Below are 121896 nucleotides of genomic sequence, written 5' to 3' on the forward strand. Positions count from 1 at the left end.
TATACTGTCCATGGGGTTTTCGTGGAAAAGATACTGGAGTGGTTTGTCATTCCTTCTTCAGTGGATTAAGGCAAATAGAGGTTAAGTGACTTGCCCAGGGTCACATAGCTAGTAAGTGTCTGACGCTGGATTTGAACTCAGTTCTTGAACTTTTGAACTCTATCCACTGAGCCCCCAGCTGCCTCCTCAGCAAACGGCACACAGTAGACATTTTTATAATAAATGCTGGTTGACTTCTCTGGTCCCAGTTTATCTTTCCACGCCGATTACACATTATTCTCCCTCATATACTCTTGTCAAGCTCACCTACTTGCTGTCCCCCTACACAGCATCCAGGGGCAGCTAGGTGGCGCCATAGTGCACAGAGTGCCAGGCCTGGAGTCAGGAAGACTCATCTTCCTGAGTTCAAATCCAGCCTCAGAGACTTTCTAGTTGTGTGACCCTAGACAAGTCACTTCACCCTGTTTGCCTCAATTTCCTCATCTGTAAAATGAGCTGGAGAAGGAAATGGCAAACCATTCCAGTATCTTTGCCAAGAAAACCCCAAATGGGGTCACAAAGAGTAGGACTAAAACAATGGCAACTCAAGGAGCTTACCTTCAGGAAAACATTCTGCACACCTAAATATGTACAAATTAAGTTAAGGGTGTGCTGAAGAAGAAGCATGGCACACTTTAAAACGTCATCTGCATTATTAACATAGTCTCCATCACTTTCTGAAGTAAAAAATGAACAAGAAAGAAATCAAGGCCTATTTTGTGGTTTAATGACTTTCAAGGTATAAATATTCGCTCTGAAAATTTAACACTCAGCACCCCACTGAATGAAGTACAGGTAGGAGGGGGCAACAGCCACTCTTGGAAGCCCTGAAGCTCCCTCCAGGCTCAGCTCAAGTACCATGTCCTTCCAGAGGCCTTTCCCAATCCTCCATTTTTAATGATGCCTCTCCCCCACCTCCCATCACTGTGTATTTATTTGCTAATCTGTGAAGACAGGATTATAGATCTACAGCTGGAAGGGAACGGAGAGCCCATCTAATCCAACCCCTCATTTTGCAGATGATAACACTGAGGACCAGGGTGTGTCATTGCTTTTTCTTCATTTTTGAAGAGAACCCCTATTTCGTTTCAGGGTGATGGCTTGACTTGTGTGGGAATTGGATTTAAGTGAGGCAGAGCTTCAAAAAGTCATTCACCTCAGAGACCAGTGGCAAGACAGAAATCAGAGCGACTGGTGATGGCCGGGAACACAGTGGGTCGCCTTGATGTCTTTGATGTCTGACCAAGCTATAAGTGCTCCAGCCCCTGCTTCAACAATGAATGCACAGTTAGGGCAGCTAGGTGGCGCAGTGGATACAGCACGAGCCCTGGAGTCAGGAGGACCTGAATTCAAAATCCGGCCTCAGACATTTGACACTTACTAGCTGTGTGACCTTAGGAAAGTCACTTAACGCCATTGCCTAGCAAAAAATAATAAATAAATATATAAACAATGTACAGTACATAACATTTCTATCTACATGTGCATACAAAATGATACCATATGTAAATGAGGGGTTTATATAATTACCATATGTGTTTTGTATGGCATTAAATTATATGGTTTTTTTTTTCTTCAAGAGCAAAGGAGAAACAATTTGGGAGTAGTAGTAGCTGTCCCCTTGGTGACCCAGCTGGCCTGTTCTGGTTGGGCAGTGCTGCTATTTCCTCCCTCTTCCTTCTCTTTCCTTTCCTGCTTCCTCTCCTCCTTCATCCTTCCCCCTCTGTCAAAGTGGAGAGTTGTATCCTCACATGGGGTTTGGATTGCTTATACTTCGAGAGATATCTTGCGGTTTGGGGGCTAGGTTTTTTTTTCTTCTGTATTTATTTAATCTTTTTTTTAAATTGGGACAATTAATTCTTTTGTCTCATGTAGTTTTCATTCATGATTTCTTAAAATATAGCTCTGCTAAAACAGAGCTTTGATGCAGCCATTGGACCCTGATTGGCTTAGAATGAGTGTAAATAGTAATTGTTTCTGTTTTGGCCAGAAACCCTGAGGGTCTTTCCCTCCCAGATTGATGGGCTGGGTTTTTTTGGACTAAGTAATAGAGACCATTCTCTGTCTCATTTCTTTTTTTCTTTTTTCTTTTTTTTGGCTAGGTGATAGGGGTTAAGTGACTTGCACCGGGTCACACAGCTAGGAAGGCTTACGTGTCTGAGGCCAACTTTGAACTCAGGTCCTCCTGAATCCAGGGCCGGTGCTCTATCCACTGCGCCACCTAACTGCCCCTCTCATTTCCTACCTAGCCTTAATCACTAAATAGGTGTTGCCTCAGTCAAACTAAGAACTGGGAAAGACTTCGGCTTAAAAAGGCCAAGGTCTCCCACTGCCTCCAGGGCCATCTCCAGTTGTCCTGATCTGTGTCTTGCCACTGGACCCAGATTGCTCCAAGGACAGAGTGAGGCTGGTGGCTTTGCATAGCCCTGCCTCACTTATATTCAATTCACATGCAAGTCAAGACATCACACCCCTGATGTCATTGGTCCTCTTTGAGAATGAAGGATGAACAATGGTAAATCATGTGAGATTAGAAGAGATGACATATAAAATGCTTTGCAAACCTTAACGTTCTATATAAATACTAGTTATTCTTATAGTTAATAATTATTAATAATCCTTCTTCATAGAAACACTTGAAGTATAGGAGTCTTAAAAAAATAAATGTTCATGAGTTGTCAGTTCTGAAGAAAATATCACTGGACCGGGAGGTACCTAAGTGTCAAGTGCCCAAGTGTGCGTAGTGGAATTTGAACCCAGATCCTCTGACTCCAGAAAAAGCCAGTGTTCTTTCCATGTGTTGTCTCTCCCTCCTAGAATGTAAACTTTTTGAAGGCAAGGACTATTTCACTTTTGCATTTGTATTCCCAGCATCTAACACGAAACTTAGCACATTACTGGTTTGCTAACCGAACACAGCTCAGAATATTGGGCTCTGTACACATCAGGCCCTTTACGATGTTAGCTGAATAAAGTGGAAAGGCAGGAATGAGGTATATCTTAGGGCTACAGTCGGAGACCCACCCAGTGCCTTCATTTTTTCCCTTCCTTCCAAAGGCCAAGCCACAGAAAAGGTGGCATGGGCGACACCGTGAGGCCTTCCTTGGTATATTCCCTTGTTCTGGGTGATTTGAGGGACAGGCTGCTAGGGTCGGGGGGAGGGGGGGAACAGAGTCCTGGATTTAGATCTGGTGGTAGTGGCGACACCTTGTGGCCCTCCCTGGAATATGCCCATGTCTCTGCGTCTCTGGTCTTGGGGGACAGGCTAGTATGGTGGGAGGATCAGTGTTCTGAATTTAGAGTTGGTGGTAGTAGCGACACCATGTGGCCCTCTCTTGCATATGCCCACATTCTCTGTGTTTCCTTTGGGGGACAGCCTGCAAGGGTGGAAGGATCACAATGCTGGATTTAGAGCTGGTGGTAGGGGCGACACCTTGTGGCCCTCCTTGGAATATGACCATGTTGTCTGACCACAGGGTCATGGATTTAGAAATGAAAGGGGGCCTTGCAGGTCTTTTAGGCAAAATGAAAAAACGGAGGCCCAGTGAGGTTAAGTGACTTTCCCAAAGTTGCACAAGAAATAAGAGACAGACTCAGGCATTAAACCCAGGTCCTCTGACTCCAAATGCTGCACTATTTATGCTAAAGCAAGGTACCTCTTAATAACTCCTGAAACATTACATACATCAAAGATTTTTTTTTAATCTCCACTTGTGGTTTCATCAGTGCGGAGAACTCCCAGTATGGAAATTCCATCCATTGATTCATATCAACAACTCATCTATGACTTACACTCTTAAAAAGAGTAGCTTTGAGGCAGTGAGTCGTGACTTAGAGTAACACAGCTATTAAGTATGAGAGGCAGGACTCCAGTGCTGGTCTTCTTGACTTCAAAGCTGGCTCTCTAATCTCTGTTAGGCTTTACTGCCTTTCAAAGTTGATAGAAGATGGAAATAGTCAATGTAGGAGGGCTTATTGGAAGTCAGGCACATTAATACACCATCAGTGGGGTTGTGGATTTGTTTAAACATTTTGAAACATAAGTCAGTAAACTTCATACTCTTTGTTCTCAAGATCCCATTAGGTTCATAGAGGAGAGAGAGAGAGAGAGAGAGAATGAGAGAGAGAATGAGAGAGAGAGAGAGAGAGAGAGAGAGAGAGAGAGAGAGGAGAGAATGAGAGAGAGAGAATGAGAGAGAGAGAGAATGAGAGAGAGAGAGAGAGAGAGAGACAGAGACAGAGACAGAGAGAGACAGAGACAGAGACAGAGAGACAGAGAGATACAGTAAGTGCTGGGTATACAAATACAAGGAAAAGATTGTTCTTGCCCTCAGGAACTTACATTCTAATAGGGGAAGACAACAGCAAAAGACAGCTGAAAACAGGGGAAGAGGGGAAAGGTGGAAAAGTCTGAAGCATCAGAGGGAGAGGGAGAGAAGTGAGTGACTGATCCAGGAGCTTCCTTAACTGCCTTATGGTTCTGGGGAGAAACATAACAATGCAAAAGGCCACATGGGTCTCTCTAGGGTGAGAAGGTTGATGGGGTAGAGGTAGGAAAGGTTTAAAGCTAGAAGAGACCTTAGAAGTTATTGTGGCAACCAGGTATAGAGTTGGATAAGAGCACTAGTACTGAAGTCAGGAGGACCTGAATTCAAATCTACCCTCAGACACTGGGTAAGTCACTTAACTCCAACTGCCTCCAAAAAAAGAAAGAAATTTTGTGCACAGCCCTCCTCCACTTGCAGATGAGGAAATAATCTCTCATAGAGATTAAATGACTTACTTAAGATCACATAGCTAGTAAATGCCAGAAGTAGGATTCAAACCCCAGGAACTCCTGATTTATGACTTGATTTATGGTCTAAGGAGGTCAATGCTGAAAAGAAAGGTCCCATATATATTGATATATTCATAGCAACATTTTCTATGGTGGTAGCAAAAAGCTGGAGACAAATGGGAGCATTGTTGTTTCTCTCCTTACGTTTTCAGTGCTTAACATAGTACCTGGCACATAGCAGTCATTTAATAAATAAATGTTTGTTGAATTAAATTGAATGTTTGCATCAACATGGGAATGGCTGAATAAACTGTCTCTAGAGGTAATGGAACATTACTGCATTGTAAGGAGCCATGAGTGAAGCATTCAAAGGTACCTGGGAAGACTTGAGGCCGCCAACCCCCCAGCAGGCTGTTGTGATAGCCCAGAGGTGAGGTGGTGATGATTTGCACCAGAGGGATGGCAGTGTCAGAGGAGAGAAGGGGGTGTATTCAAGAGACGTTACAAAAGGTGAAATTGATAGGCCTTGGCAACAGCTGGAATATGGTGGGTAAGAGACAGTGAGAAGTCTAGGATGACTCCTAGGTTGGAAGCCCGAGGGACCAGGGGGGTTGGTATTACCCTCAACAGTAATAAGGAAGTTAGGAAGATGGGAGGGTTTGGTGGAAAAAGGTAATGAGTTTATCCCCACTACCCCCACTGGGGGTAACCTTCTAAGATTTTTAAAAAATTATTTTATATCTATATACATAGATAATTGTTTATTATAAACATAGCTACACATACATATATCTCTCTGGCATTTACCTCTGTTTTATTTTTCTTTATATTCATATTCTTTTCCCACCTCTTACCCTCCATGTCAGGTCCTTAAGGACAGTCAAGGTCAGGTCTGTCTTTGTATCCCCAGTGCTTCGTACAGGGCCTGGTATCCAGTAGGTGCTTAATATATACTTGTTGATTGCTTGATTGAAGGTTATTGGCAGAGAACAGACTATCAAGGTTCTAGATTTTGAATGTGGGGCCATTGCCAGAGAGGGTGAAGTCTAAGAAGGGTAGACCAGAGTCAGCCCCAAGAGGACTGCTAAATTTTTAGTATGAGCTTTTCACTTCAGAAATTGGGATAGACACCACAAATCAGGGCTTGCTTTATCATTCTTCTGATTGTCTGGACTTCAGAAAGTGATGCGGAAAATGTTAACAGTCCAGATTAAACGTCAAAGTGTGCCCTAAATACATTTTTTGTTTCCCCACAGAACTGGTTGTTAAACACTTACTAGCACATCTCTGTACGATGTTGGTGGATGGCTGAGGTAGAGTGGAGAAGTATGTTGGAAGTGAGGAGTTTGCTGAGCTGAGAGATTGGGTTATTTGGCAGATCATCCCTGGCAATATTGAAGTTCCAGAGAGAAAGATAAAGAGCTAAAGTCACTGAGAAATTGAAGAGAATGACCAGGAGGTCACGGGATGGCAATTAATCAACAAATATTTATCAAGTGCTTACTTTGTCTACCAGGCTGGGAGTAGCGAGAAAAAGAAAAAAGAAAAAAAGATGATCCCTGCCCTCAAGGAGCTTACATTCTAGCAGGGGAGACAACATACAGAAATTGGAACATACAAAATGAGTACAGAGTAGAGGAAGGTAGCCTTAGAAGGGATGATGTCATCAAATGGGAGGACCAGGGAGGTCCTCTTGGGGGGAGATATCATTGCACCTGAGTCTTAAAGGGAGCCTGAGGTTGGGAGGGAACAGGCAATTCAAAGGCATGAAGTTTGGAGATGAATATCATGGGGGAAGATTGTGGAGGGCAATAGAACGTAAAATTAGAAAGGTAGGAGGGGGCAGGTTGTGAAAAGCTGTAAATGCCCAACAGACAGCTTTAATAGCTGATCTTGGAGGTTCTAGAGTATGTTGAGTGTGGGGGGAGAACAGGGGGTGGGGGTGATGCGGTCACTTTGGTGGCTCAGTAAAAATAGATTGGATGGGGGGAGGCTTGAGGCCCGGTGACACATTAGGAGGCCATTGCAATAATCCAGGTGCAAGCTGATGAGGGCCTGGGTTAGGGCGATTGCCAGGGCATGGAGGGAGGGGGGCATTGGGAGACACGTAGAGAAGAGCAGAGGATAAAACCAAAGTTTTGAACCTGAGTTACTTCGAAGTAACAAGGATGGGGAGAGGGTTGGATTGTTTGCAGCTTGAAAGAGACAAGGTGTAGTGACGGGGAAAGGTCTGGAGGGGAAGGAAGCAGGACTTTGCTCTCACTCTACCTTCTCAAAGAAGCCAGCCTCCCGGGAGCCTCCCCATCCCGGCTGGGAAGGGCACCACAATATAGATGAGAGGGTTATTTAACCTGGTTACAGGGACCTGGGGAAGATTAAGTCTAATCTGGATAGGGCTGGATGAATGAATGAATGGACGAATTAAAAAAAAGCAACAACAAACATTTATTGAGGGCTTGCTCTGTGCAAAGCACACGGGGCATATAAATAAAAAGAGAGAGGGGGGACCTACTTTCAAGAACCTTACATTCTAATAGGGGATGTCAGGACACATTGGGGAGTGGTGGTTGGGAAAGGGTGCTTTGTTTGGGGGAGTCACTGGGGTGACATCTGGGTTCAAAGCCTGCCTAAAATGCTAACTGTGCAACCCTGGGGAAATAAGTCATTTAATGTCTCTGTGCTGTACCTCAGGGCAGCTAGGTGGCGCAGTGGATAGAACATCAGGCCTGGAGCCAGGAAGACCAGCCTCAGACACTTCCTAGCTGTGTGACCCTGGGCAAGTCACTTCACCTTGTCTGCCTCAGTTTCCTCATCTGCAAAATGAGCTGGAGAGGGAAATGGCCAACCACACCAGTACCTCTGCCAAGAAAACCCCAAATGGGATCACGAAAAGTCAGACATGACTGAACAACAACAATACTGTATCTCAGTTTATCATCTGTAAAATAAAGGGGTTAGACTCAATGGCCTTCAAGGTCTATTCTAGCTCTAACCTTATAATCCTATGAAAAAGGGGGCCAGTTTGCACAGTCACTCATGGACGGTAGGAGCTTAATAAATATTTACTGAATGGAGCAGGGATCTCCAGCACAGAGCAAAATGAAGGAATTCTTTTGAGCCAATCCCAAGGAGATTGCTGTGTGACCTTGGGCAAATGCCTTCCCCTCTCTGGGCCTTGGTTTCCTCATCTGTTAAAATAAGGTTATTGCACTGGATTGCCTTTAAGGTGCCTTCCAGCTCTGAGTTTATCACGGAAGAGTGGTGGTGGTGGGGGAGGGGAAGGGACTTTACTGTGCCCATTTTGCAGAGAAGGCTATTGAGGGCCAGCTGACACTAGAAGTCTGGTGTCCTGGCTTCCAGCCCACAGATTCCTCGGAATCTGCAGGTCCCAAAGTTCATACTCTCTCGTGGCCCCTCTTCTGCCACGAAGCAGTGCCCCCTCTAACCGCACTCCGAGGGCCTGGCAGCTTTACATCTAGGGACTGCGATTGCCGCCCCGCCCCCGCAGCCTCTGAATTGCCCGGGGCCCATTACTGCCACAAGCCAGAGGGGGGCGTTCGGGGGACACTTAAATAAATACTAATTGTGCAACGGAGAGAGAGGGATCCTGGGGAGAGGGCGCGCGGCGTGTTCCGCGGAAGAAACCCCGCCCCGCCCCCTGGAGCGGCGGGTGCCAGACTTTTTGCTCAGGCGCGCCTCAGGGCAGCCCCACCGCGTCCTGCGTCCTCTAGGGGCCCTTCGCAGAGGGCGGGGACGGGGGGGGGGACGGGCCTCGCGCGGCAAGATGGCAGCCGCGGCTGAGGAGGCTGAGGCGGCGGCGCGGCCTGCGGGGCCCCGGAGCCCCGAGAGGGACCTGTAAGAAGGGCCGGCGGCTCCGGCAGCTCCGGGCCCCGGCCCGGGCTGTGAGGACGGCGGTGGCGGTTGCGGCGGGGCCCCGGGACGATGCTGCGCTCCACCGGCTTTTTCCGGGCCATCGACTGTCCCTACTGGGCCGGGGCCGGCTCCGGGGCGTCCTGCTGCCGGAGGCCCTACTGCCACTTCCGGCACCGCGGCTCTGAGCGCGGCCCGGCCCGGGGCGAGGCGTCCGCAGCAGCCGCTAACGGCCCCGGCCCCGGCGGGGGGGGCGCGGCCCGGAGTGCGGGAGGTAAGGCCCGGGCCGGTCCGACCCCTTCCCTCTGCTCTCTCCCGGTGTCAAAGACTTCCCCTCTCCCTTCCGCGACCCTCTGTGTTTTGTCTCTCCTCCCCCATCTCTGTAACAGGTTCTCCCCTTTTTTATTCCATTCCCGTGTCAGGTCCCCTCCCTCTTTGCCCTCTTTCAGCCCCCCGCCCCATCCCTATGTCGGGTGCTCTCTCTCCGTCCCTGTGACAGCTCCTCTCATCCCCGGATCAGGTCCTTTCCATGTGACAGCCCTCCCATCCCTGTATCGGGTCCCCTCCCTCCATCCCTGTGACAATCCCCCCCATCCCTTTGCAGGACTTTTCCCTCTGTCCCCCTTGTGACAGCACCCTGCCGCCGCTCCCCGTATCACGCTCCCTCCCTCTTCTCCCTCCGTCCCTGTGACAGCCACCCTGTCCATCTCAGTATCAGGTCCTCTCCTCTTCGTCCCTGTGTCAGGCCCCTCCCCCTCTTTCCTCTCTTCGTAATCCATGTTTCAGGCCTCTTCCACCGATATGCCACATTTCATTTTCTTTTTCCTGTTAGCTCCTTGTCTCTTCTCCATCTTTTTGCAGGCTTTCCTCTTCTGCCTCTCTCTAGTCAGGTTTCTTTTTCTTCACTACCATCCCTGGGAGAAGGCCCGGTATCCTTAACATATTTATTGGCAATTATTTATTGTTGTACCCAACCCAGTGCTAGGGGTATGTGGGGCTTAGGAAGGGTCTTTGCTTTCAGGTAGCTTACAGTTTGAAGAAAGGCAGTTAACATCTGTTAATTAATTTAGCATTTTATTGTGCTCCACTAACAGAAGGATAGACTTCGGAGAAGGGGAGAGCCATGTACCTAGAGTAATCAGGGGAAGTTTCATAGAGGATGTAGGATTTGAACTAGGTCTTGGGGTGGATTTGTTTTGCTAGAGGAAAAGGACTGAGGGGGTTGGAATATTTGGGGAAGATGAGGACCTCCCAGAATGGGAAAGAATATGAACAAAGTCCCAGATATGGTGGGATCATAAAAATCTTAGATTCAGAGCCAGAAGGAACCTTAGAAGTCACTTATACCAAAAAACTTATTTATAGATGGGGAAACTGAGACTTGGAGGGGTTAAATAACTTGGGCAGGGTCACACAGCTAAGTAAATAGCAGAGTTAAGATTTGAACCTAGGTCCTTTGATTCTAAATCCAGCATGCCTTCCATGGACCACAAGGGACAAACATTACTTTTAAGGGACTGTTTCATCATCTCATGAGTGACAGATTCACCCTTCTCCTACCCCCTCAGTACCAGCTGCATCTAATCATTCTGGGCCCTCATTTACAAGAGACCAGGTCCATCACTTTCACCTTTTCCCATTTTAGCCTCTTATTTATCTTTACTTTTCATGAATCCTCACATCCATAGAAAAGAAATATCTTTTGACCTATATTGAAAATTGCATTGAGCTTCACTTTTACTTTTAAAGACTACATAATTCCGTTTCCTCCCCATCACACCTTTGCATGACAGTTCTTGGTTCTTTGGTGAGATAGCTCTTACTACTTTGGTACCACTTCCATCTGTTTTAATTCTTGGTCTTCCTCCTCACCATGACAAAGGACCACCTTTCTTTGTTAATAGTTCTCCAAGGGAATGAGTTGTTACCTCTCCACCAGAGGGCCTCCTGTCTTATATAAGGCAAGGCAAACTACTCCTCCCTATCTTTCCCCCTTTTCATCTAGTAGTCATCATGCTTGTGACTTTTTTTTTTTACAGTAGCTCTGGCGTGAGTTGGAGATGGAAATGGAAAATGATCCCTCTTTTTGTCCTTGACTATTAATTCTGTAACTTGTACAGTAGCACTTAAAGGCAAACTCATTTATTTGTCTAAGTCTATTTTGGGAAAGGTGGGGTCTTATACAGAGAGAGAATAGACCCTATGGACAGAACTAGGAGCGATGGAGGAAAGTTTATAGGGAGGCAGATTCCAGCCTAATTTAAGGGAACACAACAGTGAGAGCCTTCTAACAGTGAAATGGGTTACCTGGGGTAGTAAATTTCTCCTTCCTGGAAGAATTTGAGCTGAAGCTGAATGGTCACTTATTAAAGATTATGTAGAAAGGATTCATATTTTAGGTAGGGATTGGGCTAGATGCTCTCAAGTCCCTTTCAGTGCTATAAATAAATCCTAGAAGCATGTAATTTTAAACTATGCAGAACCTACTGATAGTGAATACTGTGTTTAGGTGCCACTGTATGGTTTGCTGTATGAATGTTTAACCCCCTGGCATGTAGTCAGTTAATTCTGTTGTTGACAAAGATAATTTGGTATCAGAGCAACTGGAAATAGATGTATTTGTACCAGTGAGTTCAATTTGAGCTCAATTTGATACCAGTCACTTAGGTGGGAACATTCTGAGAAGTGGATTGTAACCCTTCATTGATGGTAGGGGTCAGGATGACTGTCAAAAGTGATATTCCCATGGTTTTTTGCATCTTTTTTTCTCTAGGTGCAGGCTGCACAGACAGGAGAAAACATGCTATTTGATCAAAAAGAACATGGGCTTAGTAGTTGAATTAGTAACATTTCAGAATTAAGTGTGAAGATTTGGTTTGGCCATGTATATGCAACTGAGACTAGCACTAATTGAGATTAAGTAATACTTTGTTCTTTTAGGTTATAGTTATTTGAATATGTGCCCTTCCCTTCTCAAGCTATAGGCTCCCTAAGGGTGGATAGGAAGTCTTAAATATCTATCCTGGCCCTGCCTCTTCCCCTCCCTCCCACCCAACATACTAGGTACTTAATATAAGTTCAATTAAATCAGCTGTCATTGTTGAAATTATCTCTGGTATAGGCCTTGTGCTGTGGGCATGATTGATCCTGATTTCTGAAAGGCTTTGCCAGTAGAACACAACTTTGGGCTGCTTTTTAACCAAGCTGGAAGTTTAGAATATGGTCCAGTATTAGATAGTGTGTCTGTTGCCTACATTTAGGGAAGCTGATCACTAGAGTGGGACCGAGCCACCCTGGGATGGCGGGGAGGAGAGTTCAGGGTAGACCAGGTGCCTTTGATAGCCTGTGCCATGTGGCTAGGATGACTGCACGTTCTGCTCTGAGAAGTAACGTATGGCATGCCCAGTGTTGTAAGGATTCATATGCTTTCCTCACTACAGCCCTGTGAAGGTAGGACTACAAATAGTGTTTTCTTCATTTTGTAGAAGGAATATAAGACTCAATTAAATTGACCTGTTCAGGGTCACACATCAGATAAATGTTTAATAAATGTTTGTAATAACCACCTCACAAGAGTCTACGGGTACTAAATATCATTGCATGGGGTTTGTGACCTAAACTCTGATAGTAAATGTGGGTAAACAATTAACAGTTCTAGGCACTGTGCTCAGCTTTGGGATTACTAAGACAAGTGTGAAGCAGCTCCTGCTCTTGAGGAACTTATGATCTAGCCACAGAATACATTTGCATCTATGGGTAAATATACAAAATTTACACAAGGCCATTTTTTTTTGAAGAATAGTACTGGGTGGAATCAGGAAAGCTTTCACGTAAAAAGGTGGTGCTTGAGTGAGCTACGCCTTGAAAGAAGCTAAGGATTTTCAGGTGAGGAGGGAGTACCTTCCAGGCATGAGGGGACAGCTTGGGTGAAGGCATGGAGGGGGGAGACAGAAGCTGTGGGTGAAGAAAGGCAAGAAGACCAGGGTGTGTAAAGGGGAGTAACTTAGAATGCCACCTCTAGAAAAAAGTAGTCTGGGACTGGGAAAGGTTTTAAATACCAAATAGAACAGTTTGTATTTGATCGAAGAATCAGTAAGGGAGCCTTTGGAGTTTGTGGAGGGAAAACGACAATCATATCTGTACTTTAGGAAAATCACTTTGGTAGTTGTATAAAGGTTGGCTTAGAGTGAGGAAAGACTTAAGGCTGGAAAACTAATTAGGAGATTGGTAGTACAGGTGAGAAGTGATGAGGGCCTCACCTGGGGTCTTGGTTGTGTAAGAGGAAAGAGGCTAAGGTAAGCAGATGGTACAATTAAGACTAGCTGGATCACAAAGGTATCTCAAGTCTTCCTTGGTGAAATATGGCTGACAGCGAATGTGGATATGTAGAATATGCAATATGTAGGTTCAATCATAAGCAAATATCTGCTGTTTTCTCTTGGCCTTCCAGCTGCATGATAAGGATCATTGTAGGGCAGCACAGTGCCTTTGGAGTCAGAGAACCTGGGTTGGAATTTTGCATCTACTGCCTGTGCCCTTGGGCAACTCACTTAATCTCTTAGGCCTCAGTTTCCTCATGTCACTCCTCTAGGTCTCTGTTTAAAATGACAGCATTGAACAACAGGCACTTAAAGGACCTCTAACTCCTTTAAATAGCTTCTGAGGGTCTGAAAGGAGTACTGCTACTTCTAATGTGTTACATTTTATTCTTTAACAATAAAGAAATATTAAAGTATTACAAAATCTGAAGCTGCATGTTCATGTTTCTTTGGAAATTAGATGTCTAATTTCAGGGCAGAGGTTAGTGACCAAGGATTCTATGACATTTGACCTGTATTTAAAATAATAAATCCTGAAAAATACATATGTACATATATGTGGGCTGTTGAGCAGGCAGTTTATGGATAAACTACTTTTGTTGTAGATTAGAAGGATCTTAGAAGACAGATGTTTTTATATTTAAATACATTTAAAAATTGAGCCTATGAAGAAGGGAAAGGGAATGAATGTCTTAGTCACCGTTATAAATATTTATGTACTTCGTGCAAGGCCCTTTACTCAGTGGTGGGGGAGGTCTGAATAAGTTTCACACGTGACTCGGGTTTGCTCTTAAGAACCTTATTCTTTGGTTGGGGAGACAACAGGGAAGAAGATTTCAGTTTAACAAAAGGAAGAACTTGATAACAATTAGCACTGTGTAGTAGTGGAGTGAGATGCCTCCATAAAACCAGATGCGTTCAAGGTGTGAGGCTCTGTGACTATTTGAGGGCTAATTGTTGAGGGTCAGTCTTCAGGTAAGGATTTGGCTAGACACCTCTCTGGGTCTCAGGTACTTCTGCTTAAAACAATAGGGATTGGACTAGATAATTTTTAAGGTCTAGCTGTGACATTCTATAGAATCCATTGTCTTCTTTTTGGCATCACTACCTTGCAATCCTTCTGTCCAGCAAAGTGAAGGAGGGTGAGTATCCAATCAGTGGAAAATAGCTTTTTTCTCATAAGAAACTTTTCTGCACTGCTTTAAGACTAGGGGCAGGGTTTGGGGAGCATTTAGCAGCAATAGCTGGGCTGCCCATTAGTGATGTGAATAGTTTAAGAACACATTGCTTTACTGAAATTGTGGCATGTAGTTGTGAGGTTTTCACTTTTCTTCATAGACCAACAAAAACATAGTTTCCTGAGATTTAGTACTTTCTAATTGAAGATGAATTGTGAGTCTTCTCAAAGTAATTAGACTAGTATCATTAAAGGGTAAAAGCCTCAAAGGAAACATGCCACAGACTGGAACTTAGGACATTTGAGGATTTTAGAAATGGGTTACTGATTATACCTTGAGTAATAGTTTAAGTTGGGAATCTTTATCTGATTCCTGGTGCTACCTGTATTCCCTTTGTTCTCTTTCCTAGTGTGCTGGGCTGGGGGTGGGGTCCTGGAAGTCAGGAAGAGCTAAGAGAGCAGCCTGGGATTAGGCTGTGGTGGCTTCTAGTAGCAATAAGTGATTGAGGGGACTCTCTAGGAAATAGAGGAGCCTTTACCATAGCTTGTAAACTTACTTCCCCCAAATCTGCATAGCTAAATTAATCCTTTGTAGAAACTGACATATTATTTGTCCTTCTCCAGCACATGCAGGATGCCCTTGGCTGCTTCAACCATGCCATTCGGAAAGGCTTGGGAATTCTTACACTGAAGATCAGTAAAATAAAAAAAAAATCAATTTCACATGTAATGCTGCTGAAAGATGACCTTCAGGTGAACGGTTCTTCACTCTCTGATGTGTCTTCTGGTCACCACAGATTTGTTTGCTAATAGGAGTTGAAATTCTCAAGAGCTGAATCTCTAAGAGGCCCTGACTCTGCATCAGTATGTACAACCATCATTCACCTTACAACTCACAGAAACAATATCTCATTCAGTTTAATTGTCACACATCTTGAATTTTTCCAGAAAGTCTAGAAATACATATATTTCAGTTGAATTGGCTGTTAAAATGTCCTTCAGTTAGGGGCAGAGAAAACTGGACTACAAATCAGGAAACCTGGTCTCTACTCCTGGCTTTGCCATATAATAGCTGTATGTCAGGGGACAAGTAGCTTTTCCTACTCTGGGCTTCAGTTCTTGATCCTGTCATGTGGGAGTGGGGGCTAGATTATCTTCTAAGATACATTCCAGCTCTAATATTCCATGGTTCATGATAGCCATTTATCTTGGATGGTTTTAGTTTAGGCCATTATGGAGATAAGGAGCTGGACTTGAGAGATTTAAAAATAGTGAGAGTTCTACAAGTGGAAAGAATAGCCTGGTTAAAAAACAAACAGACAATTTGGAGTCAGTTGATCTATGTTTGAATCAGTTTCATACACGCTACCTGTATAATGTAGAGGAAATTATTTCTCTTTAGGCTTCAGTTTCCTCATCTCCAAAATGAGGGGGTTGGACTAGATGAATTCTAAGGTCCCTTCTAGATATGATGCTATAAGCATAGATACAGTCTAATCCAGTCATCACTCAGAACATGAATCATTTCTACAAAGCCTCCCTGACAGGTGGCTGTCTAACTTCTGTGTTAGCACCTCTCAGCCTACTCCACTGTTGGATAGCTCTGAGGATTAGACATTTCCTAAATTGAACTGAAATCTGGCTTGCTATAATTGCCCCCAGTGGTTTTAGTTATACCCTCTGGTGCCAGGCAAAAGAAAAATACATTTAATCCCTTTTCTGTGTGATAATGCTTCAGATTTTTTACATGGACTCTAGCAATCATGTTCCCATTAGCTCTTTTCTAACAGAAATTGTTTATATCTTCATAGTGTTTCACATATTTCACAATGCTTTTCCACACATTGAATTATTTGAAAATCATTAAATACTTGAAACTAAAAACTGCTGGGGTTAGTATATATTTCATTCAGTAAACATATACTGAGCAATACTTTTGTGCTAGGGAAGATCCTAACCCAGAGGATATCAGAGCTGGAACGGACCTTAGAGATTATTCTAACCCCCTCATTTTTTGAAAAGTAATGTTCAATGAGGGGGAGTGATCTTGTCCCAGGTCATATGATGACTAGTGGCAGAGCTGGAACTGTGCCTAGGCCACCGGACTCTCAGTCAAGTGTCCTTTCCACTTCCACTGCACTGCCTTCTTGATGTTCTTCTAGGGAGAAGAGATTGTGTGAAGTCATATTGAGCCATTGTTTTATCTGCTTACTCTTACTCCTGAGAAGTGACATTTTATTTAGCTTATCAACATTGAACCTGAAAACTATTTCCTTAAGAAGCCTAATTTGCTTAGTCCCAAGTACTCTCTTTCCATAGATAGGAAGCTTTTAGAATCATAGACTCACAGAACTGGAGGGTCCTTAGAAGTCATCTAGTCCAACCCCTTGCCTGATGGATGAATCCCCTCTACAACATCTCTGCTCTGCTTATGGTCATCCATTTCTACTTGAACACTTCTACCAGTGAGAGGCTTTTGTCACAGCACCCAGCACACAATGTTAAGTAATAAAAATCAATGATTTCGATCTTGGCTTCTGGGCTTTTTTTTAGGGGAGTGGGGAAGCATTAACAAACCAGAACTGTTCATCTGAACATGGTGCTGCCTGTTCTTTTTAAACTATTGGCTTGCTAGGTTTAAGACAGGACCACCTAAGGTCCTGGGGAGGGGTAGAAAAGGGGGTGCCAGAGTTGGCTGCAAAAAGATCTGGCCCTGAACTTGGCTGAGTGATCGTGGGCAAGTGCTTCCCTTCTCTAAGCCTCAGTGTCTTCTGTGAAAATGAGGATAACCTAGATGACTGTGTGGTGCATTGAAAAGGGTATTGAACTGAAGAGTCAGGAGAGAGCTAGGTTGGAATCTCATTCATGGCCCTGAGCAAGTCTCTCATCTCACTTTTCTGAGCCTCAATTCCTTCATCTGTAAAATAGGGACACTGCTGGCACTGAGCAGTAGCTGTCTCAAAGGGTTGTGAGGAAAGCACTTTGCAAACTTTGAAATGCCTTCTAAGTGCCTGATACTTAGGTAGAAGGATGTGCACCTTGAGAGCAGCACAGAGCACAGGACTTGTCTTCGGTGTTCTGAGTTCCTGTCCCATTTTGGTACTGGAGTGGCAGGAGTGGAGGGGCAACTTATTTTTATCTTTTGAGCCTTGTCCTTTTTGGTAATATGGAGCTAATAGTATTTGCCATGTGCATCTCTCAGAGAAGAAAGAAAAGAGCTTTAAAAGGTGCTAGGCCTCCCTCCGGTCCAAATCATGGACTCAGAAGAACACCTGTGAAAAAAGACTTTTTCCTGTGATTTCTCTGGAAAAGCTGCTTCTCTTAGTATTTTGTAAATGTGAAGTCATAACCATGCAGGCATTGGCAACTAGAGAGAGAAAACGGACCCTTGTTTACCAAGAGGTTTACTGCATACTCACCTGGAAAAGTAGAAGAGAGTAGGGTTAATACTATAAATTTTTACAGTGCTTTATAGTTTTTGAAGCCTTTTTACCCAGGATAATTGGATCGTATGATTGACAGCCCAAAGAGACCTTAGAAATGTCTAATCCAGTTCTCTGATTTTATTCCAGGGTAACTCCAGGCTTTTTACCCTTAGGTCAAGTCACTTGCTAGTAGTCACATGGCGAATAAGTGGCAGAGCAAGCCAAATGTGATGTTCTGGGCATTCTTTTCACCTTTCCAGAGTGCCTCATGAATTCTCATTTGAGGCTCCTAACTCCTCTGAAAGGGTCTTACAAAGTGCTTAACTAGTATCTCATTTGATCCTCACAACAACCCAGTGAGGCAGATCCTATTATCATCCCTATTTTACGGTTGGAACTGAGGCCAGTGAAGGTTAGGTGACTTGCTCAAGGTCAAGGCTAGAAAGTGAAGCCAGATCTGAAGTGCAGTCTTCCTGATTCCAGGCCCAGAGCTCTTATCTACTGCACAACCATAGCTGCCTCTGTGTCACAGTACCTGGTACTCTGTTTAAAGCAAAGACTAAAGTGTTCTTCTGTTTTCCATCTTTTGTCAGAAAAGATAGGAATAGGAGTTGAGAATAGAGCAGGTGACCCAAGAAGCTGATTTTTACATTTGAGATTGCAAAGCAAAGTTCCATTTAATCCTAAAACCTTGAATTCCCTTGAGCTTTTGAAGCCTTTGAACACTGTTGAACTTGTGCAGTTGTCTCCCTAACTAGACTGTAAGCTCAGTGGGGGTCTGGGGAGGAGGAATGGGGGTGAGTGGGCCCCATGCTTGATGTCTCTTTGTATCTTTCTAAGTAGTCCCAGTAGAGTTTTGCACATGATGGGTAACTAAGTGTATTTGTCTAGTATCTCATCAGACTAAAGTCTGTGAAGGTAGAGACTTATCTAAACTTATTTTATTTCCCCCTTACAGTGCTAGTTGATTAGTTGAAATACTCCTGTGAAACTAGCAGAGCAGGGATGATTATTTCATAGGCCCATTGAGGAAAGCGATTGACTTAAGATTACACAATAAATGGTAGAGATGATGATGGTAGATCACAGCTTTTCTCACTACAACTTTAGTTATCTTCTCACTGAACCATATGTTATGTGTGGTATCCTTCACTTAGGAGCCTGTGGACATGAGTTCTAGCCCCACTAAATCTGTGTGTTTGTGAACACAGCCCTTCTGGCCTTCAGTTTCCTCATCTGAAGATGGTGCTAATAATAGCTATTTCCATTGTAAAGGATGTTAAGGTGATAAAATATGGTGGTAATTTTATAAATGGAATACATTGTCACATGGCACTGTCCTTGCTCAACAGGGTTAGCCATTTAATAGGTACTTACTAAATATTTGTTAAATTAGTATTTAAAGATGCTGGAGTGTTGCTTTTTTTTTTTTAAACTCTAGGAGGTAATGATGTTACCTCTAAATAAAACTACAGAATGTTAGAACCTAGAATATTGACTATCAGGCCAGAAGGGTCATTTGAAAGATGAGGACACTGCCCAGAGAGGGAGAGGAGGCCCAAAGTTACTTGTTTATTTATTGGCAGATTTAGGACTAAGAGTCTTTTAACTCACAAACACCAGTCACCTTTGTACTATAAACCACACTTCCAACTCCATGACCAGTTCCTTATTACTAACAACACATGTTTAATAATACCTAAAAACTGGTAACCATTATTAAGCATGACACATGCATTCTGCTGCATATGACACAAATGAGATCTTGAGAATTATTAACATTGGTCCAGTAGCACATCTGAAAATAGGCTTATGGCTCTAAAAACAAGGTGCCAATCTGTTGACTTCCTCTTTCCTGGTATCTGCCTTGCCTCCTTTTGTTTATAAGTGGTTGTAGTATTACCAGTGGCTAACTTGTGGAGTACTAATGTGTTCTATGACAATTTTAGCATATGGATGATTTTGCTTTATCATGGAGAGCTGAACTAGGACCACTGGATAGAAGTTACAGGAAACAGATTTCAGCTAATTATAAGGAAAACCTTAACAATTAGCATCGTCAGTGTAATCAGCTGTCATTGGAGACCTTTAAACAGGGGCCAGATGAACATTTCTCAGAAATATTGTAGAATGGATTAATGAGTTGGACGAGATGCCCCCGAGGTACCTTTTAGCTCCAGGTTTTTTTGTTTTGTACCAAGAAGGTAATAAGCATCTTCAAGATTGAGACTGATTTTCCCATTTGTATATCTCTATTAACAGTGCCCTTACAGACTGATTATGTTTGCTGAGTGGGGTTCATACTGCATTTTGAATTCAATGGGCTTTTGTGGGCTGACCTGACAACTGAACTGCCATTTACAAAACTTTATTCTGTGGGAAAATGTGTTCCGTTATAAAACTGCTAATTTAAAGCTGGACTTACTGTTGGGACCTAGCCTGTTGCTAAGCTGAGGACCGCCTGTAATAGTGATGGATTTACAGTGACGGCCAGTTTCCCTGGTGCCCAGGTCTGGAGTCAGGGTGCAGTATCTGGGACTGATTTGTGGGAAGCAAAGCAGCTCACTGTTAAGGTGTCTTACTTTTGAGTCAGTTAGCCCAGGTACAAGTGCTGTTTGGCATTAATCTATCTGTTAAAGACTGAAAAAAGGAAAAGTCTATTTTTTGTTCATAATCTGCGAGTGTCGGCTGGAAGGGATCTTAGTGATCATCTAGTCTACTCTCATTTTATAGCCAGTGCAGCTGAGTTCCATAGTCGATCCCTGACTCACTTAAGGTCACACAGTGGCAAACCCAGGTCTCCTGATTCCTTGGCTTGACTCCTTTCCATTGTGCTGATTTAGAGCAGTATGAGGTAGCTGCATAAAATACTGATTTCTGAGGTCCCTTCTGTCAATGAAATTCTGATTCTATCGCAGTACAATGCCAGTGACTGGTTTTGACATTTCTTAACAATAGTGAAAAGAGCTCTGGACTTGAAGGAAGGAGACCTGGCTTTTAATTTTGGGTTTGATGCTTTCTAGTGGTGTGACACTGGGCAAATTAGTTCACCTCTCTTAGCTGGAATTTACATATTTGTAACTAGGTAATTTTGAGGAAAGCATTTTGTAAACTTTAAAACACTGCAGACATAAATGTGTTATCTGCAAGTGGCTGCTTCGGGTTAATAAATTAAGCACCTACTGTGCTTAAGGCACTGGGGATAACCACAAAGAAGACAGTTCTTGCCGTCGGTGATATAAATTAATATTATAGAGCATTTTAATGTTTACAGTGGTTTATATATACTATCTGACTTCCTCATGGTCACAAAGCTAGTAGACGTTGGAGGCAGGATTCGAACCGAGGTCTTCCAAGTGTAAGTCTAGCATTCTATCCATTGTGCCCCATTGCCACGCCAAAAGGAGTTTCAGTTCTGCTGGGGAGAATACAGCATGTACAAGATTGGAAGTGAAAGGAGGTCAAGAACACTAACACCTGGGAGGGTCACAGAGGAATCAGCATCAGAGCTGAGCTTTCAAATACTGGCAAGGGGAAATTCAAGGTCAAGTATCCAGACATGTGGGATGGTTTGTGTGCGGAAGCGTTCGGAGAACAGCTAGCAAGTAGTCTGAATTGGTGGAATCGTAAAACAATATGAAATAAAGCTGGAAAAGTAGTTTGGAGTCAGATTTGGGAGAGCCTTAGACTTCAAGCTGAGGATTTTGCATCTTAGCATAAAAGTAATGGGAACCATTGTAAAGAAGCGACATATATGGTCAGAACTATGCTTTAAAAGATTATTTGGTGTTGTGAAAATTAGTCTGGAGTGGGGAAAAAAAGAGAAAGATAAACCAGGAGGCTATTATATTAGTCCACATGAAAGCAAATGAGAGTCTAAACTAGGTGATAGTTGTGAATGGAGGGGAAAAGACAGATTTGAACTATGGGGATGAATCTATAGGATATAGCCACTGGTAGGATGTTGGGGCAGAGGAAAGAGCCAAAAGTGACACTAAGCTTATGGATTTGGGTAACTGGGAATGTGGTGGTATCCTAAACAGAAATGGGAGAAGGGCAGTTTTAAGGAAGTCATGATTTCTATTTGGGAATGTTGAGTTTGAGGCTATGGGACATTATTATTGTCCGCTAGGCAATTGAATATGTGGTGTTGGAATTCAGGAGAGAATAGGGATGAATATATAGTTTGGGGAGTCATCTGCTTGGAGGTGATAATTGAACAACAACAAAGAAGCTGTAGGAAATCATTAAAACATGCTGATAACTACAAATTTGTTATCCATTTTCTATTGGACCTTTCCTGGGCAAGGCAATCCTTTTACAGATCCCTAATTGAATCATTGTCCCACTCTCCATAGTGGCTTTTCCAAACCTTTTTTTCATGCTCAAATTTTGAAAGAGAGCCCCTTCCCTTTCCCTTTTATCTGAGATCCTTGACTTATATTTCACTGAAAATATTGAGGCCATTCATTGAGAGCTCCCTCTTCTGTATATCTCATTTTACATCACTTGGCTCTGCCTCTGTCTCCTCCTTTACCCATCTCACATGAAGAGGTGCCCCTTCTCCTTGCCAAGGCTCACCTCTATGTGCACAAATGATCCCATCCCATCCTATTTTCCCCAGCAGATTTTCCCCTCTATCCTTCCCCTTCCTAATCTTCAATCTCTCTATGTCTAGTGGCTCCTTACCTGCTGCCTACAGACATACCCATGTCTCCCCCAGTCCTCAAGAAATTCTCCCTTGATCCAGCCATCCCCATTAGCTATCTTCCCATATCTTTTCTCCCTTTTTTGGCTAAACTCAAGAAGACTGACTACTACAATTGGTACCTCCACTTCTCCTCCTACTCTCTTTCAGCATTCTGTCTTCCAACCTCATCATTCCATTGAAACTGCTCTCTCCAAAGATACCAATGATCTCTTAATTGCCCATTCTGATGGCCTTTTCTCAATCTTCATCCTTCTAGAGCAGTCTGTAGCCTTTGATAGTATTGATCACCTTCTTTTCCTTGATATTGGCTTCCCTCTACGTTTTCATGACCCTGCTCTCTCCTGGTTCTCCTCCTGCCAGTCTGACCATTCCTCAGTTTCCTTTGCTGAATTTTCATCCAGGCCACTGTTATTAACAGTGAGTTTTTCCCAGCTTTCTTCTCTGATTTCCTGCTTTCCATCTTCTGCTGCACATGTCACCTGAAGTAAGACTGCAAGGGTCTGGCCCAGTCTTCCATCTGCCCCAGAGCAACTTCCCCATTAACCGAGAGCTTTAAGACTTCCTACTGTATCTCCTGATTTCCAGCTTCAGGTGAGAAAAAGAACCAGACATTCCTCCAATTGAGCACCTTCTATTTCTTATCTCTGTTGGGAAGGTGGCAGGAGGACTTCTTTCTGTGCCAGCACAAGGTAACTCCCACCTCCTACTGTCAGCCTGATCTCCCAACCAGGATGTGGAGAACCTTCAGTGCATAGAGGAGCAACCTTCCTTTTGATTTCAGACCTTCAGTCTCCTGCTGTGCCTGTCTTTTGAGGGAAGAAGAGGAAAAGGAAAGTCAGTGGGGAATGGAGCTTCCTGCTCCTGCTGGGCAGGTTCAACTTTCATCTCCCATACAGGGGTGGGGAACCTGCAGCCTTGAGGCCATGTGTGGCCCTCTAGGTCCTCAAGTGCAGCCCTTTGACTGAATTCCAAACTTCATAGAACAAATCTGCAAAACTTGGACTCAGTCATAGGGCTGCAGTTGAGGACCTAGAGGGGCACATATGGCCTCAAGGCTGCAGGTTCCCCACCCCTGTACTGTTTCCTGCCTAATCTCCAACCTTTAGAGAGAAGAGTAGTGAAATGGGGCCTCCTATCTAAACTATTTGACTCCATTTCCTCCACCACTTGATTCTTTACTTTCAAACCTCTCCACCTTCCTTCTCCACAGTCCACAAGTCCCAATCAAACACTACCCTCTCCTTCCATTGTACCCTCTGGAATGCTTGTTCATAGGCAACGAACTTCCTTTCATCCTAAATCTTTTCCTCTCCCACTCCTTTCATCTTCTGGCTGCTACTGAAACCTGGCTCTACCCAATGACACAGCCTCCCTGGCCACTCTTTCTGGTACTGGCTGCACCTTCCCTCATTCCCCTCAGGTCACTAGTTGAGGTGGAATACTTCTTCTTTCCTTTTCTTTTCCAGCTTCTCTGTCTACCTCCATTACTCAGTAACCTCTCTTCCTTTGAGGTTCTTGCTGCTTATCTCTATCACCCAATCAAAATCCTGGTAGCTATGGTCTACAGACTTCCAGATCATTTCCCTTCCTTCCTTATTGAGTTAGCTCACAGTTTTTTTTCTTTTCTTGCCAATTCTTGACCACATATTAGGGGACTTCAACACACACATTTACTGTCTCAGAAACCCTAACCATTCATTTCCTCAACCTCCTCATTTTCCATGATTTTCTCCTCCATTCCACCTCAGCCATGCGTAAAGATGGTCATACCCTTGATCTTGCCATCAGCCACAAATGTACCACTTCTTGTGTTCAAGAATTCCAGAATCCTCATATCTAACTGTAATTTGTTGACTTTCCACCTCTCCCTTTCCATTCCAAACCTTATTTGTCTACACTATGACCTCTAATCCCTTGACATTTCAGTTCTCTCCTAGGCCATGTGCCCTACACTTGTCACTCTTTCCCCCATCTTGACCACTTGGTGAAGCAGTTCAACTCTACACTGTCCTTTTCTCTTGAGTCCCTAGCCCCCAGATCATTTTATTGATTGTGCCCTGATAAGCTTCAGTCTTGAATTGTTACCATCAGCCTTGGATCACTCCTGTCATCCGTCCTGCCTTTGCTCCTATACACATACCACTGAACAAAGGTGGAGAAAATCAAGGCACCATTGTGACTGGGTGCACTACAAATTTTTGTTGCACAACTTCAACTGGGCCGTTGCTGCTAGACAATCCTACTATACCTCCTTCATCAAATCACTATCTCACTCTCCATAGTAGCGCTTCCAAACTTTTTCATCCCTCTTCAAACCTCTCATGGCTCCCTGCCTTCTCATCTGAGAACCTTGCCTCATATTTTACAGAAAAAATGCAGGTCATTAGCTGTGAACTCCTCTTCCTCTCCTATCACTCAGGTACCTTCTGCCACTCTCTCCTCCACCGCTGTCTCATATAAGGTGGCCTTACTCCTTTCCAAGGTTAATAACCCTTTTACCTGCTGAAGGGATCCCATTATGTCTTGTCTCCTTTAACAGACTGCCCCCATTACCATTCCCACTTTATTCCTCTTTCAATTTCTTCATGTCTACTGGCTACTTCTCTGCTGTTTACAGACATGTTCATGTCTGCCCCCATCCTCAAGAAACTCTCACTTAATCCTTCTATCCTTGATGACTGTCTTCCTTTATTTCTTTTCTTCGTGGCTAAATTCCTTGAAAAGGCTATATGGAATAGGTGTCTCCGCTTTTTCTCCTCTCACTCTTCTTAACTCCTTGTAATTTTGTTTCTGACCTCATAATGTCACTAAAACTGCTCTCCAAAGTTACTAAGATCTCTTAATTGCCAAACCCAGTGGCTTTTTCTCAATCCTCATCCTCCTTGACCTCTCTGTAGCCTTTGACATTGTTGATGACCATCTCCTCCTTGATATTCTTTTCTCTGGGTTTTTAGGACACCTCTTTCTCCTGCTTCTCCTATCAGAATGCTCCTTCTCAGTCTCTTTTGTGGAATCCTAATCTAGACCTCACCCCCTGACTATAGGTGTCCCACAAAGTTCTGTCCTGGGCTCCCTTCTTTAAACTACTTCACTTGTTGATCTCTTCAGCACCCAATAAATTTAAGTACAGACTCTATGCTGATAATTCTCAAACCCACCTCTCTGTTTACTGTCCAGTCTTGAGTCTCCAGTTGCCTTTCAGACATCTCATACTGGATGTCAGTAGACATCTTAAAACTCCCCCCCACCCCCCAATCATTCAGCCACCAAAGTGCTTTTCCTAAAGTGCAGATCTGATCACGTCACACCCTCCCTACTCAGTAAGGATCAAGTACGGAATCGTCAGGGGTTTAAATTTCTTCATAACCTAGCCTGCCTCCTACCTTTCCAGCCTTCTTACACCTTGTACTCATCCAGGTATTTTTTGATTTAGTGACACTGGCCTCCTTATTATTCCATGAACAAAAGACTTAGGGTCTCAGCTTTGGGCATTCTCTTTCTCTCTGTCTCCCATTCCAGGAACATTCTCCTTTCCCCACTCTAATTACTCACCTCCCTGGATTTCTTTAAGTCTCAACTAAAATCCTACCTTTTACAGGAAGCCTTTCCCAACCCTTTTTAATTCTAATGCTTTCCCTCTTATTTATTCCCTATTTATCCTGTATGTAGCTTATTTGTATGTATTTATTTGTCTACCCCACTGGATCATGAGCTCCTTGACAGCAGTGATGGTCTTTTATCTTTTTTTGTATTATCAGTGATTAACATATTACCTGACACATAGTAGGAGCTTAATAAATGTTTATTGGCTGCTTGATCTCCGTTCAGAGTTCTGTTTTCTCTCTATACTACTTTTCTTGGTGATCTCATCAGCTTCTGTGGATTCAATTTTCCCTATGCTGATGATTATCAGATTTACTTACCCAACACTGATCTCCAGTCTCAAATTTCCAACTGCCTGTTGGAAATCTTGAACTGGATGTACTCTAGACATTTAAGGTGAATATGTCCCAAACTAAACTCATTATTTCTTTCTCCCATCCCCAAGTCCTCCCGGATTCCTAATTTTCCTTTTACTGTCAAGAGTACTGCTTCGTCTTGATTTACAAAGTGATTTCCTCATAAAAACCCTGAGAAGTTAGAGAATCACAGATGTAGATCTTCAAGGGACCCCAGAGGCCAGATGGGAAGAAGTCCAGCATCCTCATTTTATAGTTGAGGAAATTTCAGCCCCAGAGAGACTATGACTTGTCCAAGGTAGCAGATACAATGTAGAAAGAACTGATTTAGAGATTTCAGGCTTGTCAAGTGCTTTCTGTTCATTATCTCTAATGATCTTCACAAGCCAGGCTTGGATTGATTCTTTTCTTGGTTACTTACTGCCTGAAAGATCTTGGGCAGGTCACTTATTTTCTTGGACCTTAGCTTTAAAATGAGAGTTGGACTGGTGGATCTCTAGGGCCCTACTAGATCTCTCCCCCAAACAGACCCAGAAAGGGAAGTGACTTTGCCAGAGCTGCTATTAAACCTTGCTGCAGATCCAGGGACCTCTGACTCCAAGAACAATGTGCTCTTCCCCCGCCCCTTCACCCTACCCTTGCTCTTCTGTCCAGAGAATTGGTCCAATTAAACTTGTTTTCCTAAAGTGCTACTTGGCAAAAATCCCCAGATGAATCTCTTTACTTACCCCAGTAGTTCGTCCTCCCAACTACAGTAACTCTCAGATGATTAGGAGAATCTCTTCAGTTTCTAATTTTTAAAAGCTTAAAGCACTTTCCTGTCTCCATTCACTTAAAGCTCCCCCCCGTGAAGCAGATGTGCTTCTGAAGGCCACTCCTTCCCAATCAGAACTAAACTGTATGCAAAGCATTTCTTTTTCTGAAGGGTCTTCTTTCTGAATTCAGCCCCGCACTTCCTCAGAGCCAGCATACTGGCCGATACTTGCTCTCTAGGTACTGAATGTGTTTAAAGAGTTAATGAGGGTAGGTGGAGGGGAGCCAGTGACTGACTGTACCCTCCTCTTCCTTGTAATTATTTTAACTGCTCTGGAACAGCTGAATGAATACTGGAGACCCATAGGTCAGCTGCTAGTGTGGTGTGTGGTTCTCTGGGGCGAGGCAGAACCCAAGTTACTAATCTGGAAGCCGTCCATGAACAAATACCTTCATCATTTGTTGACCGAAGAAGTGTCAGGTAATTCTTTAAATAAAGATTCGTGTCTATGCTTTCAAATTGTAGGGTTGGCTCCAGGAGCTCTAGCGCTCTTGGTGAATATTGACAGTGTTGTTTTAATATCCTCTGGCTTTATTCTTTGAGGCTCCAAGCCCCCCTCCCCACCCCCACCTTTTCCAGAGACCCAGCCCTAGACGCTATCTTGGTTGTGGGTTTGTTCCTCAGAAGCCTTGAGAGCTGTAAGACTTTGCTAATTACTACCTCCTTCCACATCAGCTGTGGCTGGGACTTGAAGTGTTGTTGTTGGGTTTTTTTTTTAATGTAGCTATTGCTTGACTATGCTAAATAAGCTCATTTCCAGCTCCTTAACTTGTTTATTGCCTTTTATACATCATAGGATCTTAGAATGGAAGGACCTTAGAGATCACCTATAACAATTCCCTTGCTTTATCATGAGCTGAAGTGACTTGCCCCAGAGGTAGCTGCTGCAGTTGTTGCAGAGCTGGGTCTCAAATCCAAGTCTTCAGATGAAATCTCTCTAGAGGCTTCCTTCCTTGGAGGCAGCCCAGTGTATGCTACATAACACTGAACTTGGCCCTGGAAGATCTGGCTCTGAATGCTGGCTGCAACTCTTAGGTCACTTAATTTCTCCAAGCTTCATTTTCCTCTTTAATATGAGGATCATAATTTTTGCACTTTACACCTTCTGGCCTAAAAATATTTTTTGAGTTAGAAAAATGCTGCGTGAATATTTGCTTCCTCTCTGCAAAACTGCCCGGGATTCCTGGTATTTTAGACAAATTTCTGCATTTTAGGCAAATTTTCCAATTTTTGTAGTTGCTGATTAGGTGAGAATGACTCCTGGGTTTAACTCTGTTGACGTATTTGTATTTCAAAAGAGTTGCTAGATACTTTTGTACTTTTATTTCTGGCTGGGCTTAAACCCATTTGGCTATTTGCACTTCAAAAGAGATGTGCTTAAATTTTTTCTGTGTTCTTTTTGAGGCCAACTCAGTTGCACATAATTTCTCTGACCATATTTTCTGTACTAAAAGTTGGGATAAAGGGTCTGTCAGTTGCAAAATCTTATTAAAGGACAACTTTTTTAAAAAATGGGATTGCTCAGAAAGTACTTCATTTCCTTTGGTAAACGGTTCTAAAGAGCTTTTTTAATAATTATGAATAGCAATAGTAACTCACATTTACATAGGGCTCTTAAAGTTTGCAAAATGCTTTCTTTTGAAAAGAAAACTAGTAACTATTAGAACTTTTCTGTTTCCTTAGGACTCCCCTAACCTTAAGAAGTTCTGAGTTTCTCAGAGCATAGAACTGGATTGGGATTTGGTTTCTGTAATTTGTGTTAGACAATAGGCAAGTCACACCCCCTCTCTGGGCCTCATTTCCCCATCTGTAAAGTGAAGGATTTGGGTTGGATGATCTAAGATTTCTTTTGGCTCTAATACTCTCCATATTGTTTTTTGTTTTTTTTAATAATACAATTTTTATTTTATTTTCAATTCCAAATTCTTTCCCTCACTCTATCCTTCCCCCAACCATTGAGAAGGCAAAAAATGCAAGACCCATTATATCTATAGTCATGCAAAACATTTGTTAGCCATTTTCTGTGTTCTAAAGTCCCTCCCAACTCTGATATTCTGTGACTGACTATTCTTTGAGCCAATTCTAAGTTGCTTCTAGACTAGATAGGATAACTGGGAGGACCAAACTGAAGGAAAAGTGTTTTTCTGTCTTTCTGCAGTAGGAACTTTAAACTGTACTTCCATCTCTTTCTTTCTAACAATAGATAATAGCCAGGGGGCTGGTGGGAAGGGGAGTCTTTGGTTAGACGGTGCTGAAGAACTGAAACTTTCTTGATGTTATTAAAAGTACTTTGCTTCAGAATGAAATATACTTTCAGGAAACTCAGAGCTGTGGGTTGAGAAAGATCTAGATAAGCTGGTTTCATTCATATGGTTTTTATTTATTGGCTGCTAATTTCTTTTTAAACAAAATCTTAACTCTTGATACCTGGTTTTAAAAACTTTGGCTTGGGATATACTCATTATCAACTATTTTCTGAGCATCTGCTATATTACTTCAGCAGGTTGACCATTCTGTCTTTCATCCATCTCTCACTAATCCTCAAATCTCTCTTCCTCTAGTGGCTACTTAACTGCTGCCTATAGACATGCTTATGTCTCCCCCAATCCTCAAGAAACCCTCACTTGAATCTGCCCTCGGACACTTGACATTTAGCTGTGTGACCCTGGGCAAGTCACTTAACCCCACTGCCTAGCAAAAAACAAAACAAACAAACAAGAAACTCACTTGATCCAGCCATCCCCATTAGCTATCTTCCCATATCTTTTCCCCTTTTTTGGGCTAAACTCATGGAGAAGGCTGTCTTTAATTGGTGTCTACACTCTCTTACCTTTCAGTAGTCTTTCTTCTGAGCTTATCATTCCACTGAAACTGTTCTCTGGAGAGATTCCAGTGACCTCATAATTGCGCATTCTGATGGCCTTTTCTCAATCCTCATTCTTCTAGAGTATGTAGCCTTTGATATTGTTATCACCCACTTCTCCTTGATATTCTTTTCCCTCTAAGTATTTATGGCCTTGCTCTTCCCTGGTTCTCCTCCTGCCAGTCCAGCCACTCCTTGGCTGGATCTTCATTCAGGCCACAAATTATTAAATACCATGGGTACCCTCCAAGATTCTGCTCTCTTTGGGGGCCCTCTTCTCTTTTCCCTCTATGCTATTTTTCTTGGTGATCTCATCAGCTTCTATGGATTAAATTTTCATTATACTGATGATTCTCAGATTTACTTAACTAGCCCTGACCTCTAGTCTCTAATTTCCAACTGCCTATTGGAGATCTTTAACTGGTTGTCTCCTAGATATCTTAAACTCAACATCTCAAAACAGAACTTTTTCTCCCCCAAACCCTTCCCTTTTCTTAATTTTTCTTTTACTGTCAAAGGTATGACCTTCCTTCCAGTCACCCCGGAGACAACCTGTGTGTCATCCTTACTCCTCATTTTCATTGTCTCCTCCCCCCCTCATCCAGTCTGTTGCCAAGTCTTGTAGTTTCCACTCTAACATCTCTGATGTACTCCCCGTTCTCTCCTTTATCACTGTCACTGCTCTGGTTCAGGCCCTTATTACCTCCTACCTGAACTATTGCATTAGGCTTCTGGTTGGACTTCCTGCCACAAGTGTCTCCATGCTTCAGTCCATTTTCTACTCAGCTGTCAAATTGATCTTCCTAAAGCACGTCTGACCATTTTACTCTTTCCCTCTTCCACCCTCCATTCGTTAAATTCCAGTGGCTCCCTGCTAACTCCATGACCAAACAGAAAATCCTTTGTTTTTAAAGCCCTTCATAGTCTGACCCTTCTTACCTTTCCAGTCCTCTTACCCCTTATTCTCCCTCCTTGTACCTTATAATCCAGTGATGCTGGCCTCCTTGCTGTTCTCCAGCAAGATACTCCGTCTCCCAGTTCCGGGCATTTTCTCTGGCTAGAGAATGCTGGAATTCTCTCTCCCTCCTCATCTCTGTCTGCTGATTACCCTGGCTTTCTTCAGGTCTCAGCTAAGGTCTCACCTTCTGCAAGAAGCCCTTCCTGATGCTCCATAATTCTTATGCCTTCCCTCTGTTGATTATCTTCAGTTTATCTTGTGTATGTCTTGCTTGGACCTAGTTGCTTCTTTCTTTCTTTCTTTCTTTCTTTCTTTCTTTCTTTCTTTCTTTCTTTCTTTCTTTCTTTCTTTCTTTCTTTCTCTCTCTCTCTCTCTCTCTCTCTCTCTTTCTCTCTCTCTCTCTCTCTCTCTCTCTCTCTCTCTCTCTCTCTCTCTTTCTTTCTTTCTGTCCTTCTTTTTAAGTGACTTGCAGTTTGGTCTGAGGCCAGATTTGAACTCAGGTCCTCCTGACAACTTCAGGGCTGGTGCTCTATCCACTGTGCCACCTAGCTGCCCTGACCTAGTTTTTTTCTATGTTGTCTTCTTCATTAGACTGTGAGCTCCTGGAGAGCAGTAGGTGTTTTTTTTTTTTTTTTTTTTGCATTTCTAATGCCTACTCTATTCTTACCAACTTGTGAGCTTGACAAATAATTTTGTCTCTTTGGACCCTGGTTTCCTCTTCTGTAAAATGAAGGGGTTGAAATAGGTGCTCTAAGATTCTGTCCAGCTTGAAATTTATGGTTTTATGATTCTAAGTGTTACAGCCAGGATTTGAACCTGGACTGACTGATTCCATCCAAATCTATCACTTTTGCCACTGCACCACACCTTTTCCTGGGACCTTATTTTACAAATGAGGAAACTATGCCCAAGAGTTGTTGACTTTTTCTTCTCCAGTTTCACCCTCTCAAACCAGCTTTTGTTGTTTTCCAGAAGGGATTTGCTATAAAACTTAGTGAATGGTAGGTTGAAATGTGTGAAATGGTGTGGGAGGAATGAATTTATTGAGCTGCAGATTTCTGGGAGGTTTCCCTGAGGAGGTGCAACTTGGGCTGAACTTTGAAGAATTTGGGCAAAGTGAAACTTTTTGAGAAGGAAAGAGTGATGAGCATTCTGCTCTCCAGGAATGAGATGGATGATGAGGAGGCTAGGGCTGGAATGTTTGGTGAGTATTAGGGAACAGGGACAGATTTGGCTGTAATGTTGGAAAGATGGTAAGATGAGCCAGATTGTGGAGGGCCTTTGAAACCAATACAGGCTGCTCATGTCATGCTTTAGTACCGTAGAATGTTTAGAAATGGGAACAGCCTTAAAGATTATTGAGTCCAACCCATGCATGTTACAAATGGGGTAATCAAGATTGAGAAGAGAGAATAACCACCCCAGATCTTAATAGCAAGTTAGAGGCAGAAGGCAGAGATTCCTTTTCCAGTTGCATGGTTACTAAATGGAGAATAGAATAAAATCTTAGTGCTGGACTAGGGGTTGTTAACCTTTTTTGTGTCCTAGACCCTTTTGGTAGTGGGAAAATCAAATTGATATTGTCTCTTTTTTGTAATTGATTCTATTTTATATCACCACCAATGTTTTGTAATATTGCCTGAGTCACATTTCTTTGTCTCTGAGTTAAGTTCAGAAGTTCAGCTTTCTTCTCTGAGTTAATTAAGTTTAGAAGTTCAGTTTTCCTGGTAATTATTGTTATATTCTTGTGTCAAGGAAATCTACTGTCCTTGAAGGATGCAAGTGGATGCCAATGAGTCTGGTCTGCTTTCTCTGTTACACTGACAGTCCTTCCAGAAAGTCTGGTGTGTTAGCCCTGTGACACTAACTAGCTATGCAGGTGGACACCACCAGTGAGCTTTTCCATGGTGACAAGATGGAAGGAGGGGCTGTTGCTAGTCTGAATTCCTGATTTCTGGCCAATTATATTGTCACCCCACACCTGTAATGCTTCAGACTTTGTAACCAATAGTATTGTTCTCTCCACCCATGATGCTGCCTTCTAGTTTTTGGATCTCCTTTTGTCTGTAAAAATGATCTATCTGTCCTCATGTAGGGTCCTTTTTTTTTTTTTGCTGAGGAGCTGAGACCTCCCCCCCCCTTTTTTTTTATTGGTTATGGTTAGCTTTACCAATAAATTGAACTGCTGAGAACTTTGTACCTCAGTTTCCCTTGATTTGAATCATAATAGTAGTCTAGTGAAACCTGTAGATACTTGCCCCTTTGCAGAATATTTTTAAATTAATAAATTTAATTTCATAAAATGCAGTGCATAAGGTTGCAAAAGAAACTGATTATATTGAAATAAAGTTATAAAAAACTTTTCTTTTTAATTCACAAACTCCAAGTAAAAAACTCTGGAGGTAGAAGGGATATACTGATGTCCTTACCTAATAATAATAATAATAATAATAATAATAATAATAAATAACTCATATTTAAGGTTTAGGAAATGCTTTCCTCTCAGTAATTCGGTAAGTTAGGTGGTGAAAATGCAGTTATTCCCATTTTACAGATGAGAAAACTGAGGATCAGGTTGGTGAAGGTACTCAAAAAAGTTCATTTTTTTTTCTTTCCATTATTACTAAAGAACGTCTAGTTGGTTGGGAAAAAAATGAGGGATAAAGATTTGGAAAGGGCCTCTGACTTCACATCACTTTCCATCATTTCTCAATCCCTTGAAACCTCTGGCTTCTGATCCTACCACTTGGCTGCAGTTGCTGTCACCAAGGTGACTGATAATCACTTAACTTCTAAAGTCAGTGGCTTTTTCTCAGTTCTCATCTTATTTGATTTCTTGAAAGCTTGTAACATTGTTAATCACCTGCTCCTGCTGAGTACTTCTCTCTTGCTTTGGCTTCTGGGACAATGAATGGTTCTCTTCCTTCTCAGTAAGTCTCTGCTGTGACATCACTCATCTCTTAGGTGTTGCCTCTGTCCTTTGATATTAAAGACCTTGAAGTGAAATATATGAATCATGAATTAACAAGTATTTCTTGATTCTAGTTTTTGGGGGAGAGGAGGATGAAATTTACAAAGGAAAAGTAAAATTGAATTTTGAATTTGTATTTCAAAGGGTATAGAACTGGAAATCAGGAGACTTATCTGGGTTCTGGGCCTTGTTATGCCATTGTGTGACTTTTGACAATAACTGTCCCACTTTGAACCTTGGTTTTCCTTCTAAAATGTAAGGGTAGACTAGATGATCTCTAAGGGTCTTTTCAGGTCCAACATTCCATGGTGTTTTCACAAGGCCATCAGATGAATCTTTTTAGTTGCTTAATTCCTTTGTTATGCAGGCTAACTGGTACATGTCTAGAAGATGGTGAAAAGACTCAACCCTGATGGATGAAGAAAGACTAAAAGAATCAGGGAGGTTGATCCTGGAGAAGATGTTTATGGGGGTCATAGTCACTATCTTCAAATATCTGAAGAGCTGTTATCGGGAAGAGGGAGCGCATGTATTCTGTATGGTTCCAGAGACCATATGGTGTGGTATAGTAGAAAAACCACAGTTCTAAGATTAAGAATGTTGTTGTTCAATTGTTTAGTTGTGGCTAACTCTTCAACATCTCATGTACCATGTCATGTCAGTGCCATTCATGGAATTTTCTTGGTAAGGGTAGTGGAGTGGTTTGCCATTTCCTTCTTCAGAGACAAGCAGGTTAAGTGACTTGGCCAGGGTCACATAGCCAGTAAGTGTCTGGGGCCAGATTTAAACTCAGGTCTTCCTGACTCCAGGCCCAGTGCTCTATCCACTGAGCCATCTAGCTGCCTCAAGATTAGGAATACTTCAGGGGCAGCTAGGTGGTGCAGTGGATAGAGCAGTGGCCCTGAAGTCAGGAGGACCTGAGTTCAAATTCGGCCTTAGACCAAACACTTGATACTTATTAGCTGTGTGACCCTGGGCAAGTCACTTAACCCCAATTGCCCCCCCCCAAAAAGATTAGGAATACTTTTCCATTTCTGACACTTATTAGCAAGGCAACCTTGGGCAAATTGTTTAACCTCTTGGAGCCCCAGTTTCTTCACCTGTAAAATGGGGATGGTAATCCCTGTAGAACTTGCCTTATGGGGTTGTCTTGAGGCTCAAATGAGATAACTTAGGTATAGCTCTTTCCAAACCTTAAAACTCGCTGTAAATGTCACTTATCATTATCATTATTGTTGTTATCTGCTTCCTTAAAACTTTCCCCTGTTGCCCTACTTAATGATAATTAAGTTCTGAGGATGTAAATTTTTTACTTTAAGAAGCTGGAAGTGACCTTTAATTCAGCATACACTTATTAAGCACTTACTATGTACATGATTGTATAACACTTAGCGCAGTGTGTTTGGGACAAAGTGAGTGCCATATAAATGTTAGTAGTTATTATTATCATAGTCACAAGGCACTGTGCTGGGTAGTAGGGATAGGAAGACAATGAAATCATCTTTCCTATTTAACTTTAATAGGGAAGATATAACATGCATAGGTAAGTATATACAAAGTAACTTTTAGGAGCATGAGAAAACATGGATAACTGCTGGAATCGGGAAGAGTTAGAGGTCCTGTAAAGAGGCATCCTCAGAGCCAAGCCAGATAGCTAAGAATTCCAAGAATGGGGGGTGGAGGTGGAAGGGAAGAACCTTCAGACCTGGAGGCAGGGCCTGCATGTAAAACTTTTCGAGGCACCAGGTAGCATTAAGAGTTGAATGTGTTAGTTGAAGGTATTCAAGCAGATGCTACAATTGAAATTAAAGTAAACTGAGACAACAAAGTTCTGAGCACATTCATTTTATTAGTAAGGCTAGCACTTGCCAGTAAAAGGGGTCTTTAGCTCCTCAGCAAGCCAAAAGACCACCCTGAAGTGGAGTTTACAGGACTTCTTATAGTTTAGGGAAAGTGAATAAAAATAGAACAGCACATAGAATGTAGGATTGTCATCTGATTTCTGTTGGTGGAAGGGAAGAGATTTTCTTCCCTGTTGCTAGGAGAAAGCTGATTGGTTGTGTCCACCTGTATGCTTGCAAGGACAGCTAATGGTACAGAGATAACAGGTCTCCTTGACATAAAGATAGAGCAGTGATTTACAGGAAGACTAAACTTCTGAACTTATGGCCTTCTGAACTGAACTCAGAGACAAACATGACTTGAACAGTTATATAAAATGTCAGTGATTAGTATGGAACAGAATCAGTTACAAAGTGGAATCAGTTTGATTTTGTCAGTTCCCCACTCTGATCTGTGGGAGTCATGTCTCCCACAGATCACTTATCTTTAAGCTAATTCTATAAGATTTTTAATATAGTAAATATCCTCAGTGTGTATTATTGTAAGCTTTTCTGAGGCTAGTCTGGAACAGGCTTTAACACAGCTGTTAAGGCAAAGCCTTAAGAAAAAAATAAGACACAGGGCAGAAAAGCCCACTTACCAAGGATAACTAACAGGCCATTTTCCTGCAGCCAAGTGAATCGAGATGGATTTCACCACGAGTCATCCTGGGCCCATAGTTGTGTTTCTGCTGTAACGCATTGGATCTTATGTAGGCTCGTCACAATTTCTCCTGACTGGTCAATTTAAGAACAACAAGCCTGACTGATCATAACACAAGCTTGTCCCTGAGTTGCAGTAAGGATATCTAAAAACCATAAAGCCATTCGGGCTACAGAACCAACCTCAGTCTAGAGGGAGGAAGTAGATTCACTTTTGGCCTGAGCCAACTTGTCAATTTCAAGTGAGAGATTCAAACTCCTTGGAGGACTCACCAAGGACAACCAAGAAAACTCAGCAAGCATAAGCACCGTGAAATAAAAGGCCAAAGTAATGCAATAATGATCATCAGTATTAAGTAACATCAGTTCTTCTTGTATCCTGGTAACTCACTCCCAATGTCCACTTACTCAGCGCTTTTCATTTTGGATCCCAGATGTCCCATGTAGTCATCTGGTCCCTGGAAATATTTTCTCTTGGACGTTCTGGAATAGGCCTTGTTCTCAGGGTAGCTCTGAAAGGAGCTTCTTCTAAATAGATTTGCTTTTCTTGTTCCAAGTTATTTGCAGAGAATTCTAGATAATTTTGCTAAAGTCTGCCAGTAACAAGACTCAACACAATTCCAAAAAGTAGTTCATGTGGTAAAAACCAGTTCAAGCCTTATGGTTCTCATCTTAATAACAATAGAACTGTGAGAAGAACATCAAATTAAGAACCCACAATTCAGAGAATTTCATTTGTTGCATGTCATTTGCCTTTTCTTTCTTTACTTAAATGCTACACCTGATATGGAAACTACTATTGACAGGCTAAAGGAAGAATTTTTAAAAAGAATTTTTGAGTTCCTGACTTGTAAAATGGGCCCTTCTGTTTGTGTATTTAAAAAAATTTTTGATTAATGTTCCTTCTGTCTCCAAATTATCAAATAGATACTCCAAATAGGAAAACAGTTTCACCCTCTTTACAGTTATCTATGCAATTTTATATGTAGAATCCTTAATCCAATTTTTAAAATGGATTATCCCATTAGAAACATTTGGAAGCCAATTATATATATTTATACATTCTAGTTCTTAGAGAAAACAATCTGATCCTGTTGTTTTCTCGAAGTTTACTACTCCATTTAAATAGAAAACTTTTACATCTTTGTCTTATTAGAAAATTTTTGCATCTTTGTCTTAATTTCCCCTTTAGGAGAATGTTACCCCATATCATAACTACTAGGCAAGGAGGTAGCAAACCCAAGAACTCATTTACTTAGTTGCTTAGGATGTGAAATTGCCTACCAATTTAGATTGAAAACAGTAAAAATCTTTCATATTTGCATCCTGTTATAGTAGTGCAGAGGTGCTGGAGTATTGTAGCAACAAGATTGATTATGTTAAAAAAAAATTGTAACTGAGGTTTTCTGAGCCATGATAGTAAAACTGAGCCAAATCGTAAAACTTTTTCTCTAAGGGAGACACCTGGCTCAGGCTGAAGGCTGAAGAGTGATGGTTAGAGGGATTTGCCCTGAAAGGAAGAAGTAGAGAAATGGTTGTAACAGCATTAAGGTTGGCCTAACAGACTTAATTAAGCCTTAGGTCACAGAATTTATAATTGTATCAAACATCTTTAGTTCTGTTTGGATTTTAGGTACAAGCCATAGTCATTATTTAGAATAGTCAGTCATACAGCAAAGTTCTACTTTATTCACAGGGTATCATGGCCAGGCTCAGGATTAACCAGGAAACAGTCCTGTTCAAATAGTAAATAACACAATGGGGAAACTGAGCCAAGAGGATCATCCCTTCAAGCTATGTCAAGAACATTTCCTAAGTGTTTCCCGGACACACACATCCAACTGTAGTGTTTCCTGAATCTCACTGCCTTTGAGCAGCTTGTGTTAGTTCCCTTGAATGGTGGATTTTTGATTTAATGATCATTTAGATATTTACACTTGAATTCAAAACTCAGAACATTATCAAATTACAGTCTCAAGAGATTATTATTTCAAATAGCAAGTTTCACTAATCATAGCCTAGGTCCAGAGTTTTATTATTTCTCTCATATTTTTACAATAACAGTTAACAGAAAGTTTACTAGGCCTTTTAAAAAAAGCACTCAACATCCCTTTCTTCTTAAAACTCAAGCTGGTGTAAAAATAAATAATTAGAAATTAAGAAAATGATTGTATTCTTGAATTCTACATAGATAGTCAATATATGAAAGGTCACGCAAAAAATCACCAGGAAAACACTGATTCGTTACTATAAATCTCCAGACTAACATATCCATCTCTTAAGGGATTGTTTATTAACCCCTTAAAGCAAAAATAAATCTTTAAGATTGGAGTCTATTAAGACTAAGTTGGTTGAAGATGTAACTTCAATATGTAATATTCCAGGTATAACTTCATAATTTTCATAATTACAAATCATCACATATATCACTTATATACTATAAACAAACTTAGAAGTTTCTTCCCCACCTTATACAAGTAGTGTTTATAATGGAAGAGGGCATCCCATTTTTTTTGTAAACCAATTCACTATTGTAGAATTTTACAACATTAAGCAAATTCTTTCATAGGGCTGATAAGATTTTAGGACCTTACCCAAGCAGATAGTCCCAGGAACCTGGCAAGTTTACAAATAAGGAGATTTTGCAAGGTCCTCTTCTTCTCCCCCGACCCCTTCCCACAAAGTAAGTATTATTTTTGCCTTTTAAAAATATATAAAATTAAATACTTCGTATGTTTTACCATTATAACAATAGCCTCTAATAATTTCACAGCATCCATATCAAAAGGAGCTAAATTTTTCAGTAATACAATTGCATCATTCATTTAATAGCATCTCTTATATGATGGTTTCCCAAAATTCAAAATACAAGAAAATTTAGAAACACAATAATAACAGATAACAATATTATATATTTAAAACAAAACAAAACTTATTGCCAGTCAAATGACATCAATTCAGTTGAATGCTTGCCAAATTATCTTACGTAGAAAATCATTCATTTTATCTCCTTTAGCATTTTATAGCATATATACTTTAGCATTTATACATCACATTTAAAACCCAATGTAGAGTTACCCAGTATGGAATAATCATTCAATTAAAGAAATAATAATAACAATTAACATTTACATATTGCTTACCACATGCCATGCACTGTGTTAAGAATTTCACAATCATGATATCATTTTGATCCTTAAAATAATCCTGGGAGATGGGTCATCATTCTCCTTACAGATTAGGGAACTGAGGTAAACAGAACAAAGGTAATTTGCTTAAGGTCACACAGCTAACACATTTCTCAAACTGGGCTAAGGTTTAAAAACTAAGGTTTTTAACCTTTTGAGTAAGGTTTTTCTGAGCCATGATCATCTTAATGCCAAATACTAAATTTTTTTCTTCAACAAAAACTCCTGGCTTAGGCTGAAGAGCAGTCAAAAGACACACATCAGTGGCACTCCTTTAGGGAAGTCAGTTATTGCCAAATAGTTGCAGGGAATGCAAACAGAACACTAAACAAACAAGCAAAGTTTTAACTACCTACCCCAACAGTGTGGAGGCTTTATTGTGACTGGGATGGATTTGAGACCAAGGAAAAGACCAACCTCCAAGGCAGCATGGCACAAAGAAGTCTCTTGGTGAAAATATCTCCAGAGCGCTTTCAGGGATTTCCTCAGAGAACACCTACAGGGCTCGATAATTGTAACAATTGAAATCAAGATAAATTGAGACAACAGAGTTCTGAGTACATTCTTTTTATTGGTAAGGCTAGCACTTAACAATAAAAGGGGTCTTTAGCTCCTCTGCAAGGCAAAAGACCCTTAAGGTGGGGTTTGTGACTTACTCTTGTAGTTTAGGGAAAGTGGATAAAAATAGAGCAGCACATAGGATGTAGGATTGTCATCTGATTTCTGTTGGTAGAAGGGGAAGAGATTTTCTTTCTTGTTGCTAGGGAAAGCTGATTGGTTGTGTCCACCTGTATCCTTGCAAGGATAGCTAGTGGTACAGAAGTAACAGATCTCCTTGACACAAACATAGAACAGTGATTTACAGGAAGACTAAACTTCTGAACTTATGGCCTTCTGAACTTAACTCAGAGACAGAGAAACATGACTGAAGCAGTTATATAGCATGTCAGTGGTTAGTACAGAATAAAATCAATTGCAAAATGGAATCAATTTGATTTTCTCGCAGGGGTTGGTTAATTGTCAGGGACATTACAGAAATGATTCTTGCATTGGGCAGGAGGTTGGATTACATTAATAATAATAAAAGCTTTCATTTCTAAAATGCTTTAAAATTTATAAAAGTGCTTTCCTCACACCATGTGAGACAAGTAATGCAAGTATTTCATTAATTCCATTTTGCAGGTAAGGAAACTGAGATTCAGAAAGATAAACTAACTTGCCCAAGGTTACATAGCTTTTATGTAGTGCCCAGCCTATAGAATATCAAGTTGGAAGGGACTTGAAAGTATTTAGTTCACTACTTTCCTAAAATAGGAATCTCTTTTTAAAGCTCTCTAACATGTCCCCGCCCCACCAGCTATCTTATGTTATTTTTGTGGCTGTCTTTGAAGAACTTTAGTGATAAGAAACCCAGTACTAACCATTTCATCCTATTCTATCAAATTCTACCTGGATTGCAGACCCTCCAAAATCTGCCTCATTCAGCATATCCAAACTTAATTCCCGTTGGTCCCCAATACACATCTTCTACTCTGGTCCACCTAGAATCTCAGAGCTGGAGGGAAGTTCAGAGTGCAACATGTCTGACAAATAGTAATCCAGCCTCTGTTTCAATCAGTCAGCATCTTCCCTTTAGGAAGGAGTATATTCCAAGCAGGAAAGAGCAAAGAGACAGAGACAGGAGATGAAATATCATATATGAAGAACAGCAAGTGGTCCAGTTTGGTGGAACCTTCGTGTTTGAAGGGGAGCAGTGTATAATAAGCTTGGTAAGGTAGGTTAGAGCCAGGTTATGAAAGACTTTAAATGTCCAACAGAACATTAGTTTATATTTGGTCAGCAGTGGGGAACTACTGGAGTTTACTGAGCTAGGGAGTGACAAGGTCAGACCTGTGCGATAGAAAGAATCTCCTTTTGGCAGGTGTGCAAATGGATAGGTCATTGTGGGGAGAGACTGAGTCAAGAAAAAAATGAACATATTGTTGCAAGGGCCGTGGCAAGAGAGTATGAGGAACTGTGCTGGTGTGGCTAGATGAGTGGCATGAGGAGATGGATTTGAGAAATGTGGAGGTGGACCCAACAAGATTTGGTAACTTATTGGACACTTAGAGTGAAGAATGACTCCAAGATTTCAAGCCTAGGTGACTAGAAGGATGATGGTGCCCTTGACAGAAATAAGGAAGTTCAGAAGAGAAGTGAGTCTTAGGGAAAATATGGGATCATAGATCTAGAAATAAAAGGGACTTCCTGAGTGATCAAATCATTATGTACATGAGAAACTGAGGTCTAGGGAGGTTGAGTGATATAAGTCACAAGACATCTTGATTCCATAGGTAGGAGTTGAATGCAGGTCTTCTGATTGCAGAGATTGCAAAGCACTTTCTTTTATACTGTAACAATGAATTCTATTTTGGAAACATTTTGTTTGAAATTCCTTTGAGCAATTGGTGATGTGAGACTGTAGCTCTTGAGAATATCCAGGCTGGATGTATGAAATCTGGGAATCATCTGAAAATAGGTGCTAATTGAACCCATGGAACTTGAGGAGGTTGCTGAGGTAGGGGCGACTTGAACGTGTTTGTAGACAGCAGGGAAGGAGTCAAATATGGAGAAATTGAAGATTGGAGGTGATGGTGATTGGGGGCAACTTTCCAGAAAAGGCAGGAGGGGATGGGATCAAGGGTACATTTATTGGGGCTGGCCTTGTTGGGTAAAAGGGCCACCATCTGTTCCTCAGAGACTGGATTTTGAGGAGGGAATGAAGGATGATGTCAAGGGGTTTTGAGGTATAGACTAGAGAACAAGAAGGAGTTGAGGTCCTCTGCTGAGAAACTGGGGTCAGGGACTGATGTGAGAGGCTTGAGGAGAGAAGAGGTGTTCAGAACAGGTGTAGTGGGGAGTGAGATAAAGAATCATTAATAAAAGGATTACTTTGCTTCAGGGAGGCCACTGCTGATATTAGATAAAATCTCTCAAATGAGATAATATGTAACATTTATTAAGGTTTGCAAATATCTCATTTAGTCCTTACAACAATCTTGGGAGGTAGATTCTATTATTGTCCCCATTTTATAGAAGGCAAAACTGAGGTAGATGAAGGAGAAGTTACTTGCCCAGATTCACACAGCCTGCAAGTTTCTGAGGCTGGCTTTGAGCTTAGGTCTTCCTGACTCCAGGTCCAGTGTTCTATCTACTCTGACCACTATATAAATGCTAGTTATTTAAAATATAAGTATATATTGAAACTTAGCCAGCACAACTGAATGACTTCCCTCAGCACTATGAAATAACATGAGTAGGAGTAGAAAAGGCTCTTGGTGTGAACAATCCTGGGTTAGAGTTTGGCATGGTACTGATAGGACAAGGGGTGAAGGATTGAAGAATTGAAGAGTCAGTAACCTTGGGGTCAGCACTGGGAAAGAAGAAAAAGTGAGAGGAAACCTTTCCTTCAGGTAGAGAAAACCCATTATGTCCTGAGCTGGTCAATTACATTTCTGGATAGCACTAATTGTCAGGAAATTTTCCCTTATTTAAAACTTGAATTGTTCCCCCCCCCCCCCCAGTTTCTTCCTCTTTTCCCTAGTTGTGCTGTATGGGATCAGACAGGACAAATCTAATTCTTTTTCTATGGGACAGCCCTTCAGATACTTGAAGATAGTTATTATATTCCTCTAAGTCTTCTCCAAGCTAATCGTCTTGAGTTCTTTCTCAAATCCTTTACACCAGGGGACAGCAAATTTATGTTGTTTCCCCACTTCCTTTTTGTACACTGAGATAAGAATGGTTTTTACCTTTTAAAATAGTTTTATTGTATTTAAAAATGGAAAAAATATTATTAGTTCACTGGCTGGACAAAAAGAAATGGTGAGTATTTGGTCTTAGTTTGCCTACTAATCCCACGTGTTAGTTGCACTGTAATGTCTACCATCCTAATATAGGCCCTCATTACCTCTCTCCAGTACTGTTTCAGTAGTCCTGTAATTATCTCCTTTCGTCCAGTCTCTTCCTTCACTGTGTTATCCTATATACAGCTACTGATTGACATACCTTTTTTTTTTAAAGGGTTTTACTGATATCTTTTATATAATTTATATTTTGCAGTATATTCTTCCCTCCCAGAGAGCCAACTCTTATTATAAAGTATGAAGAAAAGTAGAAAGAAAAAAGTTCCACAAAACTAAACAATATATTAGAAAAATGACGTTCTGTGCAGTTTACCATTCTTGTGGTCCCCTCCCTTCTTTAACAAAGTGGGGAATCATTTTATATCACTTTTTGGGGATCAAAGCTTGGTCATTATAATTTAACTGTATTTGGTTTTGATTGTTTTATTCTTTCTATTTACATGGTGGTCATCATACTAGTGTGACTGGTATTGTTTTCCTGATTCTGTTTACTTAACTTTTCATCAGTTCATATAGCATCAGTTCTTTTTCTTTGTATTCTTCAGTGCTACCTTCATGTGCCACAGTTTTTTTTAGCCATTCTTTAATTAAAGAATATCTACTTTATTTCCAGTTCTTTGCTACCACAAAAAAGTGCTACTATAAATATTTTGGTGAGTGTGATGCCTTTTTGGTTGTTGTTGACCTCTTTGGGGTATATTTTAGCAGAGTAATCTTTGGGTGAGTGAGTATGGATATTTTAGTCATTTTCTTTCTATAAGTTCAAATTGCTTTCCGGAATGGTTGCACTGATTCACAGTTTCACCAAAAACTGGTTTAGTGTGCCCACTTTTCCACGGTTTCTCCAGTACTGATTAGTCCCATCTCTTGTCATCTTTGTCAAATGGCTAGGTGTAAGGTCAAACCTCAGAATTATTTTAATTTACATTTCTTTTATTATTAGTGATCTGGAGCATTTTTTCCTATGGATGTTAATTGTTCTTTTGAGAAATATATTTTCATATCCCTTGGAAACTTGCCATTTGGGGAATGGCTTTTGGTCCTTTATATTTCTGTTAGTTGTCTAAATATTTTGGTTAACAGACCCTTACTAGTGAAATTCCATGTAAAGATCTTTTCCCCACTTGATAGCTTCCCTTCTTATCCTTATTGCATTAATTTTGTAATCAGATTATTAGTTTTATCTTTTGCGATTACATCTATCTCTTATTTGGTTAAGAATTCACTCTGTACCCTCAGCTATGAAAGATGCATAGATTTGTTTCTTTCATCTTTTATAGTGTGAGCTTTAGTAGTCAGATTATGGGGCAGCTAGGTGGGGCAGTGGATAGAGCACCAGTCCTGGAGTCAGGAGGATCTGAGTTCAAATCCAACCTTAGACCAAACACTTGACACTTACTAGCTGTGTGATCCTGGGCAAGTCACTTAACTCCAATTGCCTTAATTAAAAAAAAAAAACACCAAAAACCTAACTAATAGATCATATCTCCATTTTGAATTCATTATGGAATATGGTATAACATGTAGTTTTAAACCTAATTTTTTTCGTACTGCTTTCTAGTTTTCCCTGCAATTTATACTGTAAAAGCAAGTCTGACTGTGTTACTCTCTTGCTCAAGAAACTTCAATGACTCCTTATTTCCTCTAGGGGTAAATATAAATTCTGCCATTTGGTACTTAAAACCTTTATATTCCTAATACTTCTTGACCTCTCTGTAGTACTTTTTTGATCAAAAGTACACTTTTGATCAGCTTCTTCTGGATAGTCTCTCTTCTCTAAGTTTTCATGGTACTGCTTCCTCTTGGTTTTTATTTTTTTATTTTGTTTTTTTTTTAAATTCATTTGGATTTATCAACAATCATTTCCATGAACTTTTGAGTTTTAAATTTTTCTCCCCCTCCCTCCCCAAGATGGTGCGAAATCTGATATAGGCTTTACATATATATTCTTATTAAACATTTTCACATTAGTCATGTTGTAAGGAAGAATTAGAACTTATAGGAGGAACCACAAGAAAGAGGAAACAAAACAAAACAAAAGGGAAAAAAAGAACAAATAGTATGCTTTGATCTGCACTCAAACTCCACAGTTCTTTCTTTGGATGCGGATAGCATTTTCCATCATGAGGCCTTTGGAGATGTCTTAGATCCTTACATTGCTGAGAAGAGCTAAGTCTATCAAAGTTAGTCATAGTACAGTGTGGCTGTTACTGTGTACAGTGTTCTCCTGGTTCTGCTCACTTCACTCAACATCAGTCCATATAAGTCTTTCCAGGTTTTTCTGAAGTCTGCCAGCTCATCATTTCTTATAGCACAGTAGTATTCTATTACATTCATGTACCGCAGCTTGTTCAGCCATTCCCCAATTGATGGGCATTCCCTCAATTTCCAGTTCTTTGCCATCTTGGTCCTCTTTTAGATAATGATAATGATAAATAATAATAGTTATAATAATAATAATAATAATAATAATAATAATAATAATAATGATAGCATACCCATAACTATGGGTATGCCCCATAGGCTCTATTTTGAACCCTCTTCTCTTCTCCCTCTATATACTTTTACTTGGTGATCACCTCAGCTCCCATGGAGTCAGTTATTATCTCTATGTTGATGTTTCTTAAATCTACTTGTCCAGCTCTAACTTCTAAGCTGACCTCCAGCTCACAGCCTGTTGGGCATCTCAAACTGGATGCCCCCTAGACCAGGGCTTCTTGAACTTTTTCCACTCATGACCCCTTCAGTGCTTCTTAAACTCAGCATGTCCAAAACTGAACTCATTATCTTTCCCTCCAAACCCTTCCCCCTTCAGAACTTCCCTATTACTATTGAGGACACCACCATCCTTCCAGGTACACAGGTTTACAACCTAGATGTCATTCTCAACTCCTCACTTTTTCTTACCCCCGAAGAGTGTCGATTTTGCCTTTAGAACATCTCTGGTGCATGCCCTTTTCTTTCCTCTTAACTTGCCAACGCCCTGTTGTGGGCCCTTATCACCTCACACCTGAACTATTGCAGCAGCCTGCTGGTTGTTCTGCCTAGTATAAATCTTCTACTCTAGTCCATCCTCTGCTCAGTTGCCAAAGAGATTTTCCTAAAGTGTAGGTCTGACCTCTGACCATGTAACTCTCCTACTCAGTAAACTCTAGTGGCTCCCAATCATCTTCAGTATTAAATATAAAATCCTTTCTTTGACATTCAGAGCCTTTTATAACTTGCCCCATCTCCTATTTTTCCAATCTTTTTTTTATTTTTTGGTCTACTTTTTTTTTTTTGGTGAGACAATCAGGGTTAAGTGACTTGCCCCGGGGTCACACAAGTAGTAGGCATCAAGTGTCTGAAGCCAGATTTTGAACTCAGGTTCTCCTGACTCCAAGGCCAGAGATCTCTATCCATTGTGCCACCTAGCTGATCCCCAATCTTTTAATAATATATTCCCCTCTCCATCCCCAGCAACATACTCTAAGATCACTGGATACTTTCTCTGGCTGTTCCCCATGTCTGGAATGCTCTCCCTTCTCATCTCTACCTCCTGCCTTCAAGTCCCCACTGAAATCCCATCTTTTATAAGAAGCCTTTCTTAATCCCTCTTCATGCTGCAAGTGCCTTCCCTCTACTGAATATCTCTAATTTATTCTGCTTTTTCTTGTTTGTACCTAGTTATTTGCATGTTGTTTCCCCATTAGATTGTGAGCTCCTTGGGAGCAGGGACTCTCTTTCCTTTCTTTGTATCCCTAATGCTTAATATGGTGCCTGGCACATAGTAAATGCTTGGTGACTTTTGACTGGACAGATTGCACATTGCTCTCATTGGTATACTCTATGCTGTAGTTAAATTAGCTTGCTATTTCCCATATGTGACAGTCTATCTCTGTGCTTTTGTACAGTCTGCTCCCTGTGTATTGAATGGCTCTCCTTTCCTACTTTGACTACTTGAACTTTGCTAGCTCTCTTTCAGGCTCAACTCAAGTGCCACCGTGTACCTTCTCCCTCACCTTACTAGTTCTCTCTCCCCATCCCCAAATTACTTTGTATTTATTTTTATTTTTGTAACTGTGTACATATTTCTCCCTAGTAGAATGTAAGTTTCTTTTTTTTAATTTTATTTAAAAAAAATTTTTTTTCCGTATGCTTTTGAGTTGAAAATTTTTTTCTCCGTTTTTCTCCACCCCCCCTCCCCAAGACGGCGCACAATCTGACATAGGCTTTACATTTACATACCCATTAAACATATTTTCACATTAGTCAAGTTGTAAGTACAAATTAAAACCAATAGGAGGAACCATCAGAAAGATGAAACAAAATTCAACTTAAGGTAAAAATAAGTGAGAGCGATTTGACTTCCATAGTTCTTTCTTTGGATGTGGACAGCATTTTCCATTCTGAGGCTTCTGGAGATGTCTTAGATCCTCGTAATGCTGAGAAGGGTTCAGTTTAACAATCTTAGTCATCGCATAACATGGCTGTTATTGTGTACAGAGTCCTCTTGGATCTGCTCACTTCACTCAGCATCAGACCATATAAGTCTTCCCAGGTTTTTCTGAAGTCAGCCTGTTCATCATTTCTTATAGAACAATAGTATTCCATTCCATTCATATACCACAGCTTGCGCAGCCATTCCCCAGTTGATGGGCATCCTCTCAATTTCCAATTCTTTGCCACCACAAAAAGAGCTGCTATGAATATTTTTGTACATGTGGGTCCTTTTCCCGTTTGTTTGATCTCTTTGGAATATAGCCCTAGAAGTGCTATTGCTGGATCAAAGGGTATGCACATTTTTGTAGCCCTTTGGGCATAGTTCCAAATTGTTCTCCAAAATGGTTGGATCATTTCACAACTCCACCAACAATGTATTAGCGTTCCAATTTTCCCACATCTTCTCCAACATTTATAATTTTCATGTTTTGTCATGTTGGCCAATCTGATAGGTGTGATGTGGTACCTCAGAGTTGTTTTGATTTGCATTTCTCTAATCAATAATGATTTAGAGCATTTTTCATATGACTATAGATGGCTTTAATTTCTTCATCTGAGAACTGCCTGTTCATATCCTTTGACCATTTATCAATTGGGGAATGGCTTGTGTTCTTATAAATTTGTCTTAATTCTCTATAGATTTTAGAAATGAGGCCTTTATCAGAAAGACTGGTTGTAAAAATTCTTTCCCAATTTCTACCTTCCTTCTAATCTTAGTTGCATTGGCTTTGTTTATGCAAAAACTTTTCAATTTAACGTAATCAAAATGATCCATTTTGCTTTTCATAATGTTCTCTATCTCCTGTTTGGTCATGAATTCTTCTGTTCTCCATAGATCTGATAGGTAAACTAGAATGTAAGTTTCTTGAGGACAGAGACTGTTCTTTGTTTCCTCGTTGCTTAGCACGGTGCCCAGTATATATTTTTAAATTCATATACAGAATTGAATATAGTAGTCCAGTTGTGATCTGCCCTGGGCAGAGTGTATCACGACTCTCTCCTCCTTTATTCTGAACACTGAGCTTCTGTAGTCTGAGATTATGAGAGTTTTTTAGGTTGCTGTGACATTCTGTTGATTCATTGAACTGAAGAGTCCACTAGAACCTCACGTTCTTCTTTTTCAGATGAACTACTATCTAACCATGTCTTCTTCATCTTGTATTTGTGAAGTTGATTTTTTGAATCCAAACGTAAGAATTTCCATCTTCAAAGAATCTTAGGGTTAGAATCTCTTCCCAATTGTCCATCACTTCACCAGAACACTTAAGCAAGAAAATGAAACTCTCACAACAAACTTGCATAGTTCAGCAAAGTAAATTAACATATTGCCGTGTCCAAAAAATGCAGGTCTCATTCTGGATTTTAAGTCCATCACCCCTCTGGCAGGAAGTGGATGGCATGCTTCATCTTCTGTCCTCTTTGGTTTATCATTGCATTAATCAGAAAGCTATCTAGTCCAACACATACTTGAATGAAAAGAATTCATTTCAACAACATACCCAACAAATGGCTATCTAGGCTTTGCTTGAAGACTTGCAAGAAGGGGAATCTTGTCTAGACCTTGAGAGTCACTTCCTGTTATTCTGTGAACTGCTTTTCTCTCTCCACTCTTCCACAGCCCCCCACCTCCCCACCCCGCCCCTGCTCTACCTCCATCTCTACGTGCATACTCAGCTTCAGGGAGAAGCATCCCTGAAGAGCACTGGACTTAGAGAAGGAGATCTAGCCTCACACTCCACTTGTACCAGTTACTATCTGGATGACCTTAAACAGATCATTTAATGGCTCTGGTTTACAGGCGCCTAATCTTAAAATGGGAGGGTTAGAATAATTGATAGCTAATATCTGTTCTAATCTTACCAGATTTTTCTCAACATTCTGGCCTGTCAGAATGTCTTTGGATTTTGATTTTGTCACCTGTGTGTTAGCTGTTCCTCTTAGCTTTGTGTCATCTTCAGATTTAATAAGTATTCCATCTGTCATTGATAAGAAATGCCCAATAGCATAGAGCCTAGCACAGACCCATTAGAGACTTTTTCCAAATTGACATTAAACTATTAATGATTATTCTTTTGATCTGGCTTTTCAGATAGTTATGATTCTAACTATGATCTCTAGCCCATTATCTCTTCATCTTTTCTACAAGAAAAGTGTGAGGTACTTTGTCAAATGTTTTGCTAAAATCTAGTTTAACTCTATCTACAGAGTATTCCCCTGAACCAATCTAGTAATCTTGTCCAAAAAGCAAATTAGGTTAGTCTGGCGTAAATCTGTTCTTTTTTTTTTTAATTTTTTTGGTGAGACAGTTGGGGTTAAGTGACTTGCCCAGGGTCACACAGCTAGTGAGTGTCAAGTATCTGGTTTGAGACTGGATTTGAACTCACATCCTCCTGACTCCAGAGCTGATGCTCTATCCACTGCGCCTCCCAGCTGTTCTTGATAAATCTACACTGGTTGGCCCTTTGTGGTCACTGCTGCTTCTTGTAGATGTTTATGAACCATCCCTTTAATAACAAGAGCTGAAATTTTGCTAGTAATTTTTTTTTTTTGGCTGGGCAATGGGATTAAGTGACTTGCCCAGGGTTGCACAGCTAGTAAGTGTTATGTATCTGAGGTAGCATTTGAACTCAGGTCCTTCTGACTCCAGGGCTGGTGCTCTATCCACTGCACCACCTGGCTGCCTCCTATTTTGCCTGTAATTGAAGTCAAATTTAGTGGCTTCTAGTTTGCATATTCCTTTCACTTTTTTAAACATTGAGACAGTATTTTCTCTTCTCCAGTCTTAAGATACTTCCCATTTCTTCGTGATCTTGCAGAGATCCCTGACAGTGGCTAAATAATCACATCCAACAGTCCTCTTCACTTCTTGTAATGTTGTTGATATCGAGCAGTATCTTAGATTCAGCAGTAGTAGCCAGGTGCTCTCAGCAACTTACTTTTCTCGTCTCCCTATTAGCAGTTTTTGCTCTGTCCTATCCAGCCCAATATCCTTTTCCTTTGTAGAGAAAATGTAAAAAACAAATTGTTGAACAGCTCTGCCTTTTCTTGTCATTGCCTCTGTCATCCTAAGGAGTAATTCTCTGGCTTCTTTGATCCTCCACTTTTTCTCAGTTTAACTGAAAGTACAGAGAGACAAACACAGCCTATGATCTAGAGAAATAGATTCTGTTTTAGTTCTCGTAAGATTTAAAAGAGTCAACCTGGTGTAATGGTTAGAGAGCTGATCTTGCAGTTAGGTGCAAAAGTGCCTTTGATATGCTCTGGCTTTGTCACCCTGGACAAATCACTTAGCATCTCTGTTGCCAAGAAAATGCTGAGGTAGGGGAAGTTCCTCACCAGACTTCTTACACAGATGAAATCACAGCTCCAGTTAAAACACCCACCAAAAAATTTCAAAATTTCAACCCCTTTAGTAGGCATAGCTGGGTTGTCCTTGGGCAACAGACAGTTTTTTAGTGGGCCTGTATGCAAAGCCTTTCTGGATTCTTAGGACTGATCAGTGCTTATGAGGCATAACCTTTGAAAACCTATGGTCCCCTCCATGCCACAGTAAGGAACTGAGGTGGACTTTAGTGGAAGATTATGAAAATCACAGAAAATGTCCTGTCCTTCATTGATTTGCTTTATTTTGAATGAGACCAAAATAGGATTCAAACACAGACCAAAAACCAGCGGATGGAAATTGTTTATTACCTTTTGAAGGTATTGCCCCTTTACTGTTTTGCTGTTTCTTTTCTCTTTTCCACTGTGAACTCAGCTTCATAGAAGAGCAAGCATCTTTTTTCTTTTTTTTGCCTCTAGAATGCTTATAATACAGATTCTAGAATCAGAATATGAGTCTTGACCAAGGGGCTCCTAGTCCAGGCTGTCGTCATGCCCCCTTCTTGTACTGATTGACAGTAGCAAACGTTGTTTGTGTTCCAAGCAGCAGTTAAGTGGAATGAAGTAGGCAGGGAAGATGCGCCCAGCTCCCTGCGTTGACTAAACTTTGATTTGGATCCCAGTTGTAGTTTGAATCTGTGGGGCACTTCAGTTATCAGGCAGCATCAGAGAAGGCAGTATTCCACTGAAGTGAAGATTTCAGATAACTAAAGCTGACCTGCCCACCTCAGTGCATTTTCATATGGAAGACATAAATATGAAATAACTTTGGCAGCTTTGTGGAGTCATGGAAAGAGCGCTGGATTCAAGTCAGAGGGAGGACCTGGGTGCATGTTCCAATTCTGCCACCTTTCTTGACCTCATCTAGATGCACTTGAGGGTCTTTCTTGGTCAGAATCTGTGAACCTGTGAGTCTTTTGTTAGGAATACTGAGTTATCCTTTTGAACATCCTGTTAATATGTTGGGCTTTAATAACGTCTTATTAATAGCACATGAAGAATGTATGGGGGCTATTTGCCCCTGTATTAAAGGACGCTAGACTGTTAAGCTGTCGTCTTCAATTCTCTTTGCTAGTGTATCAGCCTCTAGCACTGTATCATAGCTTCCCTCCCCACTTTGAAATGAACAACTTATTTTCTGTGAACTGGGAGAACAGATAACCAAGTGTGTTTGATTTGTGTAGAAAACAAGTCACTAGGCTCTGAGTGAAGGCATGTCTATTAATAAGCTTTGTGAATTTTATAAAATCCATTTTTGTTCCTCAGAGGCCTTTGTTGCTTCCTTCTTGGTCTTTGAACTTTCTAAGAAGAGGTTGCTGGGAAATCGACTCTTTTGAACACATTTGGTAACATCTGAATGTCATTCGCTTTATTGAATTCCAGTTTGTTAGATTGGAATTTTAAAAGAAGTGTATGTTGTAGTTTATTGGTAATATTTTATTTTCAACTTGGTACCTTCAATAAAATCATTCGAATACATAGGGTAAAAAAATCCTGTGAAGAAATCATAAACTGCAAATTATTACAATTTCTTAAATGTGTTTGTTAACCAGGGCAAAAGAGTAACAAAACCCTCCTGTTTATATTCCCTTCTGATTTTTTTCTTGTATTTTTTTTTATTTCTTGTATTTTTTATTTTGAAATTATTTTTTTTTTAGTTATAGCAAAAATATCTTTATTTTTCCTTCTTCACTCTGTTATTTCATTTAAACCTTTTCCATATTTCTATTCTTCATATTCACCATCTCTTATGTCACATTACTGCATTATATTGATATGTTACAATTTAATCTCTTTATTTGCTATTGCAAGTAAAGCTGCTATGAATACCTTTGTACATTTAGGTCTTTTATTCCTTAACATTTAAAAAAATTATTTTAAATTATTCTCTTTCCTGACTGCCCCCTCTCTCATTAAAAAAAAAACACCAAAAAATAAAACTTTCATAACAAACTTGGCACAGTACAGCAAAGTGAATTCCCATATTGCCAAGTCCAAAAATACATGTATCATTATGACATTTAAGTCCATTACCTCTCTGTCAGGAGGTAGGTGGCATGCTGCATTTTTAGTCCTCTGGACTGGTAGTTGATTATTGCATTAGTCAAAATTCTAAAGTCTTTCAAATTTGTTCTTTTCTGTAATGTTGTTGTCATTGTGCAAATGGTTCTAATCTGTTCACTTCGCCTCGTATCAGTTCAGTTCTTCTAAGTTTCTCTTAAAACTATTCATGCCATCATTTCTTAAGGTTTTCTTCCTCTTAATAGTTCTCATAATTTTAATAGTTATAGCAATGAAATCAAAAGTGTACATTTTTTATAGTCTGTAAAGACATGGGTATTTATTGTTTCCCCCCTCCCCATTTCATTTCAGAGCTTGGCTATGACCCATATAATCCTGACCTTCCGAAGCCTTCAGTTGGGACTGAACATGGCTCCCTGGGGGATGTCCCAGAACCCAGCTCTGGCATCTTGGAGCTGGAGTTAGTCAACCAGGCCATTGAGGCTGTCCGGAATGAAGTGGAACGAGAGGAAAAGAAATACAAGGAGTTGCTAGAGACAACCAAGGATTATGGCGCCACAGAGACCTCACTTGTTTCACAAAGCCCCACTGGAGCTGGAGTGCCCAACCCAGACTCCTTTGCCACATCCTTAGAATATAATCCAGGTAGCTACAATCTATTAAATAACAACACAGACTATAACCCTACCCCCTTGGCTGCTGCTAATAAATGTAACAAGTATACTTTGGATTCTTTGGAGAAATCCAAGGCTAAAGGTAACTCTCTTGAATATGTTCCAAAGTCTGTGATCCAGCCCAAAAAGTATAGCCATGCTGTTCCCAACAGCAAATATGTGATTGACAATTCTAAGCCATCCACGGATTTGGAATATGATCCACTTTCAAATTATTCAGCCAGGCTTTTAAATAAGGGCAGTCCGAAGGACCAAAAAGGGGTCAAAAGGAGAAGGGATTCAAACCAAGATGAGTCCTATACTCCTTCGCTCAAGAAGCATTGTGATGTTTTTAGCAGTTATGAAACAGATGCCAGATTTTCTGACTCAGAAGATGAAGACCCCGGCTCAGAGAACCAGCCAAGTCCTGCCAGCCCTACAAAAGCCAGAACCAGTTCAGAGAGTCATTCCAGCAGTGGGTCCTCCCCAGGCAAGGGAAAGCCTCTGGAATCTGAGGAAATTAGTTCAAGGGAGACAAAGGAGATTGCTGTGCAATATGACATGGGGGATATCCAGCGGCGGCAGAGTCCCATTGGAAAACCCTCACCAGAGAAAAATGGAAAAGGAAGCAAACACTCTTCAGAAGGGAGAGAGAAAGTGGCAGGAGGGGACCTAAAGTGTAAGGGCAGCCTGAAGGATCACCGAGTCCAGAAGAGAAAATCACATGACCAAAAGAGCTCAGGCCATCAGGAGGTGGAGAGTCAGAGAGAAAAGAGCAAATCATCTGAGAAAGACAAAGGGAAGAATAAGGACAAAGCAAAAGGGAAATTAGGGGAGAAAAAGAAAGAGAAGAAAGTCACTAAGGTCAAAAGTGATGGACACATAAATAAGATGGAGAAATCCAAGTTAGAAAAGCAAGAAGTGGCCAAGAAAGAGAAGTTCTCATCTGCCATGTTAGTGGCCAGCTCAGGGAAAGGGAAGAATGATGGCCTTAGTAAGAGACCTAGCACAGGGAAGTTGGGGGGCCATAAGGAGTCTAAGGTGAAGCCAGCAGATCCTCCCAATGGGAAAAACATGTCTAGTAGCAATAAGCTAAAAGACAAGAAAGGAAGCAAAACCTTCTCAGGTAGGCTGAAAGAGAAGAAGTCCCTCTCTGTAGATGAAGGCAGTTCCCAAGGGTCTCCAAAGCCTAAGAAGAGGACATTGAGCCATATTGACCTCTTTGGAGATGAGAGCGGGGATGAAGGGGAAGGGACATCCCCAGTTCTTCCTGCCACCCTTCCAAGTCTAAGCTCAGACTCAGACTCAGATGATGGAAGCTGTAGCCTCCCAAATGAGAGCAAGGGACCAAAGCATCTCCGGGGTGCCCAGATTGCTACCTCTTCCTCCTCATCTTCTGAGGCCTCCGATGACATTGACTATTCTGTCCTAGAGAAGGAATTTGATTATGATTCAGACCCCATGGAAGAATGTCTTCGGATTTTTAATGAGTCTACAGATGTGAAGACTGAAGACAAAGGAAGGCTCAACAAACAGGTAGCCATCATTTTGCTTTTAGCTCTAGGAACTACATTTTACACTCAGTGATTTGTTTCCTTGACAGATAATTTGTGGAAGTAGTTGTTTGAAATTAGCAGATAAGTTATACAGATGCATCAGAGTCATTATTTTGTTCTACGTGGCCATAGAAAATCCCCTCATTTTCCAACTGGGGAAACTGAGGCCCAGAGACGGGAAGGGACTTGCCAGAGGCCACACAGGGAGTTAATGGCATCTAGGATTATTGGGTCAGGGCTCCTGATCACCATTCTGTTGCTCTTTCTACTGTGACTTACTGAGAAGTCTGATGGGAGGAGTATTTTTTTTTAATTTTAAAAAAAATTTAAAATTTTCTTTTTTAGGCAATTGGGGTTAAGTGACTTTCCCAGGGTCACACAGCTAGTAAGTGTCAAGTATTTGGTCTGAGGCCGGATTTGAACTCAGGTCCTCCTGACTTCAGGGCTGGTGCTCTATCCACTGCCCCACCTAGCTGCCTCTATTTTTAGAATTTTTTGTGAGGAGTGTCCTGCACCCTGGCCAGGCTATCCTTTTGGTCATTATCCTCACCCCCATATTCACTCTCAGTTACTCCCACTGGGGCCAGGTAGAAGGGAGCCTGTTGTTATTGTCCATTCATTTACATTGTATATAGTGTAAAGAGACCTGGACCTTGGAGTCAGGAGACCTGTATTAAGAGTCTGGCTTCAACATTTGCTGTGCAAATCACTTATCCTTTTTGAGCCTCTCTTTCCTCTTTAAAATAGGATAACAATCTTTTTACTACCAATGTCACAGAGAAGGAGAAAGTGCTTTTTATCAACCTTTAAAGCATTTTAGAAATTTAAGCTGCTGTTATAATGTTGTTATAAGAAGCATTTATTGCTTTCCTCTTATGTGAAAAGTACTGTGCTGGAGTATTTAGGAAGAGATTATGGAGGTTAAGAAGACATAGTCCCTACCCTCTAAGAATGTAGTTCTATTTGGGGAAATAACATTCAGGAAACAGATAACCGTGCTAGGAAAAGTGCAAGTGCAGGAATGAGTGAGGTCAGTGGCTCCTCCAAAGGTCAAGGAATGCTGCTGGGAGGTCAGAGGCTTGGGCTTGGTCCCTGAAGGGTGATGAGGATTGAGGGAGAGGAGGGAAAAGGTATTCAAGTTGGGGAAAACGAGGCGGGGGAGAGGAGAGGCCAGCAACAGGATTAGAGGCTTAGATCAGGGAATCAAGCATTTAGTCAAGACCCACTGGTCCTTTCCCTCATGGAGTGAACTGGGGAGAAAGAAGACATATATAGATTTTAAAAGGATCACTAATATTAGGCAGCTTCTGAGAGATTCTAAAATATCAGGTGTTCTTTAAGTATTCTAATCCTTCAACCTTCAGAAGTCACAACAGCAAATGGGGGAAATAAGTCTTAATTAACTTCAATGGAACTTTTAGCCACCTGGTAGAGTAGAATCCTGAATCACTAGACATGGGTACTCATGGGCAAATCATTTCAACCTTTCTGTATCTTGTTTCCTTATCTAATAAAATAAGAATACTTATACATTCCTGAACTACCTTGCTGGATAATTGTGAAGATAACCTTAAATCTATGTGATACAGATCTATTTTATATGTGTATATACATCTATAAACCTTAAATATGTATAAATGTGTTACTTTATTAGGCAGTCTAGTAGACCACAGGGGCCAGGACAAACAGGCTGAGGGCCAGGGGCTCTCTTCTGTGGTGCCAAATTATTCTTATGGAATTCACATAATTCCCACTGATTCAGACCCAGTCTCTGAGCTGGCCTTTCATTGGCTGAGAGGATGTGCCAGAGCCAATGATTGCTGTCTCTGGGGTCTGATATTGTTAGGGCTGGGGGCAGGGAAGGGATGGAGGGGAGTAATTGTGGAGCTGGGGAGCTGCAGCTCCTAAAATGGGAGGAGGAAGAAAAAAAATATCTCCCTAGGGCCAGGAAGCATCCATAGACACTCACAGGAAAATGCCCCCCCAGTAGGTGTGCAGATGCCTGGGGTCTGTAGCCCAGATCTCCACTCTTACAGAAAATAGCTCCTGCCTGAAGAAGCCACATGGTATAATGGAAAGAGCTTAGGGTGTAGGGTCTCGGAGCTGGAAGGAGCTGCTCAGGTTGTTGACCTCTGGCCTCTCTTTTTATAGAGGACACCCAGCAACTTACCTAGAGTCATTCATAACAGGGCAAGGATCTGATCCCAGCCCTCTGACTCCACATACATACAGCAGTCTGCCCTGCACCATGTCAGAAGACCTGGGTTAATATCTCTGTTGTGTTGCTTAAACTTGGTATGATCCTAGGAAAATCTTTTCATCTTTGTGACCTTGTAAAATGAAAAAGTTGGACCATATGGTCTGTAAGACTTCTTATGGGTGGGGCTTCAATGTTTGTAGAGGGCTGTTTAAGAATACACCAGAAAGGTAGGTGACGCAAGAGCCATTGATCCCATTTGATGGATGAGTAAATTGAGGCTCTGAGAGGGGATGTGTGACTTACTCCGGGTCACTCAGGAACTGTACTGGTGATGGACTGAGACTTAACCCCAGCTCTTCCGAGGGCAAGTTTCATGTTCTTTTTTCCATGCTCTGCTGCTTCTCTGTAGCTAGCTTCTATTGACTCAATACCTTTGCCTTATATTTTCATTATCCCTCTGCCCAAGTTTTTGACCAACAAAATAATTATTAAGTAAACCCTTAGTACGTGCCTGGCACTTTTAGGTTGCTGAGAATATAAAGACAAAAATAAAAGAGTCCTTTGCCCTCAAAGAGCAAACTTTCTGATGGAGAAAACAGCATGTATGTGTATAGATATAAAACATACATATACGTTCCTATTAAACATATTTTCACATTAGTCATGTTGTAAGGAAGAATTAGAACCAATAGGAGGAACCACCAGAAAGAAGAAACAAAACAAAACAGAAGAAAAAAAAAAGAGCAAATAATATGCTTTGATCTGCATTCAAACTCCATAGTTCTTTCTTTGGATGTGGATAGCATTTTCCATCATGAGGCCTTTGGAGACGTGTTAGATCTTTGCATTGCTGAGAAGGGCTCAGTCTATCAATGTTAGTTATTGCATAGTATGGCTGTTACTGTGTACAGCGTTCTCCTGGTTCTGCTCACTTCCCTCAGCCTCAGTCCATACAAGTCTTTCCAGGTTTTTCTGAAGTCCACCTGCTCATCATTTCTTATGGCACAATAGTATTCCATTACATTCATATACCACAACTTGCTCAGCCATTCCCCAATTGATGGGCATTCCCTCAATTTCCAATTCTTTGCCACCACAGAAAGAGCTGATAAAAATATTTTTGTACATGTGGGTCCTTCTCACATTTCTCTTTGTGATATAGCCCTAGAAGTACTATTGCTGGGTCAAAGGGTATGTACGTTTTTATAGCTATTTGGGCATAGTTCCAAATTGCTTTCCAGAATGGTTGGATCATTTCACAATTCCACCAACAATACATCAGTGTTCCAATTTTCCCGCATCTAGACGTTGACTCTTAAAGGAAATCAGGGATTTGGAAAGTGGAGGTGGGGAGGGGGAGTGCATTGCAGGAATGGGGCACAGCCAGCGCAAAGGTGTGGGGACTGGAGGTTGAGCGTCATGTGTCAGAGCAAGTAGACCAGTATGACTGGACCATAGAGTTTGTGGAGGGGAATGCTGTGTGAGAAGGCTGGAAAGGGAAGGAAAGGACGAGGTTGTGAAGAGCTGTATGTGCCAAATAGGAATTTATAGTTGATCCTAGAGGTAAGAGGGATATTGGGGTTTATTTTTTTAAATATTTAATATTTTATTTTTTCCCCAATTACATATAAAACACTTTTTAACATTCATAAGTCCTTCAGAATTATCTTGGATCATTGTATTGCTGAGAAAAGCTAAGTCATTCACAGCTGATCATGTTACAATAGTGCTGTTACTTCTCCTGGTTCTGCTCATTTCATTTTTCATCAGTTCATGTAAGTCTTTCCAGATCTTTCTGAGCTGCTCGTGATTTCTTATAGTACAATAGTATTCCATCCCAATCATATACCACAACTTGTTCAGCCATTTCCTAATCGATGAGTATCACCTCAATTTCCCATTATTTGCCACCACTAAAAGAGCTGCTGTAAGTATTTGTATTCATACAGGTCCTTTTCCTTTTTATTTTTTGTCTCTTTGGGATACAGACCTAGTAGCAGTATTGCTGGGTCGAAGGGGATGCATGGGTTTTATAGGCCTTTGGACATAGTTTAAATGGCTCTCCATAATGGTTGTATCACTTCACAGTTCCACTGACTATGCATTTGTCTCAATTTTCCCACATCCCCTCCAACATTTGTCATTTTGCTTTTCTGTCATATCAGCCAATGATAATGGAGTTTATTAATGGTGGTGGTGGTGGGGAAGTGAATGGACCTTTGCTTGCATTGAAGTGGGGAGAGGCTTGAAGCAAGGGAGCCAATTAGAAGGTTATGTGGTTAATTGGGTCAGGTGAGAGGTGATGAGAGTTTGCACTAGGGTTGTGCCTGTGTAAGTGGGGGGGGATGGGAGATTTGTTGTGGGAATAGAAACAAGATTTGGTAACTGATTGGGTATGTGGAGTGAGTAGAGGAAGACACAGAAATGGCAAACCTGGTGACTGGAAGCATGGTGGCGCCTTTAACAGTATGGGAAGTTTGAAAAGAGGGATGATTCTGGGGGGAAATGAGCTTTGTTTTGGACTATTGAGTTTGAGGTGCATATCAAATATCCAGTTTGTAGATGCCTAATAAGCAGTTTGTGGTGTAAGACTGGAGCTCAAGAGAGAGCTGAGGATTAGACATGTAGATCTGGGAATCATCTGCATGGAAGAGGTAAGAGATAGAAGCGATAATGAAACCATCGAGGGAAGAGGAAAGAAACGAGCACTTATTAACTGCCTGCTGTGTCCCTGGGCTGAGTACTTTACAGATGTTATCTCATTGGATCCTCACAGTGACCCTGGGAGGTAGAAGCTATTATTGCCTCATTTTTACAGTTAGGGAAACTGAGACAGATGGAAGTTAAGTGACTTGCCTAGGGTCACACAGCTAGTAGGTGTCTGAGGGCTAGATTTGAACTCAGGTCTTCCTGATACTAGGCCTGGAGCTCTATCCACTGTGCCACCAACTACCTCATATGTCAGTAGCTGTGTTCTAAACAGTTTGAGGAGTTGATCCCCATTTTTGGAATAAGAATATTGAGGTTCAGAGGAGGAAAGGTGTCTTTGCCTTAATTTTGATACTTGTAAGTGGAAAGGCCTTATGTGTCCACCTCGTCTTGCTGTATTCCAGGGTCTTGGACACAATTACAGAATATGGGAAAGGCGGGATTATAGAAATCATCTAGTTCACTTATTTCAATTTACAGAGAGGGAAATAGAAGCCTTGAGAAGTGAAATGATGTTCTCAGGGTCATTCATCTAGTAAGTATCAGAGCTAGTTTTGAAACCAGGCCTTTTGATTGATAGGTTCTAGGCTTTTTAAAAAAAAAATTCCATAGGCATCATGGTGTAGTGGAAAGAGGAGCAAAACTTAGAATCAGGAAAGACTTAGGTTTGAATTCTTAATATTTAGCAGCTGTGTGACTATGAGCAAGTTGCTTAAGTTTTCTGGGCCTGTTTCCTCATTTATAAAAAATGACTAACACTTTCATTATCCGTTTCACTAGGCTGTTGTGGAGAAAGTCATCGATGGAGATCCGTCCAACCTCTGCCCTCCCCATATCTCTTCAGGGAGCTCCCTGACTTCTCTATTTCATTATCACTCTTGGTCATTGTAACTTAATTCCTCCAGTTTAGTGAGAGTAGTGCTGGTAGAGAAAGCCCCACAACTGTAGGGACAGCCCCCACTGTAAGGTATTGCAGGGCAGAGGTACACAGGTGTTCTTTGCTTTGTGTCCCAGATGCCTACTGAACCACTGTGCCTGTCATATTTGTGTCCCTGGGGAATTCCATTGTAATTTCTAGAAGGAGTGTTGGCCCTGAGAGGAAATGAGGATCATGCTGAAGAAGCTAATGGGCTCCCCCCCCCCACTTAATAGTATTTTAGTTTTTTCCCAATACTTGTAAAGGTAGTTTTCAATATTTGCTTATAAGATTGTGATTTCCAAATTTTTCTCCCTCCTCCTCACCCCCTCCCCAAGACAGCAAATAATCTGATATAGGTTTACACGTGTTCAATCATATTAAATATATTTCTGCATAGTCATGTGAAAGAAGAATTAGAACAAAAGGGGAAAACCTTGAGAAAGAAAAAACAACAAAAAAAGTGAAAATAGCATGCTTCGACCTGCATTTACACTCCATAGTTCTTTCTCTGGATGTGGATTGCATTTTCCATCATGAGTCTTTTGGAATAGTTAATGAGCTTTTTAAAAATACATGCTTTTAAAAGAAAAAGAATAGGGTTTTGTTGCCAACAGAAATCCTATGATCACATCCTTCTCGTTCTTAGTTTATTCACATTAGGAAATGTAGGCAACTGTGTCATTCACAATTAAAATAAAGCAAGAGGCAGTATATTGCCAAAGCCCTCTAAGTGGACTTGAAAAGTTGGGAACTAGACTAGAATTACTCCTAGCTTGGACATGCTATGTATTTTTTTCCTACATTAACAAAATCTGACATTATATGTAATGTTCCACACCTGTGTATCTCTTCCCACTGCTTCTACCTGTGCAGAGTTGTAGGAGGTAGCTTCTTTGAGGTTTCTTTTAGCTCTGACATTCTGTATGCTTGCTTTTCTTCTCTGTGCCACAATTTCCTGACACATTTTAAATTCTAAGGGCCCTCCTAGCTCTGACATCTTGACTCCTAAGTGCCCTTCCAGTTCTGACATCCTGTGTTCTAAGGGCCCTCCCAGCTCTGACATTCTGTGGTAGCATAGTAGGTAAGCATACTGGACTCGTTTAGATATGGCTTAGACACTTACCAGCTCTGTGACATATTAGTCTCAGTTTCTTTATAAAAATGAGGATATTAACACCTATCTCACAGGGTTGTTGTGTTAGATAGAGACATACCCTGGGCCTATGATTTTATTGGTATAAGGAACTTATGGATGAGGAAACTCTCCCAGTGCAGGTACTCACCTTCCCTGCAACTTACAGTTTTATTTTATTTTATTAAATTTTTTAAATATAAATTTATTTATTTTTAGCTTTCAATGTTCACTCCCACAAGTTTTTGAATTCCAAATTTATACCCCATCTCCCCCCTCCTCCCACCCCAAGATGGCATGCATTCTGAATATCCTAGTCTGTCCTCTCTTCTGTCTCTCTCCCCTTCTCTTATCCCCTTCCCCTTCTATTTTCCTGTAGGGCAGGATAGACTTCTGTACCCCATTTCCTGTATTTCTTATTTCCCAGCAGCATGTGAAAACATTTTTTTTAAATATCTGTTTTTAAAACTTTAGGTTTCAAATTTTCTCTCTTCCTCCCTCCCCACCCACCCTCATTGAAAAGGCAAGCAACTCAATATAGGTTGCATACCTGCAGTTGTGTAAAACACGCCCATAGTGGACATGTTGTGAAAAACTAACTCTATTTCCTTTAATCCTATCCTGCCCTCCCATTTATTCTATTCTTTCTTTTGACCCTGCCCCTCCTCAGAAGTATTTACTTCTGATTACTCCCTTTCCCAATCTGCCCTCCTCTCTGTCATCCCCCTGCTCTCTTCTCCCCTTCTCCCCCTATTTTCCTGTAGAGTAAGATAGATTTCCATACCCAAGTGAATGTGTTTGTTATTCCCTTCTTAAGTCAAATCCTGTGAGAATAAGATTCACTCGTTCCCTTTCACCTTCCCCCATTTCCCCTCCACTGTAAGAGACTTTTCTGTTTTTTCTTTGTGAGATAATTTACCCCATTCTACCTCTCTCTTTCTTCTTCTCCGAGTATAATCCTCCTTCATCCCTTAATTTTATTCTCCAGAAAAGAGAAATCATAAGAGACTTATTAAGATTGAACTGTTTACATTCCTGCATGGAAAGATGATATTTATAACTCATGAGACCTTTGTCAGTATTAGGGTAGTTGGAGGAAAAAAATTATATGTATTTATATGTAGATAGATAGAGGGCACAGGGTGAGTTGAAGATTAAGGGGTCATATCTGGAGAATAAAATTAAGGGATGAGAGAGGATTATACTAGGAGAAGAAGAAAGGGAGAGGTAGAATGGGGTAAATTATCTCACACACAAAAAACCCCAGAAAAGTCTCTTACAGTGGAGGGGAAGCGGGGGAAGGTGAGAGGGAATGAGTGAATCTTATTCTCATAGAATTTGGCTTAAGGAGGGAATAACAAACACATTCACTTGGGTATGGAAATCTGTCTTACCCTACAGGAAAATATGGGGAGAAGGGGAGAAGAGAGCAGGGGGATGATAGAGAGGAGGGCAGATTGGGAAAGGTGGTAATCAGAAGTAAATACTTCTGAGGAGGGGCAGGCTCAAAAGAAAGAATAGAATAAATGGGAGGGCAGGATAGGATTAAGGGAAATAGAGTTAGTTTTTCACAACATATCTACTAAGGAAGTGTTTTGCATAACTGCACATGTACAACCTATATTGAGTTGCTTGCCTTTTCAATGAGGGTGGGTGAGGAGGGAGGAAAAGAGAAAATTTGGAACCTAAAGTTTTAAAAACATATGTTTAAAAAAATGTTTTCACATGCTACTGGGAAATAAGAAATACAGGAAATGGGGTACAGAAGTCTATCCTGCCCTACAGGAAAATAGAAGGGGAAGGGGATAAGAGAAGGGGAAAGAGATAGAAGAGAGGACAGACTAGGGGAAGGGATATTCAGAATGCATGCCATCTTAGGGTGGGGGGAGGGGGGAGATGGGGTGAAAATTTGAAATTCAAAAACTTGTGGGAGTGAATGTTGAAAACTAAAAATAAATTTATATTAAAAAAAATTTTATTCTCCAGATATGACTCCTTAATCTTCAACTCACCCTGTGCCCTCTATCTATCTGTCTATCTACATATACATACATATAATTTTTTTCCTCCAACTACTCTAATACTGACAAATATCTCATGAGTTATAAATATCATGTTTCCATGCTGGAATGTAAACAGTTCAATCTTAATAAGTCTCTTATGATTTCTCTTTCCTGTTTACCTCTTCATGTTCCACTTGAGTCCTGTATTTGAAAGTCAGATTTTCTATTCAGCTCTGGTCTTTTCATCAAGAATGCTTGAAAGTCCTCTATTTCACTGAATGACCATTTTTTCCCCTGAAGGATTATACTCAGTTTTGCTGGGTAGGTGATTCTTGGTTGTAATCCTATCTCCTTTGCCCTCCGGAATATTATATTCCATGCCTTGCGGTCCTGTAATGTAGAAGCTGCTAAATCTTGTGTTATCCTGATGGTGTTTCCACAGTACTTGAACTGTTCCCTTCTGGCAGCTTGTAATATTTTCTCCTTGACCTGGGAACTCTGGAATTTGGCTACAATATTCCTAGGAGTTTTCCTTTGGGGGATCTCTTTCAGGAGGAGATCTGTGGATTCTTTCAATTTCTATTTTGCCCTCTGGTTCTAATATATCAGGGCAGTTTTCCTTGATAATTTCTTGAAAGATGTGTCTAGGCTCTTTTTTTGATCATGGCTTTCAGATAGTCCAATAATTTTTAAATTCTCTCTCCTGGATCTATTTTCCAGGTCAGTTGTTTTTCCAACGAGATATTTCACATTGTTTTCTAATTTTTCATTCTTTTGGATTTGTTCTACTGTGTCGTGATTTCTCATAAAGTCACTATCTTCCAATTGCTCTATTCTAATTTTTAAGGAAGTATTTTCTTCAGTAATCTTTTGGACTTCCTTTTCCATTTGGCCAATTTTTCTTTTTAGGGCATTCTTCTCCTCATTGGCTTTTTGGACCTCTTTTGCCATTTGGGTTAGGCTATTTTTTTAAGTGTTATTTTCTTCGGTATTTTTTTGGGTCTCCTTTAGCAGGCTGTTGACTTGTTTTTTGTGATTTTCTTGCATCACTCTCAGTTTTCCCTTTACTTCCCTTACTTGCTTCTCAAAATCCCTTTTGAGCTCTTCCAAGGCCTGGGACTGATTCATATTTTTCTTGGAGGCTTTGGATGTAGGAGCTTTGACTTTGTTGTCTTCTTCTGGTTGTATATTTTGATCTTCTTTTTCACCAAAGTAAGGTTCTGTGGTCTGACTGCTGCTCGCTCATGATCCCAGCCAATTACTTGAGTTTTAAACTCTTTGTTAAGGTAAGAGTCTGCTTCCAATGTGGAGAATGTATTGTCCCAAGCTTCAGGGGTTTGTATAGCTATTTTCAGAGATACTTGTAGGGACCTGTAAATTTTCAGTTTTTCTGGGGTGGTATGATAAGGGGCGAGGTGTTTACTCCTTTCCTGGCCTGTGACCACAGGTATTCCTTTCTGTCCTGTAACTGTGAGGAAGGGTTCCTCTCCACAGCCACTCCAAGCTCTACCACACCAGCGTTCCTCCTCACCCCAGCACGCCCGCCCAGAACTGTGACCTAGATCCAAACAGGGGCAAAGCAAGAGATTCCTGCCTTAGCACTGGCAAAGAGATCCCTGCAGTCCCCCTCTGATCAGCCACTGGATTCCCCCTCAGTCTGTGGGCCAGAAGCTAGGGAAGCAGCTGCTCCCCCCCAGGGCCATGCTCTTGGGGAATGGAACTGAAACCCCACCTTCCTGTCTCAGCAACGACAGAAACAGACTTTTCCCACTGACCTTCTAAGTTGTCTTTGGCATTCGTGGATTGAGGAGTCCGGAAACCTTCACAGCTGTGGGAGATTCAGTCCTCTGAGGCCTGCTCCAGGTTCGCTGAGGCTTGTGCGCCCACGCTGTGCTGCGCTGCGCTCCCAGCCCAGCGCGATGCACCTTTCTGATCAATCATCCAGGTTGTCTTGGGCTGGAAATTTGTTTCACTCTGTCTTTTTGTGGGTGCTGCTGCTTCAGAATTTCTTTAGAGCCATTTTTTATGAGTATTTGGAGGGGTTTGGAGGAGAGCTCAAGCAAGTCACTGCTTTCAGTGCACCATCTTGGCTCCACCCTGCAACTTACAGTTTTAGAGAATTACCTAGAGCACTGAGAGGCTATCTGACTTACCTGAGGTTCAATAGACAGTGTGAGAGACAGGATTTGAAACAACAGGGCTTCTTAGCTTCAACATCAGCTCTTTATCCACTGTGAATTATATTCTACCTCTCTGCCCCTTCCCCCAGCATTTATAACATTATATATCTTAGAATTATATATCTTAATAGCATTACAAATGCTATTTTGTTTATAGCTATATAACTATAAATGCTAATTTTATAGCTATATAGAAATACAAAAATTAATTATTTTTGTTGTTTTAGTTTTCACTCCTGTTTAATTCTTCATGACTCCATTTGGGCTTTTCTTGGCAGAGATACTGGAGTGATTTGCCATTTCTTTCCTCATTGCATTTTACAGATAAGGAAATTGAGGTAAACGGGATTAAACGACTTGCCCAGGATCACACAGGTAGTGTCTGTCTGAGGCCAGATTTAAATTCAGAAAGATAAGTGGTCCTGACTCTAGGCTTAGTGCTCTTATCTGCTGCTCACCTAGCTGCCCATTATATTATATCTGAGATACACATATATATGTATATAAAATAATGAAAGACCCTTTCAGCTCTGACATTCCATGTTTTTTCTTTTAATTTAGCTTAAAATTTTCAATTAACAAAAATGTATTATTTCATCCCTCCCCATTAAAAAAAAGACAAAATCAAACACAAATCTTGTAGCAAATATGGAGAGTTAAGCAAAATCAGTTCCTGCGTTGGCTATGTTCAAAATAATGTCTTGTCAGGAAGAATGGGTATAGCATATTTTATTGGTTCTCTGGAATCATGCTTAGATATTGCGTTGGTCAGAATGAATTTTTTTAAATTGTATTTTTTTCTGGTTTTTTTTTTTGAGGGGCAAAGCAGTTGGGGTTAAGTGACTTGCCCAGTTTCACACAGCTAGTAAGTGTCAAATGTCTGAGGCTGGATTTGAACTCAGGTCCCCCTGACTCCAGGGCCTGAGCTCTACCTACTGTGCCACCTAGCTGCCCCATTTTTATCTATTTTCAAGGATAATTTGTCACCGATTGTATATTAACAACTAGACAGTCACCTCCAACTTCTTATTTGTTTTATTTACTTTTTCTTACTTGCTTTATCTTGCTTTACCTTCTTTTCTTTTTTCTGGAGTTCTTGTAGCAATATTTTCCAATAATTTTCTTCCTCTTACTGAAATTTCAGCTTAGTGTCCTTCATCTTCTTACATTCTCCCAAATTTCTCCTCCCCAAATTCTCTCTAGCTTTTTCCTTCAGATCACCTTCATAGTTTCTTTCTTCTTCTGCAATTTTCTCCCAAAGAAGCTGGCAGGGAAGGGAAAGGGAGGGGAGAGAATAAGCAGTGCGCCAGGCTCTGTACTAGGTGCTTCACAAATGTGATCTCATTTGATCCTCACCACAACCTTGTGAGGTAGGCCCTGTTATGGTCCCCATTTTACAGTTAAAGAAAACAGGGGAAGGGGGAGTTGAAGAGACTGCCCAGACTCACATAGTCAGTATCTGAAGCCACATTTGAACTCAGGTCTTCCTGATTCCTCTGTGCCCCCAGCTGTCTGGATAGGACCAAAAAGCAGGATTGTTAGCTCTTAATTTTTTTTGCTAGCATTTCCTCTAGCTAACTCTCCCGCAGAACTTTGATCTGGTTAGAATCTTCTTTCTAGAGCCTCCCCACTTGTTTAGCTCCTTTCATATTTTAGCATCTTTTCTCCTGTACCACCTCCTGGCTAACACCTTGAAAGGCAGCTAACTTATTCTTTTCCTTCAAAACTCTAGTTCTTTCCTTTCTGCTTAACTTCTTTGGTTACATAGTCCTATTTATTTTTGTCTAATCTGTTCAATTATTCACTCAAAAAAGATTTATTAAGTGATGGCTAAGTGCCAGGCCCTGTTTGAGGGGCTCAGGATACACAGAAGGACAAAAACACTGTTCCTGACCTAAAGGAGCTCACTTTCCAGTGGGGGAAGACAATATGAAAATAATGGTGTGCATATGGGATTACTTCCCTTCTGTTCTGTATTTCCCTTGTTTATAAATAATAATGTCCATACCTAGAGTCAATGGGATTACCCTACCTTCTGTCTCTATATGTATGTGTACACACACACACACACACACACACACACACACACCCCTTGTTTGTGGCTAGTTATTTACATGCTGTCTCCTCCATTATAATGTGTGCTTCTTGAAGGCAGAGGCAGCATTTTTTGCTCTTCTTTGTGGCCTCACACTGTTCTTGGCACTTGGCATTAATTGATGAGCCAATTAATAAATGCTTGTGTTGACTGTTAGAAGGGCATGAGTATCTCAATGGTCTCCCGACCAGGAAAAAGCTCCCTGTGAAAAGTGGGTTTTGAGTTAAGACTTAAAGAAAGTCAGTAGGGTCTTCTGGGAGCAATACCAAGTAAGCCAATGTTATTCAAGTCTTTCTGCCCAGTCTTCCTTCTCCTCTTTCACATTTCTCCTTGCCTCCTCTAGAATTTTCCCTAGCTCAGGCATATCCGCTTCTCTTATCCCTCTGTATTATTTCATCCCTCTTCTCTTCTCCTACAGAATTATTTCCACCTTGGAGATCTCATCAGCGTCTGTGGAATCACTTATCTCTATGATTCGCAGTTCTGTTTTTCCAGCCCTATCCTTTCTCTAGGGCAGCTAGGTAATACAGTGCATAGAGCAGGATTCATCTTCCTGAGCTCAAATCTGACCCCAGATGCTTGCTAGCTGCATGACCCTGGACAAATCATTTGACCTGTTTGCCTCAGTTCCTCATCTGTACAGTGAGCTGGAGAAGGAAATGGCAAAGTACTCCAGTATCTTTGCCAAGAAAACCCCAAATGGGGTCATGAAGATTTGGACACAACTGAACAACACATTCTTTCTCTGGTCTTTTAGTTTCATGTCTTCAACTGCATATTAGACCTTTGATCTGATAGACATCTAAAGCTCCACAGGTCCAAAAATGAATTTATTAGCTTTCCCCTCAGACCCTCCCTCCCCACTGCCTTCCCTGTTACTTTTGAGGGCACTGTCATCCTCCTAGCCCCTCAGGCTCAAAACCTAGGTGTCATTCTTGGTGCTTCACTATTCTGTTACTCTCCATATTCCATCTTCTGCCTAGACCAGTCGATTTCACCTTTGTAACATCTCTGGAAAGTGCCCCCTTTGCTCCTCTGACACTGCTACCACCCCGGTGAAACCCTAATCATCTATCTGGATTACTACAATAGCCTGCTGGTGGGCCTTCCTGCCTCAAGTCTCTCACCACTCTAGTCTATTGTCTATTTGACCACCAAAGTGCAAGTCCAACCATGTTATTCTCCCCTACTCTATAAATTCTAATGGCTACCTGTTGCCTCCCAGAATCATAGGCTCTATTTGATTTTTAAAGCCTTTTGTTACCTGGCCCCTTCTTCCCTTTCCGGTCTTATTCCCCTCCATATACTCTGTGACCCAGCACCACTGGCCCTCCTGGCTGCTCCAGACTCTGCATTTTCATAGGTTGTCTTCATGTCTGGAGCTCCTTTCCTCTTCTCTGCCTCCTGGCTTTCCTGAAGGCTCAGCTAAAGTCTTCCCTCTGAGGTAATCTTCAATTTAACATGTATGTGACTTGATTGTGCGTAATGGTTTGCATATTGTCTCCTGTGCTAGAATGTGAGCTCCTTGAGGGCAGGGACCATCTTTTTGTTTGTACATTTTCCTTTTTTGGATCCTCGGTGCTTAGCTGAGTGCCTGACTCACAACAGGCACTTAATAAATTCGTGTTGAAGTCACTTGAGTCCTCAGTTGATCTCTAATCTTCTTGAGTGCTTTCTCTTTAGCTTGAGTCTTACTCCTTCTCCTCCTATTCTGTCTTCTGCCACGGAATCCTGAAGTGGCTTCTCTGACCATAGATTCTGTAGAAGAGGAATTAGCAGTGGGTGCAGGTGGGAGACAGGTAGATCTCTGTCAACTTAAGGAATAGGGAACACTTCCTAATACTATTTGAGAGTTATCTAAAAGTAGAATGAATTGCCTCAGGCAGTAGTGTGACTTCATTCACAGAATCACAGCCATCAGAGCTAGAATGAACTTCAGAAGGCACCTTGAGTTCATGACAGGTGGGAACAGGATTCTCCTTTTGAGGTTACCTAACAACAGTTGTCCCTTTAACCTTTGTCTCAAGGTGTCTTTAAGTCACACAAAACTCACCACATTCTAAGGCATATTGGTTCACTGCCCTATATACATACCTTTGTTCCTTAGCTGGCGCTGCCCTATATTTGTTATCGCCACCTATTCAAATGTGCACTCCTTGAGGTGAAGGGCTGGCGCCTTTTGCATTTGTATCCTCAGCTTTAGCCTGGCACAAAATTTAGTGTTTTTATTTTCTGCTTATTACATGTTTTTCATTTTTTAAATGTACCCTAGAGCATTTCTTGAAAGAGGGATTTGGAAAGAAAGAGGGGGGGAAAAGATATGCAGTACCATTGGATAGCAAACACATGAACCTTTCTCCCTCAGTTTCATTTTAAGATCCCACAAAAAAAAAGGGGGTGGTAATGTACCTTGTATGGTAATAAAAGCACTGAGCTGGGTCTCAGAAGGCCTGAGTTCTAATTGCAGTTCTCCAATGACTTCCATCTCTTAGGATCTCAATTTCCTCTTCCTCCACTGTAAAAATGAGAATGTTAGATTCAGTGATCTCCCTTTAAGACCCATTCCATTTCTGGCTTTCTGTATTCTGAAGGCTCTCCTAGCGCCATCCTTCTGTTATTTAAAGTCACTTCCAGTGCGGACAGTCTGTGTTCTTTGTTGTATGGCCCTTTCTAACTCTTGATTTACTCTGTTTTAAGGTCTTTTCCAAGCCTATCCTGTGATACTGAGATTGGGTCTCCTAGGAAATGTGACTCTTTTTGTGTTCTAGCCATCCAAGGAAGAGAAGATTGAGGGAAAGTCAGAAGACAGTTTGACTACACTGTTTCCAGGCCAGAAGAGGAGGATTTCCCATCTCTCCAAGCAAGGAAATGTAAGGATCCTTTGTCCCAAATTAGGCATGTCAGCACTGGGGGTCAGGGGAAGGAAGGGAAGTAAGTGCATATCAACTTAGGGATGTAGAAAGATGTTCCTTCAGAAAGACTACTCTAAACAGTGGAACAGTCAGTTTCTTAGGGAGAAGGCAGCACAAGGCTATTACTGGGCATGTCAGTTAAATTATTTGTTCTTTTTTTTCATTTGTAAAGAATTGTGCTGCTTATGCCTCAGAATCTCAAGGTCGAAGGCTTCTCATCCGGTCTGTGTCTATATGGAGAAGGGGGCTTACACAGCTAGTTTGACTCATTTTTACAGATTAATCAATAAGCATGTATTAAGTGCTGCTGTGTGTCAGGCACTGGATTAAGCACTGAATAAAAGGAAACTGAAGTTCTGAGACATCCCCGGGCTTGCTAAAGATCATATAAGGTGTTACATAGCAGAACTTGGGATTTAAAGCCAGGTCTTTTGGCTTTAAACCTAGGGCTTTTTCCTCTCTACTTCTGAGCCATTATCATTACTTCAGTTAGGAGAGTGTATTTCAAGAGTACTGTATTCTCTTTCTTCCTTCCCTGCCCATCTCTTATTTTCCTTAGGTCAAAGCTCATCACTCCCAAATTTAATCAATCACTTAATGCTCAAGCTAGCAAGTATTTACTAAGTGCCTAGTCTTAAGCAACATTTCCTGCCCTCAAGGACTTGGGGTCATGAATGGCAACATGATGAAAGAGAAAGAATTTTCCATGTGGCCTAAGAAAAATCTCCACTCTGATCCCTTACCAGCTGTTAAAGTAGGGCAGATGACTTCTCTCTGCTGAAGTTTCCTTAGCAGTGGGAATAAGAAAAGAGGGCTGGATTTGGAGTCAGAGGACTTGGATTCAGATCCTGGACCTGTTACTACTATATGATTTTTAGCAAATCACTTTCCATTTCTGGGCCTCAGTTTCCTTCTCTGTAAAAGGAAGAAGTTGGTCTAGATGAATGGTAACATCCTTTCCAGCTCTACAGCCTGAGGATAAATATCATCTAACTTAGGATTCTTAATATGATCAAATGGAGATAATATATTTAAAGGGTTCTGCTTTCATTGAATGGCCAATAATAGGCTCAGCCCAAGCTTCTGTGGCTCATTGTTTGGGTTTTGATGGCTTAGAATGAGTGTAAATAGCAATTGTTTTCTGTTCTGGCCAAAACCTCCCCCCCAAGATTGATTATCTTTGGGACGGCAAATAGGGCCATTTTTTGGTCTCAATTCTTATTTAGCCTTTAGTCAATGAATGGGCATGGCCTCAGACAGAGACCTGGGAAAGACTTTAATTTAGAAAGATCAAGGTCACCTAGTCCATCCTGAGCCATCGTCAGTTGCCTTGACCTTTTTCTTGAAACCTGAGGAGAGAGCAAGGTTAATGACTTTGTGAAGCCCTGCCTCATTCAGGGCAGGGCTAGTCTTTGATTCTCTTCAAGAATGAAGGCAGAACAACAGCTTAAGGATAAATATCACCTCCCTCTGGATTCTTGGTAGGATCAAATGTAGATAATATATTTAAAGGTCTTCAAGCCCAAAGTATTATTACTAACTCTGAAGTAGTTTTGTTAAGGTAAGTCTGGGCTTTCTTTTAACTGATAAACTCAAGCCGCTATTTTAAAGGTGAGGATCTGCTTCTTGGGCCTTGCCTATAAATAAGCTAACTTGTAGCTGGACTTTCTTTTCTCCTGGGACTTGGACTGGTGCTTGGCACTTTGTCTCTGTTCTGTTTTTAACTGTTTTTTATCTGAGCCCCCTAAAATTTGCCCAAAGCCAACGTTTTTTTTTTTAAACTTGGATCAAGAAGAAAAAGTCTAAAGTAACTTGGAATGTAGCTGCTTTTTCTTTTTGTCTTCACAAGCTTGAACCTACTCTAGCTTGTTCTCGTTTAGTAGGCCCCAATTTCTCATTCCCTTGGAATGGGGTACTTCCACTACCTCCCCCATGCTTTTAGCTATCCTTATGTGATCACCTGCCTTCTAGAGGACTATAGTTTCTCTGTCATGGGTTTGGTGCAGCTGGACAAGAGACTGTTGTTCTCTGGGACAGTAGGATTCTCCACCGAATGTTGTCTGACCCAACAGGCCGAAGTCCCAAGCAAGCCAGTCATTCGGCCCTATCGCCCACCCACGGCTCAGGAGGCCTGCTACCAACGAACCCAGCTTGCCCAGAGACAGGCCTCAGACATTCTAGCAGCGCGACTGGCATCCCAGAAGCATTCTGTGTCTCTGCCTGAGGAGAAGAAAAGAATTGCCCATGTACCTAATCCCCGAATGGCCACTGCACTGGCGGCAGCAGCCAGTTCAGGTAAGTCACTATTGAGTTCTGTTTATCTTTTTGTTTCCCTAGCTTGTGGGAAGGAACTTTGGAAAGAGGTACTCATATAGTTTAGGACCCTCAATTGGTCCTCAGTGTCTAGTGCCATCTCTTTTCCTAATTCACTGTATCTCAGCACACAGCATTTTAGTCATTTAAGCAAATTGTCAGTCAATAAACATCAAGTGCCTACCGAATGACAGGCACTGTGCAAAGTGCTGGGGGTTCAAATAAAGTCAAGAGATAGTCTTTAATAGTCTATGCTTCCAAGGAGCTCAGTCTACTGGGAGAGATAACATGGAAACAGCTGTGTGTAAACAAACCACATGTGGGTTAAATTGGAGATAATCAATAGAGGGAAGACATTAGTATTAAAGGTGATCAGGAAAGGCTTCTTGTATAAGGTGAGATTTTAGCTGGGACTTGAAGGAAGCCAGGAAAGTCAGGAGGTAGAAATGAAGATGGAGAACATTCCAGACATGGAGGACAGACAGGGGACATGTTCAGAGTGAGGAGATGGAGGATCTTGTTTGAGAAACAGTCAAGAGACCAGGGCCACTGAATCCTAGGTTATGTGTAGAGTGTGAAATTTTAAGGAGATTTGGGGGTGGGCAAGTTATAAAGGGATTTTGTTGTGGTTTTTTTTTTCCTTTTCCCATTTCTCCATATTTTTAACCAGGATTTAAAAAATATATATTTTTAATTCCAGATATTCTCCCTCCCCTTACCCCCTCCCCTACCAATTGAGGAGGCAAGAAATATTATATTCATTATACATATGAAATCATGCAAAACATATGAGTCATGTTGGAGGTTAGGGAAAGTAAGAAAAGCAAAATGAAAGAAAAAAAGAACAGAATTAAAGTATTATCCCTTGAATAGGACATCTTAGTCAGCAGAAGCTTCAAGGTATTTTACATATTTGTCTTTGTTTTCCATTCCTTTTTCATTGTCGAAATGGGTAATAAGGGATTAATTACTTGCTGCAGAATATCCTTTCTTTTACTAGGAGCCAGATTACTAAAGTAATATTGTGGTGCCAACTGCATGAATCTGTTGGAAGAAAGAACAAAATATAGATATTTAAAGGAAAGTTGAAACTCAGATTGTTTATTCAAACTCTGAGATTCTTTTTAAGTGATAAATACCAAAACTAGAGCACTTACTGGGTCTGAAGTTGGAGTATCTACTTGTAGATTTGATTCAGAAGTCCTAAATCAGTTTGTGTGTTGAGTTGGATGCTTGAAGTGCTAGAAAAGTTGGAGAGGAAATTAGTGTGCTCTGTAATACACATTATGGGAAATATTGGTAGGGAGCATTTTCTTTTTTTTCTTTCTTTTTTTTTATTTTAAGGCTGTTGGGGTTAAGTGACTTTCCCAAGGGTCACACAGCTAGTAAGTGTCAAGTGTTTGTTCCGAGGCCAGATTTGGCGAGTATTTTCTTAAAGGTTCTTTGGCAGGAATAAGTTGAGATTTCTGGTTGATATATTGAGAAAAGATACAACTCAGCTTATTTTTGTAGATTGTTTAGGGAACTGTTAGTGGATATGGCTAATAGTGCATTTAAAAGAGTCATTGTCTAAAACCTGTCACACAGAAAATACTTAGTTCCTAAGAATTGCTTTTGAGCAGGTGTTTTTTTTTAATTAATTAATTAATTTTGAGTTTTCAACATTCACTTTTATAAGATTTTGAGTTTTAAATTTCCCCTTCCTTTCCCCACCAAGACAGCATGCAGTCTGATAGAAGCTGTACATGTACAATCATATTAAACGTATTTCCCCATTAGTCATGTTATGAAAGAAGAATCAGAACAAAAGGGAAAAAGCACAAGAAAGAAAAAACAAAAGATAAGATAGCGTACTTCTATCTGCATTCAGACTCCATAGTTCTTTTCGTGGATGTAGGTAGCATTATCCATCATGAATTTTTTGGAATTGTCTTAGATCATGGTATTGCTGAGAAGTGCTAAGTCTATGATAGTTGATCATAGCACGGTGTTTCTCCTACCGTGTGCAACGTTCTCCTGATTCTGCTCACTTCACTCAGCATCAGTTCATTCAAGTCTTTCCAGGTTTTTCTGAAATCTGCCTGTTTGTCATTTCTTATAGCACAATACTATTCCATTACATTCATATACCACAGCTTGTTACAGTTGTTCTCGATTGATGGGCATCCCCTCAGTTTCCAGTTCTTTGCCACCACAAAAAGAGCCGCTGTAATTATTTTTGTCTGTGTGAGTCCTTTTCCCATTTGTATGATCTCTTTGGGATCTAGCCCTAGCAGTGCTATTGTGGGGTCAAAGGGTGTGCACAGTTTGGTTGCCCTTTGGGCATAGTTCCACATTGTTGAGCAGATGTTCTTAACCTCTTTTGTGTCATGGACCCCTAAAAGGACCCTTTCTTAGAGTGTTTTTAAATGCGTAAATATACGTGGTTGCAAAGGAAACCAATTATATTGAAATAGTTATAAAAAATGTTTTTAAAATCATCTCATTCACAGACCTAACAAGCACTGCTTTAGCAGGATAGTGACTTTTTAAAAATACCCATTTTCTTGTTGAAGTCTTCAAGAACTGTTTGAGGATGTAAACTTGAAAAATAGTAAGAATACAGCAATTGCAACATGTAAACAAACTAAAATGGAGGAGTAGTGCTAAATTAATAAAGTGTTAATGTTTTCTTTAAAAAAAGTAAAAGTTTTAATCTCAAATTACATCAGTTCTCTCTCTCTCCAGAGATGAGTCCTTTGGAATTACCTTGAATTGTTGTGTTGATCACTTGGCAAGATAACACTGAGGTTCTTTCTTGAACTGAAGTGCCAGGCATTCAAACCCTCCTGCAGAGAGTGCAGCTCCCGATGGCCTGGACACATTATTCTGATGCCAAATGTATGTTTGCCTAAAAGACTATCTCATGGAGAACTCACACAAGGCAAGCACATACACAGAGATTAGAAGAAGTGATACAAGGACACTCTCAAGGTCTCTCTGAAGAACTTTCAAATTAGTTATCAGACATGAGAGACTCTGGCACAGGACTGCTTGGCATGGCTTGCCCTCATCAAAGAAGGTGCTGTGCTCTATGAGCAAAGCAGAATTGTGGTATCTCAAAAGAAATATGAGACACACAAATTTAGAAACATTTCCACTCCAGATGTTCATATGGACTAGTTGTGGTAGAGCCTTCTGAGCTCCTATTGGTCTGATCAGCCGCTGTTGGCATACTGTACCTACACATAGTGATGTCATTTTGGTCCTCCTTTTTTTTTTTATAATTTAAATGTATTTATTTTTAGTTTTCAACATTCACTTCCATAAGATTTTGAGTTTTAAATTTTCTCCCCCTCCCATATCTTCCCCCAGCCCCCACCCCAAGATGCCATACAACCAGATATAGGCTTTACATATACATTCATGTTAAGCATATTTTTCCATTAGTCATGATCTAAAGAACAGTTAGAACTAATGGGAGGAACCACAAGAATGAAGCAATAAAACAAAAACAACAAAGGAAAAGGAGAGCAAATAGTATGCTTCCATCTGTATTCAGACTCCATATTTCTTTCTCTTGGTGTGGATAGCAATTTCCATCATGAATCTTTTGGAGTTGTCTTAGATTCTTGCATTGCTGTGAAGAGCCAAATCTATCAAAGTCCATCATCCCATAATGTGGCTGTTATTGTGTACAATGTTCTCCTAGTTCTGCTCATCATTTTGGTCCTCTTTGAGCACAGAGAACAACCACCACCATCCCTTTGTAGTATAGTTTCAGATCTGGTACCACTAAGCCACCTTCCTTCACTTTTTCATCAGTTCCCTTTTTATTAAGTCTTTGTTCTTCCAGATGAATTTTACTTTTTTTCTAGCTCTGTCAAATAATTCTTTGGTAGTTTGATTGGTGTGGCACTGAATAAGTAAATTAATTTAGGTAGTATTGTCATTTTTATTACTGGATTAGCCTGCCTATAAACATTTAATATTTCTTTACTTGTTTAGCTCTGTCTTTATGTGAGTGAAAATTGTTTTGTACAGGGAAATGATAAATGTTGGAGAAGATGTGGGAAAATTGGAACACTAATACGTTGTTGGTGGAGTTGTGAAATGATCCAACCATTTTGCAGAGCAATTTGGAACTATGCCCAAAGGGCTATAAAAATGTGTATACCCTTTGACCCAGCAATAGCACTTCTAGGGCTATGTCCCAAAGGAGTCATACAAATGGGAAAAGGACCCACATGTACAAAAATATTTATAGCAGCCCTTTTTGTGGTGGCAAAGAATTAGAAATTGAGAGGTGCCCATCAATTGGGGAATAGCTGAACAAGTTGTGGTATATGAATGTAGTGGAATACTATTGTGCCATAAGAAATGATGAGCAGGCTGACTTCAGAAAAACCTGGAAGGACTTGTGTGGTCTGATGCTGAGTGAAATGAGCAGAACCACGAGAACGTTATACACAATAACAGCCACATTGTGAGATGACTAATAGTGATAAAATTAACCCTTCTCAGCAATAGAAGGATCTAAGGCCTCGTGACGGAAAATGCTATCTACATCCAGAGAAAGAACTATGCAGTGTGAATGTAGATTGAAACGTACTATTTATTATTTTTTTTTCTGTTTTGTTTTGTTTCCTCTATTCTGGTGGTTCTTCCTATTGATTCTAATTCTTACCTACAACATCACTAATGTGAAAATATGTTTAATAGGAATATATATGTATAACCTATATCAGATTGCATGCCCTCTTGGGGAGGGAGGGGGAGAAAAATTTAAAACTCAAAAGCTTATGAAAGTGATTGTTGATAATTCAAATTAAATTAATTAAATTTAAAAGAAAAACTATAACCTCAGGCTGGAGGGAAAAAAAAAAGAAAATTGTTTTGTAATTGTGTTCATATATTTCCTGTGTTTGTCTTGGCTGGTAAATTCCCGATTACTTTTTACTGTCTGTAGGTATTTTAAATGAGATTTCTCTTTTTGTCTCTTCCTGCTAGATTTTGTTAATATATAGAAATACCAGTGATTTGTGGTAGGTTTTACATTATGTCCTGCAACTTTGCTAAAGTTGTTTTGATTAGTTTGTTAGTTGATTCTCTAGGATTCTCCAAGTATTCCATCATATCCTCTGCAGAGTGATAGTTTTGTTTCCTTGTTGCCTGTTCTTAACCCTTCAATTGCTTTTTCTTGTCTTATTGTATAGTTAGTATTTCTAGTACAATACTAAATAATAATGGTAATAATGGACATCCTTGATCCTATTGGAAAGGTTCCCCTCCCCTCCTTTTCTCCCCCTCCCCTTCCCTCTTCTCCCATCCCTTTTTCTCCCTCCCTCCCCTCCCCTCCTCTCTCCTTCCCTCCCCTTTCTCTCCATTCCCTCCCCCTGTCCATGTAGGTTATCGTACCCTTGCCTCTGCCAGTGAAGCAGATTGATTTTTTTTTTAAACTAGGTAAAAGAGGCCATTCTTTGCCTCATTTGTTACTTAGCTTTGATCACTGAATGGGCATTGCCTCAGACAAACTGAGACCTGGGAAAGACCTTAGCTTAAAAAGGCCAAGGTCTTCCATTGCATCTGGGACCATCTGCATTCGTCCTGATCTGTATCTTGCCACTGGCCCCAGATGGCTCCGGAGGAGAGAGTGAGGCTGCTGACTTTGCACAGCCCTGCCTTACTTAAATCCAATTCAGTTGCAAGTCATGACATCACTTTCGTAATTTCATGCTCGTTTAATGCTTGCTCTTGGTTTTAGATAGCTACTCTTTATCATTTTAAGGAAAGCTCCATTTATACCTATGCTTTCTAATGTTTTTAGTAGGAATAGGTGTTATATTTTGTCAGAAGCTTTTTTTGTAGCTAATGATATAATCATATGATTTTTGTTGTTTTTGTTATTGATGCGCTGCATTCCTGGAACAATTCTAACTAGGTCGTAGGGTATGATCTTTGTGATATATTGCTGTAATCTCTTTGCTAGTTTATGTAAAATTTTTGCATTAAAGATGGTGGAGAAAAGCCAGGAAGTTGCCTGAACTCTCTCCAGTTTCCCTTGGAAATAACATTAAATCAAGCTTCTAAATGAATTCTGGGGTGACAGAACCCAAAAAAGATGGAGTGAAACAATTTTCCAGCCTGAGATAACTTACAAGGACTTCTGGAAAGGTCTGTCTCACTTGGGTGAAAGGAGAGTAGCCTACCTCAGGCAGTCTCCAGGCAAGCCAGCCACAGCGCAGCCACAGCTCTGAGCCACAGCACAGATCAGTGTCTGAGGCCTTGTGGTCCTGGCTCAGCAGACTAAGCTGTGAGGCCTCCAGCCACCGTGAGGCAGGCAAACTGCCAGCCCTGGAACCCTGTGCACAACAGGTGGGACTAGGCTAGATCATTCTAGTGCAGTGAGCAAGCCACCAGCCCCAAAAACCCTGGCACAGAAAGCCAGTGACCAGGCCCCTGGCCCCCAACACCAGAAGCTTGGGACAGTGCCCCCTATACCTCAGAAGCAGAGTTCAACTTTAAAAGTCACAAAATAGGCTAGAAAATAAGCAAAAACTGAAAAAGACCCCTGGCCATAGAAAGCTGCTATGGCTCCAAGGAAGATCAAAACACACTCAGAAGAGGACAACAATGCCAAAATGCCTACATGCAAAGAAGCCTCAAAGAGGACTATGAGTTGATCTCAGGCCCAAAAAGTCCATTTGGAAGAGCTCAATAAGGATTTTAAAAATCAAATAAGAGAGGTAGAAGAAAAATTTGGAAAAGAATTGAGAGTTGCACAAGAGAATCACAAAAAAAGAGTCAACAACTTGGAAAAGGAAGCAGAAAAATTGACTGAAGAAAACAACTCCTTAAAAAATAGAATTGGGCAAATGGGAAAAAATCCACTGAAGAAAATAACTTCTTAAAAAAGTAGAATTGGCTAATGGAAAAGGAGGTACAGAAACTAGCTGAAGAAAATATTATTCCTTAAAAATTAGAATTGGGCAAGTGGAAGCTACAAGACATCAAGAATCAGTCAAACAAAATCAAAAGAATGAAAAAATAGGAGAAAATATAAAATACCTCATTAGAAAAACAACTGACCAACCATTAGATCCAGATAGATCCGGGAGAAATAAATTAAGAGTTATTGGACTACCTGAAAGCCATGATCAGAAAAAGAGTCTGGACAGCATCTTTCTTTTTTCTTTTAAAATTTTAATTAATTTATTTTGATTTATCAACAATTCTATAAGCTTTTGAGTTTTAAATTTTCCCCCCCTCCCTCCCCACCTCCTTCCCCAAGACAGAGTGCTTTCTAATATAGGCTTTACATATACTTTCCTATTAAACATTTTCACATTAGTCATGTTGTAAGGAAGAATTAAAACCAATAGGAGGAACCACAAGAAAGAGGAAACAAAACAGAAGAAAAAAAAAGAGCAAATAATATGCTTTGATCTGCATTTAAACTCCATAGTTCTTTCTTTGGATGTAGATAACATTTTCCATCACGAGACCTTTGGAGATGTCTTAGATCCTTGCATTGCTGAGAAAGGCTAGGTCTATCAAAGTTAGTCATAGCACAACATAGCTGTTACTGTGTACAGTGTTCTCCTGGTTCTGCTCACTTCACTCAGCATCAGTCCATACAAGTCCTTCCAGGTTTTTCTGAAATCTCCCAGCCATCATTTCTTACAGCATAGTAGTATTCCATTACATCCATATACCACAGCGTGTTCAACCATTCCCCAGTTGATGGGCATTCCCTCAATTTCCAGTTCTTTGCCACCACAAAAAAGAGCTGCTGTACATATTTTTGTACGTGTGGGTCATTTTTCCATTTTTATGATATCTTTGGGATACAGCCCTAGAAGTGCTGTTGCTAAGTCAAAGGGTATGCATATTTTTATAGCCCTTTCGGCATAGTTCCAAATTGCTCTCCAGAATGGTTGGATCAGTTTACAGCTCCACCAACAATGCATTAGTGTTCCACTCACAGGGAATTTTCAAACTTTGCTGATAAAAAGACCAGAGCTGAACAGAAAATTTGATCTTCAAATACAAGACTCAAGACAAGCATAAAAAGGTAAACAGTAAAGAAAAAAAACATGTTATCCAATAAAGTTGAGCTGTTATCATCCCCTGCATGGGAAGGTGATACTTATAACTATCTCTGTTAGGACAGTTAGAGTATACATAGACAGAGGGTGTGGGTATAAGTTGACTTTGATGAGTTGACATAAAAAAATTAAGGGGTGAAAAAAAAGGATTGTACTGGGAGAAGAGGAAAGGGGGAGGCAGAATGGGTAAATTATATCACATGAAGAGGCACAATAGACCTGTTACAGTACAGGTAAAGAAGGGAGGAGGAGGAGGGTGAGCATTGTTTGAACCTTACTCTCATCAGAATTGGCTCAAAGAGGGAATAACATACACCTTCAGTTGGGTTAAAAAAAAATCTGTCTTACCCTGTAGGGAAGTAGGAGGGGAAGGGGGAAAAAAGAGTAGAGCTGATGGAAGGGAAGGCAGATTGAGAGAGGTGGTAGTCAGAAGCAAAACACTGGTGAAGAGGGACAGTCCAAAAGACTCATGATGAAAATGTTATCCACCTACAGAGAAAGAACTATGAAATCTGAATGAAGATCAGAAGCATATTCTTTCCCCTTTTTTTTGTTGTTGGTGTTGTAGGGGGGATTTTTTCATGGTTTTTCCTTTCTGTTTCTTCTTTTACAACATGACTAATGGAAATATGTTTAACATGATTGTACATGTATAACCCGTATCAGATTACTTGTCTTCTTGGGGAGAAGGGTAGGGAGAGAGGGAGAAAAATTTGGAACTCAATCTTATAAAAAATCAATGTTGCAAACTATCTTTACATGTAATTGGAAAAGATAATACTATTAAAAATAAAGTTTTTGCATCAATATTCATTAATGGAATTGGTCTCTAGTTTTCTTTCTGTTTTTGCTCTCCCTGGTTTAGATATCAAAACTATATTTGTGTCATAGAAGGAATTTGGTAGTACTACTTCTTTACTTGTTTTTAATATTATATTTTATTTTTCCCCAATTACATGTTAAAACGTGTTTTAAAACATTTTTTAGAAAGTTTTGAGTTCCAAATTCCCTCCTTTCCCTGTCCCCTACCTGAGAGACAGTAAGCTATCAGGTCTAGGTTATACATGTGCACTCTTGTAAAACATTTCCATATTAGTCATTTTGTACAAGAAGACTTGAATAAAAAAAAAAAAGAAATACCAGGTTCAGTCTTTATTCAGACAATTCTTTACCTGTTTTTTTTCAAATAATTTATATGGTATTAGAATTAATTATCCTTTAAATGTTTGGTAGAATTCACTTGCATATCCATCTGGACATGGGATTTTTTCCTTAGGGATCTCATTTGTGGCTTGTTCAGTTTTTTTTCCCTAAGATAAGAGTTATTTAAGTATTTTGTCTCTTCTGTTAATCTGAACAATTTACGTTTTTATGAATATTCATCTATTTAATTTAGTTTGTCATTTTTATTGACGTATAAGTGGGGAAAATAGTTCCTAATAATTGCTTTAATTTCATCTTCATTGGTTGTGTATTCACCCTTTTCATTTTTGGTACTGGTGATTTGGTTTTCTTTTTTTTTTTTTAATCAAATTAACTAATGGTTTATTTTATTGTTTTTTTCCCTGATAACCAGCTCCTAGTTTTATTTATTAGTTGAATAGTTTTTGTTTTGTTTTACTTTTTATTAAGCTCTCCTTCGATTTTCAGGATTTCTATTTTGGTGTTTAATTGGGACTTTTAAATCTTTCTTTTTCTAGTTTTTTTAGTTGCATTCCCAGTTCATTGACTAGTTCTTTTGTTGAGGGAAGCATTTAGAGATATATATTTTTTCCCTTAAGTACTACTTTGGCTAGGTCTCACAAATTTTGGTATGTTGTCTCGTTGTCATTATCTTTAGTGAAATTATTAATCTTTTCTGTGATTTGTTCTTCAGCTCTTTCATTCTTTTTTTTTTTTAAGCTAGACAGTGAGGTTAAGTGACTTACCTAGGCACACAGCTAGTAAGTGTTATGTATCTGAGGCTGGATTTGAACTCAAGTCCTCCTGAATCTAGGGCCAGTGCTCTATCCACTTCGCCACCTAGCTGCCCCTAACCCGTTCATTCTTTAGTATTATTTTGTTTCCAATTAATTTTTAATCTGTGCTTCAAAGGTCCTTTGTTGAATGTCATTTTTAATTGTATTGTGGTCTGAAGAGAATGTGTTTAATATTTCTGCTTTTCTGTATCAGTTTATGAGGTTTTTATGTTTTGATATGTGATCAGTTTTTGTGAAGGTGCCATGTGTAGCTGAGAAAATATATACTCCTTTCTATTCTCATTCAGTATTCTCCAGAGGTCTGTCATATCTAACTTTTCTAAAATTCTATTCTTTTCCTTAAGCTTCTTTCTTATTTTCTGATTAAATTTATCTAGGTCTGAGAGGAATAAATTGTGGTCTCTCACTTGTAAAATTTTACTCTCTATTTCTCCCTCCATCCTATTTTTTATTTGTTCTCTTTTTTTTTTACCTTGTTTCCTCCTCAAAGTCTGTTTTGCTTCTGATTCCCTTAATCTACCCTCCCTTCTGTCACTTCCTCCACCCCCCTTTCTCTTAGATCCTTCCCTTTCTACTTCTTCATTGGGTACAATGAATTTCTGTACCCAACTTTATATACGTATATAATCTTCCCTCTTTGAACTAGTTCAAATGAGAGTGAGGTTCAAGAATTGTGTATTCCCTCACATTTTCTTTTTTTAAAATTTATTTATTTTTAGTTTTCAACATTCACTTCCATAAGATTTTGAGTTCCAGATTTTCTCCCCTTCTCTCCCCTCCCCACCACCCCACGATGGCATGCAATTTCATATAGGCTCTACATATACGTTCATATTGAACCTATTTTCACATTAGTTATGTTGTAAAGAAGAATTAGAACCAATGGGAGAAACTATGAGAAAGAAGAAACAAACAAAAAAAGAAAAAAAAGAAGAGAGAACAAATAATATACTTTGATCTGCATTCAGACTCCATAGTTTTTTTCTGCACGTGGACAGCATTTTTCATCATGAGTCCTTTGGAGTTGTCTTGGATCCTTGCGTTGCTAAGAAGAGATGAGTCTATCAAAGTTAGTCCTAGCATATTGTGGCTGTTACTGTGTGCAGTGTTCTCCTGGTTCTGCTCACTTCACTCAGCATCAGTTCATTCGTGTCTTTCCAGGTTTTTCTGAAGTCTGCCCACTTATTATTTCTTATAGCAAAATAGTACTCTATTACATTCATATACCACAACTTATTCAGCCCTTCCCTAACTGAAGGGCATCCCCTCAATTTCCAGTTCTTTGCCACCACAAAAAGAACCGCTATAAATATTTTGTACATGTGAGTCCTTTTCCCATTTGTATGATCTCTTTGGAATGCAGACCTAGAAGTCCCCCACATTTTCTCCTCCATTATAAAAACTCTTCCTTGTGTGCCTTTTATGTGAGATATTTCCTCATTCTTCCTTTCCCTTCCCTTTTCTCCTAGTACATTCCTCTTTCTCACCCTTCCATTTTTCTTTTGAGATCATCCCAGCATAATAGTCACCTTTATGCCTTCTGTGTGAGAAGACTCTTATTTTCCCTAATGATGATAAAGTTCTTTGGAGTTACATGTATCATCTTCCCATTTGGGAATGAAAACAGTTTAACCTTAAGTCCTTATGATTTCTCACTCATGTTTACCTTTTTATGCTTCTCTTGAGTCTTGTGTTTGAATGTCAGATTTTCTATCCAGCTCTTTTTATCAGGAATGCTTGGAAGTCCTCTGTGGTTATTTTATGCTAATTTGACTAATTTTCCTGGAGTTTTCATTTTGGGATCACTTTCAGGAGGTGATTGATAGAGTCTTTCAATTTTTATTTTGCCCTGTGTTTTGAAGATATCTGGGCAGTTCTTCTTTATAATTTCTTGAAATTGATGTCTAGGCTCTTTTTATGATCATGGCTTTTAGGTAGTTTAATGATTCTTAAATTATCTGTCCTCAATCTATTTTCCAGGCGAGCTGTTTTTCCTATATTTCACATTTTCTTCTATTTTTTTTCCATTATTTTGCCTTTGTTTCATTGTTTCTTGATGTCTCATGGAGTAATTAGTCTCCACCAATTCTAATTTTTAAGGAATTGTATTTCTTACCATTTGACAATGAGTTATTTTCTTAAGTATTTTTTCATGCCTATTTTACCAAGTTGTTGATTCTCTTTTCATAAATTTCTTGCATTAGCTCTCATTTCTTTTCCAATTTTTCCTCTACTGCTCTGGTTGATTTTTATTGTTTTGCTTTTTTTTTTTTTTCGGTGAGGTATAATCAGGGTTAAGTGACTTGCCAAGGTCACACAGCTAATGAGTGTAATGTGTCTGAGGTCAGATTTGAACTCAGGTCCTCCTGACTCCAAGGCCAGTGCTCTATCCACTGTACCACCTAGCTGCCCTTTCTAGTTGCTTTTTAAAACAATTTTTTTTCTCTTTTTAAAATAAGCTTTCTTTAGCTTTTCTAGGAATTCTTGTTGGTCTTGTGTCCAGTCTACATTTTTTCTTTGAGGCTTTGATTGTAGATATTTTTCAGTCTTTGCCTTCTTTAGAATTTGTGTCTAGAGCTTCCTTGTCACCACAGAAGCTTTTTATGGTCAGGTTCTTTTTTGTTTGGTTGGGTTTTTTGTTTGTTTGTTTGTTTGGGTTGGGGTTTTTTTGCTCATTTTTCCAGCCTATTTCTTGACTTTAGATTTTATATTAGAGTTCTGTTCTGTTACTTCTGGGAGGGATGGTGTGACTATCCTGAGCTTTTATGTCCTGTTTTTATAGCTAGGTCTGGGAATCTGCAAGTTTTTTGGCGCTTTTAAAGTGGTATGATTCAGGGAGAAGTCTGGTCACCACCCTTCTGCTCTGCACTCTAATCCTTATCTAGGTAGGGCTCCTATTCCCTTGTGATTGCAAGAGCTCCTTTCTACCCTGGAACTGGGTAATGGGTGTGGGATTGCCAGATGGTACCTATTCCTGTGCCCAGTGCTAGCACAGGGGTGCCCTTTAATCTCTTTCTGAGCAAATGTTCAATCCCCTTATAGTCTCTAGGTGCTGCTGCCATCGCTGCCTCCAAGACCCACAACTTTTGTTGCTTTCTCCACACCATGCTTCTGACCAGCCCCTACCCCAGTGTCTGCAGACCTTGCTTTCTGTCCTTCTGAGCTGGAAAAATGACTCACTGTGACTTTCTATTGGTTTTGCCTCTTAGAGTTGTTTAGTTGTTGGGAGAGCTCAGCAAAAATGCTTCTTTATTCTGCCATTTTACTTTTTGAAGGGGTTTGCAAGCCAGAGGATTATATCTGATTCTGGAGGTGAAAAGGAGCCACTGGAGTTTACCGAGTAAGGGGGATGGGAGGATGTATGACATGGTTGGACCTGCCCTTTAGGAACATTACTTTAGTAGCTGAGTGAAGGATAGACTGGAGTAGGGAAAGATTTGTGTCCTGGAGACCAACCAGAAGCCTTTTGAAATAGACTAGGTGTGAGGTGATGAGGGCCTGCATAAGGGTGGTGGCAGGGTCAAGAGGAGAGAAGGGGCATATGTGAGAGATGTTAAAAAGTTAAAATTCACAGATCTTGCCAATAGGATGGATCTGAGTGTTTGAGAGAGTACGAAGAGTAATGGATGACACATAGATTTTGAGCCTGGATGACTTTGGGAGAATAGTGGTGCCTTCAACAGTGATAGAGAAGTTCCGAAAGGGGGAGGGTATGAGGAGGAAGATAGTTAGTTTTTTGACTATTGGGTTTAAGATGTCTGAGATGTCCAGTCTAGATATCTGAAAGACAGATAGAAATGTGAGACTGGAGGTCTGAAGAGGTTAGGGCTTGGATAAATAGATTTGAGGATCATCAGCTAGAGATGATAATTGGATCTCTGGGAGCTGATGAGATTAAGTGACATAATATAAAAGGAGAAGAGAAGAGAGCCTAGGACAAAGCCCTGTGGGACACCCAAAGGGAGATGAATGTGACCTGGGTGAGGATCTATAGCCAAGGAGACTGAGAAGGAGCCATCAGACAGGTCGGAGAACCAGGAGAAAGCAGTGTCCTGAAACCTAGAGAGAAGAGAATTTCAAGGAGAAGTGATCCACAGCATCAGAGGTTGCAGAGAGGTCAAGAAAGATGAAGATTGAGAAAAGGTCATTGGTTTTCAGCAATTAAGAAATTATTGGTACCTTTGGAGAGAGCATTTTTGGTGGAATGATAAGATCAGAAGCTGGCTTGTAGAGAGTTGAGAAAAGTCAGTCAGACATTTACATGCCTACTACGTGAACTGTGCTAAGCACTGGGGATACAAAAGACAAATACGTAGTCCCTGGCCTGAAGGAGCTCACAATCAATTGGAGAGACAACATGCAAATAATCGTACAGGATGATTTATACAGGACAAATTGGAGATTATCAACAGAGGGAAGGAAGTACAATTAAGAAAGGAAAAGAAGGCCTCCTCAGGAAGATTAAGAAGAAATATGGGATGATAGGGGGGATAGAAGAATCAAGTGAAGGTCTTTTGAGGATGGGAGAGACCTGGACATATTTGTAGACAATAGAGAAGCAGCCACCAGTCAGGGAGAGACTGATAGAGCGGGACTGATAGACAGTACAGTCTATTAGAGAAAACAAGATGGCTGGTAAGAGTAATACCAATCCTAATCTCCCACACACTGTTGTTATGAGAATCAGGCAAAATGCTAAGTGCAAGACCTGTGAAAGAGAGGTTATGACTCAGCAAAAAGAGGGTTGGATTTGGAGTCTGAAGACTTAGATGTGAGTTCTTGTTTTCTACTCATGGCCTGAATGACTTTGGATAGATAAATTAACCCTGAAGTGCCTATAGGAGGTGCTTCAGGTATATGATCTCTAAAGTCCCTTCCAGCCTTGAGATTGTCCCAATTGGAGCATCCTCAACACCCTGCAGTCCACCTACGTAACAGAGGAATAACTTGGGTGTTATTCCTTTGGGTATGAATCTACACCAGCAGTCATTTGTGTGTGCAGAGGTAGTGTGATGGAAGGATCGCTGGATTTGGCCTTAGAAGACCTGGGCCATGTTTAAGCTCTGATATGTGTTTGGTGACTTTGGGCAAGCTGCTTAACCCTCATGAACCTTCCCCTCCCCTCTGGAGTGGAGGTCATAGAGCTTCTTCCTGACTCATGGCAGTGTTGTGGGGAGGCTCTCATCGTAAAGGGCTGCAGAGACACGAGTCTTGGTAGTGGTGATAACTGCTGTGGACTGAGGAGCATCCCACCCCCAGGTTGCTTCAGCAAGAAAGGAGGTGATCTTACCTGACGTTTCTTTGGTGCTCTCTAGTAATAGTTCTTGCTATTTCTTCCCAGCTTTATAGACATTTTCATTTTGCCATCAGGAAAGCGGGACTCAGAAGTGAAGTGACTTATGTCAGGTGACCGTAGAGAGTAGAGCTGGACTTGACTGCGGTCACTGTTGTTTGATCTGACGGTGATGGCTGATAGTAGCTCAGCAGTCCCCCTGCCGGTTCTGTCAGCACTTCGTGATGGAGTCTGTCTGGGCCAAGTGATAGCCTGGTCCAGCGCGGCTAGGTGCTTTCTTTACTCAGCTTATTTCTATTGGGTACCAACTCCTTGTTAGCCACTTTTTTCCTGCCCTTTCTAGTCCAAAGATAATTTTTCTAGGCAGAGAAAGCAAAATAAAAGCTGAAAACTTCTGTCTTCTCAAGGTCGACTGTTCTCCCTTTCCTACATCACCAATCCTGTCCCTCTGGGAGCCCTTCTAGGGCTGAAATTCTGTGAATTGCAAATGGAATTTTCCTGTTTATAAAATAATAGGTTGGTTCATAGCATTAAGAAATAGAACTTTAGACACAAGTCCTTAAAATAGCCTATCCCCCAAATTATTATGCATTTGATTCCTTTTAGAAAGTAAATAGAGCATAAAGCTCTCTTAGAGCAGTTGGTGGTGTTGGATTGGAAGAAAGAATTGAATTCTACTCATTTGGGCCAGTTCTTTGTTATACCCAAGTATCTGAACCAGAGGCAATGGGCAGAACTATGACAAGTGGTTGGAGGTTACATATAGAGGCAGATTTCAGCTCAGTATAAGGAAGGGCTTCTTAGACACTGGCCAGAAGTAGATTGGAAGTATTCAGGCAGGGGCTGTTTGGTCACTTTCTTGTCAGGGCCTTTGGAGAGGGGAGTAGCACTGCATGGAAGGCTTATCTAAGAAACCTCAAGTCCCTTCCAGCTAGAGTTAACATCTCCTCCCAAGTTGGAGTCACGTGGTGATGTGGTTAGAAAGCAGGCAGAGAGAATTTGTGCTTGAGGGAGCAGAAAATTGAACATTAAAGGAAGGAAATATGAGGTCATTCAATATATAAGCACCTGGATTTTTAGTAAAATAGAGTTTAATATGCCATTTAAAAGCAGCTATGCTCTTCTCTGTTCTTAAGGTCCTGTTAATTGACCTCACATGAGGCCAAAAGCCCTTAGCTTCCAAGAGGTCTTTTCTTTTTCAGATGAACAAAACCCAGTGCGCTTTCTATAGACATTTGTCACATTTCTTATACAGACTTGAGTCATTCACTGTTGTGACATTGAGGACACTTTATTCAGTTTACTCATAGGTATTGAACACTTGCTTTGTGTATGGCCCTGTGCTTCCTGGTCTATTGCCTGCCCTTGCTCTTTCTTTTAACCTTCCTTGCCTTCGCTCAGCTTTGGGGTCCATAGGAGACCAGTTTTCAGTGACCTGCAGGTCTTTCTGATGGAGAAAGGAGCCCCCTGAGCAGTGTATATATGAAAGGGAGAAAACTACCTTCCTGATAGAGATGGGGAGAAATGAGGTTTAAGGGCCTAGAAGGCATTCAGGAAACTTTGTCAGCAGCCTGTTAGTGAGGACTTTCCAGTCTGTCACCCATTTTTATCTTCTGCTGTAGGAATGTTTTTATCCCCCTCAAAGAGTCCATGCCATATGTTCTTTACTTCTCTGAAGTGCTGGACCTTGTGAGCGTGCCATATGTTTTTCTTTAGGCTGAAGCCTGGATTTTTGTAGGGCTTTGCGATATCTTCCAGCACCCTCATTTTATTGGTGGACAAACTAAAGCCCAGAGAGAGAAAGAGACTTCCCCAAAGTTACACAACCAGTGTGTGCAGAGGCAGGATTAGAACCCAAGCCTATTGGGCTCTTGAGTTCAAGGCTCTTTTAGACATCCCTGCTCTGCCCTCTCCCCTTTACCATGGTACTGGTTGGGCTGTGTTTGTAACCTGCCTCTGTTACTACCTTTTTAACTTTGAGCAAGTAATTTCCTCTTTGTTTCTTGAGCCTCAGTTTCTTCATTTGTAAATTGAAGTAGTTGTGCTAGAAAGTCTCAAAGATTCCTTCCACTCAGCTTCAGACACTTAACACTTACTAGCTTGTGATTCTGGGCAAATCACTTAACCCTCACCCCCCCCCAAAAAAAAGACTCCTTCCACCTCAGTTCAATGCGATAGATTGGAAAAGCTCTTTTTAATGGAGCTTCTTGTCAGCTTCCTGGTAATGTCCCAGGTACTGTGTGGCTAGGTATGGTGGGGTAGGGAGGAGCTACAGAGATAGACAAGACAAAGTCCTTGCCTTCCAGGAACTTATAATTCATTTGGGGGAGACAAAAAAAAATGAAAAGAGCATATCCTGCCTTACATTCTTAGATGCTAAATGAGTGAAACAATGAGTACTGTAGACCTTGAAAGAAGGAAGAGAAGATTCTAGCTAGTGAGATGGAGTAAGTTGGGCCTTGAAGAATGGAAAGTTAAATGGGAAATAGTGAGAGAGCACTTCAGGAAGGAGTAAGCAAAGGGACAGGGGGGAATGCTTGGTTCTGGGAACAGTGAAGCCCACTGTTTTGTTCAGGGAGGTCTGTGTAGGGAAATGGTGGAACATAGAGTGCAGATTGTAGTTGGGGCTGGAGCACTGGGTTGTATGGTTTAGGCTTTGTGTGGGAGGCTGACAGCACCAACAGTAGGGATGAGAAGTAATAGAATGAAAGGGCTGTGGCAAGAGGGGTCATGTTAGATTCAACAGAAGAGAATCCTGGTGGTAAGGGGATGGAGAGACCTTGACGGGAGGCTTCACCTTCCCAGGCTTCTCACCCTCCCAATCCACCCTGATTCCTGGTTAGGCTGATTTTCTTCTTTGCACACATCTTGTTTTTTCAAGTTGACCACGTGGTTTGATCATTATTTTTCTGTTACAGGAACCATAAATGTTTGTTCTTCTGGTGAAATTGAGATTGCTAGCCATTTGGTATATTTCCCCACCTTTGAAAACAAACCTGCACAAAGTAGTCCCTTATCTAGGCTGCAAGGGACTATTTTATTTGTGACCTCATCAAAGGGAGTGGAAGAACATAGAGCTGGGAGCGAGTAGTCTTGTCACAATGACCAGGAGAGCAATGGCATAACCCCTGGGTCCTTTGCTAAGGAATCAAGGCCTTTTCTAACTCACATCTAAATGCTTCAAACTGAAGGACCTGACCATGTGGCAGAGGCTATCAGAAACCTATACCTTTCATTGGACCTACAAATTGGTGACATTGCCTGATCTGACCACTAAGTATTGACTTTTTATCTCCATGGCCTTGCCACAGAACAGATCTTAATGTCGTCATTCCAAAATCCTAGTTCAAAATCCAGACCTTTCCCTCTGTGCACCCAGATGCACATTTTGGTAACATTAAGTGACCGGAATTACTTGGTTCTCCGGAGCTCGGTGATGGGAATTTTGTCTTCCTACAATCATGTGCCCTGTACCCTGTCAGCCCCCACAGGTGCCAAGAAAAGTAATTCTTTGAACACCGTTCAAGTCACAAATGGCTCTGAGCCAAACATCTCCTTGAAGTCCCGAACGATGTCTGGAATGGCTTCTAAAACGAGCACGACATCCGTGCAGAAGAGGATAGCACATGTGCCCTCCCTACAGGTAACGCACGTTTTCCCACATTCAATTCAATAAACATTTCTTAAGTGCCTGTTGGGTGTAAGGCATTGAGAATAGAAATACAAAACCAAAACAGACCCTGCCTTCAAGAGGCTGAGGGGAAATGATAAAAGAAAAAACATAATAGATACAGAATAATCATTGCAGGTGGGTGGGGGTGGAGAGGTTTCTTTGCAGGAAGTGGGATTTATCTGAGGCTTGGTGGGACTTGGGAGTCTAGGGTGGAGGTGACGCACCTCCTCCCAAGTCCAGCTGATAGACTTCATATTTCCAGGACTGTGTTGAACCGACAGATTGGGAACAAATAGATCCCACTGGGGAGGAGCTTTGGGATGTGCTGAAAGTTTCATCAAAACATAATTTTAAAAAGTAAGAGCTTTTCTAATCTGTCTTCCAGTCTTGCACTTGCCATTTCCACCAAAACAACAAAGTGCTGTTTTTATCTCCCTGGCCTTGTGATAGTCTTGTCCTGGCTTGTGAGGAGCAGGTACTCAAAGACTTTGAACTGCAGATGGACCCTCACTTGGTCTTTACTTTAAGTCCAGGAGTTCTTGAAGACCAAAGCATTAGGAGAGAAGTCAGCAGATTGTTTTGGAGGAGACTAGGAAGACTTGGAAATTGTAACTTAGTGTGTTTGTTTGGTAATTCAGAAAGGCCTAGAAAAGGTGAGAATGTCTTCTGGGAGAAACAAGATAGACTTTCTTTTGTGGTGTGGTCAGCTTCCCTTCTTCATATCTGGTCTACTTTCCGCTGATCCCTGGGGCTGTGGAAAGCTGGATGGGAGTGAGACTTTCACAGGGGCTCCCAAAGTGACTCTCACACATTTTGGTTGACCCTGTCTGACCCCTTGCCTAGCAGAGTACTTTGAGACCTGCTTACGAATTCTCCCTTTTTAGGAGCAGATCCTCTGCTTCAGCTCTACCCATCTCTGACTTCCTTAGGGACTAGCAGCGGCCCCTTCCTCGGTCTCCTTTGTCACACATTCTCGTGTGGCTTCTTTGTGCCCATGTGTTAGCCTCCCTACTAAGCTTTCCCTTCTGCCTTTTTGCTACCTGTCTTCCTTCTCCCCCTCCTCATCTCCCTTTTTCTTCCTTATCCACTCTTTCCCCTTCTCTTTTCTTCCTTTACTTCCTTCTTTCTCCTTTTCTTTTCTTTCTCCTTTTTCCTATTTTTCCCTTCATTCTCCCCTTGTCTCCTATTTTTTCCTCTCTTTACCCCAAATCCCTTCTTCCTTCTCCTTATTTCAAGGGAAAAGAAACAATTCAGATGATATCATCCCTGACCTCAAGGAGCTCACAGGCTAGTAGGAAGTAAAGATACAAACAGAGGAATGATACACATTACACTATGTATATAGCCAGAGGCCTTAAACTAAATGCTTTAAGTTTTGAGGGGGAACATTTTTAACTGACAGGGCAGAGAGAGGTATTTGAGTTGAGCTTTAAAGGATAGATTAGAAAGTCATTAAACTGTTGGTATGACAGGAAATCTTTTTTTTTTTTAATTTTTCTTTTTTTTCTTTTTTCTTTTTTTGATATGACGGGAAATCTTAAAGATGTTGAATTGGAATTTGTTGAATTGAAAAATTTTGCTGTTAATAGTCAGTAAGCATTTATTAAGCTCTTACTATGTGCCAGGTTCTGTTCTAAGTGCTAGGGATACAGAGAAAGGAAGAAATAGTCCTGTCCTCGAGGTATGCTCAGTCTAATGAGGGAGAAAATGTTCTAGCAATTATGTACCAGTAAGCTACAGGCTGGATAAATAGGAAATAATTAGCTGAGGGAAGGCATTGGAGTTAAGAGGAGATGGAGATGGCTTTGGTTGGAACTCACATGGATCTTTCTTTTGTCTTTCTAGGGAGTAAACAAATAGGCCAGTCATTCCAACTGAGTTTGGGGCCAGCGTTCCCACCAGTATCCGACAATACTGTCATAAATGGAGATAGCAGCAGCCCTTCCCTTTCAGGGATTTTGAGAACAAAAGTGCTCTGAGTTTGAGGGGGACAGGTTGCACCTGAGAGGGCAGGAAGTGGCATTTGAGTTGAGCTTCAAATGATAGGTTAGAATTCAGTAGTGGAGGAAGAGAGCTGGTGGGACACCTTTCAGGCCTAGGGCATGCTGTGAACAAGGGCACGGAAGCGGGAGAGCTTAGGCTACATTCTGGGGATCCTTCTTTACACACAGTTCTTGAATTAATAAATGAAAGTAGACTGACTCCTTAAAATCCTAAGACAAATTGGCAACAACAAGAATCAGTAATCCACGGACGATAGAGAGAGGTAGTCTGCCCTCCTGTTTCCCTAACACTAGTGGTACTAACTGGCTAAGAAATAAGTTTCAGCTCAGAAAATGGTCATGGCCCATTAGTTGCTCTCTGCCCCCATCTATTTAACAAAAAACAAGCCCAGCCTCTTCAAACTCCCTAACACATCCCTGCAGCTAGGGTAACACGGTAACAGTCTGAGAAACCTCCCCTCATCTCTTGTGCCGTGGCCTGCCTGGGCCTGAGAAGAAGCAAACATGGACTCTGGGAGGCTGAGCTAGTGAAGGCAAACTCTGGGCAGCTTCCTGTGAAGCTGGGAAGGTTTTGAGCACAGGCCCAGCACTGATCTCTGATCTCGCTGTCTCTGTGGGATGTAAGCCAACTGGGGCCTACCTCACAGCAAGACTCCTCCCTAGGAGAACCTGAGTTTTGGGGAAAAAAAACCACAGCAATTCATAAAACAGCTTCCTGAGGTTTTCAGAGAGACGTCCTGTGCTCACAGAATCAGAACAGTGGACAACAGAGCTTTTGGAACTGGAAATGAGTCACATCATGGTGTCAGAGTTCAAGCAGGTCTTAAAAAGGACGTTATGAAACTGTTGACAGGGAATCTCAAAGATGTCGTTTGTTGAAATAGAAAATTCTGCTGCTGGTAGTCAAGAAGCGTTTTTTATTAAGTGCCTGTTATATGCCAGGCACTGTGCTTAGTGCTAGGGATACAAAGACAGGAAAAAGACAGTCCCTTGACCTCCAGGAGCTCGAAGTCTAACCGGAGAGACAACATATGTACAGACAAGCTGGATAAATAAATAGGAAATGACTGAGGGAAGGCACTGGAATTAAGGGCTGGGGAAGGCTTCCTGTAGAATACTTACTGATCTGTCTTTTGTCTTTCTAGAGTGTAAGCTTAAATAGGCCAATCATTCCAACTGAGTTTGGGGCCAAGGTTCCTACCAACATCCGCCAACGTTATCTTAATCTTTTTATTGATGAGTGCCTGAAGTTCTGTCCATCACCCCAAGAAGCTTATGACAAGGTCTGTATCCATGATATTAATTATTTTGCTGTGCTGTGAAGTTGGGGGGCGAGGGGCTGACAGTGGGGAGAGGGTTAGCTTGCCATGGTCTGACCTTGTACAACCAGTGTGTCTTGCCTAAGGGTTGGACCCTCCCCCATCCCCTTCTCTGTTTTTCTCAGAAGGAATGAGGAGCACCCATTGATCTTGAACCTTTGGTTGGTAGATCTTCAGCTGGTTTCTGCTGCCTTGCACCTCATCTTTTGTTCATTTCCCTCTCTCAGTGATTGGGCAGGCTTCCCAGAAGGGAGGTGGTAGAGGCAGGAGCCCACCCTATCTGTCCTGTACTTTGAGTTAGTCAAATAGAAGATCTGTAGAGCTTGAAGGACCCTTAGAGCTCATCCTGGTGATCTCTAGGAGGGGAGTATCAAGAACCCTGTGCTCAGGTGAGAAGGCTTCAGTGTGAGTCCCCTGGTCTTAGCTCTGTATTAGCAGTTGGATTCTGGACTGATGACTCCCCACTGAGCCTCACGAACTCGCCCTAAGTGAGGGGTTTCACTAGATGACCCCTGCAGTTCCTTCCAGTTCTAATATCCTACTATCTGATCGGTCCTGAATCAGTAAGAGATGAGTGGGGAGGAAGGACCAGGTCAGTTTGTGGAGAGGCAAAACCAGGCTGTTGGTTCAGTATCTGACCCTGCAGAAGAACATTAATGAAACGAAACTATGCACACACCTATGTTTCTTTGAGGCAGTGTGGTGCTGGGGAGAGAGATTGGACTGGAGTCAGGAGGACCTAGGTTCAGATCTTGTCTTTGTCATGTGACCTGGGGCAGGTCTACCTTCTCTGTAAAAATAGAGATATTAGCTATACCTTCCTCCTAGGGTGGTTGTTAAGGACCAAATGATATAATGTAGGGAAAGAGCTTGATAAACCTTAAGATCCTCTATAGATTTCAGTTATTATAATTGTGAATATTTTTATTATTGCTGACCATCTCAGGTTAAGAGAATTATCCAAGGGCACAGGACAAGTTTGGGCTCTTGATTACGTACTTAAATGGGCTACCTGCTGCAGTTGTAGCAGCTCTTTGAATATTTCTGATCTAGTGCTGCCCCTCTTTCTACAGCATAGAATATATGTCTGTTGAGCTGAGGTCACATGCCCAAGGTCACATAAACAGTTGCTGTTGGCACCACCTCCTTTTTCCCTCCCTATCCCCAATGATCTCAAGGCTTCATATCCTCATCTCCTCCCCTTAGCCTGAGCTCTCTTGGCTCTCTGTAAATAGGATTTTAGGGAATCTCAGGGTTTCTGCTTCTTCATTCTGTAGGCCTCCCATCCTAGGAAACCCACAGGTCTGTAGAACTGCGAATCATGCCACAGGAGGATAAGGGGGTCTACATTAGCCCAAGTGCTCAAATATACATTTCTGCTCTGACCACTCTAGGAAATGAGGAAACTCCTGTCCTTCAAATAACATTCTGATGTGAGAATACCACTCCTAATTTAGTCCTTGTTGTCAAACCTATTCAATCTAATTGCCTTGTGTTCTTTGTCTTGGCTCCAACCCTGCCTTCCACCTAAGCCTGTGAAAGTTGATATGAAATCTCAGCAACACATGTTTTTTTCCCAGGCTTTATCTGAGGAGAAGGTGGCCTATGAACGGAGTTCAAGCAAGAATATCTACCTGAATGTGGCTGTCAATACCCTAAAGAAGCTAAGGAGTTTAGGACCTAGTTCTGTACAATGTGTAAACAGTAAGTATGGCTAGAGTAGCAAATTCTTTCCTTCTCTGATTTTGAAGTTGATGCTCTTGTCTAGAAGGGCCATAGTTCTAACAACATTAATTACTGGGAGCCATCTGAAAACTCTGAAAGAAAGCATGGTAGGTCTTTGTGCAGCCTTCCATGCCCCAAGGCTTGCACTTTTTCCAGGAGTGCCCCTTAGGTCCTCTCTCAGAGCCCATTGTCGCTTTCTTTGAACACAGTTTTTTTTTTTTAAGCTTTTGAGTTTTAAATTTTTCTCACCCTCCCTCCCCATCTCCCTCCAAAATCTGATATAGTTTGTACATTCCTATTAAACATATTTTCACATTAGTGATGTTGTAAGGAAAAATGAGAACTAATAGGAGGAACCACCAGAAAGAGGAAAAAAAACTATCAAATAATATGCTTCAGTTTGCATCCAAAGTTCTTTCTTTGGATGTGGATAGCATTTTCCATCACGAGACCTTTGGAGATGTCTTAGGTCCTTGTATTGCTGTGAAGGGTTAAGTCTGTCAACAGAGCACAATGTGTATAACGTTCTCCTGGTTCTGCTCACTTCACTCAGCATCAGACCATACAAGTCTTTCTAGGTTTTTCTGATGTCTGCCTGTTCATCATTTCTTATAGCACAATAGTATTCCATTACATTCATATACTACAACTTTGAATATAGTTCTAACAAAGATCTCTGTTGTTCAAGCTGACAGCAGAGAAGGAAGGTCATGGAAAGGCATGCTAGAGAAAGCAGCAAGAAATGAGTGGATGACAGGGAAAAAATTAAAAAAAAAAAAGACTAGCAAAGATAGCTTGGGCCTTTCCCTAGGGAGTCTAGCATCCTCAGGCTCAGGATCATGGGACTTAGGATGGACCTTGGAGACTAGCCAGTCTACCCTCTTCTTTTTCTAGAGGAGGATACAGTAGCTTGGAGAGGTTATGGCTTTTCCCATGGCATACAAGTAGTAAGTATCAAAGCCAGAGTTTAGAATCCAAATTCAATTCTTTTTCAGTGCTGTGGCAGATTAACCTCCCCTGCCCCAAGGCTTCACCGTAACCATAGTCCAAGAAGTACAGCTGTAGGTGTTCATAGGATGATCACCTGGAATCCTCAAGAAAAAGATTATTTCTCCACATTATTATAAAAAGTAAAGAAATGGATAATCTGTTTCAGAAGGATTTCTATCCAAAATGATTTTAAGAATTATCATGACACTTGTAGCATTCACAGGGAGCAGACTTCAGTTATGTGGAAACTGTCCTCGCTGGACCCCCTAGTATGCTAATAGGAAGCTAAACAGATCACATGTTAGCACTGGGTGGGTGGGAGAGAGGTCAGAGCCTTAGGGGAGATGCTGTGACTGCTCTGCTGTATGTCACTCTAGGGCTTAGCACTAAAAGGACTACAGCTGTTAATTAAAAGTTTCCATTCTACTATACCTTTTTTCCTTTGCCTTTAGGATAAAAAAAAAAAGCATTACATCAATTGAGGCAGCTTCATCTTTTGAGGTAGCCTTAAATCTGGTCCTATCTTTGCCTTATTGATGCAGGGTGGGGTGGTGGAAAGAGAGCCACATTTGGAAGCAGAGGGCCTGGGTTTGAATCTTGGCTCTGTTACATAGGACCTTGTAATCCTAATATTCAGCACTAGGTGCAATGAAACTTCTTTTGTTGTCATCCCCAAGGAAAACTAGAGAACAAGACTGTATTTGATAAATTAATAAGTGATATGGTAACAGCAATGGTGGTGAAGAGGATGATAACAGCTGACATTTCTCATTACCTCACCATTTGTTTTACTCTTTATGAATCACTTTACATTCATTATCTCATTTGCATCAACCTTGTAAGGAAGATAGTACATGTGTTGTTCTTAAATCAGAGAGAAGATATTACCTCACCATTTGTTTTACTCTTTATGAATCACTACATTCATTATCTCATTTGCATCAACCTTGTAAGGAAGATAGTACATGTGTTGTTCTTAAATCAGAGAGAAGATATTACTTAAGCCTTGTAACCCATCCAGTAAGTGTTGGAGTTGGTATCTGAACTCTTCTGACTGCAAATCCAGTGCTTTTCCATTATATCACAGCTGCCTCTCAGTCATAGCACAAATTAGTATATCATGGGCTAATTATAGGGTACAGATAGTAAATGTTGAGAGAGAGGGTGATGGTGGAGGAAGAAGACAAATGGGCAGCCTAGGGCCTGATGTATCAGTGTCTGTCACCAGGATAATGAGGTTTGTGATGTTCTTGGAACATCCAGTTACATAGATTCATAATGTTACAGATGGGAGGTCCTTTGGAATACATTCAGAGCTGAGAAGGATCTTATCACATGGAATGTCAGAGCCAGAAGGGCCAGGGATGAGACACAGAATGTCACAGTTGGGAGGGCCCTTAGAACAGAATATGTCAGATCTGGGAAGACCCTTAGCACACAGAATGTTAGGGTTGAGAGGGCACTTGCATACGTACAATTTAATCCATCCTGCTTATTTTATGGCTTGGGAGACTAAGGCCCAGAGAGGGGAAGGAACAGTGCCAATGTTGCCCAACTCGGGCCTGCAGAATTACCTTTCACTATTCATTTTACTATTCTGTGGCTACCTAGCTAATGGGGGGCAAGAATATCTGAAACCTGCACATGGAAACAACAGGTCCAAATAACATTTGTGCCCCAAAAAAGTGTGCCTCCTTTCCCTCTCCTCCAATAATTAGGGCCTTTCAACTAAACATCAATCTTTTGTTTACTACTGTCATATTATCTTCAGGGAAGGGAGGGGAGAGGCATGATAGAAATATAAACTAAGTAGTTTCTTCTTTGACAACATTGTATTGGCCATTTTACGGAGTGGATATGGAGAGGGAAAGACCAGGCTGCTTTAGTGGCCCTCACCCTGTCTGAAATGGAAATAGGCTCCATTCCCCAAAGCATGATGCTTTTTCCTTCATTCTCTTATTCCTTTTCAAAGCTCCCGTTTTTTAAAAGGTAAAGGGCCACTAATGGAGTAACTTTTGAATGTCTTCAAAGCGCTAGACTGGCCTTTAAGGCATATTTCTGTTTCACACATTAAGCCTCCAAGAAGAAAAAAGAGAAGAGGGTTAAGACATTTCATTATTGGCTCTCAAGAGGGTACATTAAGCAATCAATTTGTGCTGTTCTCCTAATTTTCTTGATCTCATCTTCCTCACCCCCTCCGTCTCCATTATCTTCACAACCATTACTCGGAGAGAACTTGGGAAGGTTAGCTTTAAAATGGTTGCCAGTTAATGATTGCCACAAAGTACCTCTAAACCATTAGATAATGTGCTAAATCTATTCCCCAGTGAGGGCCTTCATGGTTCTTACTTTCTGGTCCTTCCCTTCAGTGTGAAAACCTGGCCTGCTCTTTCAGGGGTGAAGAGAATGAAGTGAGCTCTGAAGAGGCACCATCTGGAACCTCTGGCTAATGGAACTTAGGACTGCCACAGAGCCCCAGAAGGACTTGGCCTGTCACCTTAGGCACACACACACACTTTTGCATCTCTGTCTCCTTGTGGGGCTTTTTGTGTGTGTTTATGCAGGGAGCTCAGTTTTCCTATCAGCCCTCCTTAATTTTCCCTTTTTGGACTCCCAGGTGAGGGCACTAGAAATCAGTAGAGCTGGCTTAGAAGGAGGGGAACAGTGGGTCAAAAGATCATATTCTGAATAGAAAAAACTGAGACCTAAAGAAGGCACCGTGGTTGGGTTGGAGTGGAACTGGTACAGTCCAGATCTTCCACAGTCCACACAGGTGAGAATGAATGGCAAAGGGTTGATTCTAGAACAGAGGTCAGCAACAGCCCATTGCATGAGCTCTTCTAGGGGAAGAAGTGAAGAAGTTGGGGGCAGGGGAAGAGAGTTAGGGAGGGGAGAGAAAGAAAGGAAGTAAAGGGCTGCATTTGGATTCAAGTGGTAGAGACAATCATCAGTGATTATTTGGCGTTGTCTGTCCCTCCCCCACCCTCCCACCCCCCGTAATTCAGCAAGAGTTTGGAGCTGTTACCATGTGCTAGGCACTACAGTGGATGGGTGGGTGGAAGGAGCCACAAAAGTATGAGAACTGAGTCTAGTTAGGTGAAACAAGCTGCACACACACTGTGAATTGGAGTCACTGGAAACCTTCACAGAGACAGTAGATCCATGTTGTTTCAGATATTGTGGTAGAGATAAATTTGACACCATCCCTGGCATCAAGGAACTTACAATGCAGTTGGGGAGGTAAGATGAATAAAAGATAAAATATGCCACCTTGGTTGTTATGTTAAGTGCAGAATATGTGACAGGGACCTTTAAGTACTAGATCAGGCCAGAGGGGAGACCTCCCTGTGGACTCTGCTCCAGAAAGGCTTCCTGGGAGTCGTAGGGTGAGTAGGACCTCAAACTACAGGGAGCATATGGAGAGGGGGAGGGAACAAGATGGGAAAAAGAGGATGTTCCAGGAGGGATGGGGACCCAGATGTGCCAAAGCTCACCATTTTCTTCTCTCGGTCCTTCCTTCCCATCTGGGTTCAGTTGTGCCTACTGGGTGTGACTCCCCCAGTGGTGAGAGTACTAGATCAGGTTGTTCCTCCTGCCCCCCTGCAGAGAACAGCAATCGGAAGGTGGTGTCTCATGAAGCCGTGCTGGGGGGGAAGCTGGCCACAAAGACAAGCTTTACACTGAATCGATCTGGTAACCTCCGAGCAGAAGATTTGACAGGTGAGCACCTTGTTTCTGCGTGCTTGTGCCTTTAAAATGTCTAGGCTTGCATATGGCAGAGAAGAAAGTGTAGGAGGGTTAGAATGGGTGGCACCCTTAGCTTTTCACTTGTAAATTTTACCATTCATGTGAGAATACTAGAATATCAGTGGTGGAAGGGCCTTAGGAATCATCTAGTCCAGCTGCCTTATTGTACATGTTGGGGAAACGGTCTAGAGGGGGAAGGTCTCTCAGTAAATCAGTGGCAAAGATGCAGCTAGAACCTTTTTCTCTTGATTTTTAATCATTGGGTTTTTTTTTTCCCGCTACATCCTTTGCTACCTTTCTTCATTTGTAATGGGCCAGGTTTGCCAAAGAGACTTCCTGGTAGGAACCCAGGGAAGACAGATTCTTACTTTGGTGTGCAAATCAGAGAGGGGCTTGGAGGCCCTCCTACTTGCCCCAGCCTGTCACCCTATCCTGCCCCCAAGCTCCCATCTACGATCCTGTTGTCATGTCACCCTAGGCCCTCTCCCCCACCTACTGTGCTTCTAAGAGAGACTGAAAATAGGTCTCTCGGGCATTGTCTCTCTAGTCATCCCTTTCTTTTTGAGACTCTTCTCTGGCTAGTGCTTGTGAGCCCACATCATGGTTGTTATGTGCCCATTTGGTTCAGGTGGCCTTTTTACTGACCTAGGTCACAAAGTACATCCCTCTCCCTGAGTGCCTTTTGGAGAGATGCTTTCATTGGTCATGAGCTGGTGGGGAGAGAGCAGATGAAAAATCAAAGATGGCTTAGTGTGTAACCCATCCCCATTACAGGAGAGACAACTCTAAACTTATTCTCTAGTGCAGCAGTTCTTAAGCTTTTTGGTCTCAGGACCCTTTTACACTGTTAAAAATTATTGAGGGCTCTCTAGAAAGCTTTTGTTTGTGATTCTAGCCATATTAGAAATTAAAAGGTCTTGGTAGACCCCCTGAAAGGAGCTCAGTGACCCCTGACCACACTTTGAAAAGCACTACTCTAGGAAAAAACTTAGGTCAGGGACAGTTTCAAGCAGTGTCATTGCAACCTTCATTGTCTCTAGGAGCTGCCTTGTACCGAAGATTGAAGGACTACATTTTAACAGAGGACCAACTGAAAGAGAACGGCTACCCTCTACCCCACCCTGAAAAGCCTGGCCGAGCGGTGGTCTTCACCACTGAAGAGAAGAAAACCACGGACTGTGAGTTGTTCCCTTCTCTAGTGCTCTGAGGTAGATCAAATGCTTTCCTCCACAACCCTGTGAGGTTGGCATAACACAAATACCATTCTCCCCATTTAATAAATGAGGTTCTTAATTTGACCAAGATCAAGTTAGTAAGGGTCAGATCTGAGACTTGAACCCGAGTCCCCTGACTCCCAGGCCCCAGTGCTCTCTTGACGACATTACTCTGCCTGTCTTGTCATCTTTAGTCCTTGTCTTATTGGTTTCATCCAGTGTTCAGCTGAGATCTGGGCCTCTGAGCCTGTAGATCTGTCTCCAGGTGCATTGTGGGTATATAGTGGAATTCAGCAGAATTCTGCATCCTCCACTGCCTCACAGCTCACAATAAGGCGAGGCTTTTTGTACTTTTCCAATCACATTAGTAATGATTAATCCACCCCATATAACTTTGGCTAATCCACATTCCCAGTGGACAGGCCAGATTTAAATTCCCCCTCTTCTTTATTGAAAAGAGATACCAACTATCCCGTCCTAGCTGCACATTGTGCCCAAGGTCACAGAGAGATGAGGCTTGGAAGAGAAGGCAGAACCCACTTGCAATGCTACCCTGAGCCCTTTGTGCAAGGGTATATTGCACCCAGGATGCCAGATGTCCAGCAGCAGTGGTGCAGTGGAGTCAGATGGATCGATATGCAGCAGGCAGCTGTTGCCTCATTGACTTTCCATGTAGAATAGCTTGTTCTCTGATTCTCCCACTTGGCAGTACAACCCTCCACTACCCCCTTTTGAGTCTCCTCCAAAGGAATCAGACAGTTTGGTACTGTAGTCTCAATGATATATTCCCTGCCCGTGACTTAAAAAGGTTTAGATAATGTGCTGCTCTGGACACTTGGAGGGAGAGAGGGTACCTGGGTGCTATGTACTTTAGGGGAGGCTTTCTGGCCTGAGTCTTAAATTGAACTTGGAAAGGAATTTTGGATTTGGCTTGGTGAAGGGGAGCAGGACAGGCATTCTAGGTGGGATGAAAAGGTGGAAAGGAGCAGATGACAAAGAGACAAGTCCCCCTAGAGCCATTTGGGCCATCATGGAAAGTAGTGGGAGGAAAGGCTGAATAGGAGGGGACCTAGTCACTGGAGGGGGCCTTGAATACCTTAATCCTTATGCCAGAATTTAAGAAGACCTGAGATGTTGGGAGAAGGCAGATAGGAAGAGTCACTGGGTGTCTTCCCATGCTGGTAGAATCCATGGCTACAGGACTGCTACCGTATAAACACTCAGGCTGGTCATCCCGATTAGCTAAACACTATAACCCGTTGTTGTTCTTTTATGAATACTTTACTTTGGCCTAGTAGGGGACATCTTGAGTGAGGCTGTTTTTTCTTGATAGGCTTGGCCATGGAAATGCAGGTTTTCTTTAGTGCTCAATCATTAGTGGATTGCTGGGTAGCTGCTAGAGCAACCCAGGGTAGAGACACAATGGGTGAGGGTAAGAAAAGGCAGTTTCCACTAAGACCTGAGCCTTTTCTGTCCCAACTAATCAAGCTACCACGTCTGTTTGTCAGCCCTGTTTCCTAGCGGCACCATTGCCCCTGAGCCCTTTGGAGTCCAAAACTCTACCAGAAGCCCTGTTGCTTTTCTCACGTGTTTGGGGAAGGTAGATTGCTTCCAATACATCAATAACTTCCTAAGTGAACCAGAATGTGTTGGGAAGAGTTTGAAGCACTCTTTGATTACGTTGAAATCACTAGCTCTACGAAAAATATTGATATTCTGTAGACCTTGTTGCCAGAGAGTGCCATCTCCCTTCTTCCTGTTAACATGCAGCATGGAATGTGGAAATGGTGTTCCATTAGTTGCAAGGATGAGTGAAATCTCTGGTATTTGGCTATAGGTGGGAGTGGGAGGCATCTTTTGAGTTCATTCATTTTGTTTAGTGTCTTTCCATGTCCCCTGCCATATCCTTTATGACTCTGGACCTCATTGCCTCAAGCAGACCTTGTTCTTGTCTCTCCTGCTTCCTCTCCTTCCACCCACCCAGTTCCTTTCAATCTCCAGATCTTGCAGAAGCTACCAGATTAATCTTCCAAGGAGGTATAGCAAAAGGAGCCTGGACTTAGAGCCCTGAGCTTAAAGACTGGCCTTCATACTTACTAGTAGTGTCAGTACTTACTAGCCGGGTGTCTCTCCTTGGGCAGGCTGTTTTGTGTCTTCGAGCCTCAGTTACTTCAATTGCAAAATGAGACTAATAATACTTGTACTCTACTTCATAGCGTTATTGTGAAGAAAGCACTTTGTAACTCCTTCAAGGGCCCAGTAAACGTGAATTTGGATCATCACTTATTTCTCAAACCCATCTTTCATCATGTCTTAGTACCAACCGTTCCTACTAAGGAATACTAAGGAATATTCCTCTGTTGGGTTGTCCCACTCTCTAGTCAGCTGACTTTTCCTCTCGGCTCCCCAGTTTCCTCCTGCCTCTGGGCTTTTGCTCCTCCTGTTCCCTGCTGAAATGCCTTCCTTGTTGTTCTCTGCCTGTGGAAGCCTTTTTCTACCTCCTCCCTGAAACCTCTGAGTACTAAAGACTTTGGTTCATGTTTTGAATCAGGGTTTTACACTCGATTGACAGAATCTAGAAAGTGGTAGTTTAAAAAAGTGATCTCCCATCGCTTTTCTGGCACCATGCATTAATGGTACCAGGCAGCCTTCCCTACTCAGTGGCCTTGTTTCTTTCAAGGCCGTAGGTCCCCTCCTAATTGTTATGGCTGTTTAACTCTTCTGAGGCTTACAGTCCCCTATGTGATCTGTGTGAAGGGCCCTCATTTGGACAATTGAGTGGTGAGTTTAGGGATCCTATAAGCTTGATAAATGCAGTACTCATAGGTGACAGCTCTCTTACTCTATTACAAGCTCATTGTAGGAAAGGGTCCCTAGTGCCTTCAGGGTTGAACTAGCCCCTGGTGCCTAGGATTTGCATCCCTAGCATGGAACAAGTAGGTCCAGCCTGGTGTCGCTTTCACTGTATTGACTGGGGGGGTAGGGTGGGGAACTGTTCAGAGAAGATAAACTCTTACAGTCTAGGAGAGAAGCAACAGGTGGGGGAGGGGTTGTGGAGGCAGGTCAGTTTTCTTAGGTATCCTGAGCCAACTTTGGGAGTACAATGGTATTGCTTTAGAGTGTGACCACTAGACACTCATCCCTTGGAGTGTTCTAAGTCTTGGGGCACATGTTGAAAATCTGGTCACCCCCAACATCCCACTACACCATGCCCTTCTCAATGTCAGATTGGTACAGAGGAAGGGTGACATGAGTATACCTTTCTTTGACTATTTCTTGTCCTTTTCCCTTTTAGCTTTTAACATCTCTAGTCCTTATTTGTACTCCTCATTAAATAAGTCTCTGTAGTGGCTTTATCCTATTCAAAATATATCCCTTTTGGTCTTCTGTAACTTCATTTCTTTTTTCTTTGTGTCTTTGGTGTCCCCTATCCCATGTCTCTAGGTTACCTTAGCCAATTTTGAAAAGATCCCTTGGGATTCTCTTCCTTATGCCATGATGGGGAAGTGGTGCAATTGGTATCAGGATCTGCCCCCAGGGCCCTCTTTCTTCTTCACCTGTCTCATCTCTCTTTCTTTGCAGCATCCTGCCGAATTTGCTGTCGCTGTGGCACTGAGTACCTGGTCTCACCCACCGGCAATTGTATCCGGAAGGAGGAGTGCTGCCATCACTGGGGAAGACTGCGTCGACAGAGAGGTGAGTTCCTGGTTCCTGATTGTGGTTTGGTTAAGGGAGTGGGTCTGAGAGTAGAAAGCATAACCACAGTTTTGAGATTTTCCTTCCTTTATAACTGGACACCCCCCAAGAAAAATTGGGCTTCTTTCCACAAAGAAGCTTGTGACAGGACTGCCTTTTACAGGTGACATGGTTATGGAGCTGCAGATCCACAAAGCATCCACAAGGTGGTGCCACATCACCCCAAACCACAGAAAAATAACTAGGCTAGGCTCTAGGATGGCAAAGACCTTCAACAGTGGTGTCAGATACGTGGGCTGCAGTGCTCCCACGTTTGGCCTGAACCAGATTAAAGTGTTGGTGGGAAATATTTAACAAAATAAATAAAAATATAGTGCATAGATAACATTTACTTTAAAACCAAGTCAATATATGACCCACAGGCATCTTTATGTACAGTTTAGGGGCCCCTGTTTCTATTTTAATTTAGCACAGTTGATCTAGTATAGCCCCCTCATTTTATGAAGGGGCAAACTGAGGCCCAGAGAGGCCTTTCCTGAGGAACAGAACTGCAACTGGTCTGTTATGTTGCTGAGTCAGGGGAGTAAAATGCCTTGAAACTGGAGCCTCTTCTTAGACAAATGGTTTGAAGGAGCCATTTGTTGTTTTTTTTGGTTTTTGGTTTTTGGGTTTTTTTGGTCAGGCAGTGGGGTTAAGTGACTTGCCCAGGGTCACACAGCTAGTGCGTATTATGTGTCTGAGGCCAGATTTGAACTCAGGTCCTCCTGATTCCAGAGCTGGTGCTGTATCCACTGTGCCACCTAGCTGCCCCGCCATTTGTTTTTAAAGGCTAAAGATAGGTCTGTGTGCTGGTGCCCATAGGAGTTGCTTAGAACAAAGCAAGATGCCCCCAAAGTACCCACTTTTGCCAGTGACAGGTGCCAGGCAGAGTCAAGTGTGCCCATCTTTTTGATAGGGGTGGACAGAAATAGTACTGTTGACCTAACTCTCTTTGTGCATCCTCTGATGAGCCTTTTAAATATAATAAAAATCTCGTTGAACTAGAAGTCACGGGCCGGGTTCCATTCCCAGGTGTGATACTTAGCATGAAGTATAACTTTGCGTAAAGCCATTCTCCCTTCTGAACTTCAGCATCTTCACCAAGAAGAAGAAGAAGTTGGGCTACTCCTAGGGTTCCTCTAATGTTTTTCGCATCCCATGATCCTCCCAGCGTAGGCTTGTTTCCTGCTGGGTTTAAGAATGGCAGCGATAGACTCTGAGGAACCGTCCTCAAGCCCTGCTTCTCGTTTTCTGAAGCTCAACTTGATTCCTAGTGTGTAACAGCAGTCATGATCACCCGACAGATGAAAACATTAATCTGTAAAGACATCACCATTGGCTCTGGTTTAATTAAATCAGCCCTTCTAATTGGCTCTAAACTCTGGCAGCCCATCAATTTAGTGAGGTTCCCTTGACCCACAGTGCCTTGCTGTGAGCCAAGGGGACATCTCCCTACAACACCACAGTGGGTACGATTAGCCTTCTCTGCTAAAGCTGCCAGCCATGCATAGGGCTCTAGAGTGCCACAGCGTCTCTGAGGCATGGGCCCTCCCCCGCTCCCTTCTTCCTTGTTGTACCTGCCCCAGAATGCCAACTACTGCTCTCCTTGCCATGGCTTTCCTGAGAAGGCCTTCCTGCCTAACCACGTGTCCTTCTTCTCCTTCGCCTTGACTGTTGTAGTGGCCGGTGGATGGGAAACCCAGTATAGTTGCTGTTCAGGAGCTGTTGGTTCTGTTGGGTGTCAGGTTGCTAAGGTAAGTGCTAACCAAGGATGGCTTTCCTGGGTTTGGGGTTCTTCCCACCCTACAGGCATTACTAGCCCTGATTGTCTAGAAGATCATAGATCTAGGATTTTAGAAATGAGAGGAAGCTCAGAACACAAAATGTCAGAGGTGGGAGGGAGCTCGAGCTCTTGAGCCTAGAGAAGAGAAGAGGCCTAGGGTTGAGAATGGGGGCAGGATCACAACCCTGGAGCCTTTGAACAGAAGGGCTCTTAGGTGAAAGAGGCCTTGTCCTGCTTGGCCTTAGAGGACAGCCTGGGGAGCTGGGGGAGGGTACAGAGCCAGATTTCAGTTAGATCTCAGAAAAACTTCAGAATCATAAGTGCTGTACTGAGGTGAAAGGAGCTGCCATGGTGGGTGATGGGTTTTCTTTTCTTTGAAAATTGTCAAGGGGAATTCTGTTTTAGGTACTAGTACCTAAGGGGCTATCAGTGGCCCCTTCCAGCTCCAAGACACAGTTTTTCTGTACCTGTCATTTTCTAGAGAAGGAAATTTTACAGAGAAGCATTTTACAGAGAAGGCAAGCCAGTGAGCTTGACTTTGTTGTCTGGGAAAACCCAGAATATTGAGTTTAAAATAATAATCCTATTAATGGTGTCTTCCTTGAGAGATTGGGAACCTACAGAAGTCTTAACTCATTGTCTTAGCTTCATAAGAAGAAAAAAATCTGTATTGGAAGTCAGAAGACCTGGCTCTTCCACTAGCTTATTGCATGACAGTACTCAAGTTGTTCACAAGTGCTGTGCTTTAGTTTCTCCCCTTTAAAAATAGGAATAAAATCAGTGTGATATGAGACTAGTCTGAGATGTGAGAGTGTGTGAATAAGGTAAAAAATGTCCTTGGAACTCATGTGTGTTGAGGCCTCTTGGAAGAGTCATTGGAGGATGCTGCTTCTGAATCCTTACAGAATCTTGTTATCCATTTAGGAAAAGCCTGGTAGCCAGCCAGAGTCTGTTAGAAATTAGGACATCAGTTTGAGAAATTCCAGTGTCAGTCTTTATAGAAATCCTCATAGAACGTTTTAGGGGAAGCAGAGAGAGCCCCTGGGGCTTGGGGCATTTGAGCCTCCTTAACAGTATACTACCCAGTCCCTTCCAAAAGTGTAATTTCTTTGGAATCATCAACTCTTAGAGGAAACACAGGATGTCAGAGCTGGAAGATCATTTAGAAGAAATCCAGCCTGATCCCCACATTCTCTCATTAGGTGGTATAGAAGAAAGCTTGCCTAAGGTCATGCCATAAGAGCAGCAGAGCCTCTGTTAGATGCCCCGTTGTTCTCCCTCATTCCCTCTCTTCCACTGTACCAACCCTACTGGTAATTGTAGAAGTTTGTTAGGCCATTTCCAGATGTTAGTGGCAGAGGGCGGAGAGGAGCCAGGCCAGCCCTTGGGAGCATTCTGATTAAGAACAGCTGCAGAGCCCTGTCCTGGTGTGGCTCTTCAGGGGCACTCCTTCTATGGTCCCTGGAAGAGCCCAAGATCTAGGTGGTAGAAGAATCCATCATGGCTGGAAGGGGTCAGGGACCGCTGGGGAGTCCTGATTTTTAGTGACTGGAGCTAAACTGGTCCTAGCATTGTATCGTAGCTCTAAGGGCCATTTATCCTTCAGTGCGTAACATTTTGTGGTTTTGGTGGGTCCAGTCCTTGCTTAGAGGCCCAAGACCAGAGAGCACTGATCATAGAATACTAGAATCTTCAAACTACAGAGCTCTTCGAGAACACCTCATTTAACTACTCACATTTTATAGTTGAGGAAATAGGCCCAAAGAATGGAGGTGACTTGCCAAGGTCACAGATGAATGTGGTAGAGACAGGTTTCTAGTCCAAGTCTGTTCCCCTTATCAATTCTGGACCCTTAGGAAGGGTTTCTAAAATGGCCTCTTGATGAGGCCTTTGCTGTAAAGTGAACAGTGTTTCACTCCTTCACCTTTCCTCTTAAGACTAAAGCACTCTCAGGGCAGAATGCAAGAGGTTTAAGTTTCCTACCACTTGTTTTTGGGTGGTTTCTCGATTGTCAGAAGAGATTATGAGTTTCCTCCTTGTTTTGTGCTGGCTCATATGCTGACTGGGACACTGACAGGATAATTATTGTTATATAATTGTGTTATTAATTAATTAATATGAAATTGTTATGTAATTAAAGGACAGTTATTGTTAATAATAATTATTGCTCAGTGCCCTAGCTGCTCTGGGAGCCATACCTTTTTACAGCATAAGACTCCAGTGATCCATGTGTGGTATTCACCTTCTGCTTTTGTCCACTGACAAGGTCAGTGTAGTGGTGCTTGAGCTCAGAACCAAGGAGAATACCTACCATCGAGCCAGGGTATGTCCAGGTTGGGGGCAGAGTGGTGTTGAATACTGGTGTTGTGGCTGGCCAGTCAGCCCCTGTGTTGGGGTTCAGATTATTGGTGGACCCTGGCATTCTGTGGAGTTACTTTGCCAGTGGACAGTTGAAATCTACAGGATTTGCTTCAAAGAAATACCAAAGCAATACAAGTGAGTTAGGACTTGGGAGATCTCTTAATCCAAACTCCCCATCTTAAGAGAGGAGGAAACGGGGTCTCAGAAAAGACAAGACTTACTTACTATAGATAGTAAGCAGCAGAGTTGAAATTAAAAGCCAGGCTGCCTGACTCTACATGGGAGGTAGCCGTGAGAAGGAGTGAAGAGTAACATCGGCACGCTGCAGCCATGAGAGCAGCACCCAGGAGTCAGGGACCTGGCTTCTAGCTCTGCCAAGCACTCATGTGACCAAGTCACAAACCATACCCCCTTTCAGGACCTTCATTTCCTTTTTGTGGACTGAGGGGGGTGGACTAGATCCCCTCTTTGGACCCTTTTAGCACCAGCAATCTAGGTGGGGGTGGGAGTGGGGTGGACATGAATGTCACGCGTTGTTATATGAGACGCACAAGGGCCGAGCACTGATGGATGCTTAGAGAAGGAGCACTAACGAGGTGAGCTGCATGCTGCAGAGGAGAAAGGCCACAGGAACAGTGGGATGACCTCAAGGAGGCCAGGGAATCCCAAGAGGAAGGGCCTGTCATGTGCCAGGAACAGGAAGCACACAGAAGTACAGTTAGTGCCTGTCCTCGCTGAGCTCACAGTCTGGCATCTGTATGGGGATTGAGCCTGCTCCAGGGATTCTCACTGGTGAAGGGAACTCCTAGTGAAGAGTGTCCTCTCCTAAAGCAAGTCTGCAGCTTCAAGTCTGGGAGAGGGCCTCGGGCGTTGACTGGTGAAGAGGCTGTGTCTGAGGCAGGACTCTGAGCCTTCTGGCCTCTGCCATGCTGCCTGCCTCCACATCAGTGTGCACAGAACACATGCCAGGTCAATAGAGAGTCATTTAGGCAGGGAGGACAGGTGTGAGGAGAAGGTGCTTCTTGAGCTGAGTCTTAAAGGAGATGATGAATTCTATGAGGTGAGAGGAGGAAAGGTGTGTGGGGGGGGTGTACACATATGTATGCATGTATCTACGCAAGTTCCCACATGCATACTCTCTGTCGGGCTGTGCTAAGTTCTCACTGAGTACTGTAAGCATCGTCCAGGTGTCAGAGCTAGGCGGGCCCTTAGGGCCTGTGCTGGCAGAGCTTGAGTTCTGTGCATCAGACTCGGGATTAGGAGAGAAATGGGTTTGGATCTTGGCTCCAGTCTGGCCAGAAGTGTGACTCTAAGCATGTTCACCTCCCTGAGCTTCCTCTTCCCAGTTGGTCAAATTGGGAGGTAATATTACTTGCACCGTCTGCCTTGCAGGGTTTTGGTGAGAAAGTGCTTTGTTAAACCTTAAATCACTTAGAGATGTGAAGTTCTGCCTTTACTTGGAGGTACCTTAGAGCAGAGATCTCAAACATGAAGCCCATAGTACTCCCTAAATCAGATTAAAATGTCCTTGGGAAATAATTAACAAATAAATAAAACTACAGTAAAGCACAGGTAATGTTACTATGTAGTTTTCTAAGTTGGTGTGTAGCCTCAGGGGTCCTTATGTGGGTTGGTGGCCCCATTTCTACTTGAGTTTGACCCGGATGCTTTAGGGTGCAGAACTCTGAATGTCAGACCCTAGAGGCCCTAAGAGACAGTTCATCTGCTCCAGCCTCCTCATTGGCCCCAGCTGATGTCAGGCTGTTTTACTTATTTGCAGACCATTGACTTTTAACAGCCTTTTCTAGAAGAAAGGTCTTCACCTTAGTGCCTCTCTGTCTCCCTTATAGCAACATGTGCAAGATGGCCGCAAAGACAACCTCGAAGGGTTCGTGAAAACCTTTGAAAAACTTCCCTCTACAGATGGGTATCCAGGAATATACGCCCTCGACTGTGAGATGGTAAGGCCTTGGGTGTGTGCCTGGTGTTGCCCTATCCCACCGCTGTTGGCATTATGCATTGCCCATGTTTCCTTGGTGAAGCCAGTATCATCTGGCCTAGCTTTTCCTGTCCTGTCCATCCTCTGCTACACCAAAGACCATCAGTGTCCTTCAAACAGGGCTACATGGCCTCTGGACCCCAGCAGACGTCACCTAGCCTTGTGGATAATATGAGGAGGTTTGGTTACTGCCTGGGGTTCAGAGTTTAATTTTCTTTCTGGTAAGTTGCCATGAAGCCCCTGAATGTTTCAGGATAAAGAAATGGCAAGGAGCAATGAGTGATAGTTTAAATTTAAAATGATTTTGAGTGATACTACACAGCCCCAAATTTATTGCTGTTGACTTCAGAACTTTTGGAGTCTTTCAGGATTTTTTAATTTCTTATTCTACCTCTCTTTTCTTTCTTACCTCTTCTCTTACTCTTTTTCCTATGGATCTCTCTGCCTCTGCATTTCTTTCCCTCCTGTATCTGCCTTATTCCTTTCTCTGGCCACCCCCACATCCTAATCTCCCTTAACTTTGGCATTAAAGTACATTTTAAAAAATTGATTGTTTCTATTAAACAAAAAGTTATGTTCCTTGATCTCCATTGACAGTGATCAGAATTCATAATACCAATATTCTCCCCTCAGGGTTTATTGGCTCCTTTTGAGGGATAGGTTTGACTTTTTGAGTGTGAGATTCCTCTACTTCTGGGGTCAAAGCCCTTGATTTGTTGTCTTTAAATTGTGTGTAGCCCTCACTTCATTCCAATTTTGGGTCACAATGGCTTTCCGTAGAGAAAAGTTTGTCTCACCCTTGCTTTAAACTTTGGCTGGTATAATCCATCACTGAAAAATTGGGCCCATTTCTGCTTTGTCTTTACATGTAAGTAGTTTGAGATACATCATGGGAATCTCCTACATTGATTCCCTTTCCTTTGATTAAGGAAAGGTCTTTCTTGGGATTGGGGATAAGTTAGGAGCAAAGAGGCCAGCTGCCTGACCCTGTGCTGTCTCTAAGCTTTCTCATTGAAGAGTCTCTTATTATAAAATCTGGTAAGAACCTGAATCCTAAGAAGTTGTTTATACACCTGACTTGTATGGAAAGGAATCATCACATTCAAGCCCTTCTCTGTGTTTGCTTCCCTTTTAGTGTTACACCAAACAAGGCCTGGAGCTGACGAGAATCACCGTGATCAACTCTGATCTGAAAGTTGTCTATGACACATTTGTGAAACCAGACAACAAAGTTGTGGATTACAACACCAGGTAAGTGAGGATTTTTGCCTGCTGTTTCAGCGGTGCTCTGTGCAGACAGAATCAGCTTGGTCTCTTTATGCTCAATTGGAGTTTTTGTCCTTTTGAATTCTCTGCCAGTTTCACTCATGGGGAAGCACAGGTCTCTTTGGGGGCAGCATAGGCTTTTTCCATGCCAATCGCATTCTTTTCACATTTATCTTCTCCCTTTAGAAAGATAGTGGCTTCCTGTTTGTTGTCTGGGATATTAATTCTCTACTTTCTGAGACCCACCTGCCATCTGACCCTAGGCCCCCTGTTTAAACTTCTTCCTGGTCCAGACGAACTCATTTTTGCCAACACATACATCTTGCTCATCCCCCATCCCATCATTGTGAACCCCTGACGTGGAATGCCTTTCATTCTCCTTTTGACCTCTCAAAAGCCAATTGATCCTCAAAGGTTCAACTCTAATCCTTTCTTCTCTGTAAAACCTTCCTTTGCCTTGCTAGCCCCTCTCTTCTCTCTCCATCTTCACTGAATTTTCATTGACTCTCCTGAGACAGTTCAGCTCTTAATTCCTCTCTGACTGTGCCATAGAAGTTAGGATGTAAACTTCTTCAAGGCTACCAGGGTCATGATTGGGGTCAGCAAGCGTGTAGTAAGTGCCTGCTGCATGCAAGACCGTGTGCTGAGTGCTAGGGTTACAAAGAGAATATAGGACACGGCCCAATCCTCAAGGAGCTTACTTTTTCTGGGGATGAGGTGGAAAGCGAGGCGTACAGACAAGTGCGCTTACACAGAATGCAGTGTGATACTAGGCACCATGGTATGGCAAGTTGGAAGAAGAGCTCGCTCTCTTCCGCCAAGATGGCATCTGAGCTGGGCCTAAAAGAGGTGGGAGGTTATGTAAGGCCTGGTACAAGGTTGGCAGAGGCCCAGAAATGGGAGCTGCTAAAAAGAGAGAGGATAAGGTGCTGTCCATTTGCGCTGGACTGTAGGCTGCGTGAAAGTGTCTATATCTGGAGGCATCTCGATGCCCTCTTGGAACCCTCTCCAGCTCTGGTTCATGGGAAATTTTCTGAGATCCATTCCTTTCAAGGACTGATGACCTCTCTGCTTCTACCTCTCCATGCAGGTTTTCTGGGGTGACAGAAGACGACCTGCAGAATGCGTGTATAACCCTTCGGGATGTCCAGGCAGTATTGTTGAACATGTTCAGTTCAGACACCATCTTGATAGGACACAGCTTAGAAAGTGACTTATTTGCTCTCAAGGTAGGAGTCTGCCCCTTCCTTCTTCTCCCCACTCTACCTCTTGCACCCCACCCTCAGCAGCTGCTTAGATTGGGGTTTTTTTTTTTAAGGGAAAGAGCTGTGACTAAGCCCGTGTTGCTGCCTTCCTTCATGTGGAGGCTCTTTGGAGAGAAGATTAGGCATTTCTCTTTTAGGGTAGGGGAGAGGATATTTCACCTGGAGAACAGAAAAAAAAAAGGCTTGGGGCACAGTCACTGCCTTCAACTATATCTGAAGGACCATCATAAGTAGAGGAAGGAGGCTTGTTCTGTGTAGCTCTCTAGGCTAGAGCCAGACCGAGGGAAAGGGGAGAGCAGGTCAGTGGGAGGGTTAGGTGGCTAACTTCAGCTCAGGATAAGAAAGAAATTCCTTTTGCTGTTTGACCCTCAGTGGATGGCTCGGACTGCCCTGGGAGGTGGTCAGGTCCTCACATCAGGATGTGTTCAGTCCGGGCCTGGATGCCCACCTATCAGGCACAGTTGCCTTAGGCAAGTCAGCCCCCAGGTCTTTTCAAATACTAGGCTTCTCTGACTCTAAAAATTCTCTGGGAACAGTTCTGGGAGATGAAGCTAGAAACCAGGCCAGGAGAATCCCAGGGAAGTTGAGGCTTCCTTTCACTCTAGGTTCCCCAGGAACTCTACCACCAGCTTGGTAAAGTTACCATGGCCAGACTGCAAAGCCTGCAAGGAAATTGATTTCCATTCTCTCTAATCAGGAACAGAAGGAATCCAGCCATTTGTCTTGTTGTTGTCTGGAACCTAGCTTTGGACCCAGGTAGATTTGGAAGGCGGGGAGATAACCTGAAGTTGTGAAGCAGGACATAGAGATAACGAAATATAGACATGGATGTAGAGACAGACAGCAGTCTCCCTGGCTCTCATATCCCTCGTCTCCTTGCATGTATGTGTACACATGTATATGTATATGCGTATATACATGTGTGTTTAAGTCTGGAAAGGTAGGTTGGGACTAGGTTGGTGAAAGGATTTAAATTCAAACAGAAGAATTTTTATTTAATCCTGGAGGTACTAGAGAATCATTGGAGTTTGTTGAGCAGGGAAGTGACATAGGGAGAACTGAGCTTTGGGTAGGTGTGTGGTGGATGGACTGGAGAGGGAAGAGACTTAAGGCTGTTCCAGAAGTCTAGGCCAGAAGTGATAAGGCCCTGGCCTGAAGTGGGGGAGTGGGTAAGAGATGTTGTAGGAGTAGAGGCAAGCAGGCATGCCAACTGTCTGTGGGCAGTGAGGGGGATCTGGGTGACTGAAAGGCTAAGGGAACCCTGGGCAAAACTAGGGAAGCTTGGAAGACAAGTGGGCTTAGAGGGAAAATAGAATTCTCTTTCTGACACGTTGGATTTGAGAGTGGCTGTGGGGTGTCCACCTTGAAATGGCCCATAGTCAGCAGGTGGTAGGACTCCTGGGGCTCAGGAGGGAGAGTGGGACTGTTTGATGAGCTACCCAAAACAAAGGAGGCAGCTGATTTGGAAGGTGGGCCTGGCACAGCGCTAATCAACAAAAGTGGTTTTTGAAACTTATATGGAGAACTTAGTAGGGAACTGTAGTAACTGATTAGTTCCTACTGCAGCTACTTAACTCCAACCTTAGGCAAGTGAGGCTCAGGTCTGAAACTCAGTTTCTTCTGTAAAATGAGGATAATGTGCTACTCCACTCACGATTTGTTGTGAGGACAGCCCTGCATAGTTGACAGAGGGAAGTGCTGGATTCAAAACCCAGTCCTGCTGCTTCTTCCCAGTGTAACCTTTGTTACTTAATATCCCTGGGCCTCAGTTTCCTTCTAGCTCTAAATCCTTGAGTCTCCTCATAGGCCCTCTCAGGGATATTGTAAGCCTCCTAAAGCACTTTAGAAATGGGAGTTTGGCTCTGCTGCTTGAAGGTGAGGATATGGGAAGTTGGATTTTTCCTTTATCCTTTTCCACCTGTAGAGTTCATTCTCTCTTTTCTTGGAGTGATGCCCTCCTCCCTCCTCCTCCGCCAATGGCTTTGTGGTTTTCCACACCAAATCTCCAGGCTGTTAGTCCAAAGCTCCAGTCAGCCACCTGGGTGGAGCGATGCATTGGGACGAAGACGTGCCAGTCTCATTTGGTATAAACAAACAGAAAAAGACAAACTGATGCTTTGCCTTCTAAAGAACCTGACTTCAGGAAGCTAACGGTTTGTCCCCAGTTAGCTCTCTGGTTGGTGCCTCGTCCAGTTTCTCTTAGTTCGGTGGGCCTCGCCCTTCAGGTAAAAGAACAGTGACGTGCTAGTGTGTGGTGGTGGTGGAGGTGTTTTTCAGAGTTCAGCTTTTGCTGAAGAGCTTGCCCCTGCTGCAGTCAGAGGCTGTCCGGGTCCTCATTAAGGGGGGAGGCGGCAGTTGACAAAGAACAGGCCTCTGTGGGTTCTGTGTACAGGCCTGTGTACTTGTTGCTCCTCAGATTGGCTCCTTCAGGAGCTGGTTTGGTGGGAGCTATTTCACGTTGGAACTGGGCAGACCCAGGTGAATGGGGCTGAATCGCTGAGTCAGGAATAGAGCCTGAGGGGGCAGCCAGGTGGCCCAGTGGAGTCAGGAGGACCTGAGTTCAAATCCGACCTCAGACACTTGACACTTAACTAGCTGTGTGACCCTGGGCAAGTCACTTAACCCCAATTGCCTCACCAAATATAAATAAATAAATAAACAACTAAATAAATAAATAAATAAGAAAAGAAAAGAAATGACAAGAAAAGAAATGACAAGAAATAGAACCTGAGACCTGACTCGGGCACTAGAATACATGGGCATGTGCACAGTCACTTACAACTTTACTCCTTTTCCTTCCCTCTTTAGCTTATTCACACCACAGTAGTGGACACATCAGTGGTCTTCCCTCACCGCCTCGGGCTCCCCTACAAGAGGGCACTGCGGACGCTGATGGCTGACTACCTCAAGCGTATTATCCAGGACAATGGTGAGTTTTCTCACTGTGTTATCCTTCTTTCCTGCCTCTGGAACCAGCTGAGCAGTATGGCCTAGTCATTAGATGGCCCCTCTGCTAGCACCAGGGAGTCATAGGACTGGGGATCAACTCTTGATTCTGTGACCTGTGTAACATGGAGCAAATCACTCAACCCTTCCTAGGTCGGACCTAATTTTCCCATCTGTAAAATCATGGGGGTCATACTGGATCTCAAAAGCCCCTTACTTCTGCCTCTAAATCACATCATTTCTTCTTTTCTGTAAATAGTTGAAATCTAATTTGGGTGACATTAGGTCTTGGCTAGTGCAGTCCAGTTGGGATGTCCAGGGGCCATCATAAAATTGTTCTGCTGCTGACAGTTGTGTGACCCTGGCTAGGGCCCTCCACTCTCTGGGCTTCAGGTGGGATTAGACTTGGTGATCGACTTCCATAGTCCTTTCTAGCTCTGATGCTCCATCCATCTGTGTTTGATTTCGTGGGCTCTAGTATTCACTGACCTCCCTCTCTCCTCTCTCCCCATAGTGGAAGGCCATGATTCAAGTGAAGATGCCAGTTCTTGCATGGAACTGATGATTTGGAAAATCAAAGAAGACTCAAAAGTCAAGCGATGACTCCCACCCCCCCCTCCTTTCCCCCTTTCCTCCTTAACTCTCTCTATCTTCGTCCCCTCCATCACCGCCCCAGTCCCCTCGCTTCCTCCAAAGCAGTGCAATAAATCCTCAGAGTTAACACTGTTCACCGTGCAAACAACAAGAGCCTCCCCTGCCCACCCCCTACCAGAGCCCCACCCTCCTTCCCTCCCTGCCCCTGCTTCCCCCCTAAGCCCCAGCCCAGCAGCATGCGTTACCCTGGCGTGTCTGTGCACTTGGGGTGCTTGTGGAATCTAGAGACTTGTGCCAGCTCAGCACAAGGGGCTGGGCTCCCTGGCTTCTGTACCTCTTGTCTCCATCAGATAAGCATTTCTGATTCTTGCCTTTCCAGTCCCACAAGGTCATGTTGAGCTGCACACCCAGAACTAGGTCCTAATTCTCTGCCCCAGAGGCAGTTTGATCAGGTCTGCAAAGTACTGTTTCTTTTTACATGATGTCAAGGGGAGGGGGGTTGGGTGGGCAGGGAAGGGTATGTATAGTTACCGGGTTTATTTAGGAGGGGGAAATAGGGTTATTATTTTTTATTATTATTTTTATCATTTTTAATTTAAACCTGAAGAATTGCACAGCATCTGTCTGCCTGCCTGCCGCTGCAAGGATCTGGTGCTGCACCACCCTTGGGGCTGGTGGATGGTTGGAAGAGAATCTGACAGGGCCCTGTCCAGCTCCCGAGGGAAAGAGCCAGGATACCAGCAGGATGACGTTTCCTAGAGGGCGCAGGTCACGTTCCCTTGAAGCCAACATCGAGTGAGGCAGCTCTCCGTGATGCTACTCCCTAGCCACTGTCCTTGGGGGAAAGAAGCCACTGGTGTCTTAAACACGTTCGTCCCCTCATGGGACAGGCTGCACTGCTGGAATCCCAAGGAAGGCCTAAGCCCCTGGCTGGTATGGAACTTCTGAGCATGCCACATCCCACCTTCCCCAGTAACCCCAATTCCCTGTCACATGCATAGGGACCTCAGCCTTGTTCTGGGTTTTGTATCTTGCCCCCTTCCCCTGGTTTGTTCCTCTTGGAGAAAAAGCGTCACCTCCCATGGAGGGGGATTGAACAGCATGGCTTTTGGCGCATTCTGGTACTCTGGCCCCTACGCTGGGGCCTTTTCCCCTTCTGTGTCTTCATGGCGTTGAGCCAACCATGATCTAGGCATTCCCACCCTGAGCTCTGGGAGCGACCCAGGAGTCCTAGACGCAGCTTCAGTTTGCTCAGCCAATGATAGTGGCCCAGGGTAGTATCCTCGGCCCTTTCCCCGAACATCAGCGTCTGGTGTGGCGCTGGAATCGGTGACATGGAAACATCGGCCTGTTCTCTTGTAACTTTTTGTCTTAATTCCACTGAATTTATGGGGTTTGTTTGTATTAAGGGAAATTTCCGCGAGGCTGCATAGGTACTGTTCTCCACTGCCTAGTTTTCTTCCCCTTCCCTCTCAGCTGGAACAAAATAAATGTTTGTATAGATTTCAGCTTTTGTACAGATGTCATTGGTGACTGAATGAGCAGGTTAGAATCACGTGGCGTCAGCTTTCGAATGGCTTCTGTGGCCAGGGACCGTTTGCCATGGGAGAATGTCCTGGAGTTCGGCCATGTGCTCCCCTTCCAGCACTGAGATAAGAAGAACCCTCTTTTGCCTTAATGATAACCAAGTTCCTTAGCCTGGCTTAGACATGGGAACAGTGCAGGGATCCTGGGGGTTTGTTTGTTTTCTTGTTTGTTTGTTTTTTAAGGGAAAAACCAAACAGGATCCACATGCTCCAGGAGATTGGCCATGGCCCATCTCTCTGTGTGGCCCAACTTGG

General features: G+C 42.0%; 1 protein-coding gene and 1 long non-coding RNA gene across 7 annotated transcripts; one reads left to right on the forward strand and one right to left on the reverse strand.

Moving 5' to 3' along the window:
- Nucleotides 1-8566: 8566 nt before the first annotated feature.
- On the forward strand, nucleotides 8567-121563 carry REXO1 (RNA exonuclease 1 homolog). Of its 5 annotated transcripts, XM_078154127.1 has the most exons (18): nucleotides 27264-27511; nucleotides 53756-55593; nucleotides 71620-71721; nucleotides 73836-74058; nucleotides 92918-93078; nucleotides 96257-96394; nucleotides 98011-98134; nucleotides 102680-102865; nucleotides 103933-104070; nucleotides 107689-107802; nucleotides 109522-109595; nucleotides 113836-113946; nucleotides 115120-115235; nucleotides 116341-116479; nucleotides 119324-119444; nucleotides 119976-120052; nucleotides 120435-120507; nucleotides 120663-121563. In XM_078154127.1, the coding sequence occupies exons 1-17, from the start codon at nucleotides 27295-27297 to the stop codon at nucleotides 120477-120479; spliced, it is 3924 nt and encodes a 1307-aa protein (XP_078010253.1). In that variant the 5' UTR covers nucleotides 27264-27294; the 3' UTR covers nucleotides 120480-120507; nucleotides 120663-121563. The 5 variants fall into 5 exon arrangements, with proteins under 5 accessions (XP_020864487.1, XP_078010255.1, XP_078010253.1 ...); XM_021008828.2 differs by lacking the exon at nucleotides 27264-27511 and adding an exon at nucleotides 8567-8960 and having other exon boundaries at nucleotides 120435-121563; XM_078154126.1 differs by having other exon boundaries at nucleotides 120435-121563.
- LOC110223359 (uncharacterized) lies at nucleotides 20843-30006 on the reverse strand. 2 transcript variants are annotated; one of them, XR_002328678.2, is made up of 3 exons: nucleotides 29922-30006; nucleotides 22607-23124; nucleotides 20843-21022 (listed from the first exon to the last, which is right to left on the reverse strand). It is a non-coding gene; the product is annotated as an uncharacterized LOC110223359 (long non-coding RNA). The 2 variants fall into 2 exon arrangements; XR_002328677.2 differs by having other exon boundaries at nucleotides 22438-23124.
- Nucleotides 121564-121896: the final 333 nt, after the last annotated feature.

This window comes from Phascolarctos cinereus, unplaced genomic scaffold (genome assembly GCF_003287225.1).
Source record: "Phascolarctos cinereus isolate Bilbo 61053 unplaced genomic scaffold, phaCin_HiC Scaffold_4;HRSCAF=312, whole genome shotgun sequence".
Lineage (NCBI taxonomy): Eukaryota > Metazoa > Chordata > Mammalia > Diprotodontia > Phascolarctidae > Phascolarctos > Phascolarctos cinereus.

Excerpts from the sequence above, each read along its gene's own strand:
- REXO1 (XM_078154126.1), top strand. The coding sequence starts at position 27,295 with ATGAGGGTAGGTGGAGGGGAGCCAGTGACTGACTGTACCCTCCTCTTC. Across the intron at positions 27,512-53,755 it reads GTTGACCGAAGAAGTGTCAG|AGCTTGGCTATGACCCATAT; the intron begins GTAATTCTTTAA and ends ATTTCATTTCAG. Across the intron at positions 93,079-96,256 it reads CACATGTGCCCTCCCTACAG|AGTGTAAGCTTAAATAGGCC; the intron begins GTAACGCACGTT and ends TTGTCTTTCTAG.